Source organism: Ochotona princeps, chromosome 5 (genome assembly GCF_030435755.1).
Source record: "Ochotona princeps isolate mOchPri1 chromosome 5, mOchPri1.hap1, whole genome shotgun sequence".
Taxonomy (NCBI): domain Eukaryota; kingdom Metazoa; phylum Chordata; class Mammalia; order Lagomorpha; family Ochotonidae; genus Ochotona; species Ochotona princeps.
The window spans coordinates 101,871,067-101,992,962 of NC_080836.1; the positions used below are offsets into that span (position 1 = coordinate 101,871,067).

At 46.6% G+C, this 121,896-nt stretch overlaps 4 protein-coding genes across 6 annotated transcripts in view; 3 read left to right on the top strand and 1 right to left on the bottom strand.

The window, feature by feature from the left end:
- The window catches only part of SPATA3 (spermatogenesis associated 3), an 8,219-nt gene extending 3,320 nt beyond the window's left edge, over window positions 1-4,899 (top strand). The window contains exons 2-4 of one of the 2 annotated variants that reach the window (XR_009245508.1): window positions 395-624; window positions 2,187-2,333; window positions 4,831-4,899. Coding sequence is in view for 1 of the 2 variants with exons in the window: in XM_058665098.1 (XP_058521081.1) it covers window positions 395-566; window positions 2,187-2,295 (281 nt within the window). In the remaining variant the exon portion in view is untranslated. The remainder of the gene's footprint in view (window positions 1-394; window positions 625-2,186; window positions 2,334-4,830) is intronic. The other variant, XM_058665098.1, reaches the window with a different exon arrangement.
- Window positions 4,900-24,568: 19,669 nt separating this feature from the next.
- Window positions 24,569-32,377, top strand: C5H2orf72 (chromosome 5 C2orf72 homolog). The gene is made up of 3 exons (XM_058664265.1): window positions 24,569-25,386; window positions 28,010-28,120; window positions 31,823-32,377. Exons 1-3 carry the CDS (start codon window positions 24,795-24,797, stop codon window positions 31,999-32,001), a joined length of 882 nt encoding a protein of 293 aa, XP_058520248.1. The 5' UTR covers window positions 24,569-24,794; the 3' UTR covers window positions 32,002-32,377.
- Window positions 32,378-39,724: 7,347 nt separating this feature from the next.
- Window positions 39,725-119,521, top strand: PSMD1 (proteasome 26S subunit, non-ATPase 1). Of its 2 annotated transcripts, none has more exons than XM_058665099.1 (25): window positions 39,725-39,887; window positions 44,872-44,915; window positions 46,465-46,538; window positions 46,720-46,889; window positions 49,889-50,094; window positions 51,855-51,998; window positions 54,521-54,747; window positions 56,031-56,091; window positions 57,849-57,980; window positions 58,601-58,689; window positions 59,331-59,409; window positions 61,182-61,355; window positions 64,167-64,278; window positions 64,980-65,176; window positions 66,001-66,096; window positions 66,886-66,950; window positions 96,661-96,775; window positions 98,923-99,039; window positions 106,876-106,978; window positions 108,975-109,144; window positions 111,441-111,533; window positions 113,605-113,691; window positions 114,251-114,397; window positions 117,192-117,346; window positions 119,313-119,521. In XM_058665099.1, the coding sequence occupies exons 1-24, from the start codon at window positions 39,872-39,874 to the stop codon at window positions 117,336-117,338; spliced, it is 2,865 nt and encodes a 954-aa protein (XP_058521082.1). In that variant the 5' UTR covers window positions 39,725-39,871; the 3' UTR covers window positions 117,339-117,346; window positions 119,313-119,521. The 2 variants fall into 2 exon arrangements, with proteins under 2 accessions (XP_058521082.1, XP_058521083.1); XM_058665100.1 differs by having other exon boundaries at window positions 57,852-57,980.
- HTR2B (5-hydroxytryptamine receptor 2B) lies at window positions 71,535-85,444 on the bottom strand. Its single transcript, XM_004576737.2, has 3 exons — window positions 84,987-85,444; window positions 76,530-76,730; window positions 71,535-72,504 (listed from the first exon to the last, which is right to left on the bottom strand). The coding sequence occupies exons 1-3, from the start codon at window positions 85,402-85,404 to the stop codon at window positions 71,615-71,617; spliced, it is 1,509 nt and encodes a 502-aa protein (XP_004576794.2). The 5' UTR covers window positions 85,405-85,444; the 3' UTR covers window positions 71,535-71,614.
- Window positions 119,522-121,896: the final 2,375 nt, after the last annotated feature.

The window sequence follows — 121,896 nt, forward strand, 5'->3', positions numbered from 1 at the left end:
TCTCGTGGCAAAAGAACACCCCCATGTATTCTTGGAGCCTGGCTCAGAGGCTGGGCTGGCCGGTTCGAACAGTTGGACAAACACGGGGACTGGTGCACAGTTCACATGACAGCCACTGTTCCCAGGAGCATACCCCAGTGTAGAAAGCAGCCATTTGTCTTCACACTTAGTCTTCTATCCCATCTGGAAGGGAACAGTTCCTAGAAGAATTGCCCCTCCCCCACAGTGGGTAGTCCTTGGCGATGCCTTTCCAAAGTCTAGGATCTTCCCAGGTCACCCTGCACCACTGCAGCTGCAAGTGGAGCATTCTCAGATCGGCTTCCAGGCTTGTCTTCCCCCAGGGCCTCCCGGGAACAGGTGCACCCCACAACTCTCTCCTTCTCTGTCCACCCAGGGCAACTGACTCATTCGAGCCCACGTTCCTGCCCCTGTGCTGTTTGCCCAGGCAGCTCGGCTTGCTGGCGTCGTCTAGGGCTGTGCCACAGCCGCATCTTCGATGTCCTTCTGCCTCGAGACTGGCAGCTCGTGCCAGGGAGAGGATGCCCAAGTCTTCTCACCTTCTACAGGTTCCAGAGCTCGTGGGGGGCTGGAGCCCCAGGGGTGCTCAGTACCCAGTGGTCACTGGTAACTTCCTCTGGGAAGCCTTGACACTTCCTGGGGGTCGGCCGGCGGGGGCCCTTTCCTACCTGCTCCCAGGGGAGCCACTTCTGCTGGCCGGGAACTACTGCTCCAGGGCTTTCCTTTTCCTGTTGCGCTTTGGTGCTTCCCTCAGTGCCCAGGCTGACTCGGGAACCTTGCCCACATCCTCCTCCCGTGGCCATCCGTAGAGGAGGGTTCTTAGCTCTTGACTTTCCTGTGGATTTGCTCTCTGCTCCCTGTTCCTCCTGCACCCGCCAGGCATTTGCAGCTAAGAAGGAATTCTGACCACTCAGCTCAGCACAGCACGCCTCACCCCTGCCAGGGTGTGTGCACCCGGCTATTTTGGGGACCACCCCCCATATAATCACCCACACTTACTTGCCCTTCATTTCCTCTCTGCAAAGCCCCTCACAAGAGGCATCACAGTGGCAGCTGCCCTACTGGGGCCCCTGTCTGCATCTAAGGCACAGACCCCATTCTTAACAGGCCTACTAGCTAAGCGCACGGCAAGCTTTGGGCCCCACTTGGGGACCTCAGACCCTTCTGCCAGCCGTGCCCCGCTCCTCCCAACCCCTCCCACCCAGTCCCTTCCATCTGCAATTGAAGCCCTCCACATCTCCTAAGAATGACAAAATGCAGAGACCCCAGGGTGTTGGGAGACTCGGAGCCTCCTGGGAAATCTCATTCAGGGAGGAGGGACTCCCCTACCCCTCCCAGCTCCTCCCATCTCCTCTTCCTCCCCCACCCCATCTGCTGGTATCGCCACCCACCTGTCCCAGGTTGTATCATGGGCATGATAGAGGGAGACACAGAACAGGGACTTACAGGGCATGTCACAATGTGTGTTGGAAACCCCAAGATGCCACACAGGTGCAGGCATCTGCCCTGTGCTCCCCAGAGGCATGGCAGCATTCGCCTTCTAGGAGCCTCTGGGGCTTGAAACAAGAAGGGAGGGCCCTCCAGACGGAGGGAACTGCAAGTGAGGCAACGACCCGCCCCTCTGGGGCAAGACCCGCCACGGGCACTCTGTTGCCATCTCAGCACCTATCTGCAGGATCTCGGCTTTCCCCTTGTGTGTCATGTTGGCTTGTGGCTTTACATGCACCTGTATGTTTGGCAAGCACCTACTCTGGAAGAGTTGATCTCTAAGTAGATAAGCATGTATGTGCAAAGCCTTCGCGCAGTTACTGCACCATTGTAGTACTGCTTTGTAGTGGGGATGTGGTGTCCCGGGTTCTTGGCAGAAGCCCAACCTCAGAGTGTGTCATGAGACTTGCAGAAGACAAGTGTGGTGAGGTGCTTAGCACACAGCCTGGCTTGCAGCAGCCTTGGCCGCCTTTGTCACCTGCCCCCTCCCCATCCCTCACCCTAACACATGTCCCACTGCCAGGAGTCCAGGACAGCTCAATCCATCCAAGTCCTCTCATGCCCAGATCCCGGGGTCTGGGTGGGCATGTCATGTTCTCTCGAGAGGAGATGGCCAGTGTGGATGGGGGGTGGTCAGTGTGCAGCGGTTCCCACAGCCCCACCTGTGTTGTGCCTCCCAGACGACCTTCAAGAAAACACTCCTCAGGACATCGTAACACACGTGCTCCATGCCCTCGGGACTGTGGCTGTGGCTCTGGGGGCCCTAGGAGCTGCCTACTACATCGCTGAGTCCTTGTGAACACGCCTCCAGGCCCACGGTCCAGCAGGTAGGTGCATCCCCTGCCCTCTCCCCAGGCTGGGGTGGAAGGGCGTATTACGAGCTTGCTCAGGCAGCTGCCCCGCCATACTCTCCTGGGCTGGTTCTCCCACTGGGTGTGCAGACTTCCTGCCCCTGGCTCAGGGCTTGTCCTTGGAACTTCTTCCTTGCCTGGAAAGCATGCACCCCTCCCCGCCGCTTAACCACCCCAAGCCCCCTCCCAACAGCCCAATCACAGCCCTGGGCTGCCTAGAAGCAGAGCCTGAGACAGGGGCTTGGAGATGCAGGATCTATCCAGAACTTGATCTTGGGGCAAAGGCTGGGGAGGTAGGCCAGGGCAAGCTGGGAAAGGTGGAGCTGGGCCCTGGAGCAGGAGTCCCCCAGAGGCACAAGGCTCGCTCCATGGCGCCCTCTTTTGGCCAACCATGTGCAGCACAGACGTGGAGCAACAGCTGCCAGCACTGGGCAGAGGGCGAATGGGGGTGGGAGGCCTTCTGAGCAGCCCAGATTCAGAACGCACAGGGTCCTGTGTAACAGCCCTGCTAGGGGATATGGGTGACGCGCCAAGAGCGTCCACAGCCGTACTCACTGCCACGGCCATGTGCAGTGAATACAGGGTTAGTGTGCACAGTGAGTTTCAGCCTGTGTTTCAGTCCGCCTCTCCCAGTCACAGGAGCTGGGAGCAGGTGCACTGAATCTCTCAAAAGCCAAACCCAGAGAAACTGGACTCAGCATCTTCCCCCAGGGATCCTGCCATCTGTTCAGGGGACCTCTGGGGGAGGGGATTAGAAGCACCTGGAACATCAGGCTGTACCCCAGTATTGTAAATGAGGAAAATAATGGGTGCCCTCCTCGTGGGATGGCTGGTGGGGGTAATGAGATAACAAGGTGCTTAGAAGCCAGAGTTGGCCAGCCGGCTACTGGTCATGTGATTCACGGGGGAAAGACTGGACCCTGCCAGCAGAATAGCCAGGTGCCATGGGCAGTCAGGGTCTGGTAGTCAGAGTTCCCTCCACGGGCTGGGATGATGAGGATCCCAGGAGATGTGCAGGAGAGGCCAGGGTAGGGCCCAGGGCTAGTTGTACGGTGGAAAGCAGCAGGAGAGCCCAGGGAAGCTAAAACAGTGTCCCACAGCAGACGCAGAGCTAGAGGTGGGTGGGCCTGGGGCCAGATGCCCCAGAGCATCCGGTCTGTCCCTCACTCCTGACACAGACAGCGGCAAAGCTCTCCCTGTGCTGCTCAAAGGAGGGAAGCGGAGAGGATGTAAGTCATTTAGCACATACCTGGCATGGGGCACACACAAAAGAGCAGGAGCCACCTCCTCCGCTTCCTCGTCCTCCTCCTCTCTCAATTCCGTGTTCTCCAAACCTTACTGATCTTTGACACCTATCACACCTATTTTTCTTTAAACTCATTTTTTGCCTAAATGCACCTATTTTCATTTTTATGTGCTTGAAAGGCAGCGAGACAATCACTCCCTGTGGCCCACAACAGGCAGCGCTGGGCCGGGCAGGGGCCAGCCGTCCTGAGCTCACTCCCATCTCTCAGGTGGGTGGGAGGAGCCCAAACACTTGGCCATCACCTACTGCCTCCCAGGATTCACATTAGTAGGAGGTTGGCACCTGAGTGCATAGGTGTAGGTCCCAACTCTGCTTCTAATTCCAAACGCTGTGCCAAACCTGCTCTGGGGCGTTTAAGAGGAAACAAAAACTCCTCGACTAGCAGTGGCTGTAAGCAAAGCTGCAGCCTTCAGGCTATGTGCTGTGTGTTCCAAGCACATCCAGCAGGTGCTAAGATGGGTGGGAGGGAGCAGCCAGCAGTGCCCACGCCTACAGTGCAGGCTCTTTGGACTGTGACAGGGTGGCTGTTTGCAGAACAGATTTGAAAGGGCGGGACATGCCGACTCCCAGACAAGGAGGCGCTTTGAGCCAATGAAAGGCAACCCTGGACATCGGGAGAGTCAGGTTTTGGGAGGAGAGCTGTGCCTTGTAGGGTGCACTGAGGCCTCCTGGGCTCAGCAGCTCCTCCTTGGGGAAGGGAAAGAGGCAGCTTGGGGTCCTCCTCTGTCCTGAGAGCAAAGAGCCATGTGATGACAGTAGAAAGCTGCCACTTCCTTGAGCAAAGATGCTTCTGGACTTTTCTTTCTTGAATTCAGCCCATCCACTCCCCCATCCCCACATCTCCGTCGTTAGATGCACTGAAAGCAAAAGATGTTGTTCGTCTCGCATGAACTCACTGTCACAGTCACCTCTGGAGGGGTGGGGGGAAGCTGAGTGTGAATCGCAGGGAAGGGAGAGGCAGGAGGAGGCTGCTGACCTTGATTTTGACCCTTGCGCAAGGACCGGGCACTTTGCAAAGGGTTTTACAGGCCGAGAGGAGAGGCGGTTCTCCTCCCGCTGCAAGGGCTGCAAGGTAGAGAATGGAAGAAATTTGAATGTGAAAGAACTTTCCTGCAGATACTGAGCTGTGAATCCTTGCTCCCCATCCTGTCCTTGTTTTTTTCACAGATCCAATTTCCATCTAAGGATCTCACCTGTCACCAAATAAAGTGTAAAAAAAAAAAAATCCTGTTCCTTTGGTGTGCAAGAGCAGGACTTGGCAATGGGTCAAGAGGGCAGCGCCAGGGCCTTGGTCATCAGCTAACTGTAGGGGAAGCAGCCGGAGGGGGAACCTGTTCTCCCTGTTTGGGGGCCACAGGCGCAAGGAGGAGCCTCTTGGCACAGATTGTTTCTCCCAGGACAAACTGTTTCAGCTGTCCCCACTCGAAGCAGAAGAAGCCCAAAGCAGGTGCAGCAGTGCTGGCGCCTTCCCAGGCCCAGAGGCCCCGTGGCTCTGCGAAATGGCCCCGGAGGCTCCACCTGACCTGGTGGTGACCTGGACCAAGGTAGGGAGCCTTAGCTTCAGGCAATCCCAGCAAATACCAGTGGGGGGGGGGGGACAAGAATGGGCCTTTGGCCTGGTGGGTACAAGTCTCAGGCCCACTCCTGGGTCCAATTCCCTGCTTGTGCACACCCTGGGAAGTGGCAGAGGATGGCTCGTGTGTCATGTCATTGGGTCCCTGCCACCCACATGGGAGACCAGACTAAGTATCCAGCTCCTGGCTTCTGCCTGGCCCTGCCTCAGTTACTGCAGGTATTTGGGGAGTGAACCAGTGGATGGAAGATCTATCTATCTGTCTCATAAAAAAACAAACAAAAAGAGTACCCTGGGTCTGGGACCACTGCAGGTAACTGAAGCCTAATCCTACAGAACCAGCAACTACACCCCACACCACAGGGTGACCCTGCCCCAAGGGGGAAGAGGAGATTTACACACCCTCCCCCCCTGCCCATCCTCCCTCACCCACTCCCGTGCTAAGAACTGGCTATACCAGCACCCAGTAGGAGCCCTGGGGAGACAGACAGCTGGTCTACCTGCAACAGCATGGGCAGGATTGGGCAGAAAGGGCCAGGCTGGCTCCTAAGACCCCCAGAGTCCATTTACCACCTTGTAATATCAGAATTTTCTTCCCAAGCAGGCCCTGGTAAGTTAGGAGGGGCACTCTGGATGGATAGCAAGCCCTCTGAGAAACCAGTCTCCTGAGAGATGCTCCCCTCCATGTGGGGTCATGTCGAGGTCCTGGCCTGCAGGTCAGGTTGTAGGGGCCTGTGGAAAGGGTGAAGAGAACATTGGCTGTGCTCTGGACAGCCCAGTCTCTTTCTCTCTGAAGACATACCTCCCCCTTCCATGCTGTAATAATAAAGTCCCCCTCTGTTGTCAATGTTAGCCCAACGCAGATCAGCCTAAGCCAAATGAGAATGTATGGACTCCTATAAAACTCCAAGAAGCTGGGGTTCAGATATGACTTGCTCCAGGGGCTCAGGCCACACACATGCACTCTCCCCATCTCTCTCTGCAAAGTTGTTCCATTCCATTCCAGCAGCAACAGCCTCCCAGCTGCTATGGTCAAGGCCGGCAGGGGAGGCGAGCAGCCTGTCTCCCATAGCCAAGGACATCACCCATGATTCAGGTGCCCACGGCTCTGCCCAGGAGCACAGTGCACTCCCTCTCCAAGCCAGAGCTCCACAGCTCACAGTGGAGTGGCTGAGCCCAGGAAGGAAGAATCTTACCATGGCGGGTAAGCTACGGTCAAGAGTCAAGACAGACACTGCAGGCAGCAGATGGCCTCTACGGGGGGAGGGGAAGTGGCAACCAGGACTTCCCTCCCCCTCCACACACTGCCAGGCACTCAGAATGAATGCTGGAGTTGCCAGAAAAGGGACCTCCAGCTGCCTTGGACCACAGACTAACCCCCAGGCGGTTGGTTTCCTAGGGGAGAGGTGACCCAGGTCAGCACTCCCACTCCATCCGTGGTGGAAAATGTGGGGCACAGCGGCTTGTCACAGCGACTGGCAAGATTGAGGGCTGTCCGTGATGACAGATGCATGCAGTACACAGGACAGGCCACACAGTAGGGCAAGTTCCTGGGTCCCTGCCACCCATGAGGGAGACCTAGATGTGGGTGCTGGCTTTTGGCCTCCACCTGACCCAGCCCCAGCCAGTGCAGGCACCTGGAGAGAGAGCCAGCTCACTTTCTCTGCCCTGCCCCCCATCACTTTAAAACAAAAAGCATTGTGGGTAACTAGGGCCCCTGAGGCAGGGATAGGGAAAATAGAATGGCTTATGGGAAAATCAAACCACTCAGAGAAAAGCAAAACATAAGGAAATGGGCCCTGCGCAATAGCCTATTGGCTAAATCTTCACTATGCTTCCACCGGGATACATATGGGTGGCAGTTTGTGTCCCAGCTGTTCCATTCCCCATCCAGCTTCCTGCTTGTGGCCTGGGAAAAAAAGTAGATGGCCCAAAGCCTTGGGATCCTGCACCCACACTGGGAGACTCAGAAGAAGCTTCTGGCTCCTGGCTTCAGCTCAGCTCCAGCCATTGTGGCCGCTAGAGGAGTGAACCAGCAGATGGAAGCTCTTTCATCTCTGCTCCTCTCTGTAGATCTGCCTTTCCAATAAAAAATAAATCTTTTAAAAATAAAGTAAGTGAATCATTGAACGGGAGATCTTCCTCTCTGTCTCTCCTCCTCTCTGTATATCTGACTTTGCAATAAAAATAAAATCTTAGGAAAAAAAAGTAAGGAAACATGGTTTAGAGCAGATCAAAGGAAGAGAGCTGATTTGATAACTAAGGTAAGGGTGTAGAAACATTCAGCGACTCCCGAGGTCACCTGCGTGTGGCCAGAGATGGGGAGCAATCCAAACACGACCCATACCAGGACACTGGGCGAAGGGCACAGGGACAGGTGTGGCAGATAGTGGGGAGGGAAGGAGTAACAGGAGACCAGCCCTGTGGGGCAATGCCTAGTCCGGGGCGTCTCCCCCAACGTGTTGAGAGCTTCTGTCACTTAAGGCAAATACACTCACTTTCTCCTTACTTCTATCCTGAGCATCAAGTCAGCAGATCAGGGGAGGCAGTTCGTCCAGGCCATGAGAGAAGGGTCATCCCAGTCCTCCGTAGCATCCTCCTAGACCATCAGCGACCCTCGGGGTGTGTCCGTGGACTTGCTCCTGCCTCAGAGTCATCCTCGGTGGGGACCATTCTCAGATACAGGAGCAGCTCATGTCAAGTGGCCATGTGCCAATGGAACCCCTATTCATCCCCACTGCATAGTTCTGTTGGCATGGCCACCTCCCTGCCCTCCCACCCCAATCCCTGCCTCATTATTAAGACCAGGGTTTGTTGTTGTTGTTCTCTGGAATCTGTCCCCTGCACATACTAGAATCTCAGGAGTGAATAGGACTAGCACCACATAGAGCATCAGATAACTGGATTTAGGCTACCTTTCACATTCCAGTGAGGCTCCCTGGGCAGAGGCATGGAGTCAGTTGCAAGGCGTCCAGCCATCACACCTGCACCCTTGGAGGCTGGTCACCCTGCCACTGACCACGAAGCTCAGTCCACAAGCCACCCCTCGGTTACTGGGACAGGAACTGAATCACCAGGATTCAGGGATTCAAGCTGCCCGAGAAAGCCAGTCCTGAGACTAAGGGGGCCCTCATTGCACAGCCTCCTCTGCCTCCTGCCAGACCTCTGGCTTGGAGTCAAGCAGGGCAGGAACCCAGCATTGCCAACTTACCAAAAGTAGGGCAGGCTCAGGCTGCCCCAGGGGATGCCGGAAGTCCTTTGGGCCTGGACACTTCCTCCTCCGTGCAGGGACAGTGTACATAATCACACCTCCCACAATCAGTCCCGAAGGGTCAGGCAGGGAGCCGAGATGGCGCAGTGCCCTGGCCAGTCCCACCGAAGGTACACTCTGGGTCAAGGGTCAAGGCAGGAGAAACTGAACCAGGAGCTGGCCCAGGGGTGCTAAGACTGGCAGCCTCAGGGTGCCTCCTTGCTGAGAGATTGTGGCATCCAGCGACAGCCAGAGGTTAGTCCCTGCTGCACAGGAGAGCCTGGGATCTGGGTTCAGAGTCTTTCAGGAGGGACCTGGGGAGGGAGTCGGGCTGGGTGGGGAGACGGAGAAAGAGTGTGATGAAGATTCTGGCCAGTCTGGAGGTTGGAAGATGATTGTTGGTTCAGAAGGGCAGAGAATAGATGAGTAGTTGAGCTCATTTGTCTTGTCCTGAACTCAGCATGCAGCAGTCGCACAATGCCACTGGTGGTGCAACCATGTCCTCCTTGAATGTCACCTCCTCTTCCTCCTCCTCCCCTCCTTCAGTGCTTTTGGCCCTTCTCCGGGCTTCCCACAGCCATGGGTCTAGAGTGCCCCACCTTACCTGTTCTTGGGAATCTGCACCTGCTGCTGGAGTGTGCCTGCAGCAGGCTGGCGCTAAGCTGTACTTGTTCTGTGGTGCTCAATTCCAAGGCTGCAGGAGGACTGCTTTCAGCGCACAGATAAGCTGATTTCAGGACACAGCAGGTGCAGCAGGAGATCCTAGAGGCTGCAGTCACTAAAAAGGAAAGCTGGCCCCTGGCTTGTACCGGCTGAGCCCATGTGGCTAGACAGAGCTGCCCTGGAGACGTGGGTGGAAGGAAGTGGTCAGTGTTTCCTCTGTATGTGGAGACATGGCTTTCTCTGCAGGTATAAGCTCAAGGAAGCACATTCTGTTTTGATGGAACTGTCAAGGTGGCCAAGTGGACCTTCTGTGTGTCAGAGGGGTCTGGAGAAAATGGGAGTTTGTAAGAAAGATGGAAAGAGGATGGAAATAGCTAAAAAAAAAAATGAATTTGTGTGCAGTGGAATAAGGAAGCAAGCCCTAAAGGCAGACCAGTCATTACCCCCTGAAGTCACAGCTCCCCTGACCCTGTGGGTGTGGTCCAGCCCTCCCTCTTGGGATAGCTCGGGGGACTCCCCCTGCTGGCACCAAGGGGACAGTTGGATCCTATAACACGGGTCTGAGAAGGTACTGGGAGGATTTTTGGAAACTCCACATCCAGAAAACCCCACCCATAGCTTCCCAGAGGAAGCAAGAGGGGATGAGAAACAAGGAGACCCATACTCAGGACCATATAAGCCTGAATGCAGGGTAAGGGTTAGGGTTAGACTCTCAGCCCTTCCCAGAGAGGCCCACCTGGACTGCCAGGTGTCCTTCTTCTCAGTAAGCTTTGTTACCTCCCTTAGCACCTCTCTGTCTCACATCTGAGCTCTTACACCAAGACAAGATTGTCCGCTCAGCCATCTCCACTCATGGGATTAGGAACTGCTATGGGACAAGAGCCTTCTCCGGCTCGTTCAGCTGCATCTCACCCATTCAGGAAAACGACATCCCTGGATAAATTCATCTCTGCTTCAACACACTTTGTCTAGCCTAGCCCAACTCAAAGAAGCTCAGTCATAAAACCCAGACCCACTTTAACTCATGACTACTACAGGGCATCTGGAGCAGCAGTCTTAAAGTATCTCTTGGGGACCCAGCACCATGGTTCAGTGGCTAAATGCTCACTTTGCAAGCACCAGCATCCCACATGGGCCCCAGTTCATGTCCCTGCTGCTCCACTTCCTATCCAACTCCCTGCCTGTGGCCTGGGAAAGCAGTGGCAGATGTCCCCAAAGCGTGGGACCCTGTACCCGTGTGGGAAACTGAAGAAGTTCCTGGCTTCTGGCTGAGGATCAGTTCAGCGCCGGCCATTGCAACCATTTGGGGAGTGGATCAGCAGATGAAAAAATCTTACTGTCTCTCCTCTCTTTAAATCTGCCTCCTCAGTAAAACAAACAAATCTTTTAAAAATGTATATACCATTCGGGAAGCTTGCATTTCTCTAGGAGCACCTGGGTTTGGGTCCTGGCTTCCAGTTCTAGCTTCCTGCTTGTGTGCACACCCCGGGAGACAGCAGGCTTAAGTCACCTTGGGGTCCTGCCACCCATGTGGGAGATCCGGACGGAGTTGCTAGACAGTGTGACCTATTGAAAGAGGTCAATAAAAAAAAAAATTTTTTTGCTTGATTTGGTTGAAAGAAAAAAAGGGAGAGAGAGAACAGGAAGAGAGAGTAGGGCGTGTGACAACTCAGACAATAAAAAATGGTGACAGTAAGGCCAGATCTCCTGAAACATTTCCGGGATGTGTCCATAACCTTGGGTTCTCGAAAAGGCCTTGGGTGCTCAGAAAGCCCCCAAAGGGCAGTGAGAGCACTCATTGCAGGATGGTATCTCATTCCAGGATAGATCTTGCTTTTCTTTTACAGCTCAGGCAGGAAGCTGATTTCCCCAAATTGGTTTCTGAACATGGAATTGGAAGGACTTATTTGCTTGGTTCAGTAGTTTGCTCGTTAGGTGGGACAGGACCTAATAGCTACTAGGCAAGATGTAGCTCCTACTGATTCCACACTTTAAAGTGTTTGTTGCCTAAATTGAATGTCTGTGTTTCATGACACTACAGTTGATTGGATCGTTTGTATTGTGCACTGGTGTGAGCTTGGTTGATTGAATGGTTCATATTATGTATTAGATGGCGGTTGCTTAAAAACCCCTGAACACGGCTAATTGGGGCTGCTCTCTTCTTCTTCGCACAGTGATATGGGACAGTCCGCTGGGCGGCATCAGCCACTAAATAAAGCTTGTAACTCACTTCCAGAGTAGATTTGGTGAACTTGCAACAGGGTGCAATATAACTTATTCCCAGGGAAAGGAGGCCACACGGGAAGGTAACTGTGGTTTTTCATTGGTGTTTAATTCGTGTTGATTTACCAGCCAGCCATTTTACTACCTCTCTTGGTTAAGGAATATCAGACAAAATCAAGGATAATTTCTCAGCCTAGGGATCAGGCAGGTCTTGGAGAAAATTCATCCACAGCGATGGCCTGTGCCCACTCACGGCTCTGATGGGCACCCCAGGAGGCTGAAACTGGACATCTGATCCCTCTGCACTAGGACCAAGCACCGCCCACAGGGAAGATGGCGGTTGACCACTCACTGTTGGCGAATCAGCTCTAGCTTTCTTGCCATGACCCCTAGAGGTTACCCCCTTGCTAACTGGGGATCCCAGGGCAGGCTCTGCATGAAGGCCAAAGTCTTTGGCAAGCTCTTGATGAATCAGGTGCCACAGAGCCAGTTTTCCTCCAGGCTTGCCCTTTTGGCCTCTTACAGCCGAGATGTGCCCAGCTGAGTCCCACCTGAGGATGATGCTACTCTGCATACACACACCAACAACCAGGCTCTGTCCCCACCACACCGCCCAGTGGCCCACTCTGGTCCTCCTCACAAGACAGCGTCAGTGGCAGAGGCCCGGGAGCTGGAAGTAACGGCTCTGGGCACTCGGGCTCCTCAGACTGCGTGGTTGGCTGCTGCACACCTGCTCCCTTGGAAACCTCCCGGGAGCAGGGACTCCCCTGCGCGTGCGCACCATTCCCAGCATCCTCTGGCGCTCTTGGCAGGGGCAGCAGTTGCTGGGGGGTGAGGGTGGGAGTGGGGGTGCAGCGTGCCTTCTTTCTCTGCTTCCTCCTGGACTGTCCTCAGAGGCAAGCACAAAAAGACCATTGAAAGCTTTTGAAAATGCAGATTTCTCACAAGTAGAGCCGCCTTTCTAAATGCTTTCAAGTTGCCAATTCCCACTGAGAACTATAAGGTAGATTTCTCTGGGCAGGAAACCCCCTCCTTAAAAATGATCTTGGTGCCAGAAGGCAGCGGAATTTCCAGCTGGGGAGTCAGGCTAGACCATGAACGTGAGAGTCCTCTGAGGATATTCCTGTGCGGAGCCCCCTCCCCTGAGCCCTGCCCCTCATTCTCTCAGTCAGTGCTGCCCTCTGGGTGCCCACACTAGTCCTGGGTGTGGGCATTCAACAAGACAGCCTTGCGCCCTGCAGAAGCCCAGCTCCAGTAAGCTGGGACAAGCCACTTCCCCACTCTCACGCCCACCCTGGGGTCTGTGGTGTCCTCATCCATGGTACAGAAGGCACAGAGCCCACAGGGGTGCCTGTTGTACTGGGCATTTTCTCACTGTGCCCCCTCTCTCTGTCCCAGACGATCCCTCCAGCTAGGTCTCCTGGGGTGTCCCTTCTCCCAACCCCAGAGGCTGTTTCTGAAAGAGGGGGACCCCTACCCTACCCAGGTATCCCACTGAATTTAAGCTGAGTTAACTGCTATTACTAGGCTCCTCCTCTGCCCTCCCTACCTCCCCTAAGCCCTGCCAGGAGACAACCCAGTCACAGTGGATTTCTTGTCCCTGATTCTGTAGGACAGCAGCACACTGCCTGTTTCTCACTAGCTCTTCCCACTTTCCAAGGACATCTCCTGGTGCAACACCTCATTTTTCATAGCTGTGCCATCTTCTCTCCTAAGACTCAGACTTGGTCGGGTGAGATTCTGGTGAAGAGGTGTGGTACCTTTCCTCATCCATGAGAACAGGCACAGCCAGTACCCCTATAACACGAGACAGGTGAACCGGGAAGAGCAGAAAAGACTTACTCTGTCATCGTTTGACATGACTAGTAGCCTTCCAGAGGGAATGCTTGGGTAGGAGGAAGAATGGGCAGCTACAAGGCAGTGCGACCAGACAGAAGGTAGTGATGGATGAGTCTCTGGCCACACCCAGAGAGTGCCCAGAGCCTGGTCACTTCCCAGCGTTCTGCACCACAGTCCTGCGATTCCCTCTGAGTCCACCTGACCACTGATGATTGGGAGTGGACCAGCTGAAAGTTGGGTTGCAACTGTCTTCTCTTGAAGCTGCTAAGCTGCATAAAAGAAGGCAGAATACCCAAATGGAAAATGAGATGTTTAGAAATACAAAAGAAGAAAAAGCAAAATCAACTGGATTCAGTTGATATTCCACTTTCAAAAAATAATAAAAGGGCCATTACCATGACATAGTAAGCTAATCCTTCACCTGCAGTGCTAACGTCCTATATAGATGTCAGTTTGCATCCTGGCTGCCTCTTTTCCAATCCAGCTCCCTACTAATGGGGTCTTCCTGGAGAAGACATCGCAAGTCCTTGGGCCCCTGCACCCACATGGGAGACCCAGAGAAAACTCCTGGCTCCTGGCTTTGGATCAGCTCAGCTCTGGCCATTGTGGCTATTTGGGGAATGAACCAACAGATGGAAGAGCCATCACACTGGCCCCTATTTTATCTCTCTTTAGCTAGTTTCTTATTATCATTTCTGGAAAGTGAAACACAGATCTTAAACTTCTCCACGCTATCAAAATCAAACCTGCCTGCCAATGCCCATTCAGCTACCTCCCATGTGCACCCCTGTCTGACAGTTGGACACTTCTGAACCCACACCATCGCTCCAGAGCTGGACCTGCCCATGCAGGCACGCATCAAAGAGAAGGCAGGGTGTGAGTAGCAAGGAGACCAGCTAAAAGTGACTTCAGTCACTCTCAGCCATGAGAGCAGCTGTCACTGGAGACAGTGGTGTAAAGCAGAGCATCTCTCCAGTTGGTCCCCGAGCAGCCCTGGTCAGGAGACCTGTATCTGCACAAGCTGGGTACCGCACAATCACCCAGCATGACCTCTGTCACCAAAACACCGCAGGTGGCAGGCGACAGGGATGAACTTCCCGCTCTGGCGCATGCCTCTAAACGAATCAACTTCTTCATGTTGTGCTAGATCCACACCCAAAAGAAAAATAAATGCTGTGAAACTCAAAATTCTTAGAATTCTTAGAGGATTATATGGCTGGATTATAAAAGTTATGAATTGCATTCCATTACCCAGAGAATAAAGATAAATTCATAATCATCGTGTCAGGTCAACACCAGATAGAGTAGCACTTTTAAAGATTTATGTATTTATCCATTCATTCACTCATTTGAAAGGTAGAGTGACAGAGAGAGGGAGACAGATTTTTCATCCACTTGTTCACTCTGGCAGTCCGGGCTGTGACAGGCGGAAGCCCGGAGCTAGGTCCCCACATGGGTGGCGGGGACCCAAGCACTCAGTCTCCACTGCTGCCTTGCCAGATGCATTAGCAGAGAGCTGGACTGGAGGAAAAGCGGCTGAGACTCGAACAGGTGCTATGCTAAGGGGTACCAGTGTCGCCGACAGTAACTTCACTGGCCAAACCATAACACCGGTCCCAGAGAAAGACTGTTGAAAGAATAAAACTCGACCAAAGGATTATTCCCAAAGACTGCAATGAAACTTGTAACCTGGAAAAAATTCCTAAGTTTCCCAGACTGAAGGAGGTCCCAGAGTTCACTCCCAGACTCAAGGTGAAAATATAATTTGTGGAATATTTTGTGGGCATCTGTATTTTTATCTCATCCTGAGTAACAAGTAAAGAAAATACACTTTAAAAAGATTTATTTATTTTTATTGGAAAGGCAGATATATAGAGAGGAGGAGAGACAGAGAGGAAGATCTTCTGTCCAATAATTCACTCCCCAAGTGATCACAATGGCTGGAGCTGCACCAGTCCGAACCCAGGAGCCTGGAGCCTTCTCCTGGTCTCCCACGCAGGTGCAGGGTCCCAAGGTTTTGGGCCATTCCAAAGCCACAAGCAGGGAGCTGGATGGGAAGCAGGGCTGCCGGGATTAGAACCGATGCCCATACGAGATCCCGGCACGTTCAAGGCGAGGACCTTATCCACTAGGCTACCACGCCAGACCAAAGAAAATATATTTAAGCTTACTCACAACAGACTTTTTGAAGAAGTCACAGATGACAAGAGGAAGAAGGTGAAATGAGGAAAGGAGAAATAAAGTGAACCCACGGGTGTCATTCATTCACAAAATGCTTGCCATGGAAGCCCCGCGTGCTTGCTAGGTGCAGGCCACAGCATGACTCTGAGCTTCCTTCATCCATGCAAAGACAGGAACAGCTGTACTACTGACAAACGTTCATTAGATAAAGCAAGTCAGATGTTCAGAAGAAAACGCTGAGACCAGAAAGGAATTCCTTTCATCACTTTCATCCAAAGCACTTGTGTCATGCAGCAAACAGGGCTTAAAACTTCCTTACAGGGGATGGCCCCGTGGCTTATCAGGCTAACCTTGTACCTGTAATGCTGGCATTCTGTATGGATCTTGATTTATGCCCCTTCTGCTCCACTTCCCATCCAGCTCTCCGCTCACGGCCTGGGAAAGCAGCAGAGGATGGTCCAAGTCTCCCTCGTGGGAGACCCGGAAAAAACTCATGATTTTGCTTTGGGCCAGTTCAACTCTGGCCATTGCAAGCATTTGGGGAATGAATCAGCAGGTGGAAGGCCTTTCAAATAAACAATAAATAAATATTTTAAAAATACACACGCACACACACACACACACACACACACACAGAGTTAATGAAACGGTAGGCCTCTCCTGCGCAAGTCAGAACAGGACCAGTGTGGGTGTGAACAAAGCAGTCCTTTCCTGGTGGAGGCCATGCCGCTGTGCCAGATGCAGTCTCCAGTCCCAAAGGAAATACCGAGGAGGACTGAAGAGCCTACGACGCATGTGACTGGGGACAGAGCACACCATATGCCATGTTATCACCGCAGATCCCTGGCATGGCACCCACAAGACTCTGGGGACTGAGTCTTTGGGGTTGTTCTGTCTTTAACTACAAGCCCCACCTGCGGGGAAGGAGGAGATACTGGAGTGGAGGAGCAGAGACTCCAGGAAGACCCCAGATGGAGGGCTTTGGAGAGCTGCTGGGCACCCGGGCACCTCCACAGCCTTCCTGCTGTGGGGTTCTTCCAGCCCTCCTCTGCTGTGTCTGTATTCAGTTGCTCCCTGGCATCCCTTTAAAATAAATAAATAAATAAATAAATAAATAAATAAATAAATAATTTTTCAAAAACCTCTTTTTATTAGAAAGGCAGAGATATAATAGAAAGAAAAGGAAAGAGAGATCTTTCATCCACTGGTTCACTCCCCAAACATCCACAATAGCCGAGGCTGGGCCAGGCCAAAGCCAGGAGCTTGGAGATCCATTCAAGTCTCCCACCCAGGTGGCTGAGACTCAAGGACTTGGACCCTCGTCTGCTGTCTCTCAGTGCCTTTGTGGGAAGTGGGCTTGGAAGCAGAGAAGCCAGGATTCAAACCAGATACTTAAATATGGGATGAAGGCATTGCCAGCAGTGACTCAACCCCTGCATCACGTCCCCACCACTGGACAGTTGTTCTCAAAAGTAACACCCTGGGGCTGGGCAATGTGACACAGTGGGCAATACTGCCTGCAGTGCCAGCATCCCATACGGGCACCAGTGGCGGTCCCAGCTGTTCCACTTCTAACCCAGCTTCCTGCTGATACACCGGGGAAAGCAGCGGTAGATGGCCCAAGTGCTTGGGCCCCAGCACCCATGTGGGAGAGTGGAAAAAGCTCCACGTTCCTGGCTTCAGCCTGGCCCAGCCCCTGCCATCTGGGGAATGAACCAGTAGATGAAAGAATTCTCTGTGTGTGTCTACCTCTCTTCTTGAAGATGTATTTTATTTGAAAGAGTTGGGGGTGAGAAACAGTGAGGTCTTTCAACCACTGGTTCACTCCTCAGAAGGCTGCAATGACCAGGGCTGAGCCAGAAAGAAGTCAGGAGCTTCATCCGGGCCTCCCACGTGGGTGCAGAGGCCCAAGCACTTGGGCCATCCTCCGCTGCTTTTCCCAAGCACAGCAGCAGCTGCACAGGAGCCAGTGATCCCATGGGTCATCAGCACCACAGGTGGCAGCTTCACCCACAATTCCACAAAACCAGCCCCCTCACCCTCTCTGTGTGTGATTCTGTCTTTCAAAGAAAAATAAATAAATCTTCTTTTTAATCTTTTTAAAAAAGATTTATTTATTTTTATTACAAAGTCAGATATACAGAGAGGAGGAGAGACAGAGAGGAAGATCTTCCATCCGATGATTCACTCCCCAAGTCACCGCAATGGCCAGTGCTGCGCCGATCCAAAGCCAGGAACCTGGAACCTCTTCCAGGTCTCCCACGCAGGTGCAGGGTCCCAAAGCACTGGGCCATCCTCGACTGCTTTCCCAGGCCACAAGCAGGGAGCTGGATGGGAAGCAGGGCTGCTGGAATTAGAACCGATGCCCATACGGGATGTCGGCATGTGCAAAGTGAGGACCTTAACCACTACGCTATTGCGCCGGTGCCCAGAAACATTTTCAACCCGCTTTCTGGTTCAGTGCTCCGGTGGCCCCGACAGCCATGACTGGGCAGACTAATGCCAGGAGCCAGGAACTTATTTCAGGTCTCCCATGTGGGTGCAGAGGATCCAGGCACTTGGGCCATCCTCCGCTGCTTTCCCAGGCTCATTAACAGGCAGCTGGATGGGAAGTGAAGCAGCTAGGACTCAAACTGACACCCATATGGGACATCGCAGGCAGCGGCTTTACAAGCTGAGCCACAATGCCTGCCCAAGGCTACTACATTTTTAATGTAAACTTCGTATTGGATTAAGAGGTGTGCATGAATTAACAGGCCAGCCCACAAACTATTTACCAACTGGGTACATCTGTATAAGTAACACATATGTCCAACAGTTCTATTCTAGATCCTTTGACTGTTTATTCTCATATAGCAAAATAAGATCCTTTTGCTATTTTAACTATAATAAACCAAGAGTTCCAAAGATTTACTGCTTTCCACTCATTTGAGAGACAGAAGGAAGAGAGACTGAGACACAGAAAGAGGCAGACACTCCCCAAATCACTGCAACAGCAGGGACAAGGCCAAAGTCCGAAACATGAGCTAGGAATGCAACCCTGAGCTCCACACTGGCTTGCAGGAACCAAGTGACGATTCCTCCTTGCTTTAGCTGTTATTACTGCTTTCCAGGGTCTGCCTCAACAGGGAGCCAGCATCAAGAGCCAGAGCTGGGACCCAAACCCAGGCATCTGAACCATTAGCTCAACACTCACTGCCAATCCTATGTTTCAGTACGTAATTCATCCTTGCAGAACAAACTACCAAACTACCAATGAGTGTCCCATGTAAAACTCCCTCCCAGGCCTGATTCACAGCCCCTGGTTCTGATCAGCATCCTCGTGTTACCAATATCTTGATATAAAACAAGTATTTTTTCTGTTTCACAGGTTATGTCCCATCTCAGTGAAAAGCCACCAAAGGCAGCTGGTTGTGTTACACAACATCGCAGGGCAGTGAACACTGACAAAACCAGAAATATAAGGGGGTTCCCCAAACTTTCCCAAATATTGTCAACAATCTGAATATCCAATCTTCACACACTATTCTAAGGAAAAAGATGATAGCTAGGCTGCTATGGGCCGTTCAGATTCCTTAGTCAGTGAAGGAACTTGGTCCTAGAAGTCTCTCTAGGAAACCTGCTTGGATTGGCTAGGGTTGAACCACACACCCACCCCAGGGCCAGTCCCAGGCAGCAGAAAGAACAGGCATGTCACAGGTGGCCTCAGGGATACTTGATTTGATCCATGAGATTGGGTCATCATTCCCATAAGATCAGGGCTCTTTAAGCACCAAGACTGGAAGCCAATAGCATCTGTGGCAGCAGGTGCCCCAGTCTGGTGCCATCTGAAATGGAAAAGCAACTTAACCATGTTGTCAGTATGGCCAGGGACACTATCCTTGAAGGAGAACAACAAGACCACATCATCTCCGTGACCTGTGTTGCCCAGTGTGGTAGCCACCAGCCCCAGGCAGTCATTTAAATTGAACATCGATCACTTGAAATTAAATCAGTCCTCACGTGCAGCTGCACACGCAACAGGCCACATTTCAGGGGCTCCACAGCCCCCAGCTCAGTGGAAGCCTGTGTCACTCATGACCAAGGGAGGACAAAGGGTCAGCCAGGGTCCCATTCAGTTCCTAGAGACTACAGCTGGGTCACATTGCTTGTCCCAGGGGTGCTGGGTCTTTCGGACACTTACAGTCCAGCTCCAAAATGGTCTGGCTGGGTGGATTTTAAAGCAGGCTCAAGTGACAAAGCCTTAAAGCCCCACATGGCCTTTGTCATCTGCACATCAGCTCTGCCTTGGCCTCAGATGCTGGAAGGGTGCAGGGAAGTCACGTGGAGGTCCGTAGGGCAGCAGGTGCAGGCTCTCCTCCTCCAGTGAGTGCTGGGATACACTTGTCCCCTGCCTCAGCTGCACAGGTATGTCCCAGAGAAACTGCTCATGTTCCTTCTGACACCACTGTAACTGGCCCCATGCCTCTGGCCACCCTAACACATATTCCTCATGCTCTGAGCAAGGGGTAGGGTTTGGATTTCTGTCCCAGGTCATTGCCTTTTACCTAGAAAAGCATTCCAAGGACAGGCACAAATACGGCACACAGAGTTGGGATGTTGATTTAAAAGGTCATACACACACACACACACAGGGGAAGGGGAATGGGAGGGTATAGTTCAGGAAGAGAGTGGACCGGGAAAGTAAAAGGATGTGGGAGAGGAGTAGAGAGAGAGAGCCTGAGGCCCCATCCCATCCATTCCCATTTGGGGAGAGAGATCTATAACAGTTGCTGGATCCTTACGGGGTTGGCAGGAGAGTGGTTACTTGGTACCTTCCCCAGGTCCCAGGTGATAGGAGAAATAGCCTGGAAAGGGGGTTATTTGACTAGGATGGGGAGGTGTGGCTTCCAGTTCATGGCCCTAATCTAGCTCCCCACTTTATCCAGTATCACTCAGATCCCAAACGTTCCCACTGGCACAGAGACCTGCATGCCCAGTGAAGATATAATGTTTAGCACTTGAGTGCCAAAACTGGCCAGCACCAGTACCCGGCGGACCTGCAATGTGGCCTGTTGTCAGATCCAGCTGTTGTTTGTTTGTTTTTGTTTTGTTTTATTTGAATAATAAAATAAAACAGTTACATACCAAGAGAAAGAGGCAGAGAGGGATCTTCTATCCGCTGATTCATTCCCCAAATGGCCACAATGGTCAGGGTTGGGCCAAGCCAGAGCCAGGAGTTTCTTCCAGATCTCCCATGAAGGTGCTCCAGGGACTTGGGCCAGCTTCTGCTGCTTTCTCAGGCACATTGTCAGAGAGCTGGATCTGAGGCAGAGTAGCTGAAACTCAAACATGTACCCCTGTCAGAGATGGCAACTTAACCCACTATGCCGTAACACCACCCCAGATCCAGCACTGTGGGACAGTAAGTTAATCCTCTGCCTGCAGTGCCAGTATCCCACATGGGCACCAGTTTATGTCCCAGCTCCTGGCTTCAGACCTGCCCAGCTCTAGCCATTGCAACCATCAGCCCACAGAAAATCTCTCTCTCGCCTCTCTGTAACTCCCTTTCAAACAAAAGTAAAATAAATAAATAAAAAGAATAAAATCCCACTTTCCATCTCCACTTCATTCTTCTGTGGGACTCGGGCTTTCCTGATTTCCACCGCCCAGGCCCCCCCTTCCTTAGAGCCCCCCAAAACAACAGGGTTAGGGAAGTAGTGGGTGAGGATAGAGGAGGACAGAGAAGGAAGGGTGATGGGGAAAAAGAAAGCTGCAGGTAGAGAGAGAGGAAGGGAAGGAGGAGGGGGGTGGGGGAGAATGGAGGTGCCAGGGGATCAACTGAGACCATGTACTTCCACACAGCCCTGGGTTCCAGTAACTTCTGCTCCAGGAGCAACAAGAGACAAATCCATCCCCCAAATCCCAGCTCCCTCCACTCTTCCACAAAATAGGAGACAGTGAGAAGCAGCGGCTTGTTTGAAGATGTCTCCCCAGGACATGGAAGGAGAGTGGGAAGGGACCCTCCTGGCATCTGCCTCCCTCCTGTTCAATGAATACCAGGGCCTCCGCTGTGTAAATACCACGCAGAAGGCTAATCCCCGGCCCTGGCCCTGGACTCCAACCCCTGCCTGACCCTGCACCCCGGACTCTGGAATGTGCTGCCTGGCAGTAAATAGAGTCCTGGTGGCCGAGTGCAGGCCACCAGCACGGCCCTCCCTGCATCCAGAGGCCTGCAACTTCCCTCTCCTGCATCCTCCCAGCTCCCGCCCCGCCCCAAGGACTCCACAGAAGACAGGGGAGCATTTGTCAAGTCTCTGAGAACCGAGGATGGAAGCTGGGACAGGTCTCCATGCCATCTCCCCTCTGGGCACGCAGGGAGGAGGGGTAGGCTAAGATGGGGCCCCCTGCACAATTTCTCTGCCCACATTGGCCTCCATAGCTCCCCGCCCAGCTGTGCCAATCCCTCCACTGCCATGGTGCTGGGAGGCAGCTGTCATAGCCAGAACTACCAGTGCCAACCCTTTGTTCCCACTGCGCGGGCCAGGTTTCTGAGCAAGCAAGCGCAGACACAGCTCCTGGAAGAGCAGTGGTGGGCGGTGGGGCAGAGTGCCAGGAGCTGTGCTCGAATGACATAGTGACTGTGTCTGGACTGGCAGTCCTGGCTGTGGGTGAGCACCCCTGGTTTCAGAGAGGGGCTGTCTGTTACAAACCTGGGTCTTCATATCTTTGATTGTTTATCTACAAATCCAAACCTATGTTCTAAGCTATTTTTTATAGATCCTTTAAAACTGCCATTCAGCTTTTTCTAATAAGCAGTGCTAGCTCTTAAGAAATCTGAAATCACTCTGATTTTTGTTCCTTCTGCTACCTAGTCATTTGGGATATAGACATAATGACCTGAGCTTGAGCCACTGACTTGGCATCTTCATGAGTAGTGACCTGGAGTGAAACCTGAGTCCCCCCAGGATCTAGTGAAACAAAGTTAGTGAACCTAAATTCTCTACCCTCAAACTTCGGCAAGAGAGAAAACTAACCTTTCCTTGTGTGTGTGTACACCACTGCAACTTTGAGTCTGTATTATTCATACTAAAACAAATCCTAATTTACATCTCCACTATCTACTTTGGTGTTTTCCAGAAGCCTAATTATTTATGTCTCTGACATCTGTGCTGCCTTGGCTGTAGTACACACACCCTAAGACACTCAGCCTAAGCCCCCACACAGACCTTTGGTTGCATGGTGGGGACGCCCTCACCCCATGCTGGAGTGCCCAAGTTTGGTTCTCGGCTGCTGTCTGCATCCTGGGTGGCAGCAGTAACCCAACCACTGGGTCCCTGCCACTCCCTGGGAGTGAATGCACGTGAATTCCTGGCCGCAGTCCCTTCCCCGGTTACTACCAACTACAGGTATTTGGGAAGTAAATCAGCAGGTGAAAGACCTCTCTTATGTCTTTCTCTCTTTAAAACAAAATACATAATTTTAAAAAACCAAACAAAGTAGAGAAGGCCTGGAGTCTATCTTGTGTCCCTCCTGGGATCTCCCGGAAGCACAAAACCGAGGAAGTTGCTTCCCTTGCCACATGAACAGGGCCTGCCAGCCACTGCTCTGCTGCTAGCTTGTTCAGGCACCTGTTCAGAAGCCTGGTCTGTGCAGTGGGGAGGAGGGACTGGCACTGGCAGGTCTTGCTGCTCTAGGCTGTGAGCCCACCTGGCGCTGCGTGCCCAGCCAGCACAGGTATCTGCTGCCTCCCAGTACCATGGCAGTGGAGGGGTGGGCACAGGGTGGGCAGGGAGCTATAGAAGCCAATGTGGGCAGAAGAAGTGCACAGGGGGTCCCCCTTCAGTGCACCGCCCTCCTCTGGTCCCCAGGGGAGGCAGCATGGGGACCTGTCCCAGCTTCCAGATGTTTCTCAGACTTGACAGCCTTGGCCATTCTTCCATGGAGTCCTCGGGTGGGGCAGAAACTACAGGAAGGGCCGGTTCCTGTAGGACACTGCCATCTTGTCGACCCCAGAAGAGCCCGCTGCAGTGGGAGGCTGTATTCATATGAGTGTTTGTGTATTATTTCTCTCCACACCAGCACAGGCAGGGCAGGACCCTCCCTGTTCCCAGCTCTCTCCCCAAGGAGGGACCTGAAATGTTCAGTAAGTACTGCACATGGATGACTGGATGGCTGAATCTGATTCCAGCCTGCTGGTATTGCAGGTGACTGCTTAGCGCACTGTGCCACAATGCCAGCAACCCCCCTCCCCCACCAGTCTTCCCTGTTCTTGACCCTCTGAGCTACTGCTGAGTAACACAGAGGGGAACGCGCCTCTGCCAGCCCTGCCCAGTGTCATAGCCACCAGCCGCGTGCAGCTACTATCAGAAATTAAATGCATTCAAAAACTCAACTCCTCAGCGGTGGGAGCCAAACGCCACGGCCTCAGTGCTAGCCACACGCGGCTGGCAGCTACTGCACTGGGTCCCACAGACAGCCTGGACAAATGTTGGCCTTCCTACAGAATGTTCTGTTGGACTAAGCCAACTCACAACGAAAGGCATGCTGCTTCTGACGGGGACTGCTGACAGCGCATGTGCTGTTCTCAGCCTGAAGGGCACCCAGCACCATCAATGTTCCCCACCCCACCCCTTTTTGGTAAGCAGAGAGGGAACAGAAGTATCCCATTCCCCTCTTCTCGCCACCCCTTTCTCTGTGCCCTTTCCCTATATGTTGGGAGTGGGCACAGCTAAGGCAGATCCTGCCCCCAAACCGTGCAGGACCTCCAATAAACACCCATCACAAAACCGTCTTAACCTGGTATATCCATCAGCTTTGCCTTACTGGAAGGAAGGACTCAAGCAAGACAGCCTTGCTGTACACGAAAAAGAGGTATTGGCTCAGGGCTCTGGAAGCTCCAAGTATGAGGGAGGGGGCCTCCTAGCAAATGGCGACCTAGAAGTGTGCAGAGTACCACCAGAGATCAGGAGCGAATGTGTTCCCATTGATCCACGTCTCCTCAACCTTAGGGGTACTACACTAAGACCCTAATCCAATCTAATCGTGTCTCTGATGTTCGGTCATCAGACTAATTTCCACCTGCTTGGCACCAGTAACTTAAGACAGGGGATAAATCCCCCGTGAGGCTGCACGTGCTCTCAGGACACGGCACCCAGCGCCCTCGCCTAGCAGGTGCCGAGCATTTGCAGGCTGGCAGGATTGAAAAAGGAAGGAAGGAAGGAGGCCCTGCTTCCCGGTGTCAGCCCCAGGGACTGCGGAAGAAGCCATCAGGACAGTGCCCTCCCCTCCCTCCCACCCCGCCCCCGACCGGCTCGGCCACCCGGCCGGGGGTCCAGCCACCCGGGCCCCGGGAGGGGGGCGTGTCCTGCCGGCCCAGGCGCCGAGAGGCGGGCAGGGGAGCTGGGCCGCGCCGGGACGAGCATGGAGCGCGAGCTGGAAGCACTGCCCGCCGAGCCGCCCTTCCAGGCGCTGGTGGAGGCGGCGGGCGGCCGCGGGCAGGTGCTGCTGGTGGGCGAGCTGTGGGAGCGCGAACCGAGCCGCGCGCTGCTGCGGGACTTCGCCCAGGCCGTGTTCCCCCCTGAGCCGGCCACGGCCAAGGCCGGCTGCCCCCCGGCTGCGCCCGAGAGCGCGGGGTCCGGGGCGGCGCGCTGGGCGCCAAGGGCTACTGCGGCGGCGCGCGCCATCCGCTCGCAGCTCGTCTTCGTGCTGTGCCGCTCGTCGTCGCTGGCCGCCCGGGAGCCCCGCCGCCGCCTGCGGGAGATGCTGCGGGACGTGCGCAGCCGGAGGCGGGCCGGCGCGGCGCTGGTCGGCGTGCTGGTGGCCGAGGCCGGGCCCGAGGACGCGGCGGCGCCGGGGCTGCGACTGCTGGAGGCGCTGCTGCGCACAGTGTTCGGCCGCCAGACCGGGGGCCCGGTGCAGGTGGCTGCCTACTGCCCGGGCCGCCCGGCCTCCAGCCTGGCCGTGCAAGCAGCCGCCTGCAGAGCCCTGCAAGCCGCCGGACCCGGGCGACCAGGTGAGGCTGTGCGGCGAGCGGCGGAGCGCGCGAGGGAAAGGTTGCAGGGGGAAAGCATCTCGCACAAGCTGAACCCCTTTAGGCTGCCCTCCCACACCTCGTTGCACACCGAGGTAAACTGACACACCGGGATCCACCAGCGAGCAGGGAGCCTGCCCTGGGCGAGGGGTCGACAGTGCGGTGGGAAGCGCGGGGTCTAGGGAAGCCAGGGGAGTCGCGGAAGGCGGGAAGTGGCTAAGAGAAGCGCACGACCTCGGAGGTGGGAAAGCCCCGCGGTGCCGAGTTTTGTGAGGGTCCGGGGGGCCGCGGAGGGCGTGCCCAGCGCGGCGTGGCTCTGGGTGCCAGGCTTGAGAACGCAGCATTCTCCAGCGCCTCCTGGCCGTGCACCGCGGCTGTACAGCCAACCCCGCGTAGCTTCCAGGCTGCCCGCAGGTGTGCCGCCCTCCACGCGCCCTCTCCAGGGCTAGGAGGGTTTCCTAGCTCCGTGACTGTTACTACCTTGGGCGGAAGGGTCAAATTGTCCTCTATCCTGAGACACCGGGTTTCACAGGAACTCTGCAGCTTGCTGGAGTTCAAAGAGGGACGTGAAGGATCGCGTGGTCAGACGGAACCGGAGCGCTCCTGGCTTCCCGCTCCCCACCCGGCTGGCGCAGCTTGCCCTGCACCCGCAGCCTAAGCGTGACGCACAGCGAGCCTGTGCGTGTAAGTCACTGAGTCTCGGCTTCCAACTTGGTCATGCTGGAGCTAAATGGGGGGAGGGTGTTTGGGGGTGTGGGGACAACGGGAAGACCTGGTGGTACCTGTGACTTTACACATGTCACAAGGCCAGCGTGGCCGGCCAATTGCGGTCTTTGCACCCCACCTCCACCCCGCCCTGCTCCTAGCTGCGGGATCTGCCTCAAACTTCCTCCCCCTGGGCACACACCCCTTGTGTGGGCTTGGCCGGCTGCCTGTGGCACTTGCTGTGGGCGCCGGAGCTACTGGCGGCTCCGTGTGCCCTTCTCAACTCTGCTGCACAAGGAACGCCTTCCCGAGGGAGGGAGAATGGGGGTGTGGTCAGAACCCAGCGCCCTTGGAGTTCCTGGCTGAGGGGGCACCGTGACCCTGGTGCCAAAGAGGTCCACGCGGCTCAGGTTTTCCCAGCTGCCGTGTGGACCTGTAAACGTTTGCTGATCTCTTTCATCACCGCTTAATGACGATTTTTATTTTCCCAAGTTGCTTGCCTTTCAGCAATGCCCTCCCACCTTGTTTGTACTGCCTCATCCAGCCACTTTGGGTCGGAGAACTCAAGATCCAGTTTTGTTAGTATTGAGTGCGAGTAAAAGTGGACAGGCTCAGAATAACGACTATAAACAAGACGTTTCTGTGTTTGAACTGCCAGAAATGTTTTTGTTTTTACGTTTATGTGTTTGTTTTATTTGAAAGGGAAATTGACAGAGAAAGCACTTCGTTTTGCTGGTTCAGTCTGAATGCTCATGCCAAGCCTGGAGCTCAGGAGCCAGTCTTGGTCTTCCAGGGGATGGCAGGGCCCGTGTACTTGTGCCTCCCATGGCACCATTACCAGGGAGCTGGGTTGGAAGCAGAGCAGCAGCTTGGACTCGAACCCACGCACTTTCACACTCAGGGCGACTTAGTGCTGCACCACATCCTATCTTTTTTTTTTTTAAGACGAAATTTATGGGCCCCGCGCAATAGCCTAGTGGCTAAAGTCCTCACCTTGCTCGCGCTGGGATCCCATATGGGTGCTGGTTCTAATCCCAGTGGCCCCGCGTGGGAGACTGGAGGAAGTCCCTGGCTCCTGGCTTTGGATTGACTCAGCTCCAGCTGTTTCAGTCGCTTGGGGAGTGAATCATCGGACGGAAGATCTTCCTCTGTCTCTCCTCCTCACTGTATATCTGACTTGCAATGAAAATAAATAAATATTTTTTTAAATGCATAAATGCATTTCCTAGGAGCTGGCATGTGGTACAGTGGGTTCATCTCTTAGGGATGCGGGTTCGAGTCCCAACTACTCCACTTCCAATCCAGCTCCCTGCTAATGCTCCTGGGAAAGCAGTGGAAGATGGCCCAAGTGCTTTGGGTCCCTGCACCCACCTGGGAGTCCCTGATGAAAGTGCTGGCCCCTTGCCTTGGCATGACTCAGCCCTGACCATTCTGGACATTTGGGAGAGTGAACGAATGGATGGAAAAGCTTTATGTAACTCCACCTTTCAAGTAAACAGATAAATCCTTTTTTAAAGAATGTGGTTCCTGTTGGCTTTATTCCAGATCGTTGTGGCTCTCGGGTGATTTCCAGGTAACTGAGAGGCTCCTGGGCTCTTAATAAGGAAATGAGAATTGTTATTACGACGCTGTTAGAACCAAACATCAGGCAGAGGGTTTGCCCTGTGAGGCTCTTCCTGAGTGCCAGGTGTTTGTAATTAATCGCATGCCCCTTCTGTTGCCATGGTTTCCCACCACGGCCCCCTCCATAGGAGCGTATTTGGGAGGATGAAGTCAGATAACCAGGCTGCTGAAACTAGGACAGTAGGCCGTTGAGGCTCTGGTGGTGCTGTACAGAAAACTGGAATCTTCTGCAGCACGAACTGCCTGACCATTTGTCTCCATGTGTTCTTTCTTGCAGAAGGAGCTGTGGAGAGACCAGGTCTGCCAGGGTTACTGGCCTGCTTCTCCTGGGGTCCCTGGAGCCAGAGGAAGGACCGAGATGCCACCTCCTCCAGAGGCCCTGCCCAGGGTGAGTGCTTCGGCTTCCTGGAGCCCAAGGCCTGGGTGCACGCACAGGACATTAGGGACAGAGTGGACCAATGCCCATGGGACACCTGTCATGGGCCGGCCTACCCGAGGAGGTGGGTGGAGGAATGATGCAGGGCTTGCTACATGTATGGTGGGGCACCCGAGGCTCGGTGCAATCCAAGACTTCTTTAAGGAATATGGTGGAGCAAGTGACGTTTGAGCCAGGATTTCCATAAATGGTAAATGGAGAATTGGAAGAGGGGGAACCCTGTACAAGGGCTCACAAAGGGTGCTGTTCTCCAGGGCCTTGGAGTGGGGGGTGGCAGGCCGAGGAAATGGGAGCCAAGGCTGAAGAGGAGAACCGGGGCCCTGGATGGCCTTCAGCAGTGGAGGGCCCTGGTGATTCTAAGTAAAGACCACAATGTAGTGGGAGAGGGGCCTGGCTGCAGGTAGGGGTTGGGGGGCTGCAGCTGTCCCCAGGGAACTGTGGGCAAGGCAGACCCAACAGAGGGGAGGACTCAGGAGCCATGCAGAAGGTGGACTCATCAGGCCAATGCCCAGAGGTGAGCCGGAAGATGCTGGAGAAGGCAGGCCTTGGTGCAATGAGGCTGCTGTTAGGGAAATGGACACCTGCCGTGGGCCACGGGCCACATCTGCGCTAGACAGGCACAGACACCTGCCTTGCCATCATTCCCTGGCTGGTACGTCATGTTAGGGGTTGCTGATAATCCAGGGAGGGTTTGACGTGTGCAGGAGGAGAGGCCTTTGTCTGCATGGTCTTGATCTCCACAGGGTGTCCTGGAGCCAGTGCCCCATAGATGCTAAGGATAACTAATCAGCTCATCCTCCTCCCCAGCACCAAAGGACACTGGAAGTAAAGCAAAGGGCAGAGGTTTAAAATAAACTGAGTCCCTTGTTTGTAGAAGCAAGCATCGGTCATTACGTCAGCGCTCTGTTGCTGTGTAATCAGGAACCACAGACTTAGCGGCTCACAACAATACGCATTTACACATGCGGACCCTGACTTCCCGCCGGCTGCCAACTGGGCTCACTCCCAGACGTGCCAGCAGCACCAGGCCCTTCCTCGCACGGGCTCCTCCTGGCAGTCACTCTGCTGCTCCCAGCAGCAGCAGCAGGAGACTTGCTGTGCCATCAATGACCTTGGAGAGACACCTTAATGCAGGTGGTCACAGGAGCAAGGGCTCGCAGGAGTCCTTTCCTTCATCATGGGAGGCCGCCAACTCGGCACGGTGCCCACCTCCCAGGGGCCAGGTCTCGGGCACTGTCGGATAATTGTGCCTTTCCCAGTTGGTACCTCAACATACATACATACACACACACACACACCCCAGAAATAAGTTCTAAAAATCATTCACATAATGCCATCATTCAGGGGTAACTATAAGCAATGCTTTGGAATAAACCATTCCAGTTGTCTGTCTCCCTCTCTTGCTCTTCTTGCACTGTATATATTTTAGTGAATTCATACATATGTGTATGATACCTATATAATCTGCATATGCTGCATGTATTTAACAATATTTAAGCATAGGGCCAATACCATGTTCTATCATGTAAGCTTACTGTCTGCAGCACCCACTTTTCACATGAGTGCTGGTTGAAGTCCCAGCTGCTCCATTTCCAATCCAGTTCCATGCTAATGCCCTGGAAGAGCAGTGGAGGATGGCCCAAATGCTTGAGCCCTTGTACTCACGTGGGAGACACGGAAGAGGCTCGTGGCTTCTGACCAGCCTAGCTCTGGCGGTTGTGGCCATTCAGGGAGTGAGCCAGTAGGTGGAAAATCTGTCCACCCTCTCTCTTTCTCTCTCTTTGCTTCTCCTTTTCTCTCTGTTGTAACTTTTTCTTTCAAATAGCATATTAAATCTTTTTAAAAATATATCTTAAGCACAAAAAGGGGTGCAGGCATTTGGCCTGGCAGCTGAAGTGCTCCTTGCAACTTCCACATCACACATCGGAGAGCCTGGGTCCCATCCCAGCTCTGCTTCTGAGTCAGCTTCCTGCTGAGGCGCCCTGAGAGGCGGCAGGGGACAGACCAAGTAGATGGGGCCTTGTGCCCTCTGGGAGACCCGCAGTGGACTCCTGACTCCCTGTTCTAGCCTGAACCAGCCTCTGGGGAACAAACTAGCACCTGGAGATTGTCTCCATGCCAATGCCATGTAGAAGAGAGTGTATTAAAATGCAAATAGCGTTTACAGACCACATACAGTCAACCCTCCACATCTATGGTTCCAGCCAACTGTGCGCCAAAGCGATTTGGGGGAAGGAAAGTTTGCGTGTGTACCGAACACGGCCTGCCATTTTCTTGGCTTTATTTCCCAACCAGTCCAGCATGAACAACTAACAGTGACATCTACCGTTAGAGGTCAAGTGTGCGGAAGGATGTGCGGGGTGAGATGCAGTGATCACTATCGGGGACTTCGGCATGTGGGGATTTTGGTTTCCATGGAGACGGGGTTCCTGAGAACCCCTACAGATACAAGGGTCAACTGGGTATGCATTTATAGTGCATGTCGTAAACCCCGGATATGATAGGAGATATACTATATGATATACTTGTATATCATATCATAAACATAGGCTATTACATTATATAACCATCCACTTAGTCCTGGCACTTGGGAATCTGCTCTCCCCCCTAGTCACCTTTTCTTGGCAATAAGCATATAGCAGCATCTTTAGCTTATTCTTGAGGTGACTGTACACTGTCGCGCGGATGTGAGAGTAGAGGGCGAGCTGTGGTTAGCTTGCCTGGTTTCCGCAATGGCAACACTTGGCAAAACCATAGTACAGTAAGTAGCTCAGCAGGATGTTGGCGTTCATTGGCACTACCCTCGGCTCTGACCCAGGTTTCTCCCACTTGGGGTGTGTGTGTGTGTATGTATGTGCTCACAGGGCATCATATGCGACCTCCTTCTTAGCGCCCATGTATGTATGTGCGCGTGCACTCCTGTCCACTCAGCCTGGGACAGTTAGGATGCTGTCGCTGCAGAGAGGGGAATAGCAGAAGCAGTCACGGGGTTCCTTTGTGCCCCGGCAGTGGCCTCGGCTTCGGAGCTGAGGAACCCCTGAGGGACCCCTCTGCTTCTCTCTGCTGGACCATCCTCAGCACTGATGCTGCTCTGTGGCTCTTTCATTCTTAGCTGGCTGTGGCAGTTCCACTAATTACTCCCAATAATTTACTTAGGATAAAATCCTCGAAGTGGAATTGCTGGGTTAGATGGTATGTACATCTTTGAAGTTTTAATACGTATTTTGTTTTTAAATTTTATTTTTAATTAAAAACATTTTAAGATTTTTTTTTAGTTTTATTTGAAAGGCAGATCCACAGAGAGAGATCTCCCATCTACTCTATACTTCTTAAACGGCCACAACGGCCCGAGCTGAGCTGATCCGAAGCCAGGAGCCAGGAGCTTCTTCCAGGTTTTCCACGTGGGTGCAGGGTCCCAAGGCTTTGGGCCATCCTCCACTGCTTTTCCAGGCCACAAGCAGGGAGCTGGATGGGACATGGAGTAGCCAGGACAGGACACAAACTGGCGCCCATATGGGATGCTGGCACTTGAAGGTGGAGGATTGGCCTGTTGAGTCTAGGGAGGCCACCTTCCTCCCTTCAGTACCAGCTTACTCTGAGCTCAGACACCTCAGCTTGCGGTTCCAGTTGGTGATTCCTTCTGCTGTGTTCCAGATCACAGCCGGGACTGCGAGGAGGAGCTGGCCCTGACAGCTGTGTCTCCCATCGGGGCCTGTGAGGACCTTGCAAGTGGATCAAAGGCCTGTGATGGAGTCGTGCACATTCCTGCAGAGCCCGCCACAGACTGCTTCCTCTCCTGGAGCTCACGTCTCAGGGTGGACCCCAGCTGCTGACTACGACATGGACGCCTGCTGCCGGGGACTGCCACATCCACATTCCCAGTGAGCGGCGGAACTAAAACAACCCGAGGACAATCTACTCCCCACTTAGCGTCCGCTTCCTTTGTGATCACGAGGTGGCTGTGTCTGTCTGTGCCTCCATTTCTCTCGGCCAGCGAGACAGCTGGCTGTGCACGGGGCTGTGCTGTGCTATGGCACCCTGGGTGTGTTTGCAGTGCCCTGGGCTGGTGCACAAGAGTGCAGCTGGCAGGGACTCTGGGCTGCAAGTCTTCGGATCTGGGCTGGGACCCTGGCCAGATTGTCACTCCTTCTGGGGCTTCCGTTTCCCAGTGTGTGAGGGAGCCGCCAGTGCTCCATCCCGGGGCCAGCATCCTTTTCCACATTAGAGAAGTGCATGCTGGGGGTGTCCCTGTGTCTGGGCACGCCTGATGTTTAGCAGACATCCCACAATGCACACAGTGGTGTCCATGCACAATGCCAGTGGTGACACCTTTGAGAAACGGGGTGAGCTGATTACTTTTCCCTTCAAGTTCCAGTTAGAATCTCCTAGAACAAAGGGCCAGCCTTCCCGATGGGGGCTGACAGGCCAGCGTCAAGAGCATCTGTGTGTTAACAGGGCCAGGACAGAATCAGCTGTTCATGCCTGTGAGAAGATAGGACCTCCCTCTTTCTCAGGTTGACCTTGACTTGCTATGTCTAAGTTCTTTGAGGCTAAGAATGCTGGGAGCTCGCTGTGGTACCCAACAGAGGGAAAGCCAGGGGCATGGGCTGCTAGGGCCCCTCACTAGCTCTGGGTCTCAGGTCTTAGCTAAGGTCACAGCTGGTACCTCATCTCTGTGTCTGGGCCATCCTTCCTCTGGAGCCAGGGAAGCCATCTCTTTATCCACAGAGGATTAGCTCCTGGGCTTGCTGGGCTGACCCCGGAAGCATCCAGTCTTTGGGGTGGCAGGGGCAGCTCCTGATTTTCTCTACTGGGAGGCACTATCTGAGCGAAATAGCGAGATGCATTCATTCATGCATGCATGGTTGATGCTCTCAGTAGACACACATTGGTGCCTACTCTTTGCCTAGTGCCACAGGCGTGTCTAACTTTAGTTATTCCAGCTCTCTCTAAGATGGTGCCAAATTATGGAATGTGGGTGCCCCCTTGGCTGACGGACTCTGGGCTGTTTAGAAGGGAATCTGTGCCTTGACATCTTCATAACTGGGGACCCAACCCTGGGGATGGTGGGAGGAAGAAGAGCCAGGTTATCTTCGGAATTGGTGAGCCGGGAGCAGGTGTTTCCATAATGCAGAGCTGTCACCAACACACAGGCCCAGCTGACCTCCTCCTGCTCAAGCAGACACCAAGTGATTCTGATGCCTGGGTTCTACTGATTTTCTTTCAAAACAGAGACTGGTATTTTTTGAAGTTGCTGTATCTTTCCATTTTGCAGTTAATTTCTGGATAGTATTCCATTGGACTTTTATTAGAAATTTGTCTACGAGGAGTTACAGGGTTTTTTTTTTTAATCTTCTATATTTGTTGCCAATATTTGGGAGAATGCACCAAAAACAGCCTAGTGTTCTAGATGGAGGCTGGGCACCTTGCTGCAGTTCACGCCTGCTTCCCTCTGAACCCCTCACAGCTTTCTCATCCATGCCCTCCCCACTGCTCCTCGCTGGCACAGCACCCCTGCCTGCCCCTGGCCCCGGTGGGCATTGGGTTAGCAGTCTTGGTGCACAGACAGTGTGCGTGGGAGTTTCTCATTGTCTGTGGTGTCTCCCGGGTCCAGCTGATGGGCACGGCCTGCTGGATTGGGGTTCTGCCTCCTGACCATGGGGGACAGCAGGACTGGGAGGCCCTCTGCCACTACAGGCTCCTTCCCTGGAAGGATGTCTCATGGCAATTTTCTGGTAGAAGAGTCAGGTGCTGTGGACATGACCCCGGGGTGGGCCTGAGGGAGGGCGGGTCAGTGGTCCCCAGGAGCCATCAGAGGACCTTTAGCCAGGCCACAGGCTAAGCTCTTGCATACTAATCCTTGTAATATGGCAATGATCTTGCCACTTCCGGCTTGAATGGCCAATTCTTTATATCTAATAAAACCACACAGTACCTCACTAGTATCTTATCAAAACACAAAATAGATTTCCTCCCTCATTTTGTTTCACTTTTTTTTCCTTTGAATTTCAGTTAAAAGAAAGTCAGGCAAAGAGGAAATCTGTCTGCTGGCTCACTCCTCCAAATGGCTGCTACAGCCACGTCTGGACTGGGCTGAAGCCAGGATCCAGGAACTCCACCTGGGTCTCCCACATGGCTGGCAGCAGCCCAAGGATTGGAGCTGTTGCCTGCTTTTTCCCAGGGGCAGTAGCAGAAAGCTGGAGCAAAAGCCGAGTAGCGGGAGCTCAAAGCAGCACTTGCGGATACAAGTGTCCCGGGAAGCGGCTCAGCCCGGTGCACCCCACACCCACCCATAGCAAATATTTAAAGACTGTAACAGTTGCTTTTCAGCACACAGTAACGTGTGTGTGCCTGCACATGATTAACCGGAGCTGCACATGATTAACCGGAGCTGCAACGGTTGTATGGGAGTCTCCGTGTCCTTTCGAAACATGCCTCTGCAAGACCCACTGCCCGGAGAAGCCCCTCACTGTCAATCCCAGTGCTTCAGGGGCACCTGCAAAGCGGCCAAGAGTGCAGACTCCTGGGACCCCTCTGGCCCTGGCAGGGACCCCTCTGGCCCTGGCAGGGACCCACGTGCTGATGTGGGCGGGGGAGGCCCAGCGGCACCTCTGGACCTGGACTTTGCCCTGTTTGTGTGAGTGCAGGAAGCTGGCTGTTTATACCCAAGCACTGCAATGCCCTCTGGCGTGTGAGAGAGAGAGAGCGAGTGAGCGCACACAGTGGGCCAGACGTGGAACGGCCCATGTTGTCTGCCGGTGGTGTCACCCGGCATTTCTCGGGGCGCCTCATCTGAGCTATCACCTCTTCTGTAATGACTTTGAACTGTCATGCGAGCCGAGTCTGCATCCCTTGAGCTTCGCACTCCCAGTTTGCAGGCTCTCTTTCATCACACGCAATGATCCCCATCCAGACACCATTATGCCAGTTGTCAAAATTTCACGTCCTGGAATTGTTCTAGATACACTCCAACTTTTCTCCCTGCAACTGACCTGGGAATTTTGTTCTAAATGTGAATCACTTGAAGTGAAATACAACTGCAAATTCAGCTTCTCAACGGCTGGGGTCACACACGAAGCTCCGGACAGCACACCGTGGCTGGTGGCTCCCACCTTGGACAGCACTGCACATGCACGGGAGATGCCAGTGTGGACCTCAGCTTACCCAGAGCTGGCTGGCCATCCCGGACACCCTCCACTCTGCCCCCTCTGGCAGTCGGTTCCTGGAGGGTCTGCTTCCCTGCGCTGGGCAGCATCATGAGGGGGCAGAGTACCTAGTCCGTGCCATGAATTCACCAGCTGTTTGTGCCTCTGTTGGCACATACCAATTCCAGCTGTGGTGTTGTCCCTGGGAATGATGGATGGATCAGAGAATTTCTGTTGCAAGAGAAACAGGAACGGGGGGGGGGTGTTCCAGCCGTGTGGGAAGCAAGGAGCACACGTGACAGAGCAGCCAAGCAGCTCAGCCAGCGCGCCTTCAGGAGGCAGTGTCTGTGCCTGTGGGTGTGCTGTTCACGTCCCAGACACACTGCACTCACCACACTACACTCACACACGCCACACACACACGCACCACACTCCCCCATACACACACCACACTCACACACACACCAGACTCACACCACACTCCCACATACACACACACACTCCCCCCCACACACCACAATCCACACACACACACCACACTCCCACATACACACCACACTCCCCCCACACACACCACAATCCACACACACACACCACACTCCACACACACCAGACTCTCACACCACACTCCCACATACACACCACACTCCTACACACACCACACTCCCCCCACACACACCACATACAACTCCTACACCACAATCCACACACACACACCACACTCACACACACACCAGACTCTCACACCACACTCCCACATACACACCAGATTCCCACACCACAATCCACACACACACCACCCTCCCACACCACACTCCACACACACACCACACTCCCACACACACACCACACTCCACACACACACCACACTCCCACACATGTCACACTCCCACACATGTCACACTCCCACACATGCCACCACTCCTACACACACCACACTCCCCCACACACACTCCCACACACACCACATACAACTCCCACATCACAATCCACACACACACCACACTCCCCCATACACACTCCACACACACCACACTCACACACACACCAGACTCACACCACACTCCCACATACACACCACACTCCTACACACACCACACTCCCCCCACATACAACTCCCACACACACCAAACTCTCACACCACACTCCATATACACACTCCGACCACACACACCACACTACACACACAGTCCCAACACATTCCACACATACCACACCACAATCCCCCCATATACGCCAAACTCCTACAAACACCCCCACACCCCCAGCCACACCCTCACGCAAGGGCTGGAGCTCACAGGACTTAAACCACATTCTCCATCATACCAATGCTGGTCTGCTTCCAAGGCCACTGTCTACACCACACAAAAATCTTCATTGTCAGGTGTAATAGTCTAGTAGCTAAATGCTCACCTTGCATGCACCAGCATCCCATATGGGTTCTGTTTTGTATCCTGGCTGCTCCACTGCCCATCCAGCTCCTGCTAATGGCCTGGGAAAGCAGTGGAAGATGGCCCAAAGCCTTGGGAACCTACACTGTGTGGGAGACCCAGAAGAAGCTCCTGGCTTCAGATTAGCTCGGCTCTGGCCATTGTGACCACTTGAGGAATGAACTAGCAGAGGGAAGATCTTTCTATCTCCTTCTCTCTGTATCTCCATCTTTCCAATTTTAAAAATGTTTTTTTTTTAAAAAAAATCCATGTTTTCTTCAGCTCCCATGACACACAGGCAATGCCTGTGTCTGCTTGAGACCTACCCTCTCACAGGAGGCCTGCAACCTCCTCTCCTGTGATTCAGCGCCTTTATTCTACAAAGACGCCGCATGCATGCTGCACAGCCCAGCTCGGGGCTGGCTCCTCCCAACGTCGAGCTCGTCGAGCTTGGCTCTGTGCCCTCCAGGCCCTCTCAGCTTTGCAGGCCTGGCTAGAATGGCTCCCCTGACGCCCAGGGCCACAGCCCTGCCTGATTGCATTCCTGGGTCCCCCACTCTTAGGCTGGCCTCTTCCTCCAGAAGCGACCAGGTTGGGTCCTTAATGGGAATTGTTTAAAGATTTCTTCTATTTCCTTGAAAGGCAGAATGATAGAGAGAATGAAAAGAGACAGAATATCTTCCATCTGCTAGTTTACTCCCCAAATGGCCTCAAAGCTGGGGCTCGGCCAAGCAAAGCTCGGAGTCGGGAACCCCATCTGGATCTCCTGTGGGTGCCAGAGGCTCAAGCCCGTGGGCCACTCTCCACTGTCTTCTCAGGCACATTAGCAGGGAGCTGGGTTGGAAATGGGACAGCCAGCGGGTTTAAAGCCTGTAGGCTGGTGGGGGTGGGAGGAGCTGGGTGGCCCCAGGGCTGCTCGCCTTTCTGAGTTCATCTGCTGGGATGCACTGCCACCAGCAGGGGACACTCAGAATGGTGGCTGGGCAGCTCAGCAGGAGGTGGGCACAGTGGGGGAAGCAGTTAGGCCTTCAGTCCCATGAGGCCCCTGGCCTAGCCCACACCTGTGTAAGGCTGTGGCTGCCCTGAGCTGGGCTTGGAGACATCTGGGGGCCATTCCTCAATTTGCAGGGTGATCCTGCTGATGGACAGGAATGCTTCCTGTGAGGTCGCTGTGTTCCACACGCTAAGCTGCTCTCGATTTTACCATCTCCGAGAAGGCAGGGGTCTCAGAGTGTGTACATTCCTCCAGGAAGAACTCCCTGAGCACCTGCTAGGTGCCCCCCTCCCCGAACCCTGTAGTGTGCTGGTTACCATAGCAACAACAGGCATGAGACACAGGCCTTGCACTTGAGCTGTTTGCATGCAGATGGGACATGGCAAGGAGGCCGGAACTGCAGGTGAGTGGGGTCCAGGGAGAGGGGAGAGACCAGGGACCAGCTGCAGGGCCACGGGAGCTCAGGGTAGCCGGGTGTGGCAGGCATCCTAGGAAGAGAAGGGTCTCTCGCGCCTCCAGGGTTCTGCTCTGGGCTCTTCTCCGATGCGCAGGTGCGGGATAGTCACGGGGTCGGCACGGGCAGGCGCCGTGCGGTGACTGTCACCTGGCAGGCCTGCCTGCAGCACAGGCTCACGGGAGACTCAGAGGAGGAAAGGCCGTGACGGGAGACTCGGCAGTCTCCCTTTACGGAAGGCTTCTCCCCACAGAGCCCGGCTGACCAAGAGGCCATGTTTGTGCTTCCACGCACTGTCACCCGCAACGCTCCGGCTTGTCTCCAACACTCACCCCACAAGCGCGTTCCTGCATCCTTGCACAGCAGCACAGCCGCGACGGGCCACCCGCGTCTCTCTTTAGACGGGGTGTTCACGGTATTGGAGCACAATCCCCGCCGTCTGCTATGGCCCCCTCTGACACGGTGGGTTGCCATGCACCATTTTCTTCTGGTATACTTCACTCATCGTATGACAGGCTAGCCTTTGGGGTCTGGAGCACGCGAGTGTGTGAGGGATTGGTGGGAGCCCCTCTGTCGAATGAGACCCCACACGGTCCATCTCCATCTTACACGCAGAAGTCCTTCGCCAGAACATTTCGATTTGAGCCACAAGCCCTGGCAAAGTGTCCAATGACTTAACATGCTTTAACGACCATAGTTTAAGACAATGATTTTTTTTTTAAACAAAACTTGCATGTGCGCTCAACCGCATTTCATTCTCTGGCAACCCAAAACATTGACCTGTACCACCATCTTCAATGGCTTTCAGGAAGGCCACTGAAATAAGCTTGAGTTAAAAATTAGCTGGAGAGAAGCCAGTATTGTGATGGAGCTCCAGGCTCCATGTGGGAAGCAAACCAGCAGATGGAAGACTTCCCTCTCTCGCGTCACTCTGCCTTTCAAATAAACAAAACAAATATTCAAATTTTAAAGATAGGAGGGAGAGGAACGGAGCAAGAAGGCCTGTATATTTTTTAGTTTTTAGAAACATGAATATATAGTATTAACTCTCCCCAAAGAAATAAAAACCTTCACGATTCAGTTTTATAATTAATCTATGACTACCTGTTGATTCTTTATGAAAATAAGGCACGTCCGTGGGGATTTCTTTGAAGACAGGCTTTGTTTAAAACAAACCAAAAAGTCACTTTTTCCATCTCGAGTTTTGGCCCTGCTGCAGAGAGACCTCCCAGGCAGCAGGTGGCGACAATGCGCGCGCCGCTCGCACGTCTTCTAGCACCCTTTCCCTCCACTATGGCGGGCGATGGTGGGGTCCTGTCTGTACGGGGGTGGCCATTCTGGTGCCTGTTGGCAAGTGCAGACCAGTGTCCCCGTCGCTGCCGAGTTCTGACACCGAGAAGGTGTCAGAGATCCCCCGTATGCTTCTGCTCGCGGGCTGTCGGCGATCAGAAGGCACAAGCTGGAGGAGAAGGCGCGCCGGGCGGAGGCGGAGGCGGCGGGCAGCCCCGAGGCGGGCGGGGTCCTGGGGAGCGGCGAGCCGGCGGCCTGAGGAGGCGACTGACTGAGTCGCGCACAGGGGAGCCAAGGAGGCGCCGGCGGAGCTCGGGGGGCTCGGATCTGACAGAAACTCGGCGCGATCGGGACCGCGAGCGAGCCGGCGCGCGGGTGCTGCGAGCAGCCATGATTACCTCAGCGGGTGAGTGCGCCCGAGGCCGGCGCCCGCCGGCAGGGACCGCGGCGCCTTTTAGCTGAGTCAGGGCGGGTGACCGGGGGCACCTCGGGCCCGATCGCCGGCCTGCGCGCCGCCCCTCGCTCCTTCCCCGAGGCCCGGGAGGACGCGCGGCGCCCCGGCTCCCTCCTCACGGGGCGGGCGGGCTGGGGGCTCGGAGGGCCGAGCTGGGGGTGGGGGCTCCGCTCCGGCGTCCGTGCCCGGCCGCACCCCCGCGCCCACCCCGGCCCCGGCCTCGACCCCGGGCGACATTCTGAGGGTTCGTGGCAGCCTCCCGCCCAGCTCCCCTCTGCAGGCTGCTTGCGCGGGGTCCCCGGCTCGCTCACCGTGCACTCGCGTGCTCCGGTGCACCTGCTTGCCCCACCAGCGTCCAGGGGCTCGCGGCGGCGTCCTTGGGCCTGGCCCCTGCCAAGGCAGCTAACCCTGGGTGGACCCGTCGCAGGGTGGGCGGTGGGTGTTTGTGTGTGTGTTATTTAGGCTGTTCTGAATGTCTCCACGGTCCTGGGCGTCCCACCTGTCAGAAGGCAGGCTTCGGGCTGCTAAGCTCTGAATTTCAGGAGATGCTGCTCCCGGGAGTTAGACTTGTTCCCCACGGTTGGGAGGTGGGCTTCAGCTCCGGGTGAGGAAGACCTTTCCCGGCCAGAACCAGCACACTCTGACCCATCCCTTACCCTCCCTGCTCCCCACTGCCCCCATCCTCTTGATTATTTGCCTGGGTTACCATGGCAACCTCAAAAGACTTTTTTCTCTTTTTAAATCATCACCTCTGTACAGTCCCATTCTTTTTCTCGAAGATAAAATATCCCTTCTGAAAACTGGTTACACCTTCCTTGAACTTCTAGGCTGTTCCGTGTGTTTAAAATAAAATGCAGACTTGTGGGATCTGACTCTCCTCCTAGGCGGCTCTCTTCCTCACCCACCACATGCTAACCACACTGGTCGGTTTTTTTTTTTTTTTGCCCCTAAATACTTTACTTTCTCTTCTGCCTTCAGGGTTCCCTCCAGATTTCCATGAGCTTGTCAGTCTTTAAGGATTTGTTTGTTTTTGTTTGAAAGGTAGAATTACAAGGTAGAAAGGAAAGACAGAGGAAGAGAGAGATGTTCCACCTGTGAATTCAATCCTCATAGGACTGCAGTGGCTGGGAAGCCAGGAGCCAGGAGCCTCTTCTGGGTCTCCCATGCAGATGCAGGGTCCCAAGCCTTTGGGCCGTCCTTGACTGCTTTCCCAGGCCACAAGCAGGGAGCTGGATGGGAAGTGGAGCAGCCTGGACTTGAACCAGCACCCATATGGGCTGCCCACACCAGAGGCGGAAGCTTAGCTTGCTACTCCACTGCCTAAGCTTCTCAGCCTTAAGTCTACACACAAATGTGGGTTTTTCCTGGCCACTCTGTCACAACATACTGGCTCCCTCAGCCCCCAGCTGCCCCCCTCTGTGTCACAGGTGTGTGATTGCCTTGTGTGTTCACTGCTGCTCTCAGTCTTTGTCTCCCTAGTAGAATTTTGGGCAACATGCCTGTTCACACAGTTCTTAGAACACGGTAGAGCTCACGGTGGAAGTTCTACTGTGAAGAATGGAAGGAATAAAAGAAACCGGCCCACCCGTCGAATTGGTGTGGCTCTCAGCCGGTCCAGTTATAAAGTTAGAGGCTGAAGGGCCGTTTGGTCAGGAAACAAGCCTTTCTGGGGGAGCGTGAGGAGTGGTTTTTGAGGTCGGACCCTGAGATTCTGTGGTGGTAGTATAATACGCATTTATTACTGTCATTGTCAGATTTCTCCCATTCCCTGTCAGTTTCTGCTCCAGCCTTCTACTTTGTTGCCCACCCTCCAGTTCCTGCCAGCTCGGGGTCTCCCCGTGGGAGTCAGCTGTTCTCGTTCTGGAGCAGTCAGGCTGTTCATTTATCTACTAAGGGCAAGTGATTGGAGATAGACAGTCACAGTTCAGAGCTGTGACTGTGGGAGGGATGTTAGAGTCCGGGCCCCGGACGTCAGGGTGCGAGCTAGTCAACCCCCAGAGAACGACAAAGAGTCTCACTGGTAATGCAAACAGCAAGCAGAGTTTATTGTGCCAGCATGCTGGGGCCAGACCGCACTTGGGGCATGCAGGCCAGCCAAGCTGGGCGAACTAGCCCAAGACAGAAGATTATATAGGCCCTTTGGGCCTGGGAAATACATCAAAAGTAACAACCTTAGACATGTTAATTTTTATGGCCTTCAGGCACAGGGAGCCTGTTTGGTTCCATACCCACTATCTTTATGGCTCATCCCATTCTCACACCCTTATCTTCCTCCTGTTCCTGGGACCGGGGAAGAATTGCGCCCTTGCCCCCTGCACCTGGGTTCACAAAGTTGCAGGACAGCGAAGAACAGATTTATCAGATTTATCGCTAAAGCAGAATCCTCCAAGGTCCAGGTGCGTCCTGGCCTAGCAAAGTAGCAGTTTTTCAGCAAAAGGAATCTCACACTGCCCAACAACAGCATTTTCCCCACACTCTAACAAGGAGAGGGTGGAGAGAGACAGGGTGTCACTGGAAGATGAGTGGATTGGACTTTAACATTTATTTTTATTTGAAAGGTAGAGTTGCAGAGAAAGAAGATGAGACACAGATCTTCCGTTCACTGCTTCACACCCCCAAATGGCTGCAATGACCAGAGGTTGGCCAGTCTGAAGCCAGAACCTGGAGCTGCTTCCTGGGTCTCCCACATGGTTGGCAGTGTCCCGAGCCCTCAGCCCGTCATCCACATTAGCAGAGAACTGGGTGAGAGGTGGAGCAGCCAGGCCTGCGTGCCCTCAGGAGACGTTAGCCCCAGAGGTGGAACCCTGAGTGCTGCACCATGCTGCTGACCACCTGTTTTGTTTGGTTTTAAGCACAAAGGAAATCAGGCTAGAAAAGTTTTAAAACAGTAGTCTCCACTCCCCCTCCTGTTCCCAGAGGCAACCACTTTCCATTTCTAAGCTGTGTTTTTTTTTGGAACCTAACTTTATAAATAATACCCGACTAATGCTGCAGCTCGATTCAGCAACTGTAGACAGTGTCAGTACTGCGGTCCTGTGTTGAGCTGAGAAGGTTTTAGCTTACTTGGTTCTCTCCCTTTCCTGCACCCAAAGGAGAGTTCTCTCTGTTTCTACTTCAAAGGTAGGATGTATGGAAAGTGAAGTATTCAGTTTAGTTCCTTCCTGTGGCCAAGGGCTGACTTTATGAAACTAGGACAAGGTGGTAAGGAGCTCTTCAGAGTTGGTTAGTGATACTAAGTGACCAGTAGCATTTTTAGTGTTTATGATGTGTTCTACACTGGAAACATCCTAGCCTGTCATTTAATCTGCATCACTTTTACTTTTCATTGCATTTTAGAATTTATTCCCTCTTTATGTTGCTGACTCAACATCCCTGTCTAGATTTGTCCCAGTAGCCTAGAGCTCCACAAGGCTGCTTTTGTCTGCTTTTATGCTTTTTGGACTAGTACTGTACGCTGGTTTGTATCCTTTTCTAAGTGGCTCAGGAGACTTCTGAATCTGCTTGACAAACCTCCCCTTGCCATTAGAAGCGGCTGCCTCTCCTACTGCAGGTGGCTTTGCACCTTTTTAATCAAGTCAGTGTCAGCTCAGTGTTCCGGCATACTTTTGACATACTATTTGACAGACAGTTTGATTTCCTTTGTGTTGTAAGAACAGTAATTTTTATCTTTCTCTAAGAAAAGATAAGATCTTAATACCTTTTCTCTAAAAATCCTTTTGACCTCTGAGTGTATTTCATTTCTGCACTTTGTTTTGGCGAGCACAATAACGTCTTTTGCTTGTAAGTGCTGGTGCCTCAAGGCTAAGGTAAGGCACAGGGGAAACCCAGTGTTTAGCCAGTCCAGAGCCAGGACTTCCTTGCTTCCGAGTCTCCCATGTGGGTGCAGGAGCCTAAGGACCTGAGCTGTCATCTTCTGCTGCCTTCACAGACCAGATCTGTAATCAGAAGTAGAGCAGCCGGGACTCAAACCCAGGCACATATGGGATGCTAGCACTGCAGGTGGAAACTAACTGTACTATGTCACACTGCCCGCCCTGAGTCCTCATTATTTAATAGCAACTTCTAGGTTACTTGTGATAGGAAGGAGGGATCTTAATATGGGCACCTTGAAGTAGTTAAAATGTTTTACTGTGATAAATTCATAATTCAAAACATCTTTTTACAGTAAAAAATTAAATTGTTGGTTAACTTTGTGTGAATAATTGTTCTGAGATTGTGTGTGAGTCTCCTGTCTTGGTCATTAAGTCGGACCAGTGTGTTTTGAACTGTAGTGGGCCAGCATGTCATTTCTGAAGTGGAGCTAAGTTGTGTCTAACCTGTTGCCAGGTGGTCACCAGGTGGTGCTACTCCAGCTACCTCAGGGACTGCACTTGAAAACCACCGGATTAGGCAAATCCTGTTGTATGTGTAGTGTCATGAGGGTTTCAGAACAGTGCATTCTTTTTTTAAGATTTATTTATTTTTATTGGAAAGGAAGATTTACAGAGAGCAAGAGCCTCTGTCTGCTGGTTCGGTCCCCAAGAAGCCGTAGTGGCCAGTGCTGAGCTTATCTGAAACCAGGAGCCTAGAGTGTCTTCCGGGTCTCCCACGTAGGTGCAGGGTCCGAAGGCTTTGGGCCGTATTTGACTGCCCTCCCAGGCCACAAGCAGAGAGCTGGATAGGAAATGGAACAATCAGAACACGAGCCGGCACTCATATGAGATCCTGCCACGTTCAGGTGAGAACTTTAGCCACTAGGCTACTGCACTGGGCCCAGAACAGTCCATTCTTAAACTTTGAAATACAAACCTTTACAGTTCTAAAGAAAAAAGCATTATTGCTTCAGTGAAGTTGCTTCTCATAAAAGATTTTTTTCCCAGCCGTTGTGTATCTTTGACCGAGTATTGATTCCCATCTTAGTCTGTTTTGTATTCATGTGATGCTTTTTCTTTTATAGCTGGAATCATTTCCCTTCTGGACGAAGAAGAACCACAGCTGAAGGTATGAGTTGAAGGAGCAGTGGACATGGTCCGTCACTGTTGTTGCTCTGTGCAGCCTGTAGCTAGTCGTTCAGTGTCGCCGGAGAAGGCAGTATTTTGGCAATAGCCATTGACTTGCCTTGAGTTTGATGAAGCTAAAGCAAATCAATCCCAATATGGCACTTGAATAATCCCATCAAGTTCTTTATGAACAGAAAGCACAAAACATGCTTATGTAACACCTTTTTTTGTCATTGTTTTTAGGATGTATTTATTTATTTGAAAGAATTACAGAGGAAAGTGGAAAGATCTTCCATCCACTGCTTCATTCCGCACATGGCCACAGTGGCCAGGACTGGGCCAGGCTGGAGCCAGGAGCTAGAATCTGCTTTTAGGTCTCCCACATGGAAAACAGGGTCCCAGACATTTGGAATATCTTCCACTGCTTTTCCTAGACCATTGGATTGGAAGCAGAGCAGCCAGAAGAAGAACAGCCCCCAAATGAGATGCTGGTATTGCAGGCAGCGGCTCTGCGGACTGTGCTGCAACACTGGTTCCATATGTAACACATTTAAAATTTTCATTTGGACCTGGCACCATGGCCTAGTGGCTAAAGTCCTAGCCTTGAAAGACTGGGATCCCATATGGGCTGCTGGTTCTAATCCTGGCAATTCCACTTCCCATCCAGCTCCCTGCCTGTGGCCTGGGAAAGTAGTCGAGGACAGCCCAAGGTCTTGGGACCCTGCACCCACGTGGGAGACCTGGAGGAAGTTCCTGGCTCCTGGCTTCAGATCGGCACAGCACCGGCCGTTGCACTCACTTGGGGAGTGAATCATCGGACGGAAGATCTTCCTGTCTGTCTCTCCTCCTCTCTGTATATCTGACTTTGCAATAAAAATAAAATAAATCCTTAAAAAAACAGTAAAATAAAATTTTCATTTGATGGAATTTTGGACTCCAGTGTCCTGGACACCTGAAGTCATGTGCATGTAAGCTGGCAGACAGGCGAAGATGGTTCATTGTGAGAACTGTCACAATGCGGTTAGTCTGGTGTTTTTTGACAGACAGCAGGAAATGTACCCAAAAGAGAGTTTGTCAGTTCATAAATTTCTCTTTCATAAATTAAAAGTTTCGGTGGATATTACTGAGATCTGGCCGTGGATTTACTGGAAACCTTTTTTGTTTAGATTTATGTATTTATTTGGAAGGAAGAACTAACCTAGAGAGAGAGAGACAGAAAGAGATCTTAAATCCACTGATTGCCCCCTCAGTAGCCACAGTGGTCGGAGCTGAACAAAGCCAAAACCAGGAAGCTGGAACTCCATCTCGGTGCTCCGTGTGCGTGACCAGGGCCACGTGCGTGGGCCCTCTTTGGTTTTCCCAGGCACATTAGCAGAGAACTGAATTGGAAGCAGAGCAGCCAGGACTTGAGCTGGGTTCATGTGGAGTGCTGGTGCCCAAGGCAGCGAGTCACCGTGCTGCACCATGACGCCAGCCCCTGCTGGAAACTCTGAAAGGCGCTCTAGTGCTATGTCTGTCTCAAAATAGAATTTTGGTTTTATCTCCCACAGGAATTTGCACTACACAAATTGAATGCAGTCGTCAATGACTTCTGGGCAGAAATTTCTGAGTCAGTAGACAAAATGTAAGAAATTACTTAATTTATATCAACTGGAGTTCACAGGCCACCTTGGTCTGTGGATGTGGGCTTGTGGCTTATTAATCATTTAGAAATTTGCTGCTGATGTATGGACTGGCTAGTTAGATTTGGTATTTTTATGGAACACACAGTCTGAACTCAGCCCATCTTTCCTCGTTTCTTTCAGAGAAGTGTTGTACGAAGATGAAGGTTTCCGGAGCAGGCAGTTTGCAGCATTGGTAGCATCGAAAGTATTTTACCACCTGGGTGCTTTTGAGGAGTCTCTGAATTATGCCCTTGGAGCAGGTGACCTCTTCAATGTCAACGACAACTCTGAATACGTGGAGACTATCATAGGTAATTCCCTTCCTGCTGGCAGGGCTTCGCTGGGTCAGCTTCATGCTCACATACAGAGTCTTATGTTTAATTTGATGTTGCCAAATTTCATTTTAATTGGAAAGTCAGAATATTCTTCTAATAGTTTTCTCTGTAGCCTGTCTTTTGTTGTGAGCTCCAACTGAGTGCTAAATGTTTCCATGATTATAGTTTTCTTGTCCAATGAACGTACTGTTGGGATGAAAATTAAAGATACGAAAGTTATATAAGTTCTAGTGCATGAGATCATTATGCGTGTCTATTGTGATGGGGCTGGATGCTTGTAGCTACACACCACAGTTCCTTCTACAGCCGCCTTATGTGGAAGGAACTAACCCTGACTTACAGATGAGCAACTGTAGTTTTGAGATAATAAAGACAAGAGGCAATTAAATAGCAGGGTCAAAATTTTAATCCGGACATGCTTTAAAACCCGTTTTGTTTCTAGTTATAACTGCTGTTTTCTCATTTTTTTTACAAAGATTTCTTTATTACAGAGGGAGAGACAGAGAAGATCTTCCATCCACTAACTTGCTCCTCAAGTCTCCCCAACAGCAGGGACTGAAGTCGAGCGCTCAGGAACCCCATGTTGTCTACTGCGGGGTGACAGAAGACCTGGCACTTGAGTCATCTTCTGTTGTTTTCCCAGGCACATTAACAGGGAGCTTGAATTCAATCCCAGCATTCCTATATGGGAGGGTGACATCACTGGTGTGGCTTAACCCGCTGTGCCACAGTGCTAGCCCCTCATTTGTTTATTCTTGACGTTAGGAGTAATACAAAGGCCAGGCCTTGGGCTTCTGTGTTTCCGTAGGGTGACAGCAGTGTAGCATTTTGTTCAGAGTGTGTAGCTTTAAGAACCAAAAGTGCCTGACTTGATAGATGAAGCAATCCGTCCCTTTCCGGCTTGGCCTGATGACCGTCGGCTCTGGCTCCAGTTGACTGGGCCCTCACGGGGGTGTCCTGTGTCCAGAGTGCACAGTGAGCTGGTAAAGGGGGCAGGGCATGTTCTCCGTCAGAAATGGGGAGGTGCTGCACCAGAGGGTACGAAGAGCACCTCCACGTGCTCCTGAAATTCTGACGAGGGTTTTGTGTTTGCATTTTTTTTTTCTGTCTGTGAATCCTCTGGTGATGAATTTTTTGAGACCTGATGACCTTATTAAGTTAGCTGTTGGAAACTAACTGTACTTGTCACTTTTCTAGTAGTTGCTGGGCTTGCTTGCGGGTGACTGTGTTGATGAGGTTGATGATGTTTCTCCAAAACAATGACTTCCTGAGGCGCAGGGTGCCTTTGCTCCATGTCTCTGAGCAAGCTGTTGGGGTCAGGTGCCCCGAGCACTGAGAGCCACTGAAACTACATTGTGCCCACACATTGTTGCAAGAATTTCCAGTGCCTGGCACCATGGCCTAATGGTTAAAGTCCTCACCTTGAACGCACCAGGATCCCATATGGGCACTGGTTCTAATCCCGGCAGCTCCACTTCCCATCCAGCTCCGTGCTTGTGGCCTAGGAAAGCAGTCAAGGACGGCCCAAAGCCTTGGGAGTCTGCACCCGTGTGGGAGACCTGGAGCAGGTTCCTGGCTCCTGGCTTCAGATGAGTGTAGCACCGGCCATTGCGGTCACTTGGGGAGTGAATTATTGGACAGAAGATCTTCCTCTCTGTCTCTCCTCCTCTCTGTATATCTGACTTTGCAATAAAAATAAATAAATCTTTTAAAAAAAAAATTCCAGCCCTCCTCCAGGGGGTATATGTTCCACACACCTCACATTAAGACATTATTTTATTTGATTTGTGGACACTATTTGATTTGATTTATTTTGTTTTATTTGATTGGTGGAAGGATTTTTTGGAAACCTTTGTAATTGCCTTTTAAAATTGTAACACATTTCAACCTTATTTACCTTAAAGATTTATTATTTATTTTTATTGGAAAATCAGAATTAGAAAGAGAGAGAAAGAGACGGAGAGGTCTTCCATCCACTGGTTCTCTCCCCAGATGAACACAATGGCCAGAGCTGAGCTTTACCTAAGCTAAGTGCCGGGAGGTTCTTCCAAGTCTCCCAGAAGGCTATAGGGGCCCTAGGCCTTGGACCATCCTCTGCTGCTTTCCCAGGCCATAAGCAGGGAGCTGGACTGGAAGTGGGACAGCTGGGACTTAAACCAGTGCCCGTATGGGATGCTGGCGCCACAGGTACAGATTAGCTTGCTATACCGATGTGCTGGCCCCTCATCATTACATATTATACAGCGACGATTATAACACGTTCTATTCTGAAGGTCTAATGTATTTCTAATGTAATCGTTGCTATAACAGGCCTTTTTAAAATATCTTCAATTATGGAAAGTGTTTCTGTTTCAAAAAGGAATAGCAGTTATTTGTAGTCAAGGTTTTAAATAAGGAACATAATGTAACCTTAATCAGAAGAACCAGGATGGTTGAGCTGGCTATTCTGCCTGCAAACGCTGGCATCCATAGGGGCGCTGACTCTTGTCCAGGCTCCCCACTTCCCTTCCAGCTCCCTGCCTGTGGCCTGGAAAGCAGTGGAGGGCGGCTCAAAATCTTGGGACCTGCACCTACATGGGAAACCTAAAGCTCCTGGCTTTAGATCAGTTCATCTCTGGCCATTGTAGCCACTTGGGAATGAGTTAGCAGATGAAAGATCTTTTTCTGTTTTTCCTCTGTAAATCTGCCTTTCCAGTAAAAAGCAAAAAGAACCAATTGGCATCCCAACTGTTTAAAAGAAGAAAGAGAGGAACAATTTGAATAGCGTCAGTCTAATCAGAATTGGTGTATGATCCTCTAGGCTATTCATTATAAACAACAGTATTAATTTGAATATGTGTTTTAGATTTTGAAGTTTTCTTTTTGTTCCTTTACAATTATCTCTTAAGTATGTGTGATTATGAATATAAACATTGTGTTTTTTGGGAAGTTGGTCTGATTCACAAGGTAATCACAATGGCTTTATTTTCATACAGCAAAATGCATTGATCATTACACGAAACAATGTGTAGAAAATGCAGATCTGCCTGAAGGAGAAAAGAAGCCGATCGACCAGAGACTGGAAGGCATTGTGAACAAAATGTTCCAGCGCTGTCTGGACGATCACAAGTACAAGCAGGCGATTGGCATTGCTCTGGAGACGCGGAGACTGGATGTCTTTGAGAAGACCATCCTGGAGTCGGTAGGTGGATGAAGTCACTTTAGAGGTGGTTGGTGAAAGTGAAAAAGCTAATTTAGAAATAATTAGGTGCTTTTGTGTCAAGTGTTTTATCTGTGTTAAAACCTTAGTTGTGCTTTGTGTTCATATCACCTGTCTTGATTCCTTTGAAGTCTTGTGAAGTAAGAAGGCTAAACTGCCAACTACTACTTTCCTATTATCCATTATGGTTAAACTCTACACTGGATTCCTAGTTTGGAGTGTTTTCCAGTCATTAGGATAGTTGCAGGTCACGGTCTGATGTGGATAAGATGCAGGATGAGGTAGATTGGCTGGAGGCTGCAGGCTGCTGGGCTGTGCCGCCTGACCTTCACCTTGCACTCCAGCCATTTTGGCTTTTCTCATCTACATGAACCCTACCCTATTCACCTCCAGCAAAAACAGTTTTTCCCTTTCTTTATCTGCTTGCTTTTTGTTCATAATTCGAAGATCAGATCAATTTCCACTTTAGAAATTTCCAGGAGGCCCTATCACCCAGACCCCCTTGAACCCGTATTGCCAAGAGGTCTGGTTCTTTTGTTAATCTCATTTGCTATTTCATAGTCATTATCATTTGTAAATTACTGTATTTGGGGGTAGATTATAAGCTCTGTCAGGAGAGATACTTTCTGCCTTTTGTCACCACTGTGTTCCCAAAGTCTAAAGGAGAGATTAGCAACAGAAGTGGGGACTGTCTGAATGAGCGAAAGCTTCAGTGTCCTGCTGTGATAGAATGGCCCTTGCTTCATCCTCAGCTTCATCTTTGTGCAGCAGTAGCCTTCCCCTGTCATCTTGTGAATATGATCAACGTATTTGTTGTCATTCATTCAACAAATGTATTTTGAATGCCTACCATGTGCCTTACATTTTTCTAGGCATTGAAGAAAGATTTAGAAACAAACAAGTTTAGGAAAGTTCTCTCCCAAATCAGACAGTCCACTGGGAGAATCTAGCAGAAAAGCAGGCAGGCAGACAGATAAGGAAAAGGGTGGAGAAGAGTTGCTTTTTCTTTTAAGGTTGAATAGGAAATGTGTTACTTTGCATCCCAGAGCGCGTATGCATCTAACTTAAAATCTAAAACTACCTGTGTCATTACTTGTGATGTAACTGATGTTATTAAATTGTGTTTATTTTTTTGTAAAACTTGTAGCCATTCCATGTTAAGCAGATTACGTCACATGTTGGTGACTCATGGCTCACTTTTTTCGAGAAACTGCTCTGGAGCTCTTGTGTTGATAGGGTGGCATTACCAGTGTTAGGGTGCTCTGGAGGATGGCAGGTAAGCAAAGACATACTGTTTAGGTTAGTTTCCTCTTAAGAAGGGGACCAGACAGGTGTGACTGCACCTGGTGTGCAGGGTGTCAGGACTCAGGTGCCCCATCGTGTCCCTGGCTGATGAGAGGATACGGCGGCAGGCCAGGAGCAGTGAGCCTTCAGCAGACACCTTTGCGTCAGAGCCAGTGCCTGGTCAGGTGTACCTGGTTAACAATCAACAGCATCACCCTGTCACAGCATCCCAGGCTTCTTTAGTGGTGATCCTGGGCAGTGCTGAGCAGTTTTTTCAGTCTTTCTTGTGAAGAGTTAGGAATGTGTATTTCCTTTAAAATTTTCATCCAAAATGGTTAACAACTGAAAGTTTTGTTGTTTAAGAGGTTTAAATTGTTGGTTGCCTGGTATAATGAAAGGAGATTGATTCAACTTCTATCATAATCCGATAAAATGTGTCCTTCACGTCTCTCTTTCAGAATGATGTCCCGGGAATGTTAGCTTATAGCCTGAAGCTATGTATGTCTCTAATGCAGAATAAGCAGTTTCGGAATAAAGTGCTGAGAGTTCTAGTTAAAATCTACATGAACTTGGAGAAGCCTGATTTCATCAATGTTTGTCAGGTAATTGTGTTACTCTGCTCCCTGCTGGGCTCCTTCATGTCACAGTAAATCCTGTTGCTTTTTGTTATGTCCCACTGGTGGCTTCTTACACGAGCCCTGGGAGACGAGGCAGGTGGATCTTAAACTGGATCTCACAACACAGAGAACCCATTCTCTGTACAAGTTTTTTGTTTAGAAAATAATCCAGCAAAGTTCTGCGAGCAAGGGGAAGGAAAAGTGCAAGCACAGTCTACACTATGTTTTGTCATTCTAAAAATAATTCAAAGTATAAAAATTATCTGTGATTTTATTATTCACACAGCTGAACCTTGTGGTACAATTTTATCTCCTAGGATAAATTCTTACATTTAAAACCAAATTCAGATCATGAGTAAAAGATATAAAATGCAAAGTCTGTTCCTTTGTCTGTAATTTTCTCCGAGGTGATACATACATGTTTTCTATTGCACCGTGCTGTGTTCATGAATTAGAGGTGTACATTGCTTTGCTTTTTCACGTTATGCATTTTTGTATTCTACTTAGACAGTAGGGTTTTATACATGCTCTTGTGTGCTTTTATTCTTTACCTTTTTTAAAAAATTAGCTTTAAACACTTTTTTAAAAATGCTTTTTAAAGCAAGTTTGAAACAAAAATGCCAGAAGAAACAAGGAAATGACTTACATGATAACAGAGATCGGGAAAGACAAAGGAAGATGTTCCATTTGCTGGCTACTTCTCGGATGGACTGGACCAAGCTGAAGCCAGGAGAAGCCTGAACTAGAACTGTTTCCAGGTCTCCCATGTGGTCCATCTTCCACTTTCTTCTAGGCATATTAGCAGGAAACTAATCAGAATTACAAGTAAAATAGCCAGGACTTGAACTGACACTGGGGTACGGGATGTCAGTGTCGCAGGCAGAAGTTTAGGCTCCAAAGTGATATTGTATATTTCCTTCTAGCTTTTCCTGCATGGGTTTTTGGTGTTTTGTTTGCTTCTAATTATTTTTTATTAGTATCTTAAGATAAATTTTGAAAATGCATATGAAAAATAGTAGTTCTCTGCCTTCTCTATTCAGTTTCATTAGAGGCAATTTTGTTTTTAACTGTCTTGTTATGATTATTAAAAACATGCATTGAACCTTTTTCTTTGGATTTATTTATTTTTATTGTAAAGGCAGATTTACAGAGAGAAGGAAAGACAGAAAGATCAAAAGATATTCCATCTGCTGGTTCACTCCCCAAGTAGCCGCAAGGGTCAGAACTGAGCCTGCCTGAAGCCAGGAGCCCAGATCATCTTCTGGGTCTCCTGCATGGATTCAGGGTCCCAAGGGTTTGGGCTGTCCTCCACTGCTTTCCCAGGCTACAGGCATGGAGCTGGAAGGGAAGTGGAGCAGCTGGGACATAAACTGTCACCTATATGGGATGCCAGCACTTGCAGGGAGACCATCAGCCAGTTGAGCCATTGTGCCAGCTCCAGTCGAACATTTCTCAAACTTATTTGTTTGAAAGTTAGAGGGAAAGAAGCAGATAAAGATCTTTAACTTATGGCTTATTCCTCACTTGCCCCTGACATCCCGGCCTGAACTGGCCTGAGGTCCAGACGCAGGAGCTCAGCCTGTCTTCCACCTAGGTGGCAAGAACCATCATTGTGTTCCTCCAGAGTGCACCTCTGCTTTAAATACCAGCGCCCTGTTGTGGGATATATTCAGTTCAGATAGCATTTTAACTGGCATATCAAATGTGTGTCCCAGTCATGTGCATGAGAAAATATTTGATGAACAAGCACTATGCAGTTAAAATTCAGAAAGGGCTGTAAATGTACAGTGGTGAGTCTCTCGATCGTCCTGCTGGCTGCCAGGGCTCCTTCCCAGGGCCACGCTGTCAGTCGTGCACAGCCCTCCACCCAGCATTTCCCATTATCTTCACTCTCTTGATTGTGCAGTGCTCATTCAGGGTATGTACGTGTCTATGTACCGTTTCTTCCTCCTCTGTTTTTGGTCACTTATTATTGTTAGCACTATTTCCTGTTTTTAACTTAGTAATTTTGATGAGTCTGTTTACTTTGAAGTTGAATTACTTGTTACATAGGGAAACAGAAAATAAAAAATTAAACTGAGTTCTTGAAAAAAATCCTAAGTTATTAGGTAATTGTTAAAGCATATGGCAGATTGTAAGAGAAGAAGGAGAGATACATTAGCATGGTGACTTTCTTGCCTCTGCCAGCTAGCACAGTGTAATGTGTGCTAACCAGAGGAGCGTGGGGATGGAGAAAAGCGTAAGTCAAGTAGCACGTAGATATTTGAAGAAATCGGTGCCAAATACTACTTATTACCGCTGTTAGGAGCAAATTTGCACGACTTTTTTATGGCAAACAGATGCTACTTTCAAGAGAACTTCATCTAGTGCTAGGTGGAAAAATAGAGCGCTTGACTTGATGATTTCCTCTTGGCATTTTCAGATTCCTTCTGCTGCCTGCTGCCCTCTGAGTACCTGGTAGATGATGCTTTCAGTGATGATATAATTATTCTCTGTCTCCGTTTCAGTGCTTGATCTTCTTAGATGATCCTCAAGCCGTGAGTGATATCTTAGAAAAACTGGTCAAGGAAGACAACCTCCTGATGGCTTATCAGATTTGTTTTGATTTGTATGAAAGCGCTAGCCAACAGTTTTTATCGTCGGTAATCCAGAATCTTCGGACTGTTGGCACCCCTATTGCTTCTGTGCCTGGGTCCACCAATACGGGCACCGTTCCAGGACCAGAGAAGGACAGGTACAAGTATTATTTTTTTAATCTTTTTTTTTTTTTTAAGATTTATTTTTATTGGAACGTCAGATATACAGAGAGGAGGAGAGACAAAATTATCTTCCGTCTGCTGATTTACTCCTCAAGTGGCTGCAATGACTGGAGCCAATACAAAACCAGGAGCCAGGAGCTCCCTCGGGTCTCCCACATGGGTGCAGGGTCCCCAGCCTTTGGGCCGTCTTTAACTGCTTTTTCCAGGCTACAAGATGGGAGCTGGATGGGAAGCGAGGCTGCCAGGACATGAACTGGCGGCCTATGGGATCCCAGCGTGTTCAAGGCTAGCACCTTAGCTGCTAGGCTACAGTGCCAGGCCTTCACTTTAAAAAAAAATAATTTGTCTTTCTTTGAAAGGCAGAGTTACAAAGAGAGAGTGCTTCCCTCTGCTGGTTCATTCCCCACATGGTTTGACCAACCAATCTGAAGCCAGAAGCCGGAAATCTTCCAGGTCTCCCACATGCTCAGGGGCCCAAGCACTTGGGACATTCTCCACTGTTTTCCCAGGTCATTAGCAGGGAGCTGGATTGGAAGTGGAGCAGTTAGGACTTGAACTGGTATCCATCTGGGATGCTGTCATTGCAGGCAGAGGCTTGACATGCTGTGTGTTGGCACCATCCTGTGAAATTCGTTTTCTTAAGCTTCTCTGAGGGAGGCTTGTTTAGGATAGTTTGCTTAGCCTCACTGTAGTCTAGAGCATCTTCTGTTGAGTTTGTGCCATCTGAAATAGAGAGTTATGTTCAAAAGCAACTGTTTTCTTTTCTACCTTTGCCTTCTTCTTCATCCCTTCCCTTATGTTGTATTCTCTCCCTGGCATTTTCTCTTCACTGTGGTGAGAAGATCTTCCAGTGAGAGGCTGCTGGCCAGTGAGCTTTGAGAGTTGTTTGGGCCCCAGCTCTTCACCTCAAACTGGTTTTCCAGCTGGTAGTTGTCTCCCTCCATTTGATTGTGTCTTGAAAGTAGGAGAAACACCCTTTATCTGTTTCTATTGTATTTGTTCAAATATTTGCTAGTCAGTTGCTTTGTGTGTTTTTGTAAATTTACTGTGGAAAAAATTCAGTGACTAAGCTGCTTGAATCTTAACAGATACCTAAAATGCTTCCTTATTTTCCTTTCAGTAATATTTACAAGGGACACATGATTTTCCTACAGAATATTTAGTTTAAACTTGTTTCAAATCTGTGTTAGAAAACTGCCTCCCATTATATCCAGAAAAGATTTACTTGGTTATTGATGGTAGGTTCTCTTTGTTTTAGTGACTCGATGGAAACAGAAGAGAAGGCAGGCAGTACACCTGCAGCAAGAACTCCAGAAGCGGTAAGAGCGCTCTCCCTGAAGAGTGACAGGACCAGGAAAGAGAAAGAGAGTTGTTTTCCATCTGCTTCTTCCTCTGCGAGTGGCCACCACAGCTCCAGCTGGGCTGGGCCAAAGCAAGGAGCCAGGGTCTCTATTTTGATCTCCCTCTTGCAATGCCTTCCCATGCACGTCAGCAAGAAGCTGGGCCATAAGCAGAGTCGTCAGGACTCAGAACGGCTCCATTTTGGAGTGCCACCACCGCAATAAACTGCTTACCCACTGTAATGCAACACCAGTCCCAATAATGCTATCTAACATGTATTTCACAGTGTATTGTAAATTCTTTTTTCTCAAAGTATTCTTTTTTTTTTCTAAAATTATCTAAGTAATTTTAAAAAACATTTTCTGAAAAAGTAAAACTTTATTTTTATAAAATTTATTTATCTGAAAGGCCAGTTTACAGCAAAAGACGGAGACATCTTCCATCCACTACCCAAATGGCCGCCATGGCTGGACCTGGACCAAGCCAAAGCTAGGAGCCAGGACCTTCTTCAGGGTCCCAGACTGATGTAGGGACCAAGCACCTGGGCTGTCTTCTGCTGCTTTCTCAGGCACAGTGATGGAGCCAGAACTTGAATGAGCACCCATATGGAATGTCGACGATACTACAGGTGGCACCTTAACCCATTATACCATACTGCTAGCCCCTGATAAAGCATCAAGGATAGGTCCTTGAGGCCAGCATTGTGACATGGGAATTAAGCTGATGCCAGGATACCAATACCAATTAAAGAGCCAGCTGCTTGCTTCCAATCCAGTTCCCTGCAATTGTACCTGGGAAGGAAATAGAAGATAACCAAGTCTTTGGGCTCCTGCCTCCCCCATGGGATACCAGAATGGATTTCTAGGCTCCCAGCTTCAGCCATGGCCATTTTGGGAATAAACCTACAGAGATCTCTTATCTCTGCCTTTCAAATACATAAGTAAATCTTTAAAGAAAAAAAAAAAAAGTGGGTCCAGGAAAGCATTTAGAAGAAATCAGATTTTTATAGGTCTTTACCAGACTCTGTTTCTAGTAACTTCAGAATTTCTTCTCACAAGGTGAGAACGAAGTTTGACCTCAGTCATATGGCGGGGGCAGGTTTGTGACTCTGGTTTGCAAGGTGTATAGTGTAGCAAAGTCTGGGGTCAGAGGTAGCACGCTGGTTTGCTGAATGTGAGTGATGTCCCTGTTAGGACTTGTGCTTTAAGAGGTCAGGTATGTAAACTTCAGCTTGAAGTTGAATGGGGAGCTTGTGCTGATGGGTTGGTAATGCATGAGATCACATCATTAAAGATACTTGGAGCTCTCTCTCTCTCTTTTTTTAATTTTTGTTTTTGAAATTTATCATATAATTCTGTTTAGTCTGAGATTCCCCGCCCCCCAATTTCCACCCCCCAACTGATTTTTCCCATAATATCACAACTCTTCATAAGGAGTTGCAGTTCCACCAGTCTGCTATTTAAGTGTCCCCAACGTTGCTGGTACAGACAATGTCAGACAGTCCATGCTATCTATTTTAAGTAGGGAATTTCTTATCGAATTTACTATGTTGTCTATGAAGTAATTTTCCTGCACTGGAAATCATTCTCTTTCAACTAAATGATAATTGAATCTTGGATCTTTTAAAATGTGGGTTTTGTTGATTATTTGAACTTTACTGATATTTACAATAAATTTGGCTTAGTGAATTTCAGTAATACATGGATTTTCACTCTTTCTTGTTTGTTTATTTTAGCAAAGTCCAGAACCAAAGGACCAGACTTTGAAAATGATTAAAATTTTAAGTGGTGAAATGGCTATTGAATTACATCTGCAGTTCTTAATACGAAACAATAACACAGACCTCATGATTCTAAAAAACACAAAGGTAGGAAATTACTTATAATGGAAATCTTTGTTGCTGTTTTAAAGATTTTTTTTTCTTTTGAAAGGCAGTTTACAGGGAGAAGAGACAGAGAAAGAGATCCTCTATGCACTGGTTCACTCCCCAACTGGTTGTAATGGCTAGCACTGAGTCAATCCTTGCTACTTCTGGATCCCCCAGCTGGGTGCAGGCTCCAAGGACTTGAGCCATCCACTATATTCCCTGGCAGAAGCGGGGAGCTAGATCAGAATGGAGCAGCCAGGACATGAACCAATACTCATAGGGGTGGTGGGGCTAAGGCTGAGGTTCAGTGTGTTATACCATCACACCACTCCCTATAAAGCTGTTTTGTCTTGTTTTGTTTTGCTTATATTTATTTTGTGTTGAAGCTTCATTTATCTCATTCCTAACTGAGGAAATTAGTATTTAACTTGAATTTGTAAGAAGCTTAGTAGATTTTGTTTAGTTTAAACATGCATATTTTCACATATACATGTAGCAGATAAGTGGATAAAACTTTCAGATTACTGATGGAATTTCTGTGTCAGTTTCCTATTGACTGCCGAACTCTAGTGTAACTGTATGCATGTATGGTAAAAAAAAAAAAATTATTGTTTCTGTAGGATGCAGTACGAAATTCTGTATGTCACACAGCAACTGTCATAGCAAACTCCTTTATGCACTGTGGGACGACCAGTGACCAGTTCCTTAGGTAAGTATGCTTGGAGTGTTTCGCTTATGTTTAAAGTCATCTTTAAATAGACTATGTGTTATATGCTTGCAGAAAGTTTTTCTTGTTGACCAGGCTCAAATTGTAATGTTACTGTTTTACATATTTATTAGTCACATGTGTCTTCTTGTTTTAAAACAAGATTAATTTTCCTTCATTAATTGGCTTGACTGTAGGCATTTGAAGGAAATACTTTTTTAGCTCTGAAAATTTTAGTATAGTTTTGATTTTGCTCATAGTAGAATTCTATATTCATCTTTTAAAATCCTCAGTATTAAGAATAACTTAGGAAATAAAATAGAATCAGCAGTAACCTGAGATCCACAAGTGAAATGATTTGAAATGGCTCAAGATAGTGTTTTGAGTTTTTTGTGTCTTGGGATTTTTAGAAAGATGGATTTACTTATTTATTTGAAAGTCAAAGTTACAGGGAGGAGAAGCACTCTGGCACACTGACTCACTCCCTTAAGACTACAACAAAGCCATTCAGAAATAGAGCAGCCAGGATGTGAAACAGTACCTGTGTGTGATACCAGCATGGTTGTTTTTAACCTCAGTGTTTTAAAAGTCTTATGTGATGTATCTGTTTTAATAGTATCACTGCATTTCTTTTTTTCTTATAGAGATAACTTAGAATGGTTGGCCAGGGCCACCAACTGGGCCAAATTTACTGCGACAGCCAGTTTGGGTGTAATTCATAAGGTAAAACATGCTGATCCGTATGAAGTAGCATCAGAAGCAATTTTGCTGGGGTGAAGAGAAAAATAAACATATGAATCATTGACAAGTACATTTTTTATATATATATAAAGATTTATTTTTTTTTTTATTGGAAAGTCAGATATACAGAGAGGAGGAGAGACAGAGAGAAAGATCCTCCCTCTGATGATTCACTCCCCAAGTGAGTGCAATGGCCGATGCTATGCCGATCCGAAGCCAGGATCCAGGAACTTCCTCCAGGTCTCCCACGCGGGTGCAGAGTCCCAAGGGTTTGGGCCGTCCCTGACTGCTTTCCCAGGCCACAAGCAGGGAGCTGGATGGGAAGTAGAGCTACTGGGACTAGAACCGGTGCCCATATGGGATCCTGGCACTTTCAAAGCGAGGACTTTAGCCGCTAAGCCACAGTGCCAGGCCCGACAAGTACATTTTGTTAGGTCACATCAATCATATTACAAGAAAGAAATAAAAAAAAAAAGAGATAAATAAGTTAGTAAGCTATATGTATATGTTTTTCTTTCTTTTTTTTTTTTTTTTAGACTGTGTTTTTATTTGAAAGTAAGATATACAGAGAGAAGGGAATATAGAGAGAAAGATCTTCCATCTGCTGGTTCACTCCCCAAATGACGACAATGGCCAGAGCTGAGCTGATACACAGCCAATCCGAAGCCAGGAGCTTCTTTGGGTCTCCCATGTGGGTGCAGGATCCCAAAGCTTTGAGCCATCCTCCACTGCTTTTCCAGGCCACAAACAGGGAGCTGAATGGGAAGTGGGGCTGCCGGGATTAGAACCAGCTCCCATTTAGAATCCTGGCGCATGCAAGGCGAGGACTTTAGGCGCTAGGTTACTGCACCAGCCATTTATGTTTTTAAAAAGGTAAAAATCCAGGCCCGGGGGCGTGGCCTAGCAGCTAAAGTCCTCGCCTTGAATGCGCTGGGATCCCAAATGGGCACCAGTTCTAATCCCGGCAGCTCCGCTTCCCATCCAGCTCCCTGCTCTGTTGCGCTCATTTGGGGAATGAATCATCAGATGGAAGATCTTCCTCTCTGTCTCTCCTCCTCTCTGTATATCTGACTTTGTAATAAAAATAAATAAATCCTAAAAAAAAAAAGGTAAAAATCCTTTTCTGATAGTGACTAAGCCATTTTTCAGTGAATTGAAATGTTATTTGTATGTTTTAAAAAGAATTCAGGAAAGTATTATTTTTTAAAAGGGGAAACAGCATGCTCATATCCTTGCTTTTCTTTCTTTTTTTTTTTTATTTTTTGAATTTATTTATTTATTTTTTTTAAGGTTTTATTTATTTGAAAGAGAGGGAGAACCAGAGATCTTCCATTTTCTGGTCCCTACCTACCCACCCCCCCCCAGCTCCTGCCCCAGACAGCTGCAGCAGCAGGGCCAAGCTAGGCTGGAGCCAGGAGCTCCATCAGGGTCTCCAACTACCCACACAGTTGGGCCATCTTCTGCTTTTCTTAGACTTTGCAGGTTGCTGGATCAGAAGTGAGGCAGTTGAGCTAGAAGCCAACACCCCTGTGGGATGTCTGGGTTACACATAGCAGCTTTACTTGCTACACATTATGGTTTCTACCAAGGAGGTGACTGGTCTCTTAAAAGCTCTCCTCTCCCCTCCATGAGTGAGCTGTAGGGAGAGGGCTCCTCTGCTTCCTCCTGTCATGGCAGAGGCAGAAATCGTGTAAAATGTTATATCTTTTTTTTCTCTCACTTTTTGTTGACATCTCTGTGGTTTACGTTTTCAGGGTCATGAAAAGGAGGCATTACAGTTAATGGCAACGTACCTTCCCAAGGACACATCTCCTGGATCGGCCTATCAGGAAGGGGGCGGTCTCTATGCGTTGGGTCTCATTCATGCCAATCACGGTGGTGATATAATTGACTATCTGCTTAATCAGCTGAAGAATGCCAGCAATGATGTAAGTACTGAAATGGAAAACTAAATCCTCATTACTTAGAAGTACAGGAAAATGTTATATTTACTAAATCATGGGATTTCATGGGACTTCAGAATAAACAAAACAGTATTGTTCTCATAAAACTTGTTTTTTAAGATAAGTAATTTTTTTTCACTTCTATAAGCTGAAGTTTGTAAGTATGATGGATGATGAGCAGAAGTCTTAGGGTGTTATAAACATGCGTGACCTTAGTTGTCATCTAGTCCAACCCTGTCATTTCACTGGAAACAGGACCCCAAATTACACACACTCTCTTAGAAATAATAATTTTTGAGTTCTTTTTTTTTTATTTTTTTCTGAAATTTCTGAGAGGAAGAGTGCAAGCTCCTATCCCGATTCAATCCTCAGAAATGATAGGATTTGGACGGGAGCCTAAGAAGGGACCTGGAATGCAATCCAGGTCTCCCACTTGAGTAGCAGGAAACGAATCCCTGGAGCCACTGGTGCTGCCTCAGGCCTGTGCTGGTAGGAGGCTGGAGGCTGGGGGTCCAGCTGCCAGTCAAGTCCAGGTACCCCTGTGTGGCAGGCAGGCTCCTAAACAATGCCTCAACTGCTAGGCGAAGACCCACCCAGGAATTTTTTTTTTTAGTATAACTCTTGGAAAAGCTTATGAAGCAGCCTTTATTTTTGTTTTGTTGTTTGCTGGTTTGTTTTTCTTTTCGTTTAAAATTTATTTATTTGAAAGAATTAGAGATTGAGATTTTCCATCCATTGTTTCACTCCTCACATGGCCACAATGTCCAAGACTAAGCCAGGCCAAAGCCAAAGCCAAGAGTAAGGAGCTTCTTTCAGGTCTGTCTTGTGGTTGGCAGGTGCCCAACACTTGAATCATTCCACTCTTTTTCCCATACCAGTAGCAAGGAGCTAGATCAGAACTGCAGCAGTGGGACATCCCTATGGGATGCCATTATTGCTGGCAGCAGCTGTCCTTGCTGTGCCTCAGTGCTAGCCCTGCATCCTTGTGCTTAACTTAAGCAGCCTTAAATGGGATTTTAGACTCTTGCTTCTATGCTAGAGTATGTTTTTTGAAGGCTAACAGGAGAGTAATTAAATGACTAGAAAACCATATCTTTATACTTCAGTGAAAAGATGGAGAACAATTAGATAATCTATCCCAGCTAACAGGCCACCACTCATCCTGTGTACATGGGTATACATTTTTATTCTTTCTGGTCTTAGAATAATATTTTCATTTAAAAAAATATTTATTTTTATTGGAAAGACAGATTTGTAGAGAGAAGGAGAGTCGGGGAGAAAGCTCTTCCATCTGCTGGTTCACTCCCCAAGTGGCTGCCATGGCCGGAGCTGAGCTGATCTGAAGCCAAGAGCCAGGAGCTTCTGCCAGGTCTCTGACACAGGTGCAGGTCCCAAGGCTTTGGGCCATCCTTTATTGCGTTCCCAGGCCACAAGCAGGGAGCTAGATGGCAAGTGGTGCCCACATGGGATCTCGGTGGTTGAGTTCAACAATTTAGCCACTATGCTATCATGCCAAGCCTTGAGAGAGAGATCTTTCATGCTCTAGTCACTCCCCAGGTAGCCACAGTGGCTAAGGCTGGGCCAGGCCCAAGCCACGAGTCTCAGTCTTTTAGCTCCTGCACGGGTGGCTGAGGCCCAAGCGCTTGAACCATCTTTCACAGCTTTTCCCAGTCATTTGCAGGGAGCTGAATTAAAAGTGGGACACAAACTGGCATTCATATGGGGTGTTAGCCTTGCACTGGGAGGTTTACTCACTATATACCACAATGCTGGCGCCCAGTAAGCATTTCCTTAATTGACAGGGTATGTAGTTAAAAAAAAAAAAAAAAAAAAAGCAACAGTTGACAGCTGTCTGACAGCTCAAATGCAGAATTTATTGGGAGTAGCTTTATTTTTTTATGATTTATTTGTGCTTATTAGAAAAGGGTTGCAGAGAGAGAAAGAGGAAAAGATATAGAACTTCCATCTGCTGGTTCAAACCTAAATGACCACAAAATCCAGGGCTAGGCCAGACTGAAGCCAGGAAACAGGACCTTCATCGGTGTTTCTCACGTGGATACAGGAGCCCAAGGACTTGTGCCATCTTCTGCTGCTTTCCCAAACCATCAGCAGGGAGCTGGACCAGAAGTGGAGCAGCCGGGACTCAAACCAGTGCTATATGGGATTGTAGGCCTCATAGGATCAGCTTTACCTGCCATGCCACACTGTCAGCCCTACTATTTTTTTGTTTTGTTTTGTTTTTTTGTTTAGGATTTATGTATTTGTTGGAAAGGCAGAGTGGCAGAGATAGGACGTTCCATCTCCCCAGCTGGGACTGGACCAGGGCCAAAACCAGGAGCCTGGAACTTCATCTAACTCCCATTGAGATGCAGGGACCCACACATTTGTGCCATTATCAGCTGCTTTTCCAGGCACATTGGCAGGAAGCCAGATCATAAATGGAGTAGCTGGGGCTTGAACCACATCCTCTGATATAGAATGCTGGAGACTGCAACGGTAGTCTATCATGCTATGCCACATTGCCTCCACATACATTTTTTTTTTTGAAAGAGAATTGTACTCTGTATCTACCTTCTTTTCTGTAATTAACTTGCCAATTCCGTTTTATATTAGCAAGCATTATTATTTGAAAACTGAAATTGCTGAGTTTACCACTAGCCTGTTTATCAAATCCTTTACCTATTCTCCCTGAACCAATCTTTACATGTTTAGAATTCAAATGTATTTTTAAATTAGGATAAAGGCTCCTTGTGTAAGTATAGGGTACCAATCTGTTGAATCATTGCCTTTCCCCAGATCGTACGACATGGTGGCAGTCTGGGCCTTGGTTTGGCTGCGATGGGAACCGCACGCCAGGATGTGTATGATTTACTAAAAACAAACCTTTATCAGGATGATGCCGTAACAGGTAAGCCACAAACTAGGTTTAATTTATACAACTTAAACCTAGTTGTTTCCTGGTATCTGGGAAATGTTTCTAAGGTTGTCCTACTGTTACCAAAACTGAAGGGTGCTCACGTCTTAAACTGCAGGTGATCTACACTCATAAATGCCACATAGACACTTGTACTCAGGTGCTTGAGGAATGAAGACCAGAAGTTTTTACTTCCATTCAGATGCAGTTTTTTCCCCAAATGTTTTATACTCATGGTTGATTGAATCCCTAGTTGTGTAAGCTGTGAATATGGAGAACAAACTGTGTTTCAGGCCTGTTAAAGCTCCATTGGGTTTTCTAATCAAGGAATTTTTAGTTGAAGATGGAGTGAACTTTGCCCCTTTTGTCAGGCTATCTTACAAAACATGTTTTGTGATACCCAAACTTTAAAATTATACACACCTTGCGTGTCTCCTTTGTGACTGACTTGCAAATGACAATTTATTTATTAGTGACCCACTTCTGTCATTTGCCTGTTCTATGTTTATTTGCTGATAATGTTGAAAGGGTTGTCATAATATCTCCTTTAAAGTCACAGTAGAGTTTGCACATTCTGTCAAGACTTAAATGTGAGATGTTTGTCTTTTTATGAGGTGGTTTGAAGGAAAATGCTATCAGAAATGCTGGTTTATTGGATTCATTTATTCATTAAGGTTTTGTCCTTTAATTGCTAGGAGAGGCAGCTGGCTTGGCCTTGGGTTTGGTCATGTTGGGCTCGAAGAATGCCCAGGCTATTGAGGACATGGTGGGCTATGCCCAGGAAACTCAGCATGAGAAGATCCTGCGGGGTCTCGCAGTGGGCATCGCGTTAGTGATGTATGGGCGGATGGAAGAGGCGGATGCGCTCATTGAGTCTCTCTGTCGTGACAAGGTGAGCGCCGTGTGACTGCTCCTCCCCTGCACTGGTCACTTTCTGTCCCCTCCAGCATGTGAAAAACACTTTACCTGCAGCCTCAATTCTGTTTTCATCAGAATACTTCAGTGTATTTATCCGTAAAACTCATCACAAGAAATATAACCGAATGTAAGAAAGGAAGACTTGAAAAAGGTGCATGAAGTATTTTAGGATTTTTAAATGTAACCACGGCTTCAGATCAGTAATATGCAGATGAGCAGGTCCAGAAAGGTTCTTCAGCAGTTTATACCTTCATTTATTTTCAGGGTGTTAGTTACACTATCCTTCATCAGAAAACAATGCCCATCTCTATACCTGCTTGAATTTTTTTCCCTGTTGCCTTTTGTTTTGTTTTGTTCTGACTGTGGTATTATATATGCTAGATAGTAAGTGGTAACACTGCCCTCTGTAGTCTGCTAATAAGAAATACTAGTTGATTGATAAAATTTATTCAGTTATCCATTTTATCTTTTTGCCCAAAAGTTTGGTGCCCAGGAATTAAATAATAAGGTAAAAATAAGTTCAGATGTGGAATTAGAAGCCCGCTTCCTTGTTGCTTGTTTGTCGAATGCAAGTTGGCTTTAGTCGGGTAGGGCTATTGGTAGGAACCCGAGATGCTGCTTCCTACAAAGTGTGAGTCAGGACACACAGACATCTTGTACTGAATATTGGAAACTAAAAGCAGTTGATCTCTCCTGTGGTAAAATTTATTTCCCTACTCATTTAGAAAATTACCAATCACAAAAGAGATTGTCTTGAGTTTAAAAGTTGATTATTGATGCGGAGTCATTCTTTCCTAGGACCCGATTCTTCGACGTTCTGGGATGTATACTGTGGCTATGGCTTACTGTGGCTCTGGTAACAACAAAGCTATTCGCCGCCTGCTGCATGTTGCTGTAAGTACCTGACTTGCTGGAGGACAGTGTGGAAGGGAAGGCAGCAGGTGCCCAAGTAACCAGGGACAGTGCGCTCAGGCTCACATTCTGTCAGCAGGTCCAGTGGTCCAGACCTGACCCTAGGTTCACTCAGCTGTTTTGAAAGCATACAGGACAGAATAACGTGTATTAGTGTGAATCAGAATTGTTAAAGCCAGTCAGATAAAACTTCTGAAAGCCCACAGCAAGGGGCACCCTCACTTGTAAAGGATGAGACCATGTGAGGATGTGGCTCTCTTCTCAATGACAGGAACTATGTGTTTTTCCTGCCTGTGGTGTTAGCTTCAAGGAACTCTTCAGGGACTTAGGCACAGGAAGGCCAGTGCCCATGTGTTGCTGCCAACTTTCTCCACATCTTGTCCTAACAGTTGAGATGGAGATTATCAGCAGTAAATGAAGTTGCCTTCTTGCAGAGTGGATATTCCATGTATGTCTTCATTCTGCATGTGGCGTCAGCATGGTCCAGGGAGAGGGTGAACCCAAGGTCACTGTGCAGAAAGGGTTAGAGCAATGACTAACTCCTTCCCAGAGATACTCCCATCCCACAGTATTTTGTGTGGCATTACTTTTCATGATTTCATTATTTTACATGATAAGATGTGTTATTATTTTTTATGAACACACATAGGGTTAGCGGAAGGTCATTCTAATAACGATTGTTAATGAGGCATGGCTACATTTCAACGGTAGCCTTTCAGATCAGTTTAGTAATGTATGACGTAAAATAAGCATCCCTAACTTTTCCCCCAGGTAAGCGATGTCAATGATGACGTCAGGAGGGCAGCAGTAGAATCACTTGGGTTCATTTTATTCAGGTAATAACTTATATTCTGTTTTGTTTTTATACTCATCGAAGGCAAACTATTGAGTGTATTTAGGTTTGGCATGAGAACCACTAAACAACAAGAATTACATCAAGGGATTCTAAGTACCTACTTAAGTCAAAATAATACCTCCAGTATTCCTCTTTGTGTATTTTGGTAATTTAGTTGTATAATTCTTGACTCTCTTTGATAAGATTAAAAGATCAAGAATAAAAGGTGACCCTCGTTTAAGGGCTGGTGCAATGACCTGCTGACTGATCCTTGCCTTGCATCAACTGGGATCTCATATGGGCGCCAGTTTGTGTCGCAGCTGCTCCACTTCCCATCCAGCTCCCTGTTTATGGCCTGGGAAAGCAGTGGCAGATGGCACCAAAGCGTGGGACCCTGCACCTGCGTGGGAGACCCGGAAGAAGCTCCTGGTTCCTGGCTTTTGATAGCACAGCTCCAGCTATTGCGTCTACTTGGGAAGTGAACCAGCAGATGGAAGATCTTTCTCTCTGTCTCTTCTCTAAATCTGCCTTTCCAACAAAAATAAATAAATAAGTAATTAAAAAGCCTTGTTTATAGGCAGAATGGTGGATATAGAGATGCCTTTAACACTCTAAGCCAGTGTTTCCTGGGTTGACGTGCAGCTCAGCCTCATATTATTAGCTGTGTGAATTGTGGTAGGGTTTTTTGTTTGTTTTTGATTTATTTATTTTACTTGAAAGTCAGAGGAAGGGAAGGGAGGATAAAAAGAAAAATAGATTTTCACTCCACTGGTTCACTCCCAAAATGGTTCCAACAGCTAGATCTGGGAGCCAAGAGCGTCCTTCAGGTTTCCCACATGGGTGCAGGAGCCCAAGGATTTGAACCACTCTCTGCTGTCCTTCCGGGTTGCCATAAGGGAGCTGGATCAGAAGTGCAGCAGCTAGGACTCAAACCAGCATCCATGTTGGATGCCAGAGTTGCAGGTGGAGGATTAGCGTGCTATGCCTTCACACCAGCCCCCAAGATTGTTTTTTTGGACAGTGAAATGAATGAACATCCTTTGTACTATTACAGCAGTGTGTGACACTAATAAGCGGTACCTAAGTGTGTGTTAATAACTGTGGTTGTGTTGTCCTGGTAAGGGGAAAGGTAGAGCTTCATCCTGCAGTTATCATTGCCGTCAGCCCAGCCCCAGTCTCAAACATCCTTGTTCATTGAACCCAAATAGTTTTCTCTTTTAAGATTTATTTTATTTGCTGATTCACTCCCCAAATGTTTATAACATCAGGGGCTAGGAACCTCATCAGGCTCTCCCACTTGAGTCATAGTAATCCATGTACTTGGGCCATTTTCTGCTGCTTTTCCAGGCACATTAACAGAGAGCTGGGTCTGAAACAGAGCAGCCAGGTCTTAAGCAGGTGCTCTGATTGGTATGTTGGCATCACAGGTGGCAGGTTAATGCACTGCACTTCAATGCCAGCATTAAGTATATAAAGATATAATGAATGCAGAGTAGAAGCTCTTGTTTTGCACTATTTGGACATTGCTTGTCTTAGCTTGTGATGCAGTTGCACAGTGAGTTCCCAAGGTACGTGCAGAGTGAGTCAGATGTCTTAACGTCCTTTTACTCACTAGAAGAGATTTTCTACTCTAGGTTCCCTGGAAGCAGATCTCTGTTGTAAAGACTGTAATGTAATATAACAGGCATTTCTTCTTGAATATCCTCTGTGAACTAATTACAGCATCATCTCCATTACAATTCCAGATAGGAGTTCATCCATTTACTGCCAACTATAAAATATTTTCTTCCTACCGTGGAAAAAAACATTGAGTAATTCAGAGCACAGCTCCTTACAGTACGCTAATAGTTTCTCCTTGCACTGCTTTGCTTGAATGAGATTATTGATCAAAATGCTAATACCTTCATTGTATTATCTTCTAACCTTCATTTGTTCAGTTTATTCACAAAGACACCTGAAATCCTTGACTAAATCTTAATGACATTGTGTTTATTCAATCTACTACTCTGATTCTTCTGAAACTGAAGGTGCAATTTCTTAGGTATGACCAGTTTCTCTTATGATAATAAGATCTGACAAAATCAATATTAAACATTGATGTTTTTTAGATCTGTAATAGACCCCACACTTATGATTTCTTGGATCATTTCCCCATTTTTTTCTAGTAAAACCACTGGAATGTTTAGCCACCATTTTTCATACCTTTGCCATGTTCTGTTCTTTCTCCAAAATTCATCAATAGTGGTTCCACAAAAACCTCCATAAATTTGATTTCTTTTGCTGAAATCATGTAGTTCTGAGCTCACTGAGCTCATTAAGGAACTCTTTAACCCACTGAAACACAGTACCACGCTTTAAGTGCTTGCTGATTTTAAAGGTGCATTCTGAGTTTTCTTTACATAATATGATTCTGTAAGAAGTAGCAACTGGACCTGGCCCAGTAGCCTAGCGGCTAAAGTCCTCACCGTACGTGTGCCGGGATCCCATATGGGCACCAGTTCTAATCCCAGCAGCCCCACTTCCCATCCAGCTCCCTGCTTGTGGCCTGGGAAAGCAGTCGAGAACAACCCAAAGTCTTGGTACCCTGTACCCACATGGGAGACCAGGAGGAGCCTCTGGGCTCCTGGCTTTGTGTCGGCACAGCTCCGGCCAATGGGGCTGCTTGGGAGTGAATCAACAGACGAAAGATCTTCCTCTCTGTCTCTCCTGCTCTCTGTATATCTGACTTTCCAATAAAAAAAAAGAATAAATAAATCTTTTTAAAAAGTAGCAACTGGAAAAGATATAGAGACATTCTTAGTCTATAAATGAAGATTAAATTTAAAAGTGGAGTTAAAAACAGGTTTTCTAAATTTTAATTTAGTGACATTTCTCTTGAGTGAGAATGTATATGATTTTTAACTATTTAGTTAAAAACAGGTTTTCTAAAATTATAGAGAAAGAGAATCTTGCTTCTACTGGTTCACTCCTCAAGTAGCCTCAATGACCAGAGCTGGGTCAGTCTGAAGCCAAGAACCTGGAACTCCTTCTAGAACTCCCACATGGGTGCCAGTGGTTCATGTCCCAGCTGCTCCACTTCCCTTCCAGCTCCCTGCTGGCCTGGGAAAGCAGTATGGCTCAAAGCCTTGGGACCTGCACCCACATGAGAAACCCAGAAGAAGCTTCTGACTCCTAGCTCCTGGCTCCAGATAGGCTGAGCTCCGGCCATTGCAGAAGCTGCTTGTCTCTCCTTATTTCTGTAAATCTGCCTTTCAAGTAAAAATAAGTAAGAAACACAGAAGTAAACTAGCATTCTCATTTGTTAAAGGTAAGGAGGTCAAATTCCAAAATGATTGGCAAAAGTTTCATTGTTACTGGGTTGAACAGAAGAACTGAGAATCTAACAGATCCATAGTAGACCAGTAATTTTTAAGTGTTATTTTAAAAATCAGCTGTCCAGGGAATGGCACAGATTGTGCTCATTACCATATTTAACAGGGAAAAAAGCAGAATAATGAGACTCAATTAAAAAAGTGTGTCAGAATTGTTTCCCTTAGTCCTTGAGCCAGGATAAGTCATCCCAATCTAAGTTTATGAAGTTTCTTCAAGTTTACATCCCCAGGTTGCTGTCCCATGCTCTCAGTGGTTTATGTTCATTAATAGCTTTAAGAAACATAGTACAGGGGCCCGGCGGCATGGCCTAGCGGCTAAAGTCCTCGCCTTGAAAGCCCCGGGATCCCATATGGGCGCCAGTTCTAATCCCGGCAGCTCTACTTCCCATCCAGCTCCCTGCTTGTGGCCTGGGAAAGCAGTTGAGGACGGCCCAAAGCTTTGGGACCCTGCACCCGCGTGGGAGACCTGGAAGAGGTTCCAGGTTCCCGGCATCGGATTGGCGCGTACCGGCCCGTTGCGGCTCACTTGGGGAGTGAAACATCGGATGGAAGATCTTCCTCTCTGTCTCTCCTCCTCTCTGTATATCCGGCTTTCCAAAATCTTAAAAAAAAAAAAAAAAAAAAAGAAACATAGTACAGTTCAGATAACATGAATGATTTCATTTGCTTTCATTTCTCCAAGAGACCCTCCTGGGTTAATGCCGTTAACCCAGCCATTTAACAAACAGCTGTAATTCTGAGCTCTGTTATTTTATGAAACTCAGCTACTGTCTCTCCGAGCCCTTTCATCAAGATACAAAGGAAGATCACAAGCACATGTAACAAACCCAGACTGTAAATGGCAATCTTCTTTCACACCTAGATGTGATTATTTCACGCATACATTTTTAGCTCTGTCCCTGTCGTACAGTTCTGTGTGTGCCTTATGCATTTACCTTGTGATGACAGGGTTAGTGCTCGTTTATTTTATTTCATTCATAGCACAGTCTTGCCTATAATTAGAAACTAAAGTAAGTTTTATGATATTGGTCTGTTTTTAAGCTTAAAATTTATTAGTTTTTGTATCATTTGAATGCCATAACATTTAATCAGAGTGTTGGTTGTTTTCATTTGAAACTACTGAATTTTTTATATAGTAATTGTTTTGTCCAAATAAGGAAAATTAGATGCTCTTAGGACTGACCTCTTAGATGGCTTAACATGACCATACTTCTTTATATCATTCTTGACACACCTGTGTCTCATCAGCATATTACTTTTCATTGTATTTGTTAGATAAAAACCACCAGTCCTGCTATACGTAACTGACTCGCTCAGTTTTACCCCCTTCATTTTCTGTGAGCAGGAGTGTATCTAATAGAATTATTGATGAAGACTGAATGTTTGAAGCTCGGAGCTTCATTGGGCTCTGGTACATGGCAGGATTAATCCCAGCTCTAATTCCATGTTTGATGAAAAGCTCAGAGTTCTCTGCCATCGGATTCTGGAAGTGGATTTTACTAGAGCATTTTCTCAGTGTTTTTCCTGACTTTGTGGCCTGATAATTGCAGGTGATGTAGCGGCCAAACGCATCCCGAAATGTCTTGTTGAAGAGGGTGTAGACCAGAGGGTTCACCCCGGAGGAGATGTAGCCTATCCACACAAATGCCTGCAGGAGCCTTTTGAGCATAGTCTGGTTGCAAGAGTCACACAGAACTAAAGTCACATTTGTAATGAAAAAGGGGCACCACATTACCAAAAAGAGGAAAAACACAATTCCTAGGACCTTTGAGGCCCTCTGCTCATTGGAAAGGGTCTGCATGGACTTCTTTCCCATGGTGGACATTCTGCGCATGGGCATTTCATCACCTAAGGTGGACGGAGTTTTGTGCATGCGAACTCCATCCAGCATCGCCACCTTTTCCGGTGATGAGCAAGGTGTTCCATCCTTCTGGAAAACTGTGGACACAGTCAGCCACGTCAGACGTTGAGGTGGCTTGTTTCTGACCAAGTAAGCTTTCTTCTGTAGCGCGTGGATGGTGAGAAAATAGGTAACAATCATGATGCCCAGAGGTGTAAAGAAGGCAGCCAGTGAGCCGAAGAGCATGAAGTCACCAAAACGCTGCTTTGTCAGCTCGCAGGTCATGTTGCGGGGGCTCTCCACATCGGTCTCTATCCCTTTAATAGGGACTGTAATGGCAATGCCTATGGAAGAGGCAGCAAGGTACATGGAGTCAGTTTTAGATAGATCTATAACTCTTAGATCAGGTCTTTTCTGATTTTATCCTATTGACCTTCTGCTGGTTACTTGATTGTAACTCCTAGAACCCACAGTGCAGAGTCTGTTGAGGTTTTCGTTAGTGGAAGCTCTGACAAATAGAACTCAAGTCAGCAGATCTAATGTTTTTAAACCTGGGGATTTGTGATGTCAGGGTTATACAGAAAGGTCTCCCTAAAATTACAACATGTTCTTGATATATAAGGGGGTATTTTCTTTTGCTCCATATTTCTCTTACTCTGTTCATAGATCTAGACTAAGTAAAGAAAAGGGAATTCAGGAGAGAAGCTGCCATTATCTCAATACCCAAAGCAGTTGATCTGGCGAGACTCAGTGTTATCTATTTACTGTCATTGAAGGGACATGATTTTATTTAACAAGTTTTTAAAATGTTTTAATCCTTCCAACTTCTTAGGGAAAATGAAGGAATTCATATTTTTAAGATTCTACTTATTTGAGTGTATGTAAATTGTGGGATTCATTTTGAAGATTTAAAATGCCTCTAATTGACATGAAAGAAATGTACCCCATGCTAATTTTCTGATGCCATGGAGTATTTCCACATGAAGTTGGTGGGGTGGACAGGTTATGGCTTCTTAGCCGTGGACCTGACTAGTACCTTCAGTCTGTCTGGGGAGAATGTTTACTGTACAGTGTGGCTGTTGTAGAGCCTTCCCACTCAGAACAGGAACCTGGGAGCTTGTGAACAAGGCAACCCAACAAAAGAGTTGCTTCTTGTGACATTCAAGCTCAGATTGGACTGTCTGGAATTAGTTCTCGTGTTCCCAGCTAGCTTTTTGCTAAGGCACCTGGCAGGCAGCAGGTAATGCCCCAAATATCTGAGCCCCTGGTACCCCTGTGAAGCCCAGAGTGGAGTTGCTGTGGCTGGTCTTGCCCTGACCTCGCTGTTGGGAGCATTTGAGGGGTAACCCGTGCATGGAAAACCGTTTTCTCTCCCACCACCTTTAAAATAAAGAAACAAATGCTTTGAAAAACAAAAAAGGAAACTAAAATATAAATAGATAATGTTGCCAAGTTGAAATAGCTTCTTAGAGAAATGAAAAACAGGATTAGCCTGAATCTTTTTGCTTTCAAATAGCAGATTTTTTTTGATGTTTGAATTGTTTAATTGATCTTTAGAAGAGTCCTCAGGTGGTTTTATAAAATCACAAGCACAGCCTTTTATGATGGTGAAGAGGCTCTTGACAAGAGCATTTTCCTGAAGCCTTTGTGATGGAGGAGCTAACTGCTTTTTCTCTTGTTTGTCACCTGGAAGAGGATTCCGTGCACTTGCTGTACACCAGGGGTCGCCATACTGCAGCTCGAGGCTCCGGTCTGGCTCCCATTCTGTGCTGTTCCGCAGGTTCCATTGGAACATAGCCACACCTGCTTGGCAGTGCCCGATCTTTGGCTGCCTCTGTTGGCCTGCGGCGGGGACTGGGAGCTGTGGCAGAAACTAGCTAACACCTGCAGAGCTAAAATACTTGCTTTACCTTCTGACTTCCAAGGCCTTATTCCACTGTTCTTTCTCTGCCAGAGTACTGCCTTTTGACATCTGTTGAGCCAGCTTATACCGTTCTTGCCTCCCCAGGGTCCCTGCCACTCTCCTGGTCACCTGTCACACTCAGTGGGACCAGCACCTTGACCTGCTGTGGCCTTTGCTCCCGACTTCAACCTAGTGAGGACTCTGCCCAACACCTTAATGTATTTTAAGTCTTGAATTCCCCAACTCTACCTTATTGTTTATATTCTTTGGGTCATCCACAAATCCACTTAGAACAATTACACATCTAAATACACGAACGCTTAATCCTTCCTTTCCTTGCCCTGCTACTCTTCACTAATGGCGAGCTGTTATTTACTGTTCTCTTGACTTTGTTTATCTGTTCTTCTGTTTTCACATTTAAAGGTGTAAAAACATGAGTCTCTCAAACTTGGTCACAGCTTTGTTTCACTGGTCCTTTTTATACTTTCACCCTCTTATTTCTCATACCTCTTAGTGCCAGGTGTTACCTAGGTATGGTAGTTTTAAGCAGCCAGAGACATTCCACGAGGTGATTTCAAATAAACAGAAATGTCTTTGGCTCGGAATGTGTTTGATTCCGGAGACTGAAAAGGCCCCGATCAAGGGGCAGGCCAGCTCGATCCACAATGAACTGCTCGCCCCTGTGACTGCTTCAGTCCGTTACCCTGCTGAAGGGTCCCCCCAGCGCTGCGGCATTGAGGGTCTGGTCTCTGCTACAGGAACCTTGGGAGACACGTTCAAGGCATGGCACTAGGGAAACTGTAAATCCAAAGGGAGGAAATTAGCTCTCTCTAGCACTTTGTCAAAGTCCAAAACTGAACCTGCCCTATCATCTGTATTCTTTTTTCAGTTACTAAATTTTGATTGTTTTTACAAGACAGTGCAATGAAGAGAAAAGAGCATTAATCTTGGACTTGGTGCTGACAAGCTTTAAAATGAGTCCTTCAGCCAAGTATTTTTCTCATCCATAAATGGAAGGAGTAGAATTTTCAGATTCCATCCAGGTCTTTAAATCTAACATCATCTTTTATTTTTTCTCCTGCATACTTTTTGTGTTAGTGTATTTTATTTATATGTATCTGCCTTCCTTAGAGTGCAAGGATTCTTGTTCTTACTCATCTATGTATTCTTAGTACCTAGCTTAGATACCTAAAAAACAATTCATTTACAGATTCGTGTTAACATCCTGGGTATCCCTTCTACCAAAAGCTTTTTACTTTATTGGTATGATCATATTTCACAGCTGCAGATATTTTAGCTAGTAGTAAGGATGACGTCCCCTGCCCCTGCGCTAATGCCCCGACCACACACGCACACATCTCGCACTCCTCTCTGCCTTAGTACAGCAGGCTCAGCAAAAAGAGGTGGGCCATTCACAATGGATTACTTCCATTTTCCTGCTTTCTGCTTCAGATTTGGTTGACTGCCAACCATTGTCCCTTTCTCTAGATTTTTTGAGAAGAGTCTATGCTCCTCTCTTAATTGCTGCCCCCCAAAAACTTTTTCTCGCTTTCTGGCTGCCTACAAAGCTCTCCACATTCTGCACAGGCTTTTTCGTGGCCCTAACTTTGTTTCCAAACCAGAGCATTAGCATGTCTTGCTAATATTGTAAACGTACTAAAAAGTAGTTGGTTCTAGTATTGTGATTATAGGATTATAAAGGTCAGTTTCAGTGTCTTGCTTTTTTGCTCATGATCTTACGGTGATTAGAGAAGTAACATCTTTTTTCTTGTTGTAGTGTTCCAAAGTCTCGGTTTTTTCTCTTTGAGTTCTGCTGGTTGGTCATCATAACCGATGCTCTCTTGGAAGAGCTTTGTGTGATGTGCCCTGTGCTTCATGGCATCGTGACAGCTGTCTTGGAGCACAAAGTAGCTTAGAAGTAATGTGGGGTTTTTTTTCTCTATAAATCATTTCTGAATGGTAATTTAACATGTTTTCTTTCTTACTTTCATTTAAACATACTCAGTACACATATTGGCTTCCGAGATGAGTTTTTGATCTTTGATACATGCTTATAAAATGTTTGAAGTGGTTTTTTCCTGTTTATCCTAGAAATGCCTGAAGATGCACTTCGTTTCTGTTACTTTAATGTAGTTGCAGAATTCCCAATGCTAAGTAGGCCTTAGTGATCTGTTGTCAGATATGAGAAATATAGACATATCGAAATTAAAGTGGAAAGATATCAGTACATTTGAGCTGTGAAGTTTTTTTCTCTCAGAGGACCTGAATGCTGCTGCTGCTGCCTCACACTTTTTGCGAAGACTGCTTTAGAAGCTGTGTGCTGAATGTAATGATGTCAGGAGCTTGTGTTGGGACATTGGTAGGCTACCTTGGCCTGTTAGGCCGGGTTACCAGGCCTGGTATTCGCTTTGCCTCAGGAACAGAGGCTGCACTTGCACCGTCCACACCGCGGCATTCCCCACATACCTATGGAAATCAACCACACCACTGTTATCTTGATGAATGCGGTAGCTCGGGAGTTACACTGACTGGCCTGGATGGGCTTTTTGATGGCTATGTATCGGTCCACTGAGATGGCACAGAGGTGCAGGATGGACGCAGTTGAAAAGAGAACATCAAGAAATAGCCAGGCAGGACACAGGACTAGTGGGAGGGGCCAGATGGCCTCTGTAAGAGAGAAAGACATTTTCTGTGCGTCAGACTTTTTAGCCTGTGGTAATCTTGAGGGATTTTTTTTTTTTCTCTTAAACATTTCTTGTTATTCATCTGAAATTTTGACCAGACCTTTGCAAGGTGATGTTTAGCTTTAGTGTAATGGAGACAACAGTGATAATATTAAAATATTTCTGTAGATAGTAGTACCGTCTGAATACCATTTTCTATGTTGTGTAACAATTACAACAGTTTTTCTAAGTCAGAAGCAGTTTTTTAAGTTTTGTACTGTGCTACGGCTAGAACTTAAACTTTTTATTCAAATGAAAAATTGTTTTTGAGTTGTATCGAGAGAAAATATTTTACTGTGCAAAGGAAGCGATATAGGACACCTCAAAAACCTCATGAAAATGGACTTAAAAGAGTTTCGCATTTTGATGCAAACAGATTTGTAACCCATGCTCTTACAAGTACCCTTACGTCAAAAGCCTAGCGGGATGGGAGGCTCTGTCAGACCTGCTTTTTTTTTTTTTTTTTTTTAAGATTTTTTTTAAATTTATTTTTACTGCAAAATCAGATATATACAGAGAGGAGGAGAGACAGAAATATCTTCTGCCTGATGATTCACTCTGCAAGTGAGCACAATGGCCGGTGCTGTGCTGATCCAGAACCATGAGCCAGGAACTTCCTCCAGGTTTCCCACATGGGTACAGAGTCCCAAGGCTTTGGGCCGTCCTCGACTGCTTTCCCAGGCCACAAGCAGGGAGCTGGATGGGAAGTGGGGCTGCCGGGATTAGAACCAGCAGCCCATCTGGGATCCTGGTGCGTTCAAGGCGAGGACTTTAGCGTGTAGGCCACCGTGCCGGGCCTGAGATCTGCTTTTTGACTAGCAGTATCTTGTATTGTGAGCCTAGTTTATCATAATCACATTTGATAAAATCAATGTATGATGATATTTTCCCCCTTTGGCAGAAATAGTTCTGGAATAAAGAGCATAAAAGGAATGACTTCAGATAAGAATACTGGATTATTCTCTTTCCTTCTGTATTCCATCATTGTAAGCACTGGACATAGAATCAGCCAGGCAGGCGTGGCTTCAAGAGTTTCTCAGAGTCAGGCATAACACTCCATGTAACAAATTCTTAGGCAGTTCACTGTGTGCTTCATGTAAGTCGTAAGCATTTTAGAAATAGTTTTTACAAATGTTTCAAGTCCAGGTGTTATACTGAATATTTGTAGTTTTAATTACTTAAGCACACACAAGTATACTTGTGTGTATAGACACACCATATACTTGTGTGTAGATTTACTACATTGTACATTATATATGTACCCACTGTATTCAAGTTTACAATTTCAAAAAGTAAAATATTTCAGGGTTCTCATTAGAATATTTCTATAAAAACATGTATATACTTACTTAAAGATTTTAGATCTTGTCATAAAAGCAGGTAATTGCTGCTGGTAACATGTATCATGTTTATGGGTTGATTGTCCACTGATAAAATACAAAGTTTTTTTTTTTAACTGCTGTTTAAAGCAAGTATATCTGACTTGGATAGGCACAATGTAGTTGAGGTAATTGGAAAAGACCAGAATAATTACCATCTCAAGGTTTCAGGGCACCAGGACGCCCTTCAGCTGTGAACTAGTTAAAGTCTAGGAGCCTGTGGGGCAAGAGAGGTTAGAATCCCAGACCTGAAGATGACCATAATTTAGGGGAAGAGTTTTAGATGGACCTTAATATGGTATTTTCCAGAGTCCAGTAGGATTTCATTTAAAAATATTTGGAACTTCACCAAAAAAAAAAAGGACAACAAAGTTGATGGATCCTCTTGTTGGTACCTTCAGTTATCAGAGTTGATATGTGGCATTCTTAATTGGAGTATTAAGATATGGATATTAAATATGAGGGACAAAATATCAGGCAGTGAGCACTTTTACTTGAAAAAGGTGAATGATCAACTGGTCCATGGTCAGCAGCTTTAAGAGTATTAAAAGCACTGGATGGGGACGCTTGGTACCTTTCATCACACATACTGTTCTTGTTTCACTTGGGGAATGGAGACGGCAGATTCTCACTTCCTGGAATCTGGGAGGGACCTTTGAGATATGGCTGATGTTGCAGATGACTAGAACCAGATACAGTTAAGTCTGAAGATGGGGACAGGATTTAAATTTAGAATTTAAGTCTTATTACTCAAGGTGTGCTCTTTCAGGGAGCTATGATGCCATCTCCTAAGAATTTAGTAGAATTGCAAACTTTTGGGTCTCATTCTGTACCTACTCTCTCAAACTTTGCAAGAGCCCCAGAAGACCTTATGCAAATTCATGTTTGAAAGGCACTGCTTTGCAAAACTTTGAAAAGGTGACCCCTTGAGTCTTCCCAGATGCTCCTGGGTGTGCTGGTGAAGGACAGGGACTGAGACTGCCACAGAAGGGCGCTGTGGGAGGCCTCTCATGAACCACGGCAGAGAGCACAGCAGAGACGCTTGTTTAGAATGAATCGCTTCATTGGATTTTCTGCCTTCCCCATGGCATTCAGATTTTCTGTGAATTAGTGGAAACGGACCCTGGACAAAGGCAGAAATGCATTCTTTGGACTAAGTTTAAAAATAATCTAACAGTATAGGAGTGGAAAGAACTGCAGATGACGAGGAGGATTTTGCAGTGGAAAGTATCTGATGGAAGGCCCTGGATTAAATCTAGAGCTCAGTCACTCGCTGCTCAGAGGGAGGCATGAAAGGCAGATCGTTTTTATGGCGTAGTTTAGGTTTCCCTTGAGTGTATGCTTTCTCTGTATCATTTTAAGAAATCTTTTGCTCCTAATTTAAACTTTAAAAGCATACTTCGCTTTTCTAATCATGGATTATACTTTTGAAAATTAAAGTTATGGAAAATTCTAGTCATAAATGTAGTATCCATGAAAAGGAAGCCTCAAGAGAACTGACACAAAAAGCATGTAACTTTGCCGTTTGACCGTCTGATCTGCGCACTCCTAATTGGTTAAGAGGGAAGGCTTTTAAGCTCTGTGGAACTATGAATGAAGCTCAAAATTAAGTGACGTGGCTGTTTATGGTTCTAAGTTTGTAAGATTGTGAATTTCATGAAATACTAGAGAATAGAATATTTGGTATGAAAGGAATATAAAAGTAATGGATAGCTGCATTAAATTAATAGAAATCTCTTTATAAAAAGATCTAATTGTCAAAACAATTTTAGACATTCTTAATTTCCAAAGAAATATTCCCTAGTCCAGTTACTTTCATTCTAAAATTGTCTTTCAGTTAGTTAGGTAGGCTTAAGGTTAGAAAGTTTTTGTCTACATGAAATAACTGGATAAAGATTGATATGGTGGTATAATTTATTCCAAAACTTCTGTTGTTTTTATTTGGAGTTTGGGTTTAATGATTCCTAATTACATTTATTTGTCTTAAAATATTGCATCCAACATATTTCCATAACAATTTGAGACATTTTAAAAATGTGTAAAACAGAGCAAAATAGTTACTGATTCAAGTAAAAAGAAAGCGATGAAGCTAGCCATCAATTTAAGGGAAATAAATTATTGGATATTTGAACTACATTATTTGCTGCTGTTCTGGAGCTGTAAATTTGAAAACTTCATAAAAACTAGCACAGGAAAGAGAGCATTCTGATTGTCTTGTTGCTCCACAAGAAGAGCATTCAAAGTTTATCTGAAAAGCAAAGTACATTGTCCAGCTCCTTCCCTGACCTGTTTACAAGTTCAGCTCAAGGAATTCATTTCGGTAAGGGTTGGATAATGGTATTTCTGTGGTTGCTTGAAAGAATAATTATTATTGAAGGAGCAAATATTAACAGACAAAATAAGTCTTAGAATGAGCATGAATTATATAAATTCATTTAATTATCTAACTAATAATAGCACAGTTGTTTTGTTGTTTAAAATGAAAACTGCTTTAAATACCACCATTCATAAGGGGTAATAGAACTATCATTCAGTTATGTAAGTTTCTGTGTTCTAGACATGATTCAACAACCTGATAGATGTGGATGTAGGTCTAGTACCATTCTCCGGAAAAGAAATCTGGCAGTTGTATCAATGATTTGAACAATTACTGGTTGAGACTTCCTTTGGTCTAACTGATGAAAAATAAATGCTGATTTTTCTGCCCTGTCCCTAGAAAAATATTTTTATGGCTCTCTTGCTAGATGGAGTTAAGATATGATTGTTGGTCTGGTGTTCAAATTCTGACCATTTGTTAGTAGGATTTCTTGTTTGCATTCAAGAAATTAGAGCTATAGGAGAAGAATGAGTGCTGGGGTAGTCCTCCTGGGCCCATAGCCTGTCTGCCATGTAATTGGTGATCTTGGACAAATGACTTCTACCTCTGTCCCCGGGATGTCTGTGAAATGAAGATAATAATACCTGTCCTGTGGAACTGGGGACTCACTGTAATTATGCGTTGTGAATTGTTTAGAATAGTATGTGACATAAAAAAAGCTCTCAGTAAGTGTTGGGTATTACTGCTGTTTGACAGAAACCAGCCAGCTAACCCACACACCTGCTTAAGATAGATCACATTAGGTTTTTGTCGTTCTGTAGTAGTTAGGGTACATGCATTCTCTCTTCAGCTTAATGAGCTGGGAAGTAGAGATAGCATGAGAGCATGTTTAATTCTATTTTAACTTTGAATTAAATTTATCGTGAAAGTGTGTTGCTGAAGTTGAATTTTAACTGCCATCTTATATATAAAATTATGTATGTGTGCCACAGAAACATAAATAACCCATATACATTGCAACCTGGCCATACTTGGGTTTGGGGGGTTCTAAGGGTTTTTTTGTTGTTGTTGTTTCTTTTTAATTACTGTAAAAACAATTTAAACCAGAAACTTTTGTCTTGATGAGATAGGGACAAACTCCTTTTATTCCTAAATCTGCTTACCCTTCAGACACATTTTTAGTTTGGAAAGTCATTATGTCCTTTGTTCATTAAGTAATCAGCATTGACCTTTATTTTACATATAGGCTATAGAATATTTCTTGTTGAGGACTGAAGTTTTAAAAGCCATTCTAAGAGGGCTGTTCCCATGACTTCGTAGAGATTTAGCATACTTGTTGTACAGAGGTGATTGAATTCATTAAGTGAACCAAGGAAACCAGCATGCCTTGCTTCAAAAACCTGGGGTTTTGTTTTGTTTTTTTTTTTAAGCCATTTTATATCAGACTCTTTCAGGTATATCACAAAGACTGTTTATGTGTAGAAACCATGAGGCGTAGATTAAAAATGTATAAATAAACTATTACCAATCACTGGATGACCAAATACTGTATTTTTCCCTCTGAGTTTTTTTTTTAAGTCATTTATTAAATAAGAGAAGAAAAAGTTTACAGTCCTTAAATGTGACCACCCATCCTTTTTTATGTCAGTGTAGGATGTTCTGTTTACCTTCTTTGAAAGCATATCTGCTGTAGACACGTTCAAGTCCTGTGTTGTAAACCACTGATTTGTGATCATGAATTTTAGAAATTGTGAACAAGACTATAAAACACAGAATTTGAAAGAGTCCGCTGCTCCCAGAGACGCAGAGGTGGCAGGAAGCGTGACCTAGCTCAGCTGATGTGAAGCTAGTCATGATCATGGCAAAACAAATCCAAATAAGGTTTAACTCAATGAACAGTTCAGTGGTCGGATGAACAGTCCCACAGTATTAAGGTAAAAGATCCGCATGTCTTAGTTCACTTAAAAAAAAGTATTAGAATACTAGCTAGTTGGTGTTTGTGTTACTTTGATTGAGATAGTTAGATTTGCTCATGATGGTGGTTAATCCTTTATGATTACAATATGCAGGAAAGTTTTTTGTTTTATGAACTCCAGAGGTTCTACAGATTATCCATGTAATCAGAGAAAAATATACAAAGTCTACTTTTGTCTTTTAAAATTTTCTGAAGTTCTCATAAATGCAGTAGTTTAGTGCATTTAATGTGTGAAAGACCATTAAAACTTCTGTGTATTTGAAATCAGTTACCAATTAAATGACTGTATCCTTTGAAGATTTTTAGAATGTGGTGTGCACTTCTTCATATAAATAAAATTAATGTTTTAAATAATTGATGCAAAAGTTTCATGTAGTGATTAGGCTTTCCAGGTTAGTTCCTTTTCTAGAACTTGACTAACTACTTACTATGCAACTTGATTACTGATAGTAGTGTTTGGGGCTATAAAAGGTTTTATTTTGTAATTCACAATTAACATTTAAAAGAACAAAATGCTGATTATATGTATGTCACAGTTATTTAATATGTAAAGATATTTCATGTATTTTATGTTAAAATATATATGGGTTTCTGCTTTTGTTGCTAAGAATATCATGAGCACCAAAGTTTTCAATATCAACTTTTCCAATCACTGGAATATTCAACTGCTTTTCTGTAGAATCCGTGAAATTATTTCTGTTAACCATTTTTTTTGTTGTTGGTTTGGTTTTGCTTGTCAGCTCAGTTTTACTGCTGTAGAATTTTCCTGTTAAGATTCCTTACCTATTTAGCTGATGTTTAAGCATCTGCCACAGTACTTTGCATACTGGAGATGTTTAATATTTGTGGACTCAAGGATTTTAAAATTGTAGTTCACATTGGCATAATGCACTCAGTTTATTTTATTCAGTATAAAATCCAAATTAAATTTAATGGTAGTATGAGGTAGGCATTTTCTGTACACCTAACAAGCAGTTTGAAGGATGTAACTTTACCCTTGAAGCCGCTGTTGTGTGTATTTAGAGATGAAAACTTAAATCATAGACATGTACAAGTTTTACAAAGTGTCCATACACCTATATAATCCTTATTGATTTTATTTGTTTTAAACTTATTCAGAATTAACATTATCTATGTTCTCCATTAATTAGCGTCATATTTTTAAAATTATTTCCCACGGTTATGTGTAGCATTGGATTATTGAAAAGATTATAATAGGGAATAAAATAGACAATGTTACTTATTAGACATTGTGGCTAAAGCAATAGCACTGTGTTCATTACTTCTTGTCTCACAGTAGAATTTTCTCAGTTGACTTTAAAGCCTGGGTAAATGCTGATTTAGGGTAGGATGTTTAAACCTGTTCTCATCTGCTTATCTTTTGCAGGGGGAGAAGATCCTTTCTTTTTAGATTAGGTATCTTGTAGTCATTACTTAGAAAAACATAATTTTTTAAACCCTGGGTAAAATAGGTGGAATAGCAATTTTTCTTCACCTTCTGGTATACATTCTATTTAATGAATTTTACTTCTCCAACTTTACATGTTTTTTCTCAGCATGTAATTCTTAGAAGCCATGGCTGTTAGGAATGACAGTTTTTCCTAAGCGCCTTCTAAGTCTGTCAGTTGGTGTGGAACGCCGGCCAGGTTAAGGGGCCTGCTCTCGGCACTGCTCCAGGGTCCCAGAGCCCTCAGAGCACAGCAGCGCGGTTGTCTGTGTCTGTGCTCAGCTTGTATAACTCAATGGCAAATGTAGACCAGAGAGTGAGTGTGTCTGTTCAATGTGATTCTTTTTATTACAGCAAAGATTTAAATACCAAAAATTACATTTTTAGTGCAGATAACTCATGTTTTGATGCATTTATTTTATTAGCCTAGAGGTTAGTCAAGAATGCAGATGGTTAGGTATCACAAAGAATTAAGTAGAGGGATCATCTCTTGGGAGAGTATTTCCTTCACAGCAGAACATTACTTTTTGTTACTGTGACACATATAAGAATTGTGTTGAAGTTCAAAGCATATTAGCCTCAAAGAGCTATAATAAGAGTATTTAAAACAATTCTAATTCTTATGTTTTGGCTTAGCATTTTAAATTGATTTAGTGATTCGAAGATCTCATTATTGACCCAGCCCATCCTTATCTCAGAACTGTCCATTTTTATGCTTTGTCCAAATTGTTACTTTACAATAAAAGGTCCAGTGATAGAAATGTTTGAGAATAGGGCTGTTCACTGTAATTTTGGGGTAATGTATGCATAATAATAAATAATAGTCATTTGAATGACAGAAGATTTTATTAGGTAACTGAGGAAGAGGTTAAATTGTTTTCAAAAGATTCGGTTTTGCTCTTTAAAGCTGATTATCAACCATGGAACATGGTGAAAATGAGGGCCTGTTTACTTACTGTATCTTTAAGTAGTTCAAGTCCATCTTTTATTTCATGGAAAATAAAGATTAAATGAATGTTCAGTTCTCTTATAGTACATCTTAGTTCTTTGGTTTGATGGCAGAAGCAAAGCAAAATACTTACCAAACATTATTGTCAGGAGGGCGACCGGCATCACAAACAATCCAACCAGTAAGTCGGCCACTGCCAGAGACATGAGAAAGTAATTGGTAGCGTACTGCAGCTTCTTCTCCAGCGAGACGGCCAGAATGACGAGGATGTTGCCGCCAACGGTGGGTATGATCACCAGGAGAATCAGCAGAGCCGCCCAGTGCAGCTTGCTCCCCTGGTCCTCGATGACCTGTTTCATTTCCTCCGATTCTGAGTATGCCTGTAATCCAGACTGGTTAGGAGAGAGGAAACGATCAAATGTGCCCCACAAAACGTGCTCGGGGATTGTGCTTTGTTCTGACATTCTGTATGAGAGAGCCATTCGTCGTTTCTCTGTGGTTCCATCCAGTTCTGGGCAGTGGTCAGCATGGTCAGTAGCTAAGCTGGTCATCTGCTGCTTTGAAGGCCCTTGTGCCACACCACACTCTGGAAGGCAAAGTTGATGCTTTTTTAAAAAAAAAAAAAATTGAAGTTCTGTAGAATGACAGCATACACATGTCTGTCCGTTTGTAGGTGACCTCCAAATGTTTAGTATTTTCTGAAGGCTTAGGTTTGGAAGACTCCGTGAAAGAAACCAGTAGCCGTGAAAAATAGAGGCTATTTATGACTTTCCTCCTTGATTGCCATAATTGCAGTTATTTTGGATTTGAAACTATGCCGAAGTTCCCTCTAGAAAATGCATAGATTGTATTGTGCTATTTATTTCCAAACTGCAGTAAAAACTGTTAACCCTAGCAGCCTTTTCTCAAGAAGTCTTTAGTGCATTTGTAGCCATTCACCCACTTCCCACAAAAATGCAGGATTCCTGATATTTCAGTACTTTGTACAAAGCTGATGTTTTGTGGGTTTTTTTGTTTGGTTTGGTTTTTTCACCCCTTTTTGCTTGTATTGTGGAAAACATGCCCAAGCAGGGCACTAAGTAGTTGTAACTGTCAGGACACATTGGCCTCCCATTTAGGAAGCCTCCAAGCCCAACTAATGTCTAAAGAAATGACTTGCCAGCTAGGAAACCTTACATATTAATGGCTTTATCTGATCAGGTTTACCTTAGAACTGATATAAATGCCATAATGCATCTGGAAATTCCTGTAGTTTGAGAAATGGGAAAAAATTACTAGGTTATAAATAATTGTCTTTAGTAATTAATTTTTTGTAGCATGTTTCTTCAGAGAACATTATCTAATCACTTCTTAAAAAGTTAAAAAACGTATCAGATTTCTGCCAGTTCTTTTTGTTTGTTTCATAATTTTTTTTTTCTTTATCCTTACTAGTTTCCCCAACAAAGAGGGGGAATGAGGAGGAAGATTAGGCTGTTTGTTCCTAAAATTTACAAATCTCATATTTATCATATCCCCTTTTATGACTAGCAAATTTTTCATTTTGGCTTTTAAGCCACTGAATAAAAATAAATTGTGGTAGCGGAGTTGTTGAAGATTAGCATAACCTCTAGATTAGCTGAAGATGATCTGTTACTTACCTGCCTCATCTCCTTGTGACTTTTCCCAGCATGTTGTCCTATCTGTTCAGTAGACCGGCTTGCTGCTGGAACTGAATCCCTTCTCAATATTCTCCGTCTCCAACAGTGACGCTTGCAAGCAGTGAAATAGATGTGTTGTATGGTTGTACGCATGCCAAACAAGTTATTTCCTCGTTGATACGTTCAGTTTTAGAGTAGCAGCATTCATTGTGATTCATAAAACCACTAATGAAGTGTGTTGTGGCCAGTTCATGACCTTTATTCAAGTTAGCCTTAAGAGCATGCTTTGATAACTTAGGGGAACTGTAATAAATTCTTTTTAGCTTAGGATAGTCTTATCTGGGATTAAGCTTAGGCTGTTATTTTCCCATCTGAGAAAAAAGTAAATACAATATAGAAATTGTAAAGCTTTCATTTTGTGAAAATTCTGCCCTGTTAGCTTTACAGTGGTTTCCACAGTTCTAATGTAGCTTGATACCCAGGTTTATGCCTTTACTGTGGAATACAATTAATTTAGTCTGGGTGCAGCCTTATATAGAAGACACAGAGAGATCTGAATTCTGCGTGCACACACAGGTCTCGGCAGAAAGCGCTGCCCTGTCCGTTTTTAACAGATGGCCTATTGGGGTGGCGTGGATGTGTTGGCAGCTTTTTTGCATGCATTTTTACATTGGGAAAAGCATACGGTATGCAGTGATGTTATATTTCTGCCTTCTTTCAGAATCTTGGGGCATAGATCTTAACAGTAACACAACTTTTCTTAAAAGTGTAAATCCAGTTTAGTATTGGAACATCAGCAGTCTAAAGATTTGTTTTTAAAAAGAATTAAACCTTTAATTTTTAAAATTTTAATTGCTTCCAAGTCATGCCCTTTTTTTGTTTCAAATTTATATTCCTTAGCTTGTGTTGAATATTATTGGACAATATTTCAGTTCTGAGCACTTCAGATTTTAGTATTTTGCTACTTCTTAAAATTAAAATCCAGCATTTTAGAATAAGTGCTTGCTAAGTATTCTAGATCACAAATTATTTATCTTATCTGTAAAATATATTTAGTAATATTTATACTTTGTTCTGAGTCATAGTTTGGCACCCGTGGTTATATAGATCAGATCTACAAAACAATGTTCAATGGAAAGCAGAATTCTATGTAGTATATATACAATGAGAAGACTTGTGTGAAATAACTCCTGTACCCTGCCTTCTCCAGAGTAACAAACTGAAAAATGGGCAAGCACTGTAACCGTGGCAAACGGGGTCCATTGCAAGGCGGGGCCAAGGAGCGCAGAGGATGACCCGGGTGGTCTACCCGAGTGGAGGTTTGTAGCTTCCCGATTCAGTCCTCCACAGTGTTAAATGGTGTCATCATTGGTAGCATAATGACGACTTCCACACATTCTTTTTAAAAGGTTGAATTATATTCTTTCAACTGTGTTTCAGGTGCCAGGAAGCATCATATCAATTTTTTTTTTAGTTGGAAAGTCAGATATACAGAGAGAAGGAGATATAGAAAGATCTTCCATCTTTTGATTCATTTCCCAAGTAGCTGAAATGGCTGGAGCTGAGCTGATCTGAAGGCAGGAGCCAGGAACCTCTTCTGGGTCTTCCGCACATGTGCAGGGTCCCAAGGCTTTGAGCTGTCCTCGACTGCTTTCCCAGGCCACAACCAGGGAGCTGGATGGGAAGTGGGGCTGCCGGGATTAGAACCAGCACCTATATGGGATCCTGGCGTATGCAAGGTGAGGACTTGAGCCACTAGGCTACTGCGCCAGTCCCACAAATGTCATTCTTACTGTAGAATCAGATTTTAGATGCCTGGAAATTTAACTTATGTAAAATTCCTCATTTCCCCAAAAATTAAGATCATTTAATTCTGGGCCCAATACAATAGCCCAATGGGTAAATCCTCACCTTACAGGAACCAGGTTCCCATATGGGCACTGGTTCGTGTCCCAGCTGCTCTGCTTCCCATCCAGCTCCCTGCTTATGGCCTGGGGTAGCAGTAGAGAAGGGCCCAAAACTTTGGGACCCTGCACCTGCATGGGGTGACTTGGAAGACGCTTTTGGCTCCTGGCTTCAGATCAACTCAGCTCTAGCTGCTGCGGAGGATAATGTCTCTCCTCTCTGTAAATCTGATCTGCCTTTCCAATAAAAATAAGTAAATCTTTCTTTAAAAAATAATTTTATTCTTAGTTAGCAACCAAACTCAATCTGGTTTTCTTTGTGGCAGTGGTTTATTCATGGCTGTCAGGATTAGCAGGTAAAGCCCACCTGCAGTAATGGCATCCCCCATGGCCAGGGGTTCAGTTCCTGGCTGTAGTACTTCTGATCCAGCTCGCTTCTTACGGCCTAGAAAATCAGAGGAAAATGAGTCAACTGCACAGCCCCTGCATCCATGTGGGAGACACGGAAGAAGCTCCGGGCTCCTGACTTTGAATCAGCCTAACTCTAACCATTGTGGCCATCTGGGGAGTGAACTAGTATATAGAAGATCTTTCTCTGTCCCTAACTCTATCTTAAATAATCTTTAGGAGGGGGCAGGGGAAGATTTGTTTATTCACTTGACAGAGAGAGAGGACGAGACAGAGACCTTCTTTCTGCTGATTCATTCCCCAAATGGCCACAGGTCAGGAGCCAAGAGTGTTATCCTATCTTCCATGTGGGTGGCCATCTTTTGGTGCTTTTTCTCAGGCCATTAACAGGAAGCTGGATTAGAAGTGGAGTAGCCGAGATTCAAATGGTCACCCATATGCTAACATTGCAGGTGATGGCTTTACCCACTATACTGCAGTGCCAGCCCCAACTTCTAATCTGACCATAATCAAAAAAAACTAATTGGTGAATTTGTTCTAGGGTAAGGATTTTCCTCCCAGTGGCCTTCTCAGTTTATTTAGGGGCCATCATCTGCTTCCTTCCCTAGATATGTTAGTGAGGACAGACAAGACTCAAACTGCTGGTACCTATGTGGGAAGCAGTGGCTTAACTGGGGGTGCCACAATACTGGCCCTTAATAAAAAGAATTCTTACATTTGAAATTGTATTTTATGACAATAAAGAGCCCAACTGTACAGGGCCGTGGTGGTGCAGTGGATTAAACCTCTGCCTGTGATCCTGGCACCTCATTTCAGAATACCAGTTTAAGTCCTGACTATTCCACTTCTGATTTGGCTCTCTACCAATCACGTGGAAGGCCAAAATTGATTTCACAGCTCCACCTTTGACCCGGCCCAACACTGGCTGTTTGAGGCATTTGGAAAGTGAACCAAATTAGTTTTTTCCTCTCTCTCTTTTAAATAAAGTGAATATAATTGTATAAAAGTGAAAAACATGTATGGGCTGGGGTCATAATGGGTGAAGTCACTGGGATGCTGGTGGTGTCTCATACGGGCTTTGATGAGTCTCAGCTGTCCTTTTCTGACCCAGCCAGGGAGTGAACAAGCAGATGGAATTTTGTACTTCTTTGTAATTCTGACTTTAAAATAAATTTTTAAATATATGTATATATTAAGCAAGAATAATTTATAAAAGAATAAGTGGAGTTTTATCACCAGATCACTTATTGAAATATCAGAAATGATTAGACTTTATGAAAATTAAAGTGTATTTGCTCATTCTTATGAAATTAATGAAAATGAAATATTTCTTTTTCTTAAATTATATTTTTGACAATCCTTACATAGTTAATTAGGGTAAAAAGGTACAAGGGCTATAGGAAAGTGGATAAGACTATTATTTCCAGATTGTTTCCTTCATGTATCTGGGATAAAGGGGGATATTGAAGGAGAAGCCCCACCCAGTCTCCCATCCACCCCAGGTCCCGGATGTGGGGCATGCTCTGAGATACTTGCTCAAGTGGTTTTGATAGTTCACCAGTTATGAATCGCTGCCAATCTCGCCACTCCAAGCACGATGAGGTCGTTGAAGAATCCACTGATTTTTTTTTTTTAAAGATTTATTCACTTTATTACAAAGTCAGATATACAGAGAGGAGGAGAGACAGAGAGGAAGATCCTCCGTCCGATGATTCACTCCCCAAGTGAGCCGCAATGGGCCGATGCGCGCCGATCCGAAGCCGGGAACCAGGAACCTCTTCCGGGTCTCTCATGTGGGTGCAGAGTCCCAATGCATTGGGCCGTCCTCAACTGCTTTCCCAGGCCACAAGCAGGGAGCTGGATGGGAAGTGGAGCTGCCGGGATTAGAACCGGCACCCATATGGGATCCCGGCGCGTTCAGGGCGAGGACTTGAGCCACTAGGCCACACTGCCGGGCCCGAATCCACTGATTGACATAGTCCATCATAGAATCTCCATTTGCCCAGTATTTCGCTGCCAACATATAGCTAAGGTGGTTGATTGACCTGTTCTGTCTTCTGTCTTTTCTTGGTTAGGATTCTGAGTCCACCATTTCGATTGGGGAGATCCCCAAAGAAACTTTGAGGTGTTTCCAGACCAGATTCTTGTATGTACTAGCAAGTACAGGACCTGCCACAGTCCATCGCCCCGATCAGCTGGTGGTTGCAATTGCTGGGTTGGTTCTGCTTTCAGCCCCGACTTCTACTGGAACCAATGGGTGTTGCAGTCCGGCCTTCATAAACTTCAATAAGATTGTGACAGCCCACTTAGACTGCAACCGCAGCTGAGAACTGGAAACTCAGTCCAGTTCTCCATGTGGACAGCAGGAACACAGCTAAACCATCACCATCCCGCCCCTCTCCCGGTTTCTATGTTAGCAGGCAGCAGGAGGCAAAAATGCAGCTGGGTGTCATCCCAGACACTCCAGTATGGAATGTGGGCATTCGCAGCACGTCTCGACTGCTGGGTGAATGCCTGTTCCTAACTTGCTGGCAGTACAGATTTCTCCGAGCCCAGGAATATAATCTGTGTCTTGAAAGAACTGTGTTTTTTATTATGGTGAGCTGACAGCTAAAAACTTAATTAATCTAATTTCCTTTTATTTGAAAGAGAAATATTTTCCATTCCTTGATATATTCCCCAGCTGCCTATAACAGCCAGGTCCGGGTCAGGTGGAAACTGGTAGCCCAGAACTGCATTCAGTCTCCCGACAGGTGGCAGAGACCCAAAGTACTTAACCTGTCCTCTGCTTCCTCCCCGGATGCACATTACCAGAAAGCTGGGGAGCCAGGATTGAACCAGGCACTCTGACCCGGGGTACAGGCCTCCCACACACTGTGCCTGGCGCCCAGCCCAGCAACTTTTCATATAAATCTACAAATCTGCTCTTTCTGACCTCCTGTAGATCTCCCCCTTCATTTCAGCAACACTGAAAAGAACTTAATCTTCTTGCAAATATATTAACAACTTGCTCAAATTATGCTAATTTTTAGTTTTCTAAAGTCTGACAAACTGGTAAGGTAGTGCTAAACTTGTGGATTTGTTTATGGCATGATCTACATGGTTTTCATTTTTATATTTTTTGCCTATAGAGTGGTCCTTTATTTGTGGTGAATATTCAGTAAATGCTAATAAAGTAAAAAACTATCAATAGCAATAATTTAGAATCTGGAGCTGTGTGGGAAAGAAGTGTATCTGGGATGGGAAATTATTTTCTCAAAAATTCGTTAGTGAATTAACAAAACAAGTATCTGCCCCTCCTTTCCTTACCTGTAACGATTTTTTTTCTTTTTCCTTTTCTAAACTTTATATACCAGCCAGAAAATAAGAAAAATTACTGAAGTTCTCTTAACATGTGGTTCCATTATTAAAAACATGTAGCTGGTATATTTATAATTATGAGTAAATGTACTTTTTTTTTTTTAAAGATTTATTTTTATTACAAAGTCAGATATACAGAGAGGAGGAGAGACAGAGAGGAAGATCCTCCGTCCGATGATTCACTCCCCAAGTGAGCCGCAACGGGCCAGTGCGCGCCGATCCGAAGCCGGGAACCAGGAACCTCTTCCAGGTCTCCCACGCGGGTGCAGTTTCCCAATGCATTGGGCCGTCCTCAACTGCTTTCCCAGGCCACAAGCAGGGAGCTGGATGGGAAGTGGAGCTGCCGGGATTAGAACCGGCACCCATATGGGATCCCGGCGCGTTCAAGGCGAGGACTTTAGCCGCTAGGCCACGCCACTGGGCCCGAGTAAATGTACTTTTACATTCAGCATAACAACGTGAATGCAAGAAAGGCAAGTCATAAAAAAAATTGTGCTTATAAAATCATTTCCCAGATACTGGTCTCCTTTCTCTTCATCGGTAGTGGCACTAGTTTTCCAGTGGCTTGACCATTTCTAGACATTTATTTTTCTAAATGTGTTCATGGAAATTAACTTAGAAGGTGAGCTTTTCTTATTAATCAAGGATTAATCATTCGAATGTTTTATTGTAAATGCTGATCCAAAGGTATTAAAAGATACTAGAGGAATTATTTTGTGGTGTTATCTAAGAGGCCAGTGTTTCTCTAGAAGAGTAAACATTTAGCGAATGACAGGATTATTTAAAATAATGGGAGCAAAATTAACAAGCTGCTGTTGAAGATTTACAGATTTTTTAAAAATCTGTAGTTTCTGTGTCATTTTTCTTCCTTTTTTCCACCTTGCAGTTCATTTGCTGAGGAGACCGGGCTGTAACTCCTGTTTTATCTCCCATACTGTGATCTTATAATTGTGTTCTTTGCATATAGTTCAGCGTGCTGTTTGCTCCACTGCACTTTCTGTAAGCTGACAGTTGGATCTACAGGTTGATCACATTCAGGTCCAGGTTGTGTTGTTCCTGTGTGTTTGGATGAGTAGAGCTAGGAGTACACATGAGGTTTCACTCTTCCTCTTGGGAGGAGCAATCATCATCAATCGTGCTGAGTCATTAATTCATCACATGTAAAAAAAAGGTGATATAATTTTTATCATTCATTTATTAACTGTTTCCATAATCTTTATATATACATGTGTCGTGTCAATGTGTGTATAAAGATTAATACACGTTAAGCTTGGGTTTCAGTGAATGTTTGCATTCCAGCCATTGCTTAGGATTCCTCTGTCCTTTTAGAGGTGTCTGCTGAAACACTGAAGTAAACATAGGGGAATATGACGGCCTTACTGTGCTCTCAGAGAGATTTAATGTCTAAGCTAATTTACTGAACTATTTGTCATTGCTTATCGTAACACTTGTTTTTCTGAAAAATATGTCAGAGGTTGAAACTGTGATTGGACTGAGGAGCTGACATTGTTTTCTTATGCTTTTGAGTTGATATCTCTCACAACGTTTCAGTGTCTAACACAGAACAGGGAAGAGATGGAGAGAGAGATCTTCCTTTTGTGGATTCTGTCCCCAAATGGCCTCAGTGGTCATCGGAACAACTAGCCTAATATGTGTGGGCCAGGTCTGGGGGCAAGACAGGAAGGGTCAGTCTACAGCACACACTGGCACAAGTGGGAGCAGGATGGGTTACTGGTCAGACCAGGCTGTACTGCAACACCTCCTAGTTCACATGAGTGGTGGGATTGGGAGTGGGCCGGTCTGGGCCACAGAACCTGCTGTCACACACAAGACCCAAGACTGGAAGCCAGCCTAGTAGGAGAACCTCCGGGACACCCCTGCTGGGCCATTGGTGAAATGAGAGCTGAGCCTGGGGCAGGGTCAGACTGGGCTAGGTTGCCACACGCACTAACGTGGGAGAGCCAGAATGGGTGCGGGCCTCCTAGGCTAGGCCACAGTACCTGCTGGCAGATGCAAGATCTATGGTTGCATGCCTGGCAGGCGAGCTGTGGGCACTCCTTGCTAAGTTGCTGCTCCCACTGGTGATCACTAGAACCAAGGCTGATGTGGGCCAGGCTAGGTAAGACAGCAGCATCAGTTGGCATGCTGGTGGGTTGGGCTGTAATAGGGTGCAGCACCCGTGGATATGCACAAGTCCAAGAGCCAGATGGGATTTAGGCTGGGAGCAGGCCTGGTGGGGGCTATTGAGGTCACCCCCACTAGCCTACAGCACACGACAGTTTGTGTTGGGCTTGGGTCTGTGGTGGGCTGACTCAGCTGGGCAATAGCACCTTTTGCTTGGTGTGAGAAAGGGGGTTAAACCGAACTGACCAGGCAGCTGCATGCACCAGTATGTGCGTTAGCTGGTGCAGGTGATGGACGAAACCTGACTGCACCAGCTGACACATACAAGAGTCATGTCTGAGATCACCCCAGGCAAGATTTCTTGAGGAACTCCCCAATTACACTGGACTCAAAGCCTGACCACAGGGAAAATAGCAGATGTGTGGTCCAACCTTGGATTGCATGTATCAGGACTAAGCCTCTTCAAGACCACGTGGGTCACATCCTCAGAACAATCTTTCCCTTATCAGGGCCTCTAAGGCCACATTGAATGACCATCCACCGTCCTTGGGTTTGACATCCCTGTGGTTTGGCAGCATGGGGAGTTGCCACCTCCCCTTTCCCCGCTCTGCAGTCACAGAGGAAATAAAAAAAACTGAGACATTTGTCCCACCCACCTTCCTCCATTCCTGACCCTCCACACTCTAATTAGAGGCCCACATGAATGTGTGTCCCTCTCAGCTGTATAAACAGTATTAAGAAGGAAATTAATTAAAAAAAAAAAAACAACTAACCTGACAAGATAAATAGACAAGTTAAGCACACCTCTGCATCATTTGAATCAGGTTCTTGAATGGATGGGATTTGAATGTTCTAGACTTAGGAATAAGACTAAGCAAAAATTATCCTATCATCAAAGGCAGGAAGTAGGAAGGAACAGGGGAAAGGTAATTAGCACACTGACTAGACTGGAAGCTTAGTTTGGCAAAGAGAAGATGGGAAAGAAGGGTGAACGACATTACTGGAAAATGAGCAGATGTGCCAGGATTGTCTCATTATTCCTCTACCAGCTTTTCCACAAGTTTGCTGCTGTATGCCAGGGTTCATTCCTTTGCACAAAACTCTGTCCTGGGCTCGGCGCAATAGCTCAACAGGTTAAATCCTCGCCTTGCATGTGCCAGGATCCTACATGGGCATTGGTTCATGTCCCAGCTACTCCACTTCCCAATTGCTTTCTACTTGTGGCCTGGGGAAGCCATGGAGAATGGCCCAAAGTCTTGGAACCCTTTACCAAACAAAACAGCAAACTGCCCTGCTATGAGTCGTGGGCATCCTTTAAGTCCCAGAACTGAGCTCACTTCTGAAGCATTCCTTGTGTGTGGTCCTTGATCTCCAAACTTAAGTGCTTTTGAATAAGATTAAAAGACATTCAGTTAGCATTATGAAATAATAGTCACAAGTATGTTAAGTAGTCCTGGATACTTCACCTACGAGACTTAGTGAAGTAGAAAATGCTTTACTAGATTTCTAAAGTTAGTTTGACTCCTCTATCCCTTACCAAGTAATAAGAACATTAGCTGTAGTACCTGGTGTTGTCGTTGTGCTAATAATTTATAAAAGTTTAATTTTAATAGAGAAAAGCTTCATATATTTGTCTGCTTCACATTTGAAATTTGAATTTGCTGTTAGAATTTGAGACTGGAGGACAGTTCTGGCTTAGAAGTGTAAACTTGAACTGGTTTGCGATAATAACAACTTTCATTCACAAGATAGTCTTTTTAAAAAAATGTATCTTATTGAAGTTTATATGAATGTTTATGAAAGTATACTATATCTTCTTTTTTTGTAGTATACTATATCTTGATTATGAAGTTTACTGGTTTAATAGTCAAGCAGAGTAACACTGGGCCCTTAAATATTTTATGCAGCTTGGACCGTCCATCAGTCTCTATAAATGATCTTTGTTTTCTGAATAAATTGCAATGAGCAGGAAGTGGTAAAATGGATGTCGAGCGGAGTGCTCCCCCAGCCTGACTGCCTCCCTCTCCTCTGTGCTGGAGGAGGTCCTAGGGAATGCCATGGTTACATACTGTGTGCTCCCCCAGCATGACTGCCTCCCCCTCTGTGCTGGAGGAGGCCCTGGGGAAACGCCATGGTCAGCACACTGGCTTGGGGTCGCTGGGACAGTACTCTTCTTTCATTTACCCTGAATGTTGAAGATGCGTTTCTCTTGTCAGGACTTAAATTCTGTGGGAAATTTTTAGTTCTGCAATTTATTTGTTAATCTCTTGCTTCCCATAATTTTACTAGAATGACAAGTTGAGTAAAATTCTTACATCTTGATTTAAAAGATGTTACCATTAACCCTGTCTTGATTCTCTCTGTTTCTTCTCAGGACCCCAGAGCAGTGCCCGAGTGTTGTGTCTTTGTTGTCAGAGAGTTACAACCCTCATGTGCGCTATGGAGCCGCCCTGGCCTTGGGGATCTGCTGTGCGGGCACAGGAAACAAGGTAAAGCCCACGCCAGCAGGCTTGCTTCTTTCCTGGCGCCAGACTGTTTTCCCTCACAGGAAAGTTTATGTAAGCGCTGTAAAAGTGCAAGAATAATGGGATCTGTACGGCTGAGCTTGCCTCACAGCTTCCAGGGGCTCGCTGCTTTCCAGTGCTGGATGGGCCAGAGCTGAACAAGGCGTCCGTGACATGGGTAGCTGTGATGTCACTAAGCTCTGCTCCTGGGTTTCTAATTGAATCATTGAGTGCTTGGTGGGGAAGAAGGGAATGACTTCTGTTTGAAAGGCTTGCTCTGGTCGTTCTACATGTGCAGTTTGTATAATTAGTATTAGAGAAATCAAAGCTGTCACCTCAAGCCACTGGCAACTACTCCAACTTGAAATGTTTCTGCTTTAAGCAAATCATCTGCTGTTCTCCCGTTTTCTCATCTGTAATCTCACAGTTATCCTGGTTATGTTCAGTCCTCAAACATTACAAAATGAAGAGCTGGGTTAGGCAAGGTGATTTGGAAAGATAATTTATCTTGAGATTCACTGTGAAGCACACTGTCGCTTCCATCCCAGGTTTTCTGGATTCACGGCTGTGACGTGGTCGTCACACTCTGTCACAGTGTGCACACACACCGTGGCTGCTCGCCACAGGTTGACCTTTCCTTGAACAGAATGCACAAACGTGCATGCAAAGAATATTGCTTATGTTTTTATAGAGAAATTAATCACTTTATCATCATTGTAGAATTTCTTACATGAAAATTTCTTTATTATATGTGAAAGATGTAAATTATAGAAATTGACCTTTATTTTTCTTCTAGGACGCACTTGTTCTGTAAACAAAGAAAAATGTAGTTGGCTGTATTATTAAATATTTTCCCCCTCATTGCTTAAGTTGATGTCCAGCCTTATAAGTTGCACATAAATTACCTTTTTTTTATATATCTAGAATATTCTGAACATACTATGAAGTCTAGGAGCAAATGTTCTTTGAAATACAGTACCTGAGAAGTTAACTTAAAAATTCTTATTATTCTTATTAAAAAAGAGTCTGCTTAGTTTCTAGAAAATTTGTGTGATCTGAGATTTATGCTTTGATTCTTTTTATTTCTATTCATCATATTTTCTCTGATAATTTGCTTATAACATCTTTTTTTTTTTTCTTTAAAAATTTTATTAATACACAGAGAACAGATTTCAATTATTCCATCCAATTCCAAGGAAACAACCACACTTCCCTCACTCCCTGGATTCCTCCCCTATAATCCCCTTACCTCCCCTTACCTTTCTTTTTTTTTTAAATTATTTATTATTTAACTTCATTAATTACATTGTATTATGTGACACAGTTACATAGATACTTGGGTTCTCCCACCCCTCCCCAAACCCTCCCACCATGGTGGATTCCTCCACCTTGTTGCATAACCACAGCTCAAGTTCAGTTGAGATTCCCCCATTGCAAGCGTATACCAAACATAGAGTCCAGCATCTTATTGTCCAGTCAAGTTCAACGGCTTCTTAGGTATACCCTCTCTGGTCTGAAGACAGAGCCAGCAGAGTATCATCCCAGTCAATTGAAAGCTCCAACATACCATCAGCAAAAATTTGCATCATTATGGAATTAATTGACAGTGATGAGTAACCAATATGTTAAAAGTAAATGCGAGTTCCCAGCCACCTTCTGTGACCACCTCACCTATACTTCAATTTAGTTTATACACAACATATAACATTCAAAACATAACATGTTATACATAACATCATATCATCTTAAATTAAGGCAAACATGTGGTATTTAACCTTTTGGGATTGGCTCATTTCCCTTAGCATTATGGTTTCCAGTTTGGCCCATTTGGCCACAAAGAACTGCATTTTGTTTTTTTTAATAGCTGAGTAGTATTCCATGGAGTAGATGTACCTTATAACATCTTTTATCTCAGAAGAGTGCTCGAATTCTAAACTTTCTCACTTTACATCAACTAGATTGTAGCTTAAGTAGAGCAGACTCAGTTCTGAAATGTTGTATGAAGCAGTCTTAAATTGACATGTTATTACACTGGTAGATGAAAATGCTGACTAAAAGTGGACAGTAAGTAATTTGAAAATCCAGCCATGTCAATGTTATTTATTTAAAACTTTTTCCCCCATGACTTCCAGGAGGCAATTAACTTGCTGGAACCCATGACCAATGACCCTGTGAACTACGTGAGGCAAGGGGCGCTCATCGCCTCGGCACTCATCATGATCCAGCAGACTGAGATCACTTGTCCAAAGGTGAGCAGTGCTTGTTTAAGTGCATGGTTGAGCCCAAGGAACCAGTCCATGGTGTTACGTACCCAAACTTGTGTGCCTGTTTTTGACCTCTAACAGTTTATTCAGTAGGATAACTGGTTCCTTTGATGGAGGAAGTATACTTGGACAGTTCATGACTTTGGATTCATCCTTCTGAAATACAGGGCTTTACAGTCACTTGGTGTGCTACCTGGAACCTCCCGGGTGATCTCCCGGACCAGGCTTCCCTTTTACTCTAGCATGGCTTTCTTCCCCATTTCCCCACTTCGGTTGCGCAGAAGCAGTCTTTTCTATCTTATCCATCTTGTGGATGGAAGTGTCATACACTTTCCGTATGGTTGCCTCTGCCAATAGCCAGTGCCAATCACTCTAACTTTGATGTCAGCACCCAGTGACCAGAGCACCCAGAGTCCTCCAGATGGTCCCTCACAGCCACCTGGCTTTCAGGAGGGAACAAGACCACAGCCAAGGGCCTGCAGAGATCCTCCCCAAATTCTCCACCAGGCACTCCAGGAAGGATCCCTGATGGACTCTTCAGGTTCCTGATGTAAAGCTTTCTTGTGACAATCTCACAGACTCATGTTAGTTTTGATATTTGGTGTGTCTTTACACTTCAGCAGAGCTTCTGATTCTTACAGGAAGCAGAAAAGCACATATATTATATACATTTACGGAAACTGCCACAGTTGTTACATGATATGGGTACTTTACGTACTAATGCCAGATATCCTAGCTGCTGCCTTGAAGGTAGGGCATTTAGTAGGCTGCCATTCTTTCTGCTCATACAAGAGAAAGAAGTTGACTATATAACACTTTTCTTTTTTCTTTCTTTTTTTTTTTTTTAAGAAATTTATTTGAAAGAGTTACACAGAAAGAAAGAGGGTACTTCTATCCACTTTTTCACACCCCAGATGGCAGCAACCAAGAGCTTCATCCATGTCTTCCACAAGGTCCAAACAGTTGGGCAATCTCCTGCTGCTGCTTCTCCCACGTCATTAGCAGGAAAATGAACTGGAAGTGAGCAACAGACATGGACCAACATCCATCCATAAGGGAAGCTGGCATTGCAGGAAGTAACTTTCCTTGTTATGCCAACAACACTGCCCCTAGAACATTCATTTATAGGAAAGTATATTTTTGGAGAGGTAGAAAGGACATAATTTTATGGAAATCTGATTGTTCTAGTTTCAGTGAGGTTTGTATGTAGTTTCATTTTCTAAGCTGTTGACTATCATTTTTTAAGACTTGTTTATTTTTTGGAAAGGCAAATTTACAGAGAGAAGGAGAGACAGAGAGGAAGATCTTCAATTCACTGGTTCTCTCCCAAAGTGGCCACAATGCCTAGAGCTAAGCCAATCAGAAGCCAGGAGCTTCTTCCAGGTTTCCCAAATGGACTCAGGGTCCCAAGGACTTGGGCCATCCTCTGTTTTCCCAGGCCACAAGCAAGGAGCTGGAAGGGAGGTGAAAAAGACAGTACATGAATTGGCCCCCATATGGATACCAACACCATGGGAAGGAGAATTAGTGTGTTCTGTTACCACATTGACCCCAATTACTATCATTTTTCATTTATTCAGTCTTCATGCACCTTTATCAGAATCATTTTCTCTTTTTTTTTTCTAAATATTAATTGATTTTTATTTGAAAGATTTACAGAGAGAAGGCATAGAGAGCAGGCCTTCTATCTGCTGGTTCACTTAAATGGCTGCAACAGCCAGAGTTGAGCTGATCTGAAGCTTCAGGTTTCCCATGTGGATAAAGGACCCCAAGGACTTACACCATCCTCCGCTAATTTCCTGGACCATAAACAAAGCCATATCAGAAGTGGAATAGCTTGGAAACAAACGTGTGCCCATATGGGATGCCATCATCACAGAAAGGATTACCATGTTATGCCACCACATTGGCCCCCAGAATCATTTTTAAGCTTAGCAAAAGCTGTACTGTGAAGATAGATTCACTTTCCATCTTGTTTTTGTCATACATTATTATACTATATCCTCTAGATCATAAACATCGTTTCCAACCCCAACCTCATTTCTGTTAGTGTTTAAAAATACTAGCTGTTAGGGACCTGGCATGATGGCTCAGTAGCTGAAGTCCTCCCCTTGCAAGCACCGGAATCCCATATGGGTGATGGTTCGGGATCCCATATTAGTGCCAGTTCGTGACCCAGCTACTCCATATCCCAAACAGCTCCCTGCCTATGGCCTGGGAAAGACTAAAGGATGGCCCAAAGCTGTGGGACCCTGCACCCACATGAGGGACCCAGAAGAAGTTCATGGATCCTGGCTTCAGATCAGCTCAGCTTCAGCCGTTGCAACCACTTGTGGAGTGACCCAACCAACAGATGGTCTTTCCCTTTGTCTCTCCTCTCTGTAAATCTGACTTTCCAATAAAAATAAATAGATCTTTTAAAAAAAATAGGGTCCAGCACGATAGTGTTGCGGCTAAAGTCCTTGCCTTGAGCTCGCCAGGATCCCATATGGGTGCTGTTTCTAATCCCGGCAGCTCCACTTCCCACCCAGCTCCCTGCTTGTGGCCTGGGAAAGCAGTTGAGGACGACCCAGAGCATTGGGATGCTGCACCCACATGGGAGACCTGGAGGAAGTTCCTGGCTCCCGGCTTCGGATCGGCTCAGCAGCGGCTGTTGCAGTCACTTGGGGAGTGAATCATCAGACAGAAGATCTTCCTCTCTGTCTCTCCTCCTCTCTGTCTCTCCTCCTCTCTGTATATCTGCCTTTCCAATTATATATATATATATATATATATGTATATATATATATATATATATATATATATACATACATATCTTTAAGAAAAAAATAAAAAATAGTTGTTGAAGCCAGCATTGTGGTATAGTAGATAAAGTCACCACCCACAGTGCTTGTATTCTGTTCATATCCCTACTGCTCTACTTTCTATCCAGTTCCTTGCCAATGGCCTGGGGAAAGCTGCAGCAGATGTCTGAAGCACTTGGGTTTCTTCCACCAATGTGAAAGAACTGGATGGAGCCCCTGTTCTTGGCTTCATCCTGGCCCAACAGTGGCCATTGCAGCCATCCGGGGAGTCAACATTTGGCGCCAGCAGCGTGGCATAGCAAGCTAACCCTCTACCCCGTAGTGCCAACATCACATATGGGTGCCAGTTCTAGTCCCAGCTGCTCCACTTCTAATTCCACTCCTTGCTTATGGCTTGGAAGGACAGCAGAAAATACTCCCAATGCCTAGGCCCCTGCACCCCAGGCCACAATCAGGGTGGTAGATGGGAAGAGGAGCAGCTGGGTCACAAGCCAGCACCCATATAGGTGCCAGTTTAAGATTCCTGCTAATGCACCCAAGTGGGAGACCCAGAAGAAATTCCTGGCTTCTGGCTTCAGCCCTGACTCTGGTGGCCACGTGGGGAGTGAATCAGCAGGTAAAAGACCTCTCTTTTTCCCCCTACTGCCTCTCTGTAGCTCTGCCTTTTTGTTTTTTTAAGATTTATTTATTTTTACTGGAAAGTTAGATATATAGAAAGGGGAGGAGAGACAGAAAGGAAGCTCTTCTGTCCAGTGATTTACTCCCCAAGTGGCCACAACAGCCAGAGCTGAACTGATCCAAAGCCAGGAGCCAGGATCTCTTCCGGATCTCCCACAGGGTCTCTTGCAGGGTCCCAAGGCTTTGGGCCGTCCTCCACTATTTTCCCAGGCCACCAGCAGGAAACTAGATGGGAAGCGGGGCTTCCGGGATTAGAACCGGTGCCCATATGGTATCCCAGCACGTTCAAGGCAAGGACTTTAGCCACTGGACCCAGCTCTGCCTTTCAAATAAATGAACAATAATAAAAAAAATGAGGGGGAGTGTGATTGCTTTCTTTGCCAAATATTTTGTGACCTAAAGCATGGGTACAAAGAATCTCTCCCATAAAAAATGTGAAGTGGTATCACATTCTTTGTAGAAGTAATATCACACATGAGTTCTTCTCAGTTGAGTCATTCCCTATATGCCTACAGTGTCTAAGGTTGGGGCTGAGTCTGGTCTAAACCAGGAATCGGGAACTCAGTCTAGTTGTCTTGGAGAGCAAGGACCCAGGTGCTCAGCTGTCACCTGCTGCCTTCCAGGTGTGCTTCAGCAGGAAGCCAAACTCAGCCCAAGACACTTGGGTATGGCTGAGGGTCCCAGGGGACGTCTTTAATTGCTGTGCCAAGTACCTACACCAGTAATATCATGCTTAACCAAATTAGGTCAGCTTCTGCAGTTCTGTAATAACTCACAGTTTGGATTAGGTTGTTGGACATTTTTTTGGTCAACCATTGTGATTACCTAGAAATATTTCGGTAGGGAAGTATAAGCTTTATAAAATGAAATTATAAGCATAGAATTTTGTATTCTTTTAGCGTAGCACATTTTTTAACCATAGTGTCTCTGATTTAGCATACTGTGGCCTGAAACTAGGAACCAGAGATCTTAATAGTGCCAGGGGTGAGAAAAATAAAAAAAACTGCAACAAATTGCCAGAAACAAAATAATGCTAATAGTCTTGAGGAATAAAATAAGGCCATCATCTTACAAGGAAATCAAGACAACAGCAATATGTTTGGTACAGTGGCTTCAATTGTAGCTTGGGAAGCCTGCCTCCCGTGTGAGAATTCCTAAATTCATTACTGACTGCTCTGCTTCCAATCCAACTTCCCACACATGCGCATCTTGCGAGGCAGAAAGAAAACTAGCTGGGCAGTGAGGTTTGGAGCTAGCCATGGAGAATTATTACAGCAATTCATTGGGCCCGGCTAAATCCTCGCCTTGCAACCAACAGAATCCCATATGGGCACTGTTTCATAACCCAGCTGTTTCACTTCCCATCCAGCTTCTGTTTGTAGCCTGGGAAGGCAGCTGAGGACGGCCCAAAGCCTTGGGACCCTGCATCTGTGTAGGAGACCCCGAGGAGGCTCTTGGCTCCTGGCTTTGGATGGGCTCAGTTCCTACCATAGCAGCCACTTGAGGAGTGAACCAGTGGATGGAGGCTCTTTCTCTCTGTCTATCCTTCTCTCTGTATATCTGCCTTTCCAATAAAAAATAATAAAATAGATCTTTTAAAAAAATGGAATTAAAGCAATCCACATTCTCTTGAAATTACAAAACTCCAAAAGTTATAATTAGAAAACCTGGAGAAAATTCTCGTGTATTTTGCTGATTCAGAATACTGGTTTGTGTGATTATAGGGACTTGCTCCACACCCCACTGAGAGCATTATGTAGTTCATGTCATATTTTTGCATTAATTTTTAAAATACGTTGTTCAGTTTTACTGAATGCATTCCTATTATCTTAGATATAATTTATATATAAATTTTTCTCTATGCTGCTTGCTTTGTCCAGTGTTGCTTTTATAAGTTCATGAGATATTTCGCAAGTCTTAAGCACACGAAATTTCCATCCTATATAAGGTAAAGTAAGTGGTCATCTAAAATAAGTTCAGAATCAAAAGAATTTAACCTGTTGAACCCAAAGTAAAAGCATCAGACCTTAAGATATTCTAACCTAGCAGAGACCTGTCGTTGTAATTTAATCACACTCTGTTTTATGCTTAAATTAAGACCTGGAGAAGTGAGGAACTTAAAAAATTGTCATGTGCCATGTAGTTGCAGAGTTAGTTCATTTGTTTTTTACTATATTCTATTGTTGCCTCTTAAGAAAATGTGAGGATCACATTTAAGGAATATTATTTTGATAGCACCATTTAGATTGCATTTTTTTTTTTTAAATTGCGAAGTCAAATATACAGAGAGGAGGAGAGACAGAGAGGAAGATCTTCCATCCGATGATTCACCCCAAGTGACTGCAAAGACCGCAGCTGAGCTGATCTGAAGCCAGGAGCCAGGAACTTTCCTCCAGGTATCCCACACAGGCGCAGGATCCCCAGGGTTTGGGCTGTCCTCCTCTGCTTTCCCAGGCCACAAGCAGGCAGCTGGATGGGAAGCGGGGCTCCCAGGATTAGAACCGGCACCCATATGGGATCCAGGTGTGCTCAAGGCAAGGACTTTAACCACTAGGCCACTGTGTTGGACCCAGCCTACACATTTCTTTTTTTTTTTTTTTTTTAAGATTTTATTTATTTATTTATTTTTAATTTTTATTGGAAAGTCAGATATACAGAGAGGAGGAGAGACAGTGAGAAAGATCTTCCGTCCGATGATTCACTCCCCAAGTGAGCACAACGGCCGATGCTATGCCGATACAAAGCCAGGATCCAGGAACTTCTTCCAGGTCTCCCACATGGGTGCAGAGTCCCAAGGCTTTGGGCTGTCCTCGACTGCTTTCCCAGGCCACAAGCAGGGAGCTGGATGGGAAGCAGGGCTGCCGGGATTAGAACCAGCGCCCATATGGGATCCCAGGGCGTTCAAGGCGAGGACTTTAGCCGCTAGGCCACGCCGCTGGGCCCTAGCCTACACAGTTCTAAAGAATGAGCTGGGCCTACCGCAATGGCTTGGTGGCTAAGTACTCGCCTTGCACACGCTGAGATCCCCATGGGTACCAGTTTGTGTCCTGGTTGTTCCGCTTTCCTTCAGCTCCCTGCTTGCAGCCAGGACCCTGCACCCACATGGGAAATCCAGAGGAAGCTCCTGGCTTCTGGCTTCAGATCGGATCAGCTCAGTTACTGGACCGCAGTGTGGCCTCTGAGACCAGTGTAAATGAAGAGGGGCAGATTCTGAAAGATTGTGTGATGCCAAGAAAGTCATTCTAGGAAACGCAGATTTGGTATTTTCTGCTTTGAGCAGATGTGGGCAGTGCCAAGATCAGGGCTCCTTGAGTGCTGCCGTCTGGGCAAAAAAGAAGTGGAAAACTGGAGGAAGGGTTAGGTCATTTGTCCCCAAGACTTACAGGACTCACTTGATTGACAAAGAATATACTTTATAAATATTACTTTTAGTTGTGAAAGTAATCTTAATTTTTAATGCAAAAAAGGATAGAGGTAAGGCCTGCTCCAGTGGCCTAATGGCTATAGTCCTCTCCTTTAACACGCCAGGATCCCATATGGGCGCCGGTTCTAATCCTGGCATCCCCGCTTCCCATCCAGCTTCCCTGCCTGGGAAAATAGTGGAGGACGGCCCAAAGCCTTGGGACCCTGCACCTGTGTGGGATACCTTGAGGAAATTCCTGGCTCCCGGCTTCAAATCAACTCAGCTGCGGCCGTTGCGCTCACTTGGCGTGAATCATCAGATGGAGGATCTTCCTCTTTGTCGCTCCTCCTCTCTATATATATGACTCTGCAATAAAAATAAATATTAAAAAAAAAAAAAGGATACAGGCAAACCAAAATTATGAGCCATCCCACCCTACATGAGTCAATACATTCTCAATTTTGGACTAGTCCTTGGAAATTTGATCTGTATGAAAATGAAAAATCTCCATATGAGAAGATACTTGGAGCTTCGGTGAAGGATAGTTTACTTTAACATGGAAATGAAGGATTATGCTTGTTAGGAAATCTGCAAGGTTGTTGCTAAGCAGCATGGTTGTGATTCATAGTACTACAGAAGACTTAGTGTTCGCATGAACTGTGAGTTCTGCTGGACTAACAGTGGAGCGGTGTGCGGTCACGTCCAACATTCCCTTGAGCCTGAGTCATCTGCTGGAACGAGAATGGAAAACAGAACTGGTACCCCACACCAGGAGAGTCTTAACACCCATGGTTTCAACCACGAAGCAATCCTGCTTTCAAGTGTGGCTTTGTGAATGAAGAACTGAGTCACTCAGTGTTTGACAGTCTGTCTGTATCTACTGCTCTAAAATGGCACAACTGAATTAGAATGTAACTCTTTCTCTTCCTCCTCCAGGTGAATCAGTTCAGACAGCTGTATTCCAAAGTCATCAATGATAAGCATGATGATGTTATGGCCAAGTTTGGCGCCATTTTGGCCCAGGGTATTCTGGATGCAGGTAACTGTTTCCCCATCAGGCATAGGGGTTTATTTGAACTGAACCGAATAATTAGTTACTCTAGTGCACTAATGGTGCCATAGTGGAGCACATAAGCACATGTGGAGGCTGCAGATCCTAGAGGTGGTTTTTAGTAGAATTTTTCAGGCTTTGGATCTCAGTCCCTTTACAATGCCAGTTGTTAACGGGTACTTCAGAACATCATGGAGGGGCCAACACCTCAGCGTGGCAGTTGAGGGCATCAGCATCCCAAAGGGCACCAGTTTTGAGTCCAGGCTGCTCCACTTCTGATCTCTCTCCCTGCTAGTGTGCCTGGGAAAGCAGCAGAGGATGTCCCAGTGAACCAGTAGATAGATGGTCCTGCCCTCTGTCTCACCCTCTGCCTTTCAAATAAATCTTTTTAGAAAAGGAAAGAGAGCTCAGTACAGTAGCCTAATTGCTAAAATCCTCACCTTGCATGTGCCGGGATCTCATTTTAGTGTTGGTTCGTATCCCAGCTGCCCCACTTCCCTTCCAACTCCCTGCTGTGGTCTGGCCCAAAGCCTTGGGACCCTGCATCCACGTGGGAGACCCAGAAGAAGCTTCTGACTCCTGGCTTCAGATCGGCTCAGCTCCAGCCATTGCAGCTACTTGGGGAATGAATCAGCAAATGGAAGATCTTTCTCTGTCACTTCTTCTGTGTAACTCTGCCTTTTTAATAAAGATAAATAAATCTTTAAAAAAAAAAAAGGAAAAGAAATTACTATGTGTGATCTCAAAATACTAAGAAAATTCAAGGCTAGGGTAGGCCCCCTTTCTGACTACATGGCCAAGTGACAGGCATGTTGTAACTGTTCTCTATGTGTTTGTGATGCTTCTCACCCTAGAGGCAGGGGTAACGCACTGTACTGTCTACGTCTTTTCCATTACACCAGGACCTGTTGCAGAAGCTAAAACAGTGTCCTTTATAGCGTCTTGTGCTCAGATTCAAACCCTCATTTGCCAACAGGTAGAAAAAGCTTTTTGGGTAAGGTGAATTTCCTGGCGTCCCGTAGTTGATTAAATTCAGAACTGCCGCCTGACATTGGAGTGATTCACAAATCCCAGGGCAATGTCAGTGCTTCATTCGACTTCTCTATAGTTGAGCACAGTTCTTCATACTTCCTATTGTATTTCTCTGATAATTTTAATAATTTTATATTGTTTAAGGTCTAAAAAAAGAATCAGAAAACATTTATTCTTGTGTATTTTAACAAATGCATGAGTGTCTTCCTGCATTCAGACAGTATGATTAAAACTGGAAAATAAAACTAAACCTGGCTGTGTGCTTGCAAATATGATATATATTGTTCTTTTTATTAGCTGATTTACAGCCAGTGTAGCATAGCAGGCTAAGCCAATAGTTGCAACCTAGGTATCCTGTGTCAGAGTGCCAGTTCAGGTCCCAGCTACCCACATGTCGATCCAGTTTCTGCTGCTGATGCGCCTGGGAAGACAGCACGAAATGCCTCGGTACTTCATGAGTGAGGCCAGGCTTTCACCTGACCCAGAAATAATAGTACAGCACTTTGAATGTTGGCAACCTTAGATTGCTTACTGACTAATTCCAATAACTCCACATTAGATTGTATAAGCTATGACCTTTAAATAGTCAACAAATGCTTTCCTAGTGTTTTTTGTTGTTGTTCTTTGGTTTTTGTTTGTTTTAGATTTATTTGCTTGCTTGAAGACAGAAAGCTGTCATCACTTGTTTACTCCCCAGATAGCTGCAATGCCTGAGCCAGGAACTCCGTAGGTATCCGTCTTATGAGTGCCAGGGGCCCAAGCACTTGGGTCGTCTCGTGCTGCTGCCCCAGGAGCATTAGCAGGATTGGAAGTGGAGATGCCAGGACTCAAACTAGTCAGTGCTTACAGAATGCCAGCTTTGCAGGTAGTGGCTTAACCTAGTGCAGCACAATGTTGGCCCCTAGGAACCTTTCCCTTACTGAACTGCCATTTATGGTCTCTTTCCCTGCAGGTGGTCACAACGTCACCATCTCCTTACAGTCTAGGACTGGGCACACTCACATGCCTTCTGTGGTTGGTGTCCTGGTCTTCACCCAGTTCTGGTTCTGGTTTCCTCTGTCACATTTCCTGTCACTGGCTTACACCCCTACCTGCGTCATCGGCCTTAATAAGGACTTAAAGGTATGTTGATGAGACTTCCGTCTTGTCTATCCTCTTCATATTCACTCAAGAATCTCTTGGAAGTTTCAGAGATGAATTAGTATCTCATTAATAGCGTATTTTTCCTTTCTGGGTGAATCATCACCTTGAGGAGTGTGTGTCAGCAGGAGAACTGAAAATCAAGTCCCTTTGTTAGCTGTTTGATGTGGACGAGTCAGTTCAGAGGGAACTTGATAAAAAGAGAGGAAGAAACTTCATGGACCATTCTATTGAGTTTTATCTAAAATTAGAGGCTGTGGGGACTCTTAAAGGATTTCAAACAGATGTATGACATGAAATTTACATTTTAGAAAGTAGCAGGGCCCGGTGAGGTAGCCTAGCAGCTGAAGTCCTCACCTCGCACACAACGGGATCCTATATGGGCACCGGTTCGAATGCTGGTGGCCCTGCTTCCCATCCAGCTTACTGATTGTGGCATGGGAAAACAGTCAAGGACGGCGTAAGTCCTTAGGACCCTGCACCCGCATGAGTGACCTGGAAGAGGCTCTGTACTCCCGGCTCCTGGCTTCAGATTGGCTCAGCTCCAGCCATTGCAGCCACTTGGGGAGTGAATCAACAGATGGAAGATTTTCCTGTCTGTCTCTCCTCCTCTCTATATAGCTGACTGTCCAATAAAAATAAATCCTGCAGCACCAGCATTCCATATGGGTGTGAGTTCAAGTCCCAGCTGCTCACTTATAATCCAGCAGCAGAAGATGGTCCAAATACTTGGGCCCTTGCACCCATGAGGGAGACCTGGAGGAAGCTCCTGATTCCTGGCTCTAGCTTTGGACCAGCTTTGACCATTGAGTCCATTTGGCAAGTGAAAAAAAGATCAGCTGAAGGTTTGGGGGAGATGCATGTTTCAGAGTTCTAGGATGCTGAAGTGGTTCATGTCAGAGTGAATCGTTACCCATTGGTAGAGGTGACCGAAAGACCAGCAGTGAGAAAACAGGACAGAGCAAAGCGGGTCATGTCGGCCACAGGCTTACTGTGTTGAATGCCCTAGCATCACACTGTTAATTATTGCTTACTCTCATGAAGTTTGTGCTGAAGTCTTCTCAGTCCTGTGACCTGGTTTTTCATCATCTTGTGTTTTGAAGTTCAGAAGGCCTGACCTCTTAATAACTCTTAAACTATCCCCCCATTGAGGCAAATGGGTTCAACGGGAAAGTTTAAACTGGCCAGTGAGTAATGCGAAGCTGACCTCCATTGGGCTCATGGTTCTCCTGTAGGACATTATCAGATGATGTAAAATTGTCTGTGGATTTATCTAAGTTGTTAGTGTGCAACTGGAGAAGACATGGAAGTTTGATGTGCAGAAAAATAGTCAGTGTCAGTTGATCTGATTCCCATGTCACATGTAGGACTTAAATCATTGGAGCAGGTTAGATTATCAGGAAAGAATATTAAAAGAAAGTGAGTATGTGGCCCACCCAGGTCAACTGCCGCCTGTGACTCCAATAGCCCAAGCAGGTGCCAGGTTATGTGCTGGTTCCTCATTTCCAGCATGGCTCCCTGCTAATGGGAAAAGTGGCAGAAGAAGGTCAAGTGCTAGGTCCTCTGCAGCCACATGGAAGGCCAGGAGAAAACTCTTGGTTCTGTACTTAAGCCTAGTCATTGCATCCATCTGGGAACTGCAACAGTGGAAAGGTCTCGTTCTCCCTCTCTGTAATTCTTTCAGATAAATTATTTAAAACAAAATTGTGGGAGGGTGTTGCCATTGTGGCCTATCAGGTTAATCTGCCACAGTTCGAGTCCCAGCTGCTCCACTTCTGATCCAGCTCCCTGCTAGTGGCCAAGGAAAGCAGTGGAAGATGGCCAAAGCCTGTGGGCTCCTGCACTCTAATAGGGAATCCAGAAGAAGCGCCTGGCTCTGGCTGCAGCCTGGCCCTGCGCTGACCATTACAGCCAGTTGAGGAGTGACCCAGAGGACGGGAAATCCTTCTCTCCCTCTGTCTTTGCCTCTCCATAGCTGTGCCTTACAAATAAGTAACATACTACATCTTTAAAAAGGGGGGGAAAAGTAAAATAAGGCCTTTTCAAAGACACAGAACTTCAGGAAAGCATAGACAACAGCAGGTAGCTTTGTAAAGCACCTAAAAACTAGTAAAGTAGAAGGCAGTGCCCTTCAGTGACCAAATCGAGTCGATCTGTGATTAAACATTTAGCCTGCATGAAAGCTTCCAGCTTCCCCCTGTGTGTGTGCTTGCTGAGAGTATATGTTAAAATATTCATGTTGGTTCTTTTAATGAAAGCATAAAATTTATTTCTCCAGATGCCCAAAGTTCAGTACAAATCCAACTGTAAGCCATCTACGTTTGCATATCCTGCTCCTCTGGAAGTCCCAAAGGAAAAAGAGAAGGAGAAGGTGAGTTGTTCTTTAAGCCGCAGCTGCACCTCCATGCACGAGCTACTCAGGCTTTTCCCTGGAAGTGGTTCAAGTAACGCTGGTTAGGATGAAATGCAACATTAAGCAAGAAGGCAAATGTAACAATAATGTTAAGTAAAACCCCTTTTTCTCTCTTGATCACCCAAGTTCTATGTCCCAAAACTCACATCTTGTTCATCTGCAGGCTGTCTGTGTGTGCTGCTGCTGGAACTGTTTTCTACATGCTGCCCTGCATCTTGTTGTTTTCAGCTTATTATCAGTTCTTTGTTTGCTTTCTATTTAAAGCTATGTCTGATTTGTCAATTCCAGAATGAGAGTCTTGTGCAAATCTACCTAAAGGTCGAGCTCTCAGATGTGAAGGGCCTGGATAATGAGTAATGCCCGTTTTGGCCAGCGCTTAAACCACATCCCATCTCAGGGTGCCTGGATCGAGTCCTAGCTCTGCTCCCCATTCCAGTTTCCTGCTGTTGCACACCCTGGGAGGCAGGCAGTGATGACTGAAATCTTTGGGTCCCTGCCACCCGTATGGGACACCAAACTTGAATTCCCAGTTTCTGGCTTTTTCTGGCTCTCGCCTGTCCCAGCCTAGCCTGTTGCCAGTAGGTGGAGAATGAGGCAGAATGTGGTAGCTCCCTGTGGCTCTTACTCACTCTCATTCTCTCTCTCTCTGTCTCTGTCTCACTGCCTCTCAAATAAGTTTTAAAAGTAATGCCCATTATTTTCATAGGTATTAATTTGCCTTTCAGATTGATAGTTAATATGGAGCTCGTTGATAGGAGATAAATCAAAGGCTAACACATTATGGAGCTACACCTGCCGGTGAGGCCTTAAGGACTCAGTAGGTTACCGTTTTATGACAACTTATGTGTAAGAGGCAGAACCAGCGTTGTTGTGGAGCGAGTTGAGCTGCCACCTGCAATACCAGCATCCTGTGTGGATACCGGTTCAAGTCCTAGCTGCTACTCATTTCTGATCCAGCTCCCTGCCATGCCTAGGAAAGCAGCAGAGAATGGCTTGAGTGCCTGGTCCCCTGCATCCATATGGAAGACCGGAAATAAATCTTTCTTTAAAAAGGAAAATAGTTCTTTCTTTTAGGAGGATAATGTTCCATATTTTCAAGTTATTGGTTACTTGCTCTTAAGTTTCTGTGTAAGAAGTGATAATTATACAATTAATCAGATTCGATGAGCATTCTTTGCCAAAAACATCTTGTTTCCTCAGCTGTGCTTTGGGACCTCCCTTTGGATTGAAAACAAGCTCAGCTTTTATGCCGGTATTGCCTGGTTTTTCTCTCCTTGCTGCAGCTTTGGTGTCCCTGAGAGGCACTGCAGAAGCTGTTGCTGGGCTAATCACTCACCCTTCATGTGTTGTGCCTGCAGGGCATCCCCCCAATGAGAACATCTCCAGGAGCACTGGAGGGACTGTTCGTGTTCCCTGGTGCTTTTCCTAGAGGACAACCAATACTGCGAGCTCAGAGTACATGATAAGGAATATGCCATCGACCCGGCAGTTACAACACCTGCATCCCACGTTGCATTACCTAGGTGTGGTACTCAGCTGTGGCTCTTAATGCCAGCCACCTGGAAATGCAGGTTTTTCAAGGCAGCATCAATGGCTCAAATAATTAGGTTCCAGCCACTCACTGAGTTCTGGCCACGGTCGGTACTGGCATCTGGGGAATGAAGCCATGGGTGAATGTGCTCTTTGTCCCTGGCATTGCTTTCCTGTAGCTCTGCTTCCCAAACAATGTTTGTAACTGTTAAAATGCAGATAATAGCAAATTTCTACCCAGGGTAGGCTACAGATAAAAAAAAAAAAAAAAACTCAAATTCTATTAGATACAGGGTTCCTGAAGCTGAAGAATGTCCTCATGATGATAGTAAATTCTGTAAACAAATGCCCTGCTACCTTTTGCCATTTGTGATATATTTCTTTTGTCTGTAATGCTTAATTGCCAGCACATGAAGATTATCATGGGCCTGCATTCTCCTTAGGCTTTTGCATCCATGTGTTGGTAAGGGATTATAATAACCTTGTTCGCCTCCTCTAGGTTTCTACTGCTGTGTTATCGATTACTGCCAAGGCTAAGAAGAAAGAAAAAGAAAAAGAAAAAAAGGAGGAGGAAAAAATGGAAGTGGTAGGTGTAACTTGGTGGTTACATGGGTTGATAAGAGCTATGTTTCATGGTCCAAATTGTCCCTTAATTATTATCATGCCTTGCAGTTGGCTTCCTTCAAATAAGTGTCCTGTTCCCAGCATGTAGATACATATCACTTTACTTGAAAGAAACTCTAGAAACTGCATCCCTTTGTGGGAAGAACAAAAGATAACACACTAAGAATGAGTTCCTAGAGCATACTCCAACTAAAATGACTTTGAGGGGGAGGAGGAGTCAGGTTTTCTGCAGAGTGGGGGAAAGATGGGAGAAAGAAAGGCCTTTCCAGCAAAACCATTCCAACAGAATCTGTCTTCTGACCTCTACTGGTAAAGCAACTTTCTGATCCTTTAAATCCAAGCCAGTTCTCAGCCACCAAGCAGTTGCTCTGTCCCTCCTCTAAGCTGTACCTTCGTTCTGTCTACTGTTTCCTTTTGCACATAATGGTTGCTAAGTACACTTACCAAATATTAATTCTAGGTTTTGGAACAGAAATGTACCTTTGTTGAACTTTGTTTTCTTTCCTTTTTTAATTTTCTAGGATGAGGCAGAGAAAAAGGAAGAAAAAGAAAAGAAAAAAGAACCTGAACCAAACTTCCAGCTCCTGGATAACCCAGCCCGGGTTATGCCTGCCCAGCTTAAGGTCCTCAGCATGCCAGAGACCTGCCGCTACCAGCCCTTCAAACCAGTAAGCGACCGGTGACTCTGGCTGGAGGGCAATGGAATGTCAATGGAGAATGTGAAATCCCCCGAAGCTGGGCTCAGACTTGCTGGTGCTGAATCTGTTAGCAACTTAGAGATCTTTTTTTTTTTTTTTTTTTTAAGATTTATTTATTTATTTATTTATTTATCTTAAAAAGTCAGATGTACAGAGAGGAGGAGAGACAGAGAGGAAGATCTTCCATCCGCTGATTCACTCCCCAAGTGAGCGCAATGGCTGGAGCTGTGCTGATCTGAAACCAGGATCCTTTTCCGGGTCTCCCACACGGGTGCAAGGTCCCAAGGCTTTCCCAGGCCATAGAGAGCTGGATGGGAAGTGGGGCTGCCGGGATTAGAATTGGCACCCATATGGGATTCTGGCATGTGCAAGACAAGAATTTTAGCCACTAGGCTATTGCACCAGGCCCACATTAGAGAACTTTTCACCTAATTTTTCATGTAGATTTGGAGGAGCTTTTTTTCCTCCTCTTTAAGATTTATCTATTTACTTTAAGTCAGAGTTACAGAGAAGAAAAACAGAGATCCTGTGACCTTAGGCCAGGTACTAAACCTCTCTCTGCCTCAGTTTGCTCTCCTGTGAAATAGAAATTATCATCCCTAACTCAGATGTGGCACAGATAAATAAGTCCATATACAAGCACTGAGAGGAGGACCTGACAGCACTCAATAAGTGGTTGTCGTCATTATAGTTAGCACTGCTCTAAGATATGAATTTTAAAAGCAGGAACAATCTTATTCCAAGGCAGCATACTTCATGGCCTCAATAGCTGGGGCTGGGCCGGGCCAAAGCCGGGAGCCAGGAACTTCCTCCTGGTCGCGCACATGGGTGGACAGGGACCCTGATGCTTGGGCCTTGATCCACTGCCCTCTCACGTGCACAAGCAGGTTGCTGAATCGCAAGTGGAGCCACAGGGGTTCAAACCAGTGCTCTGATGAGGTGGTGCGAACCCCATTATTCCTTTCTACTCAACTTTCTCAGATATAAACTGTCACTGCAGCAGAGCTGTATCAAGCTGTAAGCAGCTCCTTCCACTGGTCACATTGCAAGATTCAAGCTAGATTTCCTCTACTCCAGTTTAGCATGTTGGTCATAACTTGGAGCCACATGTTTCAAAAAAACACAGGAACCTGCTTTTCTGTTTGGTAGAAGAGCCATCTCCAGTTGGTTTATTAAAAGTCAAGTAAACTTAATGGGCCATGGGGTATTAGAGTTAGTATAAGTGTCATCTACTTTTTATTGTTCTTGGAATAAGTAAATTAATTGTAAAGGTAGAATCTGTTTATAAAATGTGTCTTTGAGAAAAGCAGATTTTTTTAAGAGGGAGAATTGGGGTAACTGTGTATGGATGTGTATGCGCTGGGAGAAGGGAAGTGGTTTAGAAGTCGGTGAAGACACACCAGGGTTAGAGTTGGGAGGCACGGTCCAAGGGGGAGAAATCACATTAGGTCGAACTGCAGAGAGGCGTGTATGTGTGTGAGCCATCTGACTGATGACCGGGGCTCTGCCCTTCCCAGTAATAGGCTTTGGAAGAAATTGGCTTTCTGCAGATGTGCACCGCCTCTGCTGGCTGATTAGATTAGCAAGGGCTGCTTTCTGTTTCCTTTGACACACGCAAGCACAGAGAATGAGGTTAGCGCTGCAGAGACGGGCGAATAGCCACGGGCTTTGAGCTTGCCCTCTGCTGACATGTTTGAGAGAGAGCTTAATGGGATTGTTGCTGCCGTTTGTTCTTTTATTTTTTCATTGGTTTAACTCGTAAGGATTTTTCAATTAAAGTGAAAATACTTTGATCTTCGCAATATTTTATTTATTTTCGATCTATTTGGGGAGAAAAAGAGATTAAAAGATCCTCCAGCCTCTGATTCATTCAAGATGCCTTCAACAACCAGGTAAAGGTCAGCCCTGCAGCCAAGGGCCAGGAACTCCATTTTGTCTCCCACAGGATGGCAGAGACTCAAGTATTTGAACCCTCACCTGCTACCTTCTAGACTTGCATTAGCAGAAAATTGGATCAGAAGTGGAGAAGTGGGGGCTCACGTCAGCCGGTGCACCATGGGATGCAGGGGTCTCACACAGTGACGTGGCCACTAAGCCAAGTGCCTGTGCTGCTTCTGCATTTGTAGCCAGCACCCAGTCTTATCACCTAGTTTATGCTCCTATCCCGGGAGTAAGCACTAGAATAACCATGTTTTCTCCACAGTCACACTGAGGCTATGAGTCAGCACCATGGCTGGGAAGTCATATCCTTAAATCAGGCTAGTCGGGGCTCACTTGGTGCCACAGAGGCTGAGCTGCTGGAGATGGCCAGATTTCCTGGTAGAGTCTTGGCAGTTCCACTCCCAATCCTGTTTAGTGCCAGTACTCCCTGGGAGTCAGCAGGTGATGGCTCAGGCCCAGCCCTGGCTGTCGGGAGACATCTAGGGAGTGAACCAATGGATGGAGGATGTGTGTGTGTGTGTGTGTGTGTGTGTGTGTGTGTGTGTGTGTGTGTTGTGAGTGAATGAAGATACACATCTTTTTTTAAGATGGGATTGTCCTCTAAGTAGGGCAGCATCACATTACTGCAGCCACAGCTGCTGGTCCATTTGCAGCTGCCTCTCACAGATCACAGTTATCTTTCTGCTGGTGCAGCATCTGTCTTGTTGGGCCTCCATTTTTTTGCTTCCCACTCAGCCCTTCATGGAGTTTTGCCGTGTAAGTGTGCAGCACGGTCCTGCAGTGCAGTGGAGTTACACCTCTCTCTCTCCCTCGGTGTTTGCAGCTCTCCATCGGAGGCATCATCATTCTGAAGGACACCAGTGAGGACACTGAGGAGCTGGTGGAACCTGTCGCAGCGCACGGCCCAAAGATCGAGGAGGAGGAGCAAGAACCAGAACCCCCAGAACCATTTGAGTATATCGATGACTAAGACCTGAGGTGTGTGGGCAGCAAAATTGCCTAATGGGAGCTCTGTCCGGCTGTTACAGCTGCTTTCTGAGAGAACCTTGGCTCATCTTTCCCCTTCTTCTTGTGCCTAATCCTCACACAAGGGATGTGGACAAATAGAATCATGATCGTATGCATTTGCATGAACTTTTCCAAGTCTCCTTGTGTATCTGTACGGTGTTAAAGCGTCCCCCATTTGCTCATCTTTCTTTCTTCCTCCATCACATTGAATTCCTCTACTACAATGGTGTTCTGACTGGGTGGCCAGAGACTGTTTTCACAAATCCGCAGGGAGACGGAGCTTACGGCAGAATGTAGATCTACTCAGTACTGCCTTCACTGAGAAAGTCTTCTTACACACATTGGCGAGGGGCAAGGAGTTTGACCAATTGGTTAAGATGCCCACGGCTGCCATTGGAATGCTTCGGTTCAGTGCCCGGCTCCAGCTCAGGCTCCTGCCTGCAGCCTCCTGCAGATATAGCTGGGAGGCCTGGCTGGAGGTCTAGACTCCCAGCTTTGGCTGTAGCCCAGCACTGGCTGTTGTGGGCGTTTTGGGGCTAAAGCAACGAAGCGCTCTTTGTCTTACTGTCCTGCTGAGCTCATAGTTTGCTCCCTGTGCAGCGGAGCAGCCCACTGTGGAGCTCGGGCGCCAGTCCGTCCTTACTCTTCGGAGCAGTATAGATTTCTCCCTGATTGTCAGTGCCCTCTTCTCCTTTTCTCATATTTCAAGTATATGGAATTGTTGGACAGAGCACTTAGTGTGTTTAAGACAGGGCACTCATAAGGGTTTTGAGGTCAGTTAGACTCTTGCACAAAGCTTTGCCTGGTCAGAAATGGTGGTTACATCAGTCTTTGTGCACTGTCAAAGCACGCTTTTAGATGGAAAACATTGGAATAATAGAATTACACTGGATAGAAAAGTCTGAAATTCTGTTGACTGGCCAGCATGTATTTTAAGACATATATATGAACTGTCTAATCAAGATTTGCTACTCCATCATAAACATTTTTAAACAGATACTAATTATTTTCTAAGAAAATTAGGACAGTAATATCTATACATTCAACCAAGTACATTAAAGATCTTGTTGCAAATTCAGCGTGCTGTTACACACTGATTAGCATTCAGTGAGAACTGCATAGATATCTTGAAAGAATGTTTGTTGAGGCTAAAGTCTTTTTTTGAAAATATATTTATTTTTCTTGGAAAGGAAGGCAGATTTACAGAGAGAAGGGAAGACAGAGAAAGTTCTTCCATTTGTTGGTTCACTCCCCAGATGGCCGCAATGGCCAGAGCTGAGACGATCTGAAGCGAAGAGCTGCTTCTTCTGGGTCTCCCATGTGGGTGCAGGGTCCCAAGGCTTTGAGCCATCCTCTATTGCTTCCTAGGCCACAGGCAGGGAGCTGAATGAGAAGTGGAGCAGCCGGGACACGAACCAGCGCCTATATGGGATTCTGGTGCCTGGAGGTGGAGGATTAGCCAGTTGCACCAATGTGCCAACCTTAACCATTATTGGAAAAGTGTATTCCTGCCTCAGGGAGACAGTAAGATTGGGCCTTAGGAGAGAGAAAGACAGGCTGCTTCTCTGCCGTTTAACCTGAACTCTGAACATTCTTTGAGCCTTTAAGGTCTCCTAAGCATGTTAAAGCAAGTGCTCACGAACACACGGTCGCAGAGTCGAATCGATTTCCCGGCCCTTCACAGCCTTTCCCAGAGTCTGACTGGAAACCTCCAATTCCGTCCTTCAGGACAGTGGCCTGCAAAGTGGCTTAGACACGTGCAGTGGGATAGTGGACTCCTGTCTTTCTAAAAGGATAAGATTGTCTTGGCGTGAGCTAGCCTGTTAGACCGCAGGGGTAGAGTCTGGGGCTTGTGTGGAGTTCCAGTGGCTAGTCATAAAAATGTCTTTAATTCAAAGAATGACCCTCACGTCCCCCATGGCCCTTCCCTTCCCAGGATCTCATGTGCTCACCCGTGGAAGGTCGTTCAGGCCCCGTGGGACGCACCTCCAAGGAGTTCGTGCGAAGCCCGCTGCCCAATGCATGTACCGTTGCCTCGCGCCGCCCCGAAGCACCTGGCCCCACAACTTTGGAAAAAAGATATACGACTATTTAGTGTGCTCTTTCACAGAACTCAATTTTCAAATAAATATATTAAAATCTTCAGATGGACAAGACCTTGTTTTTTGGCCTGCATTTTTAATAAATAGATTTAATTCCCCTCACCATGAGATGCCTCAATCTAAAGAGCTGAATCCTTTAGTTGCTGCAAATGTGATTTTCATGTTGGTGGATAAGTAAAGCTTTACTTGAATTGTAGACCCCTTAAAAATAATGAGACGCAATCAAACCTTGCTCGTCACTGAGGAGTTGTCTGCAGTGTTTTTAGCTCGACCAAGAAGGCGCACTATCGCTCACGGGAGAAAACCCTTTGTGACCCAAGGAAATGTTCTAAAGTATTTGACCACCTTGACCTGTTGTTGCCTGCCTTTGACCTTGTTAAGCATAAAGGATAGAAATTGCTCCGTTTCATTTAGTCACAGGAACTCCCCTTTCTCTTCATCCACCTTTTGGTAGTTTTTACAAAGTTAAGAGTACAGGGGCAATGTTCAGGCTGGCAGTTGACTGGTCAGATGGTGGCCTCACGGGTCAGGGTACTGGCACCCCTTCCCAGCTCCAGCTTCTGCTTGCAGCTTCCTGTAACGGGCCCCCACCAGAGGCACTGGGGACACCCGAGCCCTTGGGATTCCTGCCACCCACCGGGGTAGGAGGGACAGCTGGATTCCACTCACAGTTCCTGGCATGGGCCTTAGCCGCTGGGCCCTGTGGGCATTGAGGAGCAAGACAAATGAAGGAAGCAAGCACTTTCTCTCTTTCTCCCTCTAAAAAAGATCATTTAAAAATAGGGAAATACAAAACTTTAAAGTATATTAATGGACTTTGGCAGTAGAAAAAAAATTTAAGATTTATTTATTTATTTGGAAGGCAGAGTTACAGAGAGAACGAGATCCACTGATTCAGTTCCCAAATGGCCACAAGGCCAGGCAGGGCCAGGACATTCATCTGAGTCTCCCACGTGTGCCGAGGCCAGCTCCAGCCAAGTCCGGAGCTCGGGAAGGGTGCATGGAGTCAGCGATAAGGAAAGATTTGGACACTGTCCCTTGGTGCCCTCTCGCAACGGCTCAAGAAGCTGTCTTTATTTACCCAACCACAGGACAAGCTTCTGCACAAACAATTAATTGTTCCATTTTTACTTCAAGACTAAGGGGGCATGTACAGACATTTGGTCATTCTACTTCATGGCTAAGCAGGTGCCCCTAAAGATAATTCTGCAAAATACTGTATTCATATTCTTCAAAGCAAGCCATTGTTCATCCTTCAGTAGTAGCAATGGAGCGACAGGAAGGATTCCAAGGCCAAGGCACATGTGATTACCTGCTAATCAGTAATACATTCCTACCACATTTCTATTTCTACAATTTACCAATCATTTAATGCGAAAAATATGTCACAAGCAAAAAACATAAAAAAGACAAAAGTTTTAAATATTAAATCCCACTACAACTATAGCCTCTGCAACCCCACAATCAAACAATAATTAAAAGCATATTTCTTTTTTTTTTTTTTAAGATTTATTTTTATTGAAAAGGCAGATATACAGAGAGGAGAGACGGAGAGGAAGATCTTCCGTCCGATGATTCACTCCCCAAGTGAATTCACTCCCCGGTGCTGCACCAATCCAAAGCCAGGAACCAGAAACCTCTTCCAGGTCTCCCACGTGGGCACTGGGTCCCAAAGCTTTGGGCCGTCCTCGACTGCTTTCCCAGGCCACAAACAGGGAGCTGGATGGGAAGTGGAGCTGCTGGGATTAGAACCTGCACCTGAATGGGATCCCAGGGCGTGTTCACGGAGAGGATTTTAGCCGCTAGGCCATGGCGCGGGGCCCAAAAGCATATTTCTTCAATAAAAGCATCCCTAATTCCTCTGCCAAAATTTGTAAAAGCAGCTAAAACAGCTACATTTCCTGTGCTCAAAAGAGATTGCAAAGACAGGCTAGCCTTTAAGGTTACAGTAACTATTTATCATCATAGCACTTTCAGCTCTTACTCCCATCACTTTCATTAACATTTAGGATATTTATCAAGCCCTTCCTAGAAGGTGTGCTACATGTCTGGGCCAGATTCTGAGGCAATGGTTAGGCACACAATAAGGTGTCTAGAAATGTCATGGGCTTAATTGTGCTCCTGTGTGTAAACTGTTAAAGGCCCACTCAACACGACATTATCAGCGACATTAACTCCCAAGCTCACATCGGTTGCAAAAAACATTTCACACGGACAAACAACAATGCCTCAATAGATTACAAAATTCTTAGTGAGGTGGTTGAGTGTCCATGCAAAAGGGGGTGAGACTGCATCAAAGTTCGGAGAGACATCCACTGGGCCTTGCCAAACAGCTGGCAACTCCTCTGGCCCTTGCCAAACAAGGGGAGCTGTTCTCTTCACACCTTTGTGTCATCCACACCCACTGCATGGACACCA

What these genes read in the sequence shown, in the direction of transcription:
- C5H2orf72 (XM_058664265.1), top strand. Translation starts at nt 24,795, where the DNA reads ATGGAGCGCGAGCTGGAAGCACTGCCCGCCGAGCCGCCCTTCCAGGCG. An exon ending in CGCCGGACCCGGGCGACCAG is followed by an intron (nt 25,387 to 28,009) that starts GTGAGGCTGTGC and finishes TCTTTCTTGCAG; the next exon opens with AAGGAGCTGTGGAGAGACCA. An exon ending in CTCCAGAGGCCCTGCCCAGG is followed by an intron (nt 28,121 to 31,822) that starts GTGAGTGCTTCG and finishes GCTGTGTTCCAG; the next exon opens with ATCACAGCCGGGACTGCGAG.
- PSMD1 (XM_058665099.1), top strand. An exon ending in ATACGTGGAGACTATCATAG is followed by an intron (nt 46,890 to 49,888) that starts GTAATTCCCTTC and finishes ATTTTCATACAG; the next exon opens with CAAAATGCATTGATCATTAC. An exon ending in TGATTCTAAAAAACACAAAG is followed by an intron (nt 57,981 to 58,600) that starts GTAGGAAATTAC and finishes TTGTTTCTGTAG; the next exon opens with GATGCAGTACGAAATTCTGT.
- HTR2B (XM_004576737.2), bottom strand. Translation starts at nt 85,404, where the DNA reads ATGACCAGCTTAGCTACTGACCATGCTGACCACTGCCCAGAACTGGAT. An exon ending in CCTCCTGACAATAATGTTTG is followed by an intron (nt 76,731 to 84,986) that starts GTAAGTATTTTG and finishes TCTCTCTTACAG; the next exon opens with AGGCCATCTGGCCCCTCCCA. An exon ending in GGTGTGGTTGATTTCCATAG is followed by an intron (nt 72,505 to 76,529) that starts GTATGTGGGGAA and finishes CCTCTTCCATAG; the next exon opens with GCATTGCCATTACAGTCCCT.